Raw genomic sequence first — 144,179 nt, forward strand, 5'->3', positions numbered from 1 at the left:
CCAAAGGTGACGATCACAGCACTGTCGTCCACAAGGAAATTGGGCTCCTCAAGAGGAGAGCTCAGCAGGGCTGCGAGGAACCTCTTCCCCAGTCTTGGCACCTGCCTTTGCTAGGGAAAAAGGCTTGAAGTTGGTGGAAAGACTAACCACTCCTGTGATTTCTACACGGAATTGTTTTTCCCTCAAATTACTTCATGTTGTTGAACGTAGTAATGCATTGGAAAACCTGTTTGCATGCTTAGTGATTTAAGGACCTCAGAATAATTTACAAACTCCCTCTGGGAGATGATCCAGTGTGTAATTTCCTCTGTGAAATTGGAACTTTGAGTTACATTAACGAGTCTTATTGCACATTTCTCAGCTTGAAATTTGGATACCACTATATTGTTGGGAAGAACAACTGTTGTATAATAATATATACCATTAGTTTTAAAAATGTGTGTCTTTGTAGGTAACCAAGATGTGTACAGAAATGGCAGAGTGAAGGTGAAGGTATTTATAGAGCATGTGTTTAACAATACAGCCCAAATGATCAGCCCTAGAGTATCCTGTTACAGTAAGGTATAGACTTCCATGTTTTAAATGATCTGAAGTCACCCTTTACAATAATTCTCAAACTCTTTACTTAGTACTTATGAATTAATTTTGTATTATGCTTTTCCTGCTTATAATATTGCTTTACTTGGATTTACAGAACTCATCCTTGCATAAAGAAAGAAGCTGTCTGCACTGTATCTTCTAGGAATAAAAGTCTTTAATCTGCTGTACTTGGATTAATAAATATTTTAGTATTCACAATTTCAAATATTGTCCTGGTGAATCTCAGCAGCTGTACTTCCTGAAAGTAATGCCTGATTCAAGGATAAAAATCGTCCTCCAAGTTATGAGAAAGAAACACATCCCTGCACCGCCCTTCCTCAAGAAACGCCCAAACAATTGCCGAAGCGCTGATGGGTTTTTCCTCTCACGGCGGTGTACTTTTACCCATTGCCACACATTGTACTGAGGGAACTTTATTTCTAAGAAATAAGTAACATGTAACAAATAACTCCTCTCTGAGCTTGCAGGAGCCTCAGCATCTTCCATGGCAGCAGAGCCAAATGGTGATGTCCTGTGCTGCTCCCACCAAGAATGATACGGAGCTCCTCGATCAGGAGGTAACTCGGTGGCACTGCGATGGAGGGACGATAACCAGATCCTCTTGGGCCCATCGCTCTGGGCTTCCCAGGGTCAGCTGTAAGGGGTGAGAGAGGGTGCAAGAGGAGAAGGGTGTGGGGTAGATGAGGAGCTTCTTCCTAGCACCATCCAGGGCCATCTCAACCCAGAGATGCTGAAGAAAATAGTTCACCCAACACTTAAGTGGCTGGGTTAAAAATTCTGGTGTGATATGAAAAATAGAAAAAAAGGGGGGGGGGGGGGGGGGGGCACTGGGTTATAGCTCAAACCTAATGTACCACTGGAGTTTATCAATCAAGACACTGCTTGCCTTCTTGCCTTTCTGATATCGAGTTGTTCCTTACTCTGCAGTTCACTGATTTCACCAGGGCTACTCACACTCTTAAGTACCAGCCACTGTAAGTAAGGGTGAGAGAATGGTACCCTAATCCCTAAACCATGTTTCGGACTTCTTTGTCCAGCCCTTAAAATTTTATGCCAACTACTCAGAGTGAAAAAGTGAATTGTGTCAAAGATCTTGGGCTTAGCTAAAAGACTTGTGTTATTTTTTTAAAAAATATAAATTGTAAAACTACCTCTTAAAATGCTTCACTTTTTGGATATGCAATTTTCATTCTATTAAATTTTTTGACATATGGTTATGTAAAGCATCTAATAGCAAACTCTATCCATTTACACTTTCCAGAAGGCAGTAACTTCAGGAGTTAATGCAGAATTATTTTTAGTATGTATTCAAGTTTATTCATGCTGAAAGGTGGTACTTATCTTTTGTAATTTTAGAGTAGTTATTTGAATAAAAACATGAGTATAGTTCCATTTTAACTGCCATGTGACATTTGGTAGCTGGTTAAAACCTCTCTCAAGGTGCAAAAATCTCAGCATTTTTTTCTTTGCAACATCTCAGCGCTACACACAATACCTGTGTATGTGTTTGTATCTGTGTCTGTAAATGCGTAAAATACGAGTAATCTCCTATATGCTAAGAGAATATTATACCATAAACAATGAAAGTATTCATTGGCCAGAAGAAAGAGCAATTTTCAGTGTTCTTTGTAGGAAAAGCTTGTTGAAGTTCAATTACCCTTTTGAGTCCAAATTCCATATTAAACTGTCACCAGAGAAGCTTTTAGATAAAAATCTGTGGCTGAGTATTTTCCCTAGAGCTGGGTAAATATTTCTGTTAGCCAAGTAACTGAGCCCTTTTTCAGTTCACAGACTATCTGTGCAGAGGTTGCAAGTTTCTCATGTTTTGGGGTCACTGTTTAGATTAGCTTTATGCTGTTGTTTCTACTCTCAAATGGAACAGTGAAAAACAAGGGGTCTGAAACATCAGTGTGTAATTTTGGTGGAAGGAGTTTAACTGTTTGTCCAAGAGGACACGCAGGGATTTGGCTGGGACGGACTAACACGAAGGCAACAAGCAAAAGGTCAGCAAAATGTATTCTGCAAAATTTTCTTTGTTCTGAGTTTGATTTACAAGAAGGGGAATATAAACCTCTTATTTAGAGATAACTGTGGGTCTGACACTGGAAAAAGCTATGCAGTAAAAATAATAAGTGAGTCATGATGATAATGAGGCTATAGTTATGCAATACCAAGTTATCCTTATTTCCTTTGCAGGCAATGCATGATTGTACATTTTGATATTCCAGATAATCTGGGTTGCACCTACTTTGGGGCCTGTATTGATCCCTCTGTGCAGTACCATCTTGCAGAAGATACACCAATATTCGCAGAATAATGACTTTCACAGTCTCTTTCACAAGCAAACATACCATAAAAACATTTATACTACTGGGTTCATTGACAGCAGTGTTCAAAGAGGTGTTTTATGATGATTCCTTCTCCTGATCCATATTTCTATTCAAAGCATTTTGAAAGCATTTTCCAGCTCACGAGTCCCAATGAACCAGCCCTATATATGCTTGTTTCATAGAATCAATCACAGAATACCAGGTTGGAAGAGACCTCAGGGATCATGTTCTCTTGACAATAAACTCTCCTAACTCCGAAGCAGTGTTTGGCAGTTGAAATTTTGTAGCTGCTGTAGATCAGTGGAAAGAGATTTACACCAATTCCTTGTGATGTGACCAATTCACAGGAACAGTAAAGTGTGTTGAGTGACCAATATTTGTATTCGAGTTTCCCCTTGCAGCAGCTGAGCGGTTTAACAGGCCACTACTGGAGGCACACTTTATTTTCTTAGATCCTTGGCTGCGCGTGGTGTCAGGGCAGCCCCGGCAGAACTGGCCGCTCCGATGGGGGAGGTTGGACCCAGGTCTGCCCAGCTCCTTCCCGAGGGCTGTACCTGCCTCCCGGGCAGTATCCCAGCTCCTAGGTGCGCCTTCAGCTCTCCCCTGCAGCTGGTCTGGCTCCCAGCAGACGACAGGCAGAGTGGATGTCTCCGTCAGCACTCATGAAACATGGCCTAGCCCTTAGTCCAGCTGGGCCAGCCCGGCTGAGCCCGCTGCTGGCTGCAGCCTCTGGTCTCAGGGCAGAGGGAGGGGAGCTCATAAATTCATTCGGATGTGCTGCTAATTTTCATGCCAGGAGTGTGTATCTTCTCCTAATCCTTCGCCTGAATGGAATATTTCCATGATTTGTTAATGGAGCTGATTCCAGAAGACTGTAAAGAGGTCCCAGACTGAATGAGCTGTCATAATTCACTGGGATGAGACTCAGTAACATATATGGGGGCAAAGAAAACCAAAGTAAATCCTCTTACTCTGTTACAGGTATTTTCTCTTGAGTCTGGAATTTTCTTTGTGAGAAGAAGCTGCAAGAGATGCTCCCTCCCTTTTAGCATTGCTGCTGAATAAGAAATAAACTTTGGTAAAATTGTTAGTTAAATGAAGGAACCATTTTATGCATGCAGTCCCCAGAGGTCTTGTGGGAACTGTTGTGCTTTTCTTGCCTTAATTTCAGTGTTGTTATTTGGGTAGTGGTTAATGTACTTATCTCCAAGCAGTTTAGTGTCTTCTAGTTACCATATATTATTGCTAAATGCCTTATCTTCCTTTCTTAGAGAAACTGAGGGTTTTTCTTACTGCAAAGCTCTTACCAAAGTTCAGGTAACACAGTCTCAATTTTTTTGTCTTGGTTTGGTGTTTTTTCCCAAATATTTTCCCAAATATTTTCCCCCACATGTCTGCTGGCACAAGAGTCCATGTGAGCTCTCCCTCACCAGTGTCAAACATGGACCCTCCAGGATCTCCCATCGCTCCTGTCCCCTCCCAGCTCCTGCTTCAGGTAAATTATGTACAGTGTTGAACACAGCCTCCATCTAACCCTTTTTAGAAACATTTAGCATAAGGCTCATGAGATGCTAGCCTGGCTCCTGCCAGCTTTGTTACTGTCTCCAACGCCCCCCCGACGTACGGTTCATTGGGAGAGTGGCCGCTTGGGCAGGTTGTACCTGGAGGCGTCGGTATGCAGCACGCCACGGACGGCAGCGAGGTGATTTATCAAGGATGCTTGGACAAAAAGAAAAAAATACCTCTGTGCGCAGCTGTTTCGTCCCTGTTGCAAAGTCAGGACAAGTAATCTCCCAGCTACAGAGAGAAATTAGGCCATATTTCTTCAGCTCCTTTGGAAATAGCCACAGATATGGTAGGATCCTTAAGCATGATAATTCTCTGCCTCTCTTGATACGGTAAGGAAGTTGCTTTGTATTGTGCTTTTCTTCCTCGGGAAGGTGTCAGTCATGTCCCTCCTGCCCCTTTACTGTTCAAAGGTGCATTTTTAGGTTCAGGTAGAAAGCTTGTTAAACATAAAGGTCCATATACTGCAGTCTCTATCTCTGGTCCACTCTCACCACAGTGATTTGTATACACCAAGAGCCAGAGAAACATCCCAGTTATCTGAATAGCTGCACTCTTGATCTCTCCTTGAGGGCATCTCTTCTCCTCTTCAGCCACCTCATCCCACATACCCACCTGTGCCCCTTGCTGAAAGCCCTGCAGCGCCTGCAGCTTGGCTCCGGTAGCAGGAACAGCAGAGCTAAGCAGCGACCAAAGCATTATTTATTTACCCCTGGGCCCTCCTCATTTTGCTAATCTGTCCATTGAATTAGTAACAGATAAATTGAGGCCATCTCCTTTCTTCCCTTTTTGCCTGCATCCTTCCTTTCCCTCGAGGGCTGCGTCACCGTCCCTGCATTACCAGTCACAGAGATCGCTCTGCTCCTACTGCTGGTCTCTGCATTCAGCTTTCCTGCATTTCTGAAGCAGAGTTTTGAGAGGAATTACCTGAACCTGGAGAAATACCACCATGAATCAGACCCATTAGCTCCCTGATGTTTTTTATTCTTTTGTTCGACTTCTCTTTAAATATATTTGGTGGGAAGTGACATGGTGAGACAGATCCGAAAAGCCAATATCGAAACTTCCCCAGCTAACGCCCTAGTGCCGCACATGAATTACAGACACACTAGGGAACAGGCTCCCACCTGCCCCTCCTCTCCTTGCTACCGACAATTTTAAGTCTGCCAGGAGTGAAAGCAAGGCAGGAACTTGCCTCCGCCCCTGTCACAAAAGTCTCAATACAAAAATCCATGGTTTTGTGCTAGGTGGGCTCCGAGCACATGGCAATCAGCAGGAACTGCTGGCACCGGGGGGATGGTGGCTTTGGGGAGCTACGTTGCATGTTGCTTTGCCTTTGAGCTTCAAGAAAGCAAGAGAACAGCCCGACTTCTGCTTTTGCAGTGAAAATGATAGGAAGCTCTTGGCAGTGGTGCCTGGCTGTTTCTAAATTGGCTCTTCCTCCCTCTGCCTTCTAAGTCTCGTGAGAAATGAATCGGTATAATTTGTTTGTGAATTAACATAAGGTGGCTATAGAGATATGAAAGGCCTTTGCCAGGCTTAGTTGATTTACAACTTGTGAGCAAATAATTTAATTAGTGGGAAACATTTATACTAAGCGCATGTGAAGACTGTTAGCTGGGACCTTATTCCAGGCTCTGTGGCAGCCTTGTAGAGCCCAGCTAGGGCTGATATGGGACGAAGGGCTATGGTGAGTGATGGGTCAGATCCCTCCTCGGACACACTGGCTCCTGCTCCCTAATCTGGTGTCTGGTATGTCTGACATAGCTCTGGATTTCAAAGGTCAAGGTGAAAAGTGATTTTTATCAGTCTTTATGGCAGCATCTGCACTGCTCTACAGGAATGGCCTGCAAGGCTGGGCCAGCAGCCAAATTGCATGTTTTGGCTTGTCCAAGGATGATCGGAGTCGGTCGAGGGGTGGCCCTGCTGCACTGAGGGGGGCTTTGCAGTTTGGGCTGGCCTCATTGGCTCCATACAGCCTGTCTGGATGGCCCCTGTGTCTGGATTCACGGGGCCACTTGCACACAACTCATCCAGAGCCGTGGGAGCTCAGGTCATGCTTGGGCTGCCGGGGGGCGGCAGGCACCTGATGCCTGGGATCCCCCCTCTCCCAGCCTCACTCAATCCCCTCCTGCCTCTTGGCCGTGTCCCAGGCGGGATGCAGAGGGGATGAGGTAGGAAGGACCTGAAAACAGCAAATCATCTCTTCTGTAATCCCTTTCAGGTGGTGTTTTTTTTTCCCTCTCTAAAGGACCCAAACACCTCGGAAGTTTTAGGGAAAATAGAGTTGATCACAATATTCACATGCTTCTTTGGGAAACTAAGAAAAATGGGAAAAAAAACCTCAGATTTTTTTTAAACATCTCTGTATCTGGCTTTATTTATACAATCTATCAAAAGGTATCTGACCAACAACATTATTTAAGCTGAAATAGGAGACTCACTATTAGTCTTGAAAATTCATAAGATAAACAGATTTTGACATTTAATGCGTTGTAGCCAGTGGAAGAATAAATTACCGAGCAAACATTGTGCGGAAAATATTTAAGCGAAGGAGAAATCAGAGTACTTTGTATGGGACCCTATACCAGGACCATATATTTTGCATGTTCTGTTTATTTTTGTATTGGGTAAGATGAAGTGTGCAGTTTGTATTCTTTGCTAAGGGAATAATTTAAACATAGCTAAGGATGGAGCATCTGTCAAACAACTCTTCGGTCAGTAAACAGTGTAAGATATAATTTTATTAAACGTACCCCAACTCTCTCCCTTTTCACCCCCGCTGCTGAGAACCACAGGCGCGTGAGTTATCTCCAGCAGAAGGCACCGGGCTTAGCTGTGCAGGAAGAAATGGCTGCTTTGTTTCAGAGCTATGCACGCATCTAAATGATTTGCACTGCGAAGAAAAGAAATGAGGGGTAGAGCTAAAGCAGCTGGGCTCCAGAAAAAATAATGGATGTCAAATAACTGAATGCCTGAGATACCATCCCACAAACGAAAGCAGAAGTGGGATTGGGCTGCTGGATAATAGGTTTCCATTAGAGTCCCCAGGCCCACTGTTTCACTGAGCTGGTGGTGCCAGACCAACGACGTTGGTACAAAAAAGTCTAACGGGTCTCCTTGAGAGATGTGCCGCGCACCGCTGCCTGGTGAAATCCAGGGATGGTGGATGCAAACAGATGCCACACAGGACAAAGTGTTCCCCAAGGGGGCACGTGTGGAATAAACTCAGGAAACACAACGGGTTCTGGTATAAAGGGGCAGTTTTGGGCTGTTGGGACTTTACCCGCTGCGTCTGACAGTGCTCAGAGCTGCCTTCACCTACCCTGGCCTCCAGCACTGGTTGTTATTGTGCCAGGAAACACCCTGGCCCCAGTCCTGTGATAAATCAAACACCGTGGTTATGATTTTTAAAACCTCTTCTTTGAAACCTACTAAATAGGTAAGCCTGGTAGAGGTGAACATACTGCTTCTGATTTTATTTTTTTTTTAATAGCTTCTGTTAGAAACCCACACTCTCACGAGCCCTATTCAAGTGAACACATGGTATAGGCCCTGGAGAAGTTTTGCCTATCTTTCCCTGTTTTGCTCTCCCTTCCCTCCATTTATTTGTCTGCAGCTCTCACCTACTTCTGACCTTAGTGACGAGATCCCAGGGCGAGCTGGGGCTTCTGCTTACGGCTACCGTGCAAACAGTAAATGAGAAGACATAGTCGAAAGACGTTTACACATAGAGCATAGCTATTTTTATTGTTTCCAATGATGCATGTGGAACTCTCAAGTTCGGGTACCAATTAATTAATTACACTCTTCATTTGGTCTAATGGGAACTGTGGTATAAACAAAGGAGATGAGGCTGGGACTGAGCAGCCCTTGCTGGGAACCAAATATGGAACAGCAGATGCTAGAGATTTTGCTGAAAGATTGGATTCGATTAACTCTTTTGCATTGTGAGTGCTATAAATTTGGGAGCTGGGTGAGCCAGGCTCAAGAAGAGAGGTAGCAGATGGGATGAAGGGAAGATGATTAATAGAAACATATCCAGCAGCCTTGTATTAGCTCCTGCTGCCTGGTTTGCAATGTGCGGACTGGAGATGGGAGTAGCAGGAGGTGGCACAGATGGGAAGAGGACAGAGAGTGATGCGAGCTAAAACCTGAGATGACAGTCTCGGGATGTGAAAGTCCTCAGTCCCTTTGGTGTCAGGTCTGGTGGGAGGCAGGTCTGTGTCAAAGGCATTAGCCGGAGGGTGCAGGTCAGAGCAAAGCCGCCTTCTCCTGTGTGTTTCGGTCTGGAAGAAGAATTGCAAATGGAGTCTGAGTAGATGCTAATAAGAGTTGAGGAAGAGTTGGCCGTGATGTGCTCTGAAAAGTGTTTGGGTTTAATTTCTTAAGTAGAGGAGGAAGCAGAAGGGGCGTTGTGAGGATCATCTTTGGTTCTGGGGCCAATCTGCCTCTCCACGGTTGTATATCATGTGTTGGCCTTCAGGAGCACTTGACTGTCCACGTTGTTGCAAAGTTGGGAAGCGAAGCAGTAAAGGAATATATATATAAAAAAAAGAGAAAAAGAAAAAAGGAATGTAGCCCCCAACGCCCCAGAGCAGGCTGGGAAAGAGGGACAGGAAGAGAGGAGCTGCAGCAGAAAAGCATTAAATAGACACCGAGAATGGCATAATGATAGAGACAAACTTTTAGATCAGTAAGAAACTGTGAGGATAAGCCCATTCAATAAAAAGCTGATGATAGGGAGCCACAGGGATAGTATGCACTAAATGACACCATTTACCACTCTGCTTGCTATCACTCATTATACTGCATAATGCTCTAGATCCTGTTATATGCTGCTTAATGCAAATCTGGCCCCTGCTGTGTCAGGCACAGCACACAAAAAGAGAAAAAAAAATCATTCCTTGCCCCAAGGAATTCATGATGGAGAGTAAGGAGTATTTCTATGAAAAATGGCATCATAAGTTCTGTGTTGGAGGCTGTGGAAGACAGTGACAGGTGGACAGCGTATTTCTCAGTTTTGTAACAAAAGAAAATTATATATATAAAGTAGAAATGACTGTTGGCTGAGCAGGTTACAAAGAGAACCTTGGGAGGCATAGTGGTTTCAATCTGTTGAGGGAGAATGATTCATTTTAGTTGTATAGAGAGGCTGAAGATTTCATTTAATCTTAGATTTTAGTAGACTACAAATCTTCACCCGTTCAAACTCAAAAGAGCCAAATCCTACATGGTTTGCTGGTATTTGTGGCTTTCATTTGAAAATTGACAAGCCTTTTCAACTGCTTTTGCTTTGACGTGGTGGCCTCTTCTGATGCAGAACACAAAAAATCAGCAGGTGATAAATGCCAGAAGAGAGAAGGATTCAGGTTAAGTCTTCTGATCCAAAATGATCTCTTTTGGAACAGCTCTGGGAAGTCTGTATTACACAAAGCAGCCGGAGATTAAGGGAGGAGCAGAAGTCAGCAAGAAGCGATGGCAGGGAGGAGGCTGCGGTCAGCCTCAGATGTTTGTTTGCAGCCCTTGGTAGGAGGAAGCTTGAAGACATGTAGTTGGCTTTAAGCAAAAATTGTTTGGTTTGGCTGGCAGGGAGCATCATTTGCTAGTTAAGAAGGGTGTATTTGATGAAAGCAGGGAAGTGAATTCTCCATGAAGAATTGATTGCTACCAGGAGCTGGCTCGTAGCTACAGAAGGATGCATCCCAAGCCTGACATGCCCTTAACTATCCCCAAAAACTCTGTAAAGCACAAAATTATCCTGAGACCCAAGAGAGAGGAAGTTGCTTCTAAATTCATCTACTGTGGTAAGTGGGGTTTGACCACCCTTAGCAAGAATGACAGGGTAAGACACGAAACTCAACAAATTTCAGGGTATAAATTAAACTGCACAAAGCCTTGTCACACTTCTCCATACATAAATGTATGTTTAATTCATACATTTAATTGAGCAAATTTGGGAATGCTTAGCAGTGCGGGACTAGGCTGCCCTGGCCCCTGCAGGGACTCCCTGCTACAGCCTCCGGGAGGAAAATCCAAGCCTTAGGCTCTGCCATTTTTATGCTAAAATATATGTTGGAGTCAAGCACTTGAATGGGTGTGAAAACAGTGCAAATGTTTCAGAGTGAAGGACTTGGATGTGAAATCCATGCCAGTGCGACAGGGCCTGGTCCAAAGAAAATACTCACTCAGGGGATAGAGGCTGACGCCAGACTAAAACGCAGCGCTTAGTTGAGTCACAAGGAAATTGCTCTGACTCAGTTTCCTCAACTTAGGATTAATTTGTTTTATTTTGAACAATGGGCCTTATTCTATAGAACTTGCCATGTTTCATTTATTTCCAAAAAGTCCCCATCAGCTGGAGAAGTTTCTTCCTTTGTTTCACTGCATTTGACAATAGAAGAGAGTTTTCCTCTCTCAACTGGCAGATTAACCATTATTGTTAGTGAAAAATACTGTCCAGCAGGGTTAAGTCATTCCACTTAGATGGCTTTGACTTTGCTGTGCCAATTATTAATTTTCATGAATTTCAAAATGTGTTTTATGCTGATAAAGCTTCTTAAAGTGTTCCCTCTAAAGCTGTGTTAAAGAAAGTGGTGCTTACATAAGTCCTTTGGAATACCTAATGTGCCATGGCTTTTGCTATAAATATTCGCCAGTTCATTATTTTCTCTGAACTTCACAAGTGGGTGGGTATTGATTATTTCACCAGTTACAAGAGAATAGTCTTGGATACTTGCATAAGGTCTGAATAAGCCCGCAAAGCAATCTGCTGCTTTCACTTTGGCCAAGTGGACAATTATTTTTCTAGATTTCCTACCTTCTGTTTCCTCTTGAGTTTTCATATTTTTCTGCTTTTATGTTGGAAATTAATTTTCTGCCTGTAAAAGGCACTTGACTGACAGGATTAACCCAGAAAACTCTCTCCCCCCAAGTCCAGAAAGGTTTTTCATACCAGGAAAGAACTTTAAAAAACCCGTGAGACTTGGAGGGTAACGTGGCTCCTGGCAGCTGGGTGAGGATCGAGCTGCCCCACAGCAAATCCCTCCTCTGTGGGATAGACCCAATTTAATGGCTCCATCCACATGATGGAGCAACTTCTCACACAATTTGCCCAAATTGTCCTTGTTTATCATTGTCTCTGACTCCTCGCTCAAAATGCCTGCAGCCTCGGGGTGACGAAATGCTGGTCAAGCCTCTGCAGTGGGTGAGTCGCTTTGGGGTGTTTGTCCACCCAGTCACATACAACTTAAATATTCTGACTGCTAATTGATTCCCTGCTACTATCTCCAACAGGCCCAATAAAGCCACCGAAGAGCTGTCAGTCTGGTGTGTTTTAGGTGCCTGGGGGCAAATGTAACATGCCCGGCTGCTGATGAAACTGCTGTCAGCTGAAGGACACGGTGCCTGCTGCACTGGTGACATGCCGTCAGCTCTGGGGCAGTTTTGTTTGCTGCTTTGCTTTTGCCTGTCATTTTTTCACACAGAAGTAATTTCCAAGGTCTCAAGTTCTGTTATAAAAGTATATAAAATCATCTTTCTCTGACAAAAAAAAAAAAAAAAAAAAAAAGAGGCCCAACACAATGCATGTTCTTCTCACCTCCTCCATGATTCAGGAGGTTCACAGACATCTTAGATGTGACATCCCGTTAATTCTAAAGTTTCAGAGTGGAATATTTCCCTTATTTCTGAATATCAGAAGCGAGTTTGCTAATTAGGGAATAAACAAGGTCTATCACCATGGGGAATATTTTAAGAAATCAGAAAAGTGTCATTCTTCTACGAAAAATGTCACTTAGCAATGATAAAATAACATTTAATAGCAGCAGAGGTTATTTGCTGCTGGTGTTGCTGAAGGCTGAAGCTTCGAAGGACTAGAAAAGGTTGATCTGCATTTTTAGCTTCATAAAGGGAAAAGAGGAAAAAGTAAAACATGTGATTCATTACTTAAAATAAGACAGTGGGTAGGAAGTGAGGGAAGATGACTCTCCTACCTTCAAATGGAAATATGTCCAAAGACCCATCTGGAATGTCTGAAAGAGCAGGCAGAGACGATACTGCTGAGTTGCAGCTTTTTGCACTAATTTCCACCACGACACCTTCACTCCTTTCCGAAATTACCTCCGTTGTCGCTAAGCTCAGTTCTCTTGGGGAACTGGGTTAGGCTGAACAGGGAGAAATTCATTTCAGTGGGGAGCAGGAGGACTTTATGCGAATGCTTGTGGCACTGACAATTCACGTCCTGGATGTTTTGCGTTGATTTCTCAGTGGAGACAAGCCCTGGGGACCTGACTTTGATTATCTGAATCAGGCAGCTCCAGATTACCTTAATGTTGTGCTGACTTCATCTGGCCCGCTCGTGCAGGCAGGGTGCATTAACCACGCAGCCGAGCGTGGCTGAAGGCAGCCGAGATCGGATCCGCTCCAGGTGCTTGGTGAAATCCTGGGAAATTGCCTAGTCTGGTATGAAGCTGCACCAGAAGAGACTGGAACAGCAGCATTTGCTCATGATGGATGACCCTTAATTTATTTCCACTGTAAGAGGTTTTGGAGACAAGGTTACCCTATAAATAATGTTTAAATTGTAATTTTGTTAAATACCCTTCTCCTGTAGAAAAAAAATAAATTGCTGCCTTCTTTCATTATCCCAGGTAATCAGTAACACATCCTCAGGTCCAATACTGTCATTTGTTTCATACAATATTTCTGTATTTTTGTATACTCTGGGTATGTATATGTGTGAATATGTGTGTGTGTGTTTATGTTTATCAGGAGAAAGATAATTTGCGGAGTGATGCCTGACCCAGCTAAGGTCTTTGTGGGTCCATCAGAGCCACGGCCAGCCACCACAGCTGTACCCACTGGAAGGTGACATGCAGCACCAGCCCTGTGGGATAGTGTGTGGCACCTTCGGGAACCTGTGACCGCGGCATTTGCTCCTAAGATGATTTCCTCTGGCTCATAAGAAAGGAAGGGATGCCCTCATCCTGATAAATGAAGGACAAAAAGTGACTGAATCAGACAGCAGCGTGGAGAGGGAAGGGGACAGCCCTGGCTGTGTGTCCCTGTTTCCAGGGCAAGGTGGCAGCTCAGCGTGGCGTTAGCAGCGCACGAGGCTGCGTGCTCAGTATTCGCCCTGGCACACAAAGTGAGTGAATTCCAGTCTGAACCTCTTCCCAGAATGCCTCAAATATGGTTTGGGTCTGGTATTGAGCAGAAGAAACGTGGACAGACAACTTCCCATCCTGACCCCCTGATTTATTCTGATTCTTTTCACTGGGGACATGGGGCATATTAAAAATAGGGGCCATTGCTGACAGATAACTGTGGCACGTGGAGCACAGGGACTGCTGTTTCCCAGAACTGCCTGTCATCTGTATTCTCTTTGTGCCGTTGCTGTATATGGCTTCATTACTAAGTGGCTGACCTGCACCGAGCGGCTTGTCAGAAGCAGAGGTTTCAGCTTGATGGTTGCTGGCTCCAAAACATTACCTGGTGACTGGCTGGGAGAAAGGCAAGCTGCAAACGCAGCCCTCGGAAATCCTCCTTCTTATTCTGGGGGCATGTAGCAGAGTGGCTACAAACTTTTCTCTCTTGATGCTTGAGAGTGACAAATGGTGGCTGTTTCTTTTGAATGTGCAATTATTGATGCGCTGGCTGGCTGTTAGGTTTCCCCAGCAAATGGATGGGACGTTATTGCGGTTTGTTTTAAAGGTTTAATTTTTAATAGAAATTTGCCACTTCGTGCCATCATATTGATTTTAAGAACAGCCCATTGTGACAGACCTGCATATATTTTAAAATAATTATTCTACTAAAGACCCTTGCTTTCCTTCTGTAGCCTCATTACACAGATGTAATTAATGAACCACAAGCAAAACAATGTCTGCTATTGCGTGGCAGTAGGAATTTAGCAAGTGAGCCTGTCTCACTCCATAGAGATGTGTCAGCCAGCAAAAGGCTGACTGATGTCTCAGATCCAAGCTGCTTCTCTTAAACAAGGAGAAATATTAACCTTGAATGAGAAGACAAGGAGTTTGTCATTTAAAAGAAACTTAGAGTGAAAAAAAGAGGTATTTGTTTAAGTCTACCTTCAACAAATTAATAGAGAGGTTAGAAACTTTTCTACCTTTGAGCAGATTTGCTGGAGCACAATGAGAGCTTGCAGCAGTTCTACCAAAAGCAGCATCACCTGCTTTATGAGTGGGCATATCGCAAACACTGCCTGGAAAAACTGTCCTGAGGGGTATCATTTGGAGGTGTTTTGCCCAGGATGACTTACCTGGGGTAACACAGTGCAGGTTTAGTGACAAATCACAAAGCAACCCAGCTCGTTTGCTGGGTTCATCCCAGAGGTGGCTGCAAGGAACAGAGAAGCCCCTGCTGCCCGGGGTGGGGTGGCCTTGTTACCAGCGCTCACCCCAGCACCTCCCCAGGTCTGGGCTATGCCAGGCTTGAAGGTAAGTCTCTGGGGGTCATCTCCCCTGGGGGATTTTGGCAGCTGCAGCACATGGTGCCCTGCAGCAAAGCAAGTCTATCTGCTTTCCCAAGCTCAGGGCTGTGTCTCCTCTTGGATCAGATGCAGCCAATGAATACTGTTTCCCCCATCCCCTCAGAGACAGAGACATTGATATCACTTGATGAACACCAGGAATTTCCTCAGCGCCTCTCCTGGAAGCCTGCCCGCTGCTAGGAGGACACAAAGGCACAGGTAAGATGACATGGTGAAGGTCAATAATGGGTGTGCTGCGTGGGGAAGGTAAAAATCCCCTCCCAAACAGTCTGAAAGCCTTCACAGGGAAACCAAGGAATTACTAGTACTAAGAGAAGATGCTTGCAAAGGTGAAACCAGTGAGTTCTGCCCGTGGGAGTCAGAGAAAGTTCAGGCTGGGTCATATTTGTTTTTTGTCCATTGAGGATGTCTGAGACAGACCCTGCCATGGAGACTGGGGAAGGGCTTCCCTAAGTCCCGGCGATGCGCCTGCACACAGGGCTGGGGGGGTCAAGCTCTCTGCTTCGCTGCAGGTTTTTGGTGGGAAAACTAACACGATGGGTGGGAAGTTACCTTAATTACTAGCTCATTTGGCTTAAAAGTGCATTCCTGCCTCTCTGGAGTGCTGTTGCAGATGAGAGATACTCGCCGAGGAGCAAGTGCAGAAGTTTTGGTTCAGGAGGTCCCACCCTTGCCAGGTTAGAAGCCTGGAAAATCATGGGTTGTAGCAGCAGCAGACTGGTTTAACCTTACCTACAGATCTACTGCCATAATTATGGGTGCTGTTTATGTGCAGAGCCAAGTCTGTTGTGTGACTTTTTTTCTCGGCTGGAATTAATGGAAGAATCCAGCAGCCCTGTTGACTGAGCAAATCAGCAGTCGGCTAAGTGCATCCTGCGATTTTAGTACTAGGCCAGTGGTCTTTCGCTAATTAAAATAAACATTTGTTATTTGTTCTTGGGATTCTTTCCAAGAAAGAAAATACAGTTCAGAAAGGGTTTCAGAGCGAATTGCCTTCCACTGCCTGGTCTGTGCTTGAGACTGACATGAGGAGGATCTGGGAGGGGGAAAGGAAGAGAAGGGTGGGGAGAAACAAAAGGTGTTGAATAGCTCAGATGAGTTTCAAAGCTGGAAGAGAAATAAATCAATGTCAGGAATTAGAGAAAGAACAAGCAGGGATAGAACAGAAAAAGAAGCTGAACAAAAATGACAAAGAGAACGTGATTGATTGGGAGGGAGGGTGGCAACAGACATCTGAGTGACTGGTGAGGGTAACAGCATAGATATGAACCTGAGGAAGTGGGTCTGGAGACATTGTCACTGGGATCTCGAAGGGCAGGCTGGAGAAGCATTTGCCAGGAGTGACATTGGTGTGGTCGTTGCCTTTTGGGGTGGGGATGGGGGAGATGACCCCTGGAGGTACCCTGCAGCTCTGGCTGTGGTCAGGTGTCCCATGGTCCCCACTTTCTGCCTTCACCCTCACCCCAGAAGGACGGCAGGTAGAATCATAGAGTCATTGCCCTTCTCTGGACACGCTCCAGCCCCTCAAGGCCCTTCTTGTCCCGAGGGGCCCAAACCTGAGCCCAGCATTCAAGGTGGGGCCTCCCCAGTGCCGAGCACAGGGGCCCCATCCCTGCCCGGCTCCTGCTGGCCACACCAGTGCTGACACAAGCCCGGGGGCTGGTGGCCTCCTTGGCCACCCGGGCACTGCTGGCTCATGCCCAGCCGGCTGTCAGCCAGCACCCCCAGGGCCTTCTCCGCCGGGCACTTCCCAGCCCCTCTGCCCCAGGCCTGGGGCGCTGCCTGGGGTTGGTGTGACCCAAGGGCAGGGCCCGGCACTGGGCCTTGTTAAACCTCACACAGCTGGCCTTGGCCCATCGATCCAGCCTGTGCAGGTCCCTCTGCAGAGCCTTCCTGCCCTCCAGCAGACCAACACTCCTGCCCAACTTGGTGTCCTCTGCAAACTTACTGAGGGGGCACTCGATCCCCTCGTCCAGATCATTGATGAAGATATTAAACAAGACCGACCCCAACACTGAGCCCTGGGGAACCCCACCCGTTACTGGCCGCCAACTGGATTTAGCTCCGTTAAGGTAGAGACTTTACAGGTAAGATCTCGTTCTGGATCTCTTGCAAGTCAACACAGGAGGTAGCCAGCGGAGGTACAGGCTTGGAGACTTCTGCCTGGCCAGCAAGCTGGCCAGCAGCACATACGTGCTGAGCACACATGCAGGGCCCAGGGCCAGCAGCAGCATGTGCTGCTTTTGTCCCACTGTAGTTGTCTGGCAGCAGATACCAGGTAAACACATCTGTCCTCTGGGAACTGGGAGAAACTCCTCAGTACCTCCACGGTGAATACAGTTAAGAGTAAAACAGCTGTCCATAAAACATCTGTGTGCAGGGAATGTCAGGGGAGCACTCTGACCCCAGAACCACAGCCCTTGGGGGCTTCCCTTGCCAAGCAGATGAGCTTTCAGGGCGGCTGTTTGTCCTGCAGGGACCTTGTGTCTTCTCCCATGGCTGCAGGAGAGATGAGCCTGCATTTAGCCATAGTTTCTGCCCTCTGTTTAGTTCCCAGCAGGATAAAGAGTGGCTGCGTTTTTACAGGAGGCGTCAGGCAGATCTGAGGGCAGAGGGAGGAAAATGTAACAGCTTTTCACACTATCTCTACAGAGAGAAAAAAAGCGCAACTCAATAAAATCACAGTTTTTCTTATTGCTTGATACTACACCTGTAGAAATCAAAGGACAATCTACCATTCAAACCATATTAAGTGCTGATATCATAATTTTGGACTTTATATTGTCCAGTGTCATCAAGACTATACCATACTCAGGCAGTGCTAGGTCTGTAGGCAGAGATAAAATCTTTTTTTCAGAAGATCTGTTATTACTGGGAAATTTGAGTAGCTTTTCAGCATCCAAGTGCTTGTGAATAGGAACATCAGCCTTCAAAAATAAATAGAACCCTCTCTTCTTCAAATGCTCCGTGTCTTGTGTGTTCTTCTCGATGTGTCTCAGACAGCTGCAACCTTTGCGCCTGCTGCTGGCTGGGAGGGCCACTCAAGGGATGGGGCATGAGCCTTGATTCCCCCCAAACCTCACCTGCCACTGGGCAGGTGGGCTAACACAGAGCGGGATATTCCAGTTCATCGGACAGGCACGGGGCTGTGCATGGTGAGACCTGGTGGGTGCAGGTGGTGGCTGCCCTGCTGAGGCAGTGTGGGCAGCTGCCTCCTCCCTGGAGGTGGGCAGAAAATGTGCTGGGAGAGCGTGGAGCTCAGCATGCTCGGGTGGTTGGGTGCCTGGAGATAACTGGGTACAGATCGGAGTTTGGGACCTACAGCCCGCCCAAAATGGCAGGATATTTCACGCCTTCCAACTTCCATCTGCTCATTCTTATTCCTGTAACCCCTGGGACCTTTGCACACAGGGAATCCCGTGTTGTGAATGCATCCATATCACAACTGAATGAGTTTCCATAATTTTCTGCTGCTGCAGAATAGCCCTCAGAGATCCTTTGGGATTCCCAGGTCAATATGGACACAGAGAGAGCCTGAGCTATGAGGCCCACATGCTGTTTGATAAATGCTTGGACAAATTCCTTAATATTGTTTAACTGCCATTGGGTTTCTACTCTTTGACGTTGACGCTAATGGCCAACGGTAACAAAGAGTCACCACGATATATTCAAATGTGAGATTAAAGGTGTGACATTACTTGTGTGCTGCAAACTAGTGACCGTTCTCATATTAGAGCGTTTGCTCAAATGTCCTGTTGTTGAGGAATGTTTTCCTCCCTCCTATAACTTTCACATTATAGGGAAATCAAAATCCGCTTTTGAAACAATCACAGACACAGCTTATTTTTAATAGAATGTTTATGGAAAGATGCTCAGCACCACCTACATAGTTCTCTGCTCCCAAAGAGCAGTCAGCACCATGCAGGATGAGGCCTTGTGTTGGCATCAGTTACCGAGGAAACTGCTTCTACAGAAATGGAGAAGCTGTTTGTATTAGCAACAGCAGCTTCTGCATGTAAATATGTGCGTTAGGGCATTTAAGCTTCTCATCACTGAATTGCATTTGTTTGTGGGCTTTTGCAAGCTTGGGGGCTGCACAGCGAGAAGGGAGTTGCCACAGGAGAGCACGTTACTATCACTGGGACAGATGGTGGGGGAGGCAGGAGAGGGGAGAGCACAATTCCTACGTTCACCCAGGTAAGAGCTGGGCACCCTCTTCGAACAAGCACACACACCGCCTATAAAACGAGGTGGTTTGAAAGCCAGACATGTGCCTGGCGATCTGCGAGGAGCAGAGGTAAGTGTGGTTAAGCACTGTGTCCTGCTGCCGCCAGGAAAGCCCAGAGCCCTTCTGTATGTTCAGAAAGCTTCTCCCTGCCAGCATGGACAGACGGACGCTTTGGATAGCAAAGGAGTGAGGTAATATGGGAATGCTCTTGCGGGGCAGTTCTCTTTCAGAAACAACAGGATGCTGCCAGTATGTTCCTGTAGCTATTCCCGGTAGGTACATGAGGACGGAAATGATTTCTTCCGTATGACTAAGGCAGCGCATGCAGAGCTGTGGTCTTTACCTTTCACTGTCAAAAGTGTCGGGTTCAGAGTCTGCGGGCGACTTGGAGTGGGACTGAAGCCAAGCAGCTCATTCACTCCAGTGGGCTGGGGGATGAAGGGCAGCATCTGCTCTGCCCTCCCGGGTATCTGCACGTCCGCTGCCTTGCATCCGTGGCAGGGAAGTACGCGCTTAGGAGAGGCTGGATGTGGGAGGGTGAAACGCTGCAAAGCAAGAGCAGTTGCAGTGAAGAGCTGCTCTGTGCTTTTGTCTACAATGCGAACAGACCAGCAAAAGGAAAAGGCACAGCTGTCACTGGAGAGCAGCCACAAAGCGGTTGTGAAAGATTTTTCCTATTTACCTGAAGGAATTTTGCTGCCTGTCTCAAGGAGACTTTTATATTTCCTTTGGAAAATAGGCTGCAATCACCCAGGAAAATGGTGTGTGAAAAGGCTAAGGTGGGAATCCCCCGTGAGGTGAACATCTGAAGTGAACCACAGATTATATAAACACATTTAATTAAAGATGTGAACATATTGTTCTGCTGTGAAAAAGCTTGTTCTATAAAGTATCAGTGTTTTCTCATTAAAGAAAACAAACCTATATAGCTCAGAGGGTGCATGAGGTAAAAATACTCTGAGGTTCATCTCAGGTTCTGACTTTTCCTTCCGTGCAAGCATTACTCCTACAAAGCAGAACTATCATTTTCTGCAGTAGAAAAGCTAAATTCTTCTGACTCCAAAAGTTGTGCTGGAATGACTAAAACTAATCAGGCAGGGTTTCTTGTAGCAAGTCTTAAAAACTAATCCAAGCTTATAGCAATTCATCTAAGGAGATTAACATGTATGAATCTTCAAAGCTGTCAATCCCTTGCAGAGAATTTTTATTAGGCACTTTTGGACACTTCTGGCAAGTCCTTCCCAGCTGATATTGCTTGCTCACCACCATTCACTGAGCATGCACACTTCTCTTTTCTTCTCGTAGTTTTGTTTTTTTGGTCTGTTGCCCTGAGAAGGGGGAAAGGAAACTCATTTGCATATTGCCATGGTTGCAAAATCTGGCATTCCAAAGGCAAATCTATGTTTTTGGGGCAGCTGTGATGAAACAAGGGGCAAAGGATGTGTCTGAGCCCTTCAGCGTCTGAGCGTTCAATGGGAGAAGCATTTGAAGGGCGTAGCGAGGAGGTCTCCTGTGATCTTGCTGAAACAGCTGCAGAAGCCATCTCCACTTGATGCTTGCTACAGCTCCGCAGCTGGCAATAACCGCTGTCATAGCCAAAGCTGTCAAAACTACATAAGGGCTACTATTTCTGCGCAAAATCAGCTGGCTTACTTCAACAACCTTCATTTGTACAATCAGTGACTGATACCCCATGAGCTGAGCTGGTGCCGAGGGTGGGGTAGGCGTGCTGGTGGCATCTGCATCTCCAGGTGACAGCAAAGAGCCCAAGGGCTGGGCTGGAAGGAGGGGATGCAAATAACTTCTTAAATTCCTCCAGGCAAGTCTCCTGTGGGGAATTCTGATGGAACATGGGTGCTTTTAAAGGTGTTTGAGCCATTGTTTAAAAATGGCACACTACTGCAATGTCTGGAGAGAGCGGTACGTGATGCTGGCTGGGAAGTAGACTGCAGCTGACTCCTGTGGGTTTCCTGGTGCTGGTGGGTGTCTCATGTTTGCTCTGCAGGCAGCCTAGGGAATAGTTTCTGGTAGGGATGCTGAAAGACCTTACTTTTGCATGATGTTACAAAGCAGTTGAGAAAAATAGGAAATACTGCTGAGACTGCTCATTGCACTTCGCGCACACTCTCTTGCTTTGCTGTTGCTGTTCAAAACTGAATTTTTGCTGTTTTGCCTCTTCCAGTGCTAACATTATGCCTTAGTGCTGCCGTGTACATGATTTTTATCAACAGCCCCTCCAATGGATGCTGTTGAGGCTCTGCCCAACACAGCAGATGGTAGCTAGGCAAATACACTCCTGTGGGGCCCTGCTCCAGAAAAAATACATCGAGGGGCTGTATGAGTTCCCCCAGGTCAGCAGTGGAGGGGCTGCTGGCTCTCTTCAGCGTTCAATGGTGTTGGAAGAAAATGGGTCAGTCTGGAAGTACAGCTGGGATCATTCCTCCCAGGTATCCATCTCTAATCACCCTCACCTTCTGCAGTGAGAAAGCATTGTTGTTGAAACCTGCCTGCCTGGAAACGAGCTTTTCCTGAGCAGCCTAATACTGTGCATTATTCTGAATTATTATAAAAGTGTTTATTATTATTTACCTAATTGCAAGTGCCTTCACAAATGATTTTGCTCGTGCTTAAGGGGACTAAAGTAACATCTGAAGCTATATTAATGAAAATATAATGCGACATGATAGCATGATGACAACACCAAAAAGACTGACCTGAGTGGGATTATCGTCTCGAGATCCCAGCCACCGGTGGGTAGTTAGGACAGACAGGAGCTTACAGTGGAGGGAACTGCTCTAGGGAGTGTGAGCAGGCACGGGGCACAGGGAGAAGGAAGATTGTAGGGACGCTGTAGAAAGAGGAGAATGCAGGGCACCAGGAGATAAGGACGCCTTTTTTAGAAGGATGATAAGGCTAGGGGTCATGGGCACTGTCGGAAAGAAACCATGAATGAGTATTTGTTTTCATTGGACCAGTTGTCTGTATCCTTTTTTTTTTTTTCTTACAGTGACAGTGATCTGAATAAGACATCCTGGTTTTCTTTGTTTTATTCTTCTACGATGACGTGAGAATTGCAGAGTAGTTATTTCTGAATAAAGACAGTTTCAATCTAGAATGTAAAGTCCATAGAGGGGAGTTATATGGCAAAGGTATAGAGGAATAGGTATTCAGCATCACTATTGCAAAGCCAAGCCCCTTGCAGATGCCCACCCGCAGCAGTCTTATTCTCTGCACGATGAATTCAGAGGGATGGTGGAAGGTGCGGAGGTGACGTTAATCAGGCAATGAGGACACTTGGCCTCTGGCTGAGAGTACTTTTGTTTATAAACACAGCATCCACTTCCCAGGAAAATATTTTTGATGTTGATTTTCGACATCCTCTCCCCAAGAACGGCCCAGCCTCCTGGCTTGCCCAAGAGACAATAGAAGGAAAACAAGCACAATAGGTGCATGTGCTAAACACTTTAATGAGCACTTCCACACCATTCTCCTGTATTTCCCCACATCCCCCTGAGTCAATAAGCACCTCATGCAGCTTTCTAGATAGTGAGTAATAAACTGATACAGCTGTGGACTAGCCCAAACATTAGCTCTCATTCACTGAATGACTGATGGAAATGTGAACTTATTTTGTTCCATGAATATTGCCTCAGTATAATAATCCTAGTAATGTCTTTGCCTCTGTAAGCTTCTTACAAAGATATTATTCTTAAAATATTTTAGATAGTTATACAAGATTGTGCAAAAGGCACCGTGACAAATTTTGCACAAGCACAAATACACAGTTGATTTATCTGCACCTGCAAACAGGAAAAGGCCCTTGCATTTGTTGCCCTGTGGCTCTGGAGGACATGTATTTCTCAGTTGTCTCCCATTCCTTTTGAATAGCAAGTTAATGACGGGACTCAAATTGCCAGTGATTATGCTTTGGTTTCCATTGTCACCCAACATAATGTCCTTCTCCAGTAGCACTTTGTGATGTTGCTCTGTGATGCGCGGAGCGTTCAATAAGAAGTGCTTTAAGTTCTGTATCAGAAATGCAGCATTTATAGTAGTTACTTGGGACAATTTTATCTCCTGGAGACAGGATTTTAAATTATGACTATACTTTGCATTGTGTCTGGGAATCTTCCATCTCCAGCTTTCTCTCAGATATTTAGTCCAGATAGACTTATATTATTCCCAAACTACTTGGTCTTTCTCTTCCAATTCATGCAAGAGAGGTTTTTATGATTTTTTAAATAAATGGCAAATTATCAGGCTTCAGAAAATTTATTTATTTTTAAATATTGTTTACATACACTGAGGAACCAGTAACAGGACCTGGAGCAGTGATGTGAGGAAAGGGGTGTGAAAAGGGATGCGAGTAGAGAAGACCTAAGTCCTGTTCTTTTAGAGGTTGATAAATAAGAAATGTGCTGGTTTAGGATGAAATTCTGCCTCCACATCCAATGATGTAAATTGGCTGAGTCCAAGTATTTTGATAAGGTTGGTCTAGCATCAGCTTAGGAACTGTTCTGATAATTCCTGCCCCTCTGCTGACTCTCTCTCCAATAGTTTATTGACAGCTTTGCGATTATCTGAGCCTGCAAAAACCTCATGTTTCAATATATAAGAATCAGATTTCACCTAGTATTTTCCATCATGCTTTAGGTTATACTAAATGCCCATAATCTTTGCAAGCATTTGAAGTCGCTCACTTCCAAAAAAATTTAGTGTGAGAATTCAGAAATAGGGATTGTTGGGTATTTTTTAACAGAATAGCTTTGCAGAAGAAAAGTGGCATTTTCTCAAGCTGGGAGTGCACCTGTAGGAGCAACATTTCTACTGGGAAAGGTGATTGCTCAGGGTGTGGGAGACCAGGACACATTTTTCACACTGCCTTTTCCTCCCTCCAGTGAACACGGTAACATTGCTTTGCTATTCTGGGCTTAGTTTCTCACTCAGCTAAACTTTTTAGAACAATTTTCGTATTGGATCCTGCAACCTCAGTCTATGCCCATGCTATTAAAATCAGCAATGCTTCCCAGCTGTGGGCACCCCACCTCAGCAATGTCTTGTCTCCTCCCCTCTGGGTATTGGTTTTCATGTAAAAGCTGTGAGGCAGGAGCTGTGACAGCATTTTTCTGGTCTCGGAGTGTGCTGTGATGTGTCTGGTGCACTTCTAAGCCATGTCCCACAGCCTCCTGGCCTGGTCCTGCTGCTCGTGATGCAGGAGCCGCCTTTTCATTTCTGTTCAGGAAAAAGGGAAAACGATTTTAGGAAGCTCTTCACCTCATTCCTCTGCCAAACCAGACCTTTCTGAGTGTTTCTGATGGCCAGAAAACTTTGACAGAATGGGATCATTCCCCATTGCCCTTTAAAGCTTTAATCATGGTTTTCCCTGTTGTTTGCATGATGAACTCCAAACTGTAGCTTCGTTGGCAGCTCAGTACATCATTAAATCACTACTGGTTTCTGCTATGCCATTAATATTTTATTTATGTTGTATTACATTTCACATCAGTCTCCATGCCAACAGTTCATGCCAGGAGCAATGTCTGATAGAATAATTTAAGTCCTCAGAGATATGAGCACTTTCTTTTTGGATAGTGTCATTAAGTCAGATTTGCTTTGTCCTTTGTTTTGCAATGTCAGAGAGCCACGGCTGGACGTGTTCCTCCTCCGCCCCGTACCTGCAGCAGCGTCCAACAAGGACACCTCTTCACACAGTGAGCATTGAGGACTGACACTCACTTAAGATGGCATCAACTGTCATCTACGACTGACACCAAATCCATAGGGAATGGCAGAGCCTTGCACTAGACCAGATGATGATTCTGGGAAGACAAGATTTTGCATAGAAAGTCCCTTCCTCAGGACACTTACAAACTCTTGCTTCTGGAGTTACACCATCCTGGCTACACCACCATTACTGCTCTCATTCCGTGTAAGTGCAATCCATGTAATAATTGTATTGTTTCCCTGTTTGTATTGTTTGTCTGAACTGTAGGTTCCTATCTGCTTCTGCCACGGTCAAGCAAATCCCTCTGATGCTGGGACTGGAGAAGAAGCAACTGGGAGGGGAGACAGAGGTGGGTGTAGCTCCCTCTTAACCACATACAGGGTGGTCACAATTCTGATTTACGCTGCAGATTTGCTGGGATCCATGTGAAGTGCCTTCTAGGAGATTTATCCAATGCCTGCTGCTGAATGTCTATTTGTTCTCGGAAGTTGTCTTTCTTCTGAGTTCTCAGCACATAAGTCCTGCAGAATATAGACAGCAAAATAATTTCTGCAAGGAGTGTTCTAACCCTGTGCTCGCTGCAGTCCTCTCGTTTCCAGAGGATGGTGTAACACCCGCTGCAGAGCATGTGGCTGGGACAGGGTGAGCTGATGGGTATCTGGCCCTTGGCTGAGCTCCACTGGGACCTGCTGACTTGGCGTTCCTCTGCCCACATCTCCTACCAGCCTCACTCCTCCAGCTGTTTTCTGAATATATTTGCAGGTTTGAGGGTGACGTCCAGTAAAGAGCAAGGAATGGTACTCGATCCTGCAGGTCCTCCAAGAGGGGACAGCTCTGCTGGGAGTGCGTGACTTCCATCCTGCCCTCTCTGGAATGCTCACACCAGTACCAGATGCAAGTCCCTCTCTGGCATGCAAACACCAGAAAGAAGTAAGTGTAGAAATAAAAAAGAAAAGTAAACTTGTCAGGTTTAAATAATAGACGAATAAGCAGGAGGGTACAGACAAAAAGGGATGGAGTGTCAAGGGAAGGAGTAGGGAAAAAGCATGAGTGTGTTTTTCCATGTTTAGTAAAAAATGAATACAAGGAACCCCTAAAGGCTTGTTATTTGAAATGCAAAGTCTGGATAAAATAATGTACCAATGAGGATAATCTAATGCCACACAGGAAAGATGTGGCACTGAAAATAATGCAGACTCCTGGGGCCTGACAAATTCAAGTGTTCTCCCACCATATTCTTAAAATCCTAAGTCTGCAAGACTCAGGGAATGGTATTAATCACAGTTGTAGCCAAAGGCAGAGATCCAGGAATCACAACTGCCTTCATACGCCTCGGCACCAGGGGGGATTAAAGAAAAACGAATTTAGTGGAGGGACTGTGGAGTTAGCACATATCGTCCCAAGAAGTAATTTGTCAGTATACAACACCTCTATGCGAGGGAAGGGGAAAGAAAAGAAAGACCTAGGCAACATACACATGGCCGCATTGATTTTGCATGCCAATGAATGCCAGCTAAGAATACAACCCTGGAGACCGCACAGTGAGCACTATAGGCAAAATTGCCTCACTTGAGATTACAGACCCATGGTACCAGCCCTGCTTCTGTTTCTTTTATTAAAAATCCACAGTGGGAAAGAAATTGGTGTGTCTTCCTGATGCTTGCAATGCAGTTGAGGGAATATCCATCTGCTTCAGCAAGCCAAATCTATCCTCTATCTTGTTATATTTTTGTTTTGATTTGTTGCTTGTGAAATACAATGGGTGGCCTTGCTTATTTTTCCCAACTAGCGATTTCTTTACAGACCAAATTGCAAGCAGCCCTATAACTTCCTGACACGGCAGGGTTATGGAAGACCTGCAGAAGTGTCATGCAGCCTCTGCTGTGAAATGTGACAATTTAAGAGGTTCCATCCTGGTCCTGACAGTGGTGATTTTTGATACCCTTTTAAAATGCACCTTTTTTTTTTTTCCTGCTCTGGCAGGTATTGGAGGACTAAAAGAAATCTGCAATCCTTTGTGCAGCTGGGAGGGCATTAGATGATTCACTGGCTTTGAGGGTGCTAACAGACATCCTTTACATGTCTTGTGTTGGTTTAATGGGTAGTTTGCAGCTGTGGGATCATTGCTATATTTTGTAGTTTTGTTCTATTATTAGGTATGGAAAGAATATGAGACCACAGATAGCATTGTATTAAACTACCAGTTCCTGTATTTATTGGCACCACCTGGGGATTAAAACAGATGCTGTCACTCTGCAAAGTTATCTTCAAAGCAGGGGAGATATAATGAATACCTGATCAAAGCACCCTCGCTCTGTCCCATTGTGCAGTAATTACAGATGGAAACGTTTTCTAAACAGGCAGCCTTGGCTTGGGGGAAACGAGCAGCACGGAGGCTTTGCCCCACAAGGCAGGAGCCAGTGCAGGAAAGCAAAGCCGGTCCCCGAAGCCTTCAGTGGTTCAGGAAAGACTCCACAGTCACGATGCCTTTCCAAGGAGAAAGGCATTGCTGAGGGTCCAGCAACACCCTCCGGGGCACGTAAATACCCTGTGGTTAGCAAGGCAGCTGCTTGTTCACAGTGAGCAGAACCATGTTTATAATTAAAACTTTCAGTGACCTTCTGTAGGCATTTCAGCTCATTCTGCCGTGGCTGCTGGGCATGTTCCTGCCTCTGCAGGGGTTCACTGGGACCTTCTCACCCAAGGGGATCTCTTCACACGAGAGGCAACATGCTTACCTTGAAAATAGCATGGTAATTTGTGTTTTGGAGGAAAATTAGAAGAAAGCATTGGATCTAGGATGATGTATGAAATCCGTGGCAGAGCCACTAGCTCATGTTCCTTGCATGTGTAGGCAAAAGGGACCCAATAAATAATGCAGCAAATGTACAGTAAATCATTTAGGTGCTGTGAGGCTTGGCTGAGATACTTAAGAACCCCTCCTAATTTTGCAGTGCCTCTCTTTTTGCATTGCGGGAAGCCTGGAGCCTCTCAAACCTATGTGGGTGGCATCCTGAGCCTGCCCCCTCTCTGATCACCTTTCCTGGCTGGGGTAGGTAGGTAGACCAGCACAACCCTTCTCAGTGCTCCACCTAACAGGCTTTGAGCTCAGCTGAATCAGGGCCAGCTTCTGCTGAAATATCTCAGTTGCATCCATCAGTAGCAACATTTTCAACGTCAAGTGATGTCTTCCAGCCACCTCAGGTCCTGAGCTGCTAGTGCAGGGTCTCAGAGACTGCCCTCGAGTGCTAATAAGCACCCTCCCCTTTCTTCTCCTGCCATTGCCAGGCACGCCTCCAGCCACAGCAAGGGTAAACCAAAAGGTGACACTTCCAGAAACGGTCTGAGCGAGCCGTTTGAATATTTTGGCATTAATGTTAAGCGTCGTTCTGTTATCTGGCTGCAGCCCAGTGCAGGTTGACATGTGCTGCTGGTAAGCCGTGACTCTCAGTTGGTGGGTTTATGGTGAGTCATCTCTGGACCCAGGTGGCCTTTATGGTGTTGCTGTTCAAAGTCTGGTGATGAAAGCATGCTGTGGTGAATGATAAATGTTATCTTCCTTCTTCAAAAAATGTGGGAAGTGCTGTGGGAAACCTGAAGCTGGAGGCTAGTGAGAGAAAGGCAAGGCACGTCCAGGAGCTGGATCCCTGCAGCCCTCATGTTCTAGTGGAGCCCTCGTAATAATTATGAATAAAGCACTTTTCTTCCAAATCACTTTCTAAAATAAACCATGCAGATGGCTGTAAGCACAGACCTAGTCATCAAGCTGAGTAATGCTTATTTTGAGTACATTAACCAAGAAATGCATTCAGTTGTGCTGAATTATGCACAATGCAACTCAAACAAATGCACACTCAGAAGCAGGAATATCACAAGTGTCAGACAGCAGTGGTTCACACTGACGTTCTGGTCCTGATCTACGGGACAGTCCTGAGAGCTATTTAAGGGTGTCTAACATGTAATGTGTAAAGAGAAAGAATGTCATTTCTCTTCTGCAGCTTTATAGGTACTGGAATCAATCAAAAAAAATATAACAGGAGATACTCAGTGCTAAGTGAAGATAAATGTTCTCTTTTCTTTTTGAGAGGAGATGGAGAGGGCAGATTGATTATCTTACAGTCTGCAAGAACGAGGTTATTTGGCTTTTCAGGCAATACTGTTTTTTTTTCCCCCTCCTCTCCCCCTGGATGTCCCATTCAAACTTGGAAAAAAATGAAATCTGAAAAGCAACACTACCGGAGGGAGGCAAACCCCAGGTGCTCTGCCAGGGCTGCCTGTGCCCACAGTGTAGTGTAGTAAAATACAAATTCACAGAGGTGTTTTCCAGCCCACTCTGCCCAAACTAACATGTTTGTTCAGTGCCTCTAGTAAAGTGCCTCATAAACACGGGAGGTGAGTTTGATTGCTTTTAACGGGCACGCTCGGTGGGATGACTTTCGGCAGCACTCACTGCCTGCATGGAGAGGCATCCTCACAAGGTCTGTCCAGCTGAGGAATGCTGGAAGGGTCTTATTGGCTACCGCCAGTGCTTCATGTTTCCTATCTCACTCCCCAAACCTCGAGCAAAAAGCTTTCCGCAGGGAACGCCCCCCGTAGTGCACAGGGTTATGGAGGCTGCTGCAACGTGTCCCCCCAGCGCCAGCACAGACAGGAGGGCTGTGCGTCCGCGCTGCCCTGCTGCGTGCCTTGCACGGGGCCCACCCGCACTTCGCAGAAGCTTCAGCTGAGAAAAATATCACCTGAAATTCAATTTGTCCACTACGTGCCAATTTATATAACTAAACTTCATGCTAAGGTACAGCCTGAGTAATAACAATTGCTTTATTTATTACTTTTCCTGAATGCAATTTTTATTAGCTGTGAAATCAAGCCCTTTCCCTAGCTGGAAGTATGTGAGCAACCTTTATGTATAGGAAGGTTATAGTGGCATAGGTGAAAAAAAAAACCATTAGAAGCTCTTGAGGAATAAATTCAAACCTTCATTAATCTCTGTGGGCTGCATCTCAAATCTGAATTTTTATAGAACGTGGGTGGTATTTTCAAAGCGAGTTGCTGAAATTGGTTGGCTTAGAGGGTTGACTTAGATGATAACAATATGTTTCTGAACCACAGTCCTCTGCCTGAACAAGATGAGGCTGTGGTTTATGCTGTGTACGTCACTGGTATGGGGTTGTGCCCGTGGCGTGGGGGTGGCTCTGGGTCCCTGTGACTCTAGCGTTGGAGAGCAGAAGGGCTGTGGGGAGCATGTGAAGCAGTGGGACTGACACACAGAGCTCTTATAGACTAGTTTTGATTTTTCTGATATTCACTAATTCAGTTAAGGCATGCTTTTCATGTGTCTTTGCTTTATTCTTTTTTTTAAAGAAACAGTTGACCTTCCTTGTCTGGGACAACTCAGCTCTTTTACTGTGAAACCCCAATTAAAACTGAAGAGTGTGGTGGTTGAGTCATCCCAATAATTCTGTACCGCTCCTGTCTTTCACCCAGCCCTCAGAGGGGTCCCTTATTACTGACAGTGCATCTTGGTACCACTGGAGACCTAAATGTCAGGAATGAGGTTACACTGGCCTTGGTACAGGAGAGGTGCACTTGACTCTTGAGCTTTTGCCTGTCTCTTAATTGCCTTTGGGAGCATCAGGTTCATTGGTTTAAGCTGTCACCATGCAAAGATTTCTGACACACCACTGCAAGAATAGCAAGAAATAAACTACTGTGCTTCTGGAAGTTTAGGTTATGACTGAAGTGCTATCTCTCATCAAGGACAGACTTTGTGCCTAGAAAGAGTAAAGGCTAAACTGCAGCTCCAAGAAGGACACACGCTGGAGGGATTCTCTATCAGAATTTGAAAAGAGCTGTCACTCACTCTGCTGTCACAAGCGTCTTGGTACCTCAGATCTAGGAATTTTCCACATTTTGTTAGTAATGCTACTAAAATTTGAAGGATGGATGAAGAAAACCCTGCTTACTATGTGAGATGATAGCAGCAACACGGTTTTGTTTTCAAGTTTAAAGCAGTTTGGTTTGGGCTTAGGTGGGTATGGATTGGAGGAGAACCTAATCTTCGTATTTTTTAAATAAGCATAAATAGCTGAATCTCCAATTTGGGGAAGCAGCAGGTGGTGATTTGGCCACAGTAGGTCCTAAACACAAAATTCAGCTGAAGGGAAAATTTTGCTTATGGAGCTTTTTATCTGCATTTTGTGCAGGTGTGAGTGAGTGTGAGATACTGAAAGATGTGGTCCCCTGGGAGCAAGGCAGATACTTACCCAAAAAAAGGTACGACAGCACTAAGGAGAAAACCCATCCGAGTACATCAGTCAGCTGGAGAAATATTGTCTTTCCTTCTAACAAGAAAGCAGCAATTCAACGTTTCTTTCGTTTAATAATACAGTTTAATAAGAGCCAGATTCTCGTGGCTTTATGCATTGTTAAAGCATGTAGGCAGGTTACTATAATGAGCTGAAGAAAAACCTGTTGGTTTTTCTTTTCTCCTGTAGGGGAAAGAGGATGTTTTTTCTTTTCTCCTGTAGCTTTGGTTTTACTTTAGAGCATCACAGAGGCAGAGCTGTGGATTACTTGTTCATGAGCACAGCCTGCCGGCTCCAACCGCAACCAGCAGCGATGGGCACGAGTCCTCCTCCCTCCTGTGTCACCCACACGAGTTTGTGTTTGAGCTTGAGAATGCTTTCGTTTGTGTTTTCCCCTTGGGAATGGACACAGCCAGTGAAATCCTGATGAGATACCCATGACCTTTACTCGTTAGCATCAAGAATATATAGGGAAACAACTTGCAGCTCTCCGAAGGGACAAGGGGTTTGAACTTTTACGGATAGAACCCAGGAAAAAACCTTCTGAAAGAATGGAAAATAGTTCCTCTCAGACTGCCAGGCTACTTGGGGGTATTAGGGGTTGTGGGGCTATTGCAGGCTGTGGCATCAATTGATATTACCAGGCACAATGAGTCCTTTTACCTTACGATGCTTTCTCTGGGCTGTACCCAGCATTTAGGTTCAGGACTGGCTTTAGCAGACTCTGTAGGTATGGCTATGCCATGTTTAACCTCAGAGTCAGCTCTGAGCTAGCTAGCATGTCTGCATGGCTCGGGGGAAAGGTGTTCACAGACTGCAGGTCATGCTGTGTGGCTGTAGGGCCAGTCAAGGAAGGGCTATTATTTTAACTTACGCCTGCTGACACCCATCTGTAACATTTTTTCCTCTCATTTCATTATACTTTTAGTTACACCTTTCCCTCCTCATCATTATTACTTTAGGAAAGCTGCAGAACATGAACTCCCCAAATCTTTTCCTAAAGGTTTAAAAAAGAAAAAAGAAGTAAAACCCAGAGTGCACGGGCTGTAATTGATGCAGAAGGGTGATCAGGCACAGCTAGGTGATGTACGCCTCAGGCTCCACGCTACAGCTCAGCTGCCGTGGGTGCAAATCTCCTGCTGTCCGTCCCCTGGCTCTCCTGCCTGCAGACGCCTGCTCCCACCTGTTCTGCTCTGAAAGTAAAACCTGCTGGAGGTTTGGGGTTCAGGTCTGTAAAATCATCTCCGCCATCCGCCCCCTTTAGGGAAGCAGTAGCTGGTTTTCTCCAGGACTCCATTCCTCTCTGCAGCTCATGTGCCTGTGATGGGTTACCTCTGCTGTCACACGCCTGCGCCGGATTTCCCATGGTGATGCTCATCGCAGCAGAAACAGTGACTGTGGAGTATCATGAAAAATGTGTCCTGGTGTAATGGCTGGACGGTAGCAGGGACTGACTTAGGTGTTTTTACGTCCACAACACATGGCTGTGAGTGTTTAATAAGTACAAAAGTCTCTCTCAAGTTGTGTCTTTTTACTCTGCAGTGAATATTGCTTCTGATGAGGTAGCTGTTATTCGCTCACTGTTACACTTTAATCTCAATAACATTGCTTTGCAGAAATCAGGTACTACCAGAAAGCCATAAGCTGGAGTACTGCTCTTGGATGTGCTTAGTGTGCTTGCATGTGCAAGCCCCCCGAGCAAAGGCTTGCCTAAGTGTTACTTATACGGGCTTCAGGTTTGATGGCCCTGAGAGCTGTGGCATGGATATGGTGTCACTGTGGACTTTGGGGGAAGAAAGACCAAAAAACTCAAAGTCACTAAGCTGTCACTTGGCTGGCTGCAATTGCAGAGCTGGGCAGATACGTGTGGTCTTCTGAGTAGCTTGCTGAAGCTGACCTGGCTGGCTGCAGGAATGATAAGATCAGTCAGTGCTGTTTCAAAATGCGTGTGCCCAATGATCGTCTTTATAGGATTAATTCACTTTTGTTATTTGTGTTTGGGAATCATGGTGCAGGTTTGGCCTGAAACATGTTATTGTACAGAAAATGTTTTTGCATAAAAACAGCTTTTTAATTTGATGGAAGCTTTCATCTTTCATCTTCAAATGAAAACCTTGGAGTGAGTTGCCACAATCCCTGTTCCACGATCTTTGCAATCAGAAGTGATGCTGGGTACCCGTATAACAAGACTCGGAGACCTGCTCCAAGGAGAGAGCACGGCTGCAGTGCATGATGCTGGCAGTTCCTGGGTACAGGGACACGTTTCCTTTGGGGTTTTGTTCGATTGTTTGCAAAAGCAACTTGCTATGGAGTCTGTGCACCACACATTTGGATGTACAGGAGAATTTTGATCCTTAAATCTTCATCCTAAGGAAGATCTCAGCTGTCAGTCTCCTGCTTCCTCAACACACAGGCATGCTGTGACACCCAAAGCTGTGCCCACCACAGGAGCAGCTGCTGGAGGAGGGCCCAGAATTATAGACTCATAGAGTCATCATAGAATACTTTGGGTTGGAAAGGACCTTTAGAGCCCATCTAGTCCAACTCCCTGCAGTGAGCAGGGATATCTTCAACCAGATCAGGTTGCTCAGAGCCCCGTCCAGCCTGACCTGGGATGTTCCCAGGGATGGGGCATCTGCCACCTCTCTAGGCAACCTGGGCCAGTGTTTTACCACCCTTATAGTAAAAAATGTCTTCCTTACATCCACTCTGAATCTACCCTCTTTTAGTTTAAACCCATTACTCCTTGTCTTTTTGCAAGAGGCCCTGCTAAAATGTTTGTCCCCATCTTTCTTACAAGCCCCCTTTAAGCACTGGAAGGCTGCAATAAGGTCTCCCCACAGCCTTCTCTTCTCCAGGCTGAACAACCCCAACTCTCCCAGCCCTCGGGGCATTTCTGTGCCCTCCTCTGCCCCTGCTCCAACAGGTCCATGTCCCTCCTGTGCTGAGGGCTCCAGTGACTGTGGCATGGAAATCCCTCTCAACACCAGATCCCCCTGCACTCCTGCTGTGTAAGCCCTAATTAAACCCTTGCAGCAGAATAATTAATCATTAGTGAGGGAATTAAATATTAGTCTGTATTATAGTAAACATTGGTTGTACATTAACAAGCTCATTACTATTCATTAACCTTTTAAGCCCTTCCAATGCCCCTTTATCAGACTGCAGGTTTGTGTTAAATATCTGTCTTAAATGACCTTAAGTGAGTGTCCTTTTCCTTGCTATTAAAGGTATTACAAATTCCAGAACGAGTTTAGTTATTTCACCCCTTTGGTAATTATCTCTCTTTCTATTTGGCTTGATTTAAATTCAGCTATAATGAAGGCTTATCTCATTATTGATATGGAGCCATTAAAACTACCCAGAGATTGAGGGAATCACTTTGCAAAATGATATATGAAAACTGAGGCAATGATTCTTTTTTCATATTGTTGGTCTTGTGCTGCTCGCGCTGGGCATTGACAGATCTTATCCCTCGCACCAGAGGCTGTGTCCTACAAAGATGCAGGACAGGGACCAAGAGAGGGCAAAGCTAATGGGTTATATATAGCCCTAAGTAAGATTCAGAGACTCACAGGTCCATTTTTGGCCCCTGACTTCCTGCTTATTAAGGCAAATCCCTGAATTTCTCTGTGCCTTCCCTCCCCCACCGGAAGCAAGGGCTATTTCTCCTGTGCCCTCTCTACCTTTTTTTACTAAAAATGTAAGTTCTTTATGGCAGTAGCTCATAGGGGCTAGTGTCCAGCATCAGGTCTCCCACCTGCTGGGTTTACAGCCCAGTCACTGGCGAGGTAAAAAGATGAGCATGAACCACGTGGGTGAAGAAGGAGCAATGGGACCTGCTGGTATGAGAGGCTCTAACTCTGTAGTGGTGAGAGTTTTGTGGCCAAAGCAAGGGCAAAGCTGCTTTTAGGGGTCAGGCTGGGTCATGCAGAGAGTATTTATAACATCTGGATAGAGGAAACACCTCTCCTCCCCATCTGAAAGCCATCTTGCAGGACAGTCCTGGTAGCCTTTGCTATGAAGTCATGGCTTCCATTTCCCTACCTGTTGGTTAGTGAGGGAGGCAAATGCAAGCCAAATTAGGAATGAAAAACCTGTTTGCCAGGGTCCTGCTTGGGACATGAGAAGAGGCAGAGGTGCTCTGCGGCACCACAGCTACCCGCGATGCAGGACTGATGCTATGCTGCCTCCTCCATCCCCACCCGCAGCCCAGGGCTGCAGCACAGATCCCCGGCCCCTGGGGCAGGCAGAGATCTGCCGGCAGCTGGTGATGTGTTTGAAACCCTGTCCGCGCTGCCTGAGTTTCCTGCATTCGCGGTGATGGACTGTGTCCCAGGTTGTCCTTGCTGAGTGATCCTTAATCTCTTACAGCTTTTAATTAGGGCAATTTCTTTTGGCCTGCTGGAAATGCTTTTCTCATGTAGATTAATTAAAAATAAAGCTTAGCTCTGACAATTTAATGCACTGTGAGCTCTGGTCAGGAAGCAGACAGTCTTCTAAGCTGTTATTCATGACACCGTTCTTGCTTCTTATTTACTTTTAAACCGTGTTTTGTGGGAACTGGGGACAGTAGTCAGTAGACAGTAAGGCTAGGGGCAGAATTAGTCCAGCTCTGAGGGCGAAGCTGTGTATGAAAGACCACCTCCACCCTGTGGGCTGCAAAGCCCATCTCACGCTGCTGAAAGCAGTGGCATGATGCCCTCAGGCAGCTCCTTTGTTTCAGGATTTGCACCTCCGGTCAACAGGGGTTCTTGGTTTAAAACCTGGCAGTTCACCCATATCAAGTAATTTCAATGCTTGCTGCTGTTTGCTCCCTTTCTGTTAGCAGCAGCTGACTGGTTTGGTCTTTGCAATGTGTGAAACAATTGTCTGAAGGCTTGGGCAGTCAATAAATCAATATTGGCTAGTTAATGGCTTTGTTCTGATTTTCCTCAGGGTGTCTCCTTAAACTCTAGTTTGATTGACCTGTGGGATTAGCAGAATTAGGACGATCTCTTGGAGAATATTCACCCTTGTGTAGATGACTTCAGGTTAGTTTCATCTTTCCCTGACCCCTTTGTAACATATTTCCCATAAAAAGTCATAATTCTGTATCTATAAAGAGTTTGGGAAAAGTTCAGTTCCTTTGGAGGGTGAATTAGTCCAAGGAATATTAAATCCTATATTTCAAAGCCAAAAGTAAGAACTGTTGCAGACTGGATCAAATCTAACCCTGGAGGTGGGCTGATGTGACGCTGGTCTGCCATGAGGTCCCACTGGTGGTGGGAGATGGGACAGGGACCTGAACGTCTCAGGTCTAACCTGACCTGGGTCCCAGCTATTTTGATTTTTCCTCTTCAAGCTCTCTAAGTTGTCTCAGTGATCTTTTAGGAAGGCTTCTTAATTTTAATTTCTTATAAACAGAGCTTGGAGAATAAACCATGAATTTAACATATTTTCTGCTGATAGCACATTAATATGTAGTGTGCAGCTTCCTTGTGTATGTTCCTGGGACCAGATGAGAAAAGCGCTCTGATGAAGTGGGATTTTGCTTGTCATTAATATTTATATAAGAAGTCTCAGTGCCTTGACAGTTCCTGGAATGTAAATGCAAAAGGGGAGGAAGCAGCTTTTTTAAACATTATTTTTTTTTTTTTTTACATCCTTTGGACTCCTTTCGAAGTCCTAGAAAATATTATGCTCTTTCATAGCAAATACCTGACTGCAGAGCAGCATGCTAATAGCTGTGGCACGACTGCACTTCTTCACTTATACAGAGGCCACAAGGGCAGCAGGCAGTAGCTGACGGGGCACGGCTATGCCTCCCCCGGGCCCACAGAATTCAACAAGCTACTCCCAGTACCGTGTTATTTATGCTGACCTGAACATGCATGGACTGCAATATTCAGCTGTAGGAGAACACTGCTGTTGGCATTGCTAGACTTTAGGACAGGCTTTTTGTTGAGTTGCATCTCAATATACAAAATGAAAGTGTCTCATAGAGTTGCCACTTAACTTTCTCATGTGACTTGACATACAATACCATAAGAAATGGAAATTGTAGTGGTTATTATAAGTTTACATAGACTAATTCTGCTTGAATTCCTAGGGGATGCTGAAACACTGAAAGGGAAGGGTAAAGCAATGCTTTGATCAAGAGTTAAACGTAGAGCTGTAATGAAATAAATTTTTAAGACGGTGCTGTGGCAATAAAGCCGGTTTTCCAAAACTGAAAAACTGTTTTACACAGTGGCTGGAAAGGGGCGTGGGAAAGAAGCGGTATTACCATATTGCTGCTCCTTATGGGGAAAACTGAACATTCAAAATCAGCAACATTTTCTGTTTTAAGTAGCGGAAGACAGCCCAAACCGATGAGTTATTCTTGCAAGTATTATTACTTCAGTGCCTGCCTTACACCAGCACTTGGCACTCGGCTGAAGGTTGACATTGAAGTGTTCCATCACAACACTACGTTGCAAGAGCTATCATGCAAAAGCAACATTTGTGAACAGCAGGGAACCGCTACCCAGTGCTGGAGCACTATGAAATACCACTTACCCAGACGGGGTAATCCGGGGCAAATGCCATTTCACTTGTCTCACCAGCTGAAGCCTGTAAACTCCAATCTTACTCATTTAACTTTTGCTTGCACGCTCAGTAGCAGCACTCTGCTTGTCTGAAGCCACCTGAGATGAATTTCTGTTCTTAGAACATGACTTTTGCAAACACGTTAATAAGGATACAGTAATTGCAAATTAAGCACGCCAAATTAGGAGTCATTTTTGCAGACTATAATTCGTCACAGAACCTTTAATTTCTTAGTTTTATTCCTTTTAAATGTATTTTAGTTTACGTTTTGCTTTTTGACTCTTTTGGGCTTCAGAATTCCTATGGCAAAATTGCTTCATATAATGATTTCATTGTTCACACACTGCAGAAAAGCAAAAAAACTCCATGTATTGGATAGTCAAAAGATCAGGCAAATATTTCACTCAATGTACAACAAAATAGTATGAGGTAATTTTATTTTTTTTCCCATTTTTAGGTAAAAATATTACAGTATACAAGATAATCTTATTAAAGGTAAAAATACAGTATTTTGCTTTTTCTCTAAACGGATCTACCTACAGTACACTTTTTTATTTAGTTTTCTTTTCTTTTTTTTTTTTTTTTTTGTACAAATATAACTATTATTCTATTAGGCTATCTGTGTTCTCATCTGGCACTTAAGAACTGATCACAGGTCACCTTCTGGTTCTGCTTGTTTTTCTTAGCTGATACTAAATGTAATGTTCATCTTATAGGTGTCTCTTGTAAACAAACGGTCGGTTCAGTGGTTCCCAAGTAGTTAGGTGTGCTTTAAGTAGTCGAAATCACGTAGCTAAACGTAAAAACCCAAGCGATCCAAGTTTGCAGTTGTGTTGCACAGATTCATCGCTTTCCAGTTGTAAAAGTGCAATCTGAGTACTTGAATTACTGCAGCCTTTAAAACAGTTTTAATTCCTTCCTTGTCCTCCAAAAGAGCCAAACACAGAAAACAATAATTTCTGCAATGATTTTTCCTTCTTTTTTTTTTTTTTTTTTTTTGTCAGAATGTTCTCAGTGGATTTGAAGCCTTTTCATAGTGATTTAAAGGTTTGAAACTACTGGGCTACATTCTTTGTGATTTATCCCAACCTATGGCTTGCTGTTTGACCTCTGGAATCCAAAAGCTGAGCTCAGTTGCATCACTGTCACTGGATTAATGTTGTTCCTTGAACTGAACACATTAGCACAATATATGTTATTTCTGGGTATGCCTGGGAAGGGAGTTTCACACCATAATGAATATTTCAGTACACTGTTGTTCAAGCTGGGATCATCTAAGGATAAGAGAGAGGCTAGGTGTGTACAAAGGGATCATATCCGTTGGTGGACTAGCTAATACAGCTGGAAAAGGCGGAGCGGAGTTTTTGGCTGGGAGTCCCTTTATCAGGTTGTAGCAGAGGGGTGAAAGGATGCTTTACCCAACAATCTTGGCCCATTTTTCCAATGCCGTCATCAGTCTAAAAAGCAGATGACCTCTACCTGCCATACTTTCTTTACCTTAGTGATTTCAGCAGGTGTTTTCTCATTTGCTTTTCATTAACCACAGTGCTGTTCAAAGTTATCTTCATGGATGCCCGTGTAAACATAAAAGGAGAGAACACACCCAACGATAGGAATTTCTAAAATTTTTCAAGGAATATGCTTGGCACATTTTTTCTTCAGACTTCACCCAGTTCTGTTCCGTACAGTCTCAGTTGGTATGAATGAGCACAGTTGCACTGTCTTCACTAGAGTCAGATGGGTGAAGATCTGGCTTTTTTGCCTTTAACTAGAGGTGCCTTCCCCATGATGCATCTATTTCTGATGTTAAGGGGCTTATTTTTTTACCAGTAAGTCACTTTTGTGTTGTATAAGTTTTAACTGGTAACTCACTAAGCACAGGAGTAATGCAAAGTGCTCCTACCAATACTTGCTAGTTAGCAAAAGCTGAGTGTGCAGTACCCATCTTTTGCGTGGTTTTTGCCCTCCTAAGATGCTGGTTGAGACTGAATAATGTTTAGAAAGCCAGTTGCTTTTTTTCTGTGTTCACCATCAAATGTCCTTATTTAAGTTCTTCCCAAATTTGTCGCTCAGCTGCTGTATTAGTCTTGCCAGCTCGCCAGTAGCTTGTGACTTTTCCTCTAAGAGTTCATAGCGGAGACTAGAAATATCTTGCTTAATCTCTTTAAGTTCTCCTAAAAGGAGGAAAATGTTGTTGTTAGCAATATTGATCCAAATAATTAATCTCTATGGTTTTAAGACCTGAGAAAGCATAAATTTCAGTGTCTTTGGTCATGAATGTATGTGCAGTTACATATGGTATCCCTGCACTTATGCGCTTAATATTTGACACATAAGAAATAACCTGTACTTGCAGTAGTGGTTCTGACAGCGATAGCAAGTATGTATGGAAAGGTCATCTTTTTTCTCAAGTCTGTTTTCTCCTCACATATTGATCTCCACCTACACAGGGCATTTGCAGGAGGGTAGCAGCTAAGAGGAGTTAGAATGAGGTTCTTTTCCATTTGCATATAAATCCTACATGACATCATGGCCATACAAATCCTTATCCAGTTCAGAAGTCGTCCTCGGGACAGACATGGGCAGTACAGTCAGAAACTGCTTTACTTAGACCCCAGGGCAAGGTTAGGTGTTGGCAATATTGCGGGTGGTGTAAAGCAGGGAGAGGTGGAACTATGGGGCAGAGCAGGATTATGTAATGACAGACCCTATGATATTGTCCTGGTTTTGGCTAAGGTAGAGTTAATTTCCTTCCTAGTAGCTGGTACAGTGCTGTGTTTTAGATTTAGGATGAGAATAATGTTGATAACACACTGATGGTTTAGTTGTTGCTAAGTAGTGCTTGTACTAAATCAAGGACTTTTCAGCTTCCCATGCTCTGCCAGGTGCACGAGAATGTGCTCCCCTTAGTGTGAGCGTGAGCAAGCCCTCTCTCTACAGAGGATGTTAACTAAGCGCAACCCTCTTACTGGCCATATCAACAGCAACAATATTGCATGCTCTAATCTCTGTCAATTATAAAAATCCACTTGCCTTCATTGACCTCATCATTTTCTCGGTCAACCTGAGCCTTCAGTACATACCGCTTAATCAGACGTTTCATTATTTTCTGAAAAGAGAACAGAAACACTTAACATGTGCTTATCCACGTTGCCTCAACTCTAGACTCATTATGAGCAATTCAAACATTTGATTTCACTATGGATAAAACCTGGCTTCAGAGGATGCAAAGAGAATTTTTTATTGATTTCCCATTTATTTTATACTTTATATTATGAACTTTGCATTACAATAGTTGATTGACAGCCATTCCATAATAAGCCCACATATGAGGCACTTTGGGGTATTCTGTGGGATGCACATGAATAAAGAAAACACAGATGATCCAATAGCAAGCTAAGAAATGGTATCCAGAGCCTTCCTTTAGCATGTTGCTGTTTAAAGTATTAATAAAAAATACTTCACAGGAAGAAATAAGTGGTTAATTAATGATGTTAGCAAATTCACTCCTGATAACGAACTAAACATCTGACCTGAGCTTAACAGAAGGACTCTGTTTGCTTTGCAATTGGGGTTTTAGGAGAGAAAATATATTTAGTGAATGACAGTGAGAAGAGAGTTTGAACAGAAGCGGAGAACTTGGCTTAAGTGAGAGAAGTTGCTTAGGGAAATGGCAGATTTTAAGGGACATGCACAGGGGAAAACATAGAGCCATGTAGACTTATAAAATGGGAGATGATTTTTAGTAAGGAACAGTATATATGGAAATAGTAGAAGACGGCTATGGTTATGAACTTGCAATGTGATATTGTTCCAAAAAATGCATGTCATGTTTATCTAGAAGGAAAGTAACTTTGGCAGTCTTGGGCTACACACTGGGTTACAGCTGAAGGCCTGCATCTTTGCCAGCTCTTCACTACAGAGAAGACGCTCATCAATAGGGAAAAAGGATCTCAACAATGATAAACATAAAAAGGATTGATCTATCAGAGACAATGATTTAGGTGCATCCTCTGCAAACAGAGAAGAGCTCAGTGAGCATCCAAGAACAGATACACAAGTGTCTTTCATTGACCAGATGGCCACTGTTAAGGGAAAAGCCTCTCCCAGCACGGGCTCACTTATTCATGGAGCAATCACATCTCTGCCTTGAACATCACTGAAAAAGGCTGCAAAGAGTGTGAAATATGAATTAAGGAATCAGTACATCTGCTCTTTTTTCTTAGTAGCCAAATATGGATTATAGCAGTGCAAAAGGCATGTGAACATCAGAGAAGGATCCAGTCATTTGTATAGGTCATGCAGTCATGGAATATGGGATGTCTAAGACTGTCCTTGCATCAAAGAGGCACCTGGCTAACCGTGTGAGTCATTAAGGCAACAGAGATGAGGCATAGCGCACGTACGGTGTGTTGAAGATGGCCAAGGTAGTAGAATCCAGAGGGAGGTAGGGTTGTCACCTGAGAAAACATAAATGAAGTAATGTTTGGGGAAAGTAGGGAAAACCTGGATCCAAAAATAAATTATTCTTTTTTTCAGAACAGACGACAGAGGAAATTTAGAGTAAAACAAGGAATCAGCACACAGTGAATGCTCTTATTACCTGGAAAAATATGATAACATAACATCTATCTTCTCCAGTTTCCATACAGCTTATATTTTTGATGGACACTACTCAAACGTTGTCTTATATTACCCACTATGTGTGATAAAAGTCACAAACCTACGGCTGCCTAGTCTATCAAATACATGTTGTAGTCAGATACGGCTGCAGAAACTAAATGTTAAAAATGTGACCACTTTTTATCAAGAGTCTACTCAGCCACTTAGTGAATATTTCTGCCAATAGCTTTAGGAAAGTAATTAAATTTTGCCTCAATATTGCACTGTGGCTTCTAAGCCTCGCTTCTCCCCTTCTCCCCAGTTCTGCTCTGTTTAGCCTCAATGAGTGAAATAGCCTTTGCAAAATAATCCTGGATACTGCAGGGAAATGCTGAACAAAACTGACAGACAGCCTCTTGATAATGAATGCTAAACTTGAAACAATTCAAAGACATCTGATTTCTATAAAGTACTGTTCCCCCATTCTCTGAAATTCTGAAGAATTGAAATTCTTCAGGTCTTACGGATCTTTTATACTATGCAACAGTTAACTACTGGGTGTTGGTCTTAAAAGGGTCTTAAAAGAATGGGAACAGGTCAGGCATAACTCTGCACTGAATTTAATCTTTTTTATGTATTTATTGGCACAACTTTCTAGCTTTGCATTTACCATCAGCTATCTGAACACTTTCTAGACCATCTAGCACAGAGGGAAGTGCGAAGAAAAGGACAGATTTGTGGTCAAGGTGATGAAATTGGACTCATGAGATTTGGGGCTCAATTTCTGGTTCAACCATAGGCTTTTTGGGTGTGGTAAGTCCCACTCACTCCTCTGTTCCTTGTCTTTAATGTGGAGGCCATGACGTCTTCTCACTTCACTAGTTATAGTGTTTTATTCTGGACTTCACTTATATGCACCATTGAAGATCACATTGTTACAGACCTTAATACTGCTATTTAATTCACAGGTTTCTTCTTGCTGTTGTGTTTGTGGTCACTGTAGATGTCATTTGGCATGAGTGTGGGAGGTCCCAGGGCAGCACTAATGGGAGGAAATGCTTTGCATCTTCATGTCCCTGGTCAAAATCAGGTGCATGTCAGCAGTGATCAGAGGGGACAACCACTCACTGGGCATCAGATCTCAAACCTGCTGATCTCAAATGCACACGTTGTCAGTTAGGCAGCAAAAGAGCTCAAGAGTGAAGCAAGCAAAGGAATTTGCTCATTTCTTATCTCTTTGCTATTTTGTCTCTCCAAACAGCAAAGAAATAGACCTCTGAGCCTTTAAAGGGACAGCGTATTCCTTCTATTTTTTTTCCTGACAAATCCTTTCCTGAGTTTTGCAGGTGATGTTGTTGATAACATGACAGACTGCAGTGCTGAAAGTGGGAAAAATGTGTGAGCTTGGCACAGCATTTTAGCAATGCTCCATCTTAAAGTCTGACCTCAAGATGGTTTGATAAAGGTATCATTTTGCCTGATCTAGTTTATTTCCAGATCATGGCAGCTGTGTGTTGACTTGTTCTTCCTACTTCTCAAATTATTGCATGTTTAGATTCTGTATATATTTGTTATCCCTCAAGAGCACTGTCTATGTAGTCCAAGTACACTGACTGCAGATACATCACTTGAAAAGTACCACTGAGGAAAACAGTTCAGCAAGAAGCTACTGCATCAAAGGTTTTCACTGTTGTAGAAGAAAACTTGCTGGCCAGATTATCAAACTGGTTGTTCTTCTTTATATTTAGATAATCAAGACTATTACAATCTCCGTATATTATTTGGGCAATTTCTTCCTGCAACTTTCTGAGATCTTTTGAAGACAAGCCTAGTAGGAGCATTATTAAAGCAAAATAGCAGGTAGTTATCCTTTTCTACCTATTTTTCACAGCTGTCTTTGGCTTTTTCAGCGTTGGAGATAAGAGTGTGCTTTACCACAAATGTTAGGTGGTCTCATGTAGACGTAATAGCTACAGGAAGAGAACAAGTCCAGCAGGGGCTGACCTGTGGGTTTGAATAGACAGGAAAATGCCAGAAATGCTGAAAGGCTATTTTGAGCGGGATACAATCATCTCTTCCCTTTGGCTTTGATGGTATCAAGCCAACTAACTCCAGATGCCAGAGTGAATGTATTCCGTGTCTAACTTAGATTTTTAGACATGCCTCCTATCCTGGCACAAAAGCCTGGAAAACTTTTAAAACCAGTAAAAATTTATTACTGGTTTATTGAGTGGTCTGCTGTAAAGCCTAGGAGCCCGTCGTGCCAGATGCTGTACCAACACAAGACAAACCAACTCTAGAATTGCCGCTGCACATTTTATCCAATTTAACTATTGTTTTCCTCAACTTTCTTTAATGTCGGTTCCTTCAGACGTATCATTGGCCGTCAGATTCCTTTTCACTTTACGTTAAAAATAAGGAGAAAATCCCCTGGGCCACATTTTGTGTACTAAGTTGCCCTACTACATGTTTGCACAAGAAATAATACATCTGCTGGCACAAACACTCCAGCTGAGTGGCAGTTGCGTTAGCTCCTGCGATGGCTGGGGTACCCCGTGCCACCGCTGCAGCCACCAGTATGTTTGAACTGTACCACATTGCAGGTTTAGCTTGGTAGGACAAGTCACTGCCAGAGAAAGCACATGCAAATGTTAATGCAAAGGCTGGAGAGATGATGCTGTGTCATGACAGGTGAAATGCTGTCAGTGCAAGACTGGAGGATTAAAGCTTGAATGATATTTCTTGTATTAAATTAAACACCCTTGAGTGGAATTAATTAGCATGACAAACACTAACACTTAAGCGTATTTCCATGGGTGATAGGCTGTGTTTGTCTCTGAAGTGCCCCAGCCCAGTCCTGTGCCCGTGCTAAGCCACAGCCTGGCACATCACAGGATGGCATCGACTAGAAAACATGACCCTTGCAGGTAAGAGCTGTTCACTGACAGATCTCTTCCCTGGCTCCTGCTTTCATGCTGTGATTACCTGGTATCTTGTGGGCTTGTTATAAGCGTTCTTCCCAGAAAAAAATTCTGTATTTCGAGTGCTAGAGTGAAAACGAACTTTCTGAAATTATAAAACATCATGATATAATTAAATCAATGATACCTTCTCATACCCAGATAGACCCAGACTAGACAGAGCTTTATAAAAACAGTAGGAAATGGTTCAATGTATGAGTAGAATAAAAGCCAGCACATTCAGGTCTAAAAAAGTAAACTTGTGAAAGACAGAAAAGGGTCATAAACCACAAATTACTGAAAAAAAGTTGGATTCTAAATTGTCTATGCAAAAATGGTATTCTCACACAAGTTTTAGACAAGAAGGTGTAAAAAGGCACAAAAGATGTTAAATAGAATGGTGATTACCAATAGAGAATACAAGTTAAGAAAAGAAGAAAAATAAATACTTGTGTTTAAAGAGAACAAATCAATGTGGTACAAAAACAAATTCTGAAACAGAATTGATTTTCATCAGTCCTTTTGAAACAATAGTACCATTTTCTACTTTTTTATCTCAACAAATATATACTTTTTTTTTCAGATAGAGCAGTATTTTTTATCAGCGGACAACACAGCTACTAATTTTGTCCTCTAGAAGCTTTGAAGGAGACTTTTTTGAAGACTACACACAATATTTGTAAGCTATTTCTTTGTCTCTGTTTTCCATCTCTGAACTTTTTAGTCCAAGTGTTAATGAAAAAGAAATTGCTTGTTCAAAGGAATTAATTCATGTCATAGACCTAGAGAAGCCAATACATATCATATACCTCTGCACCTATATGTAAGTGTATGTACAAGGAAGGCACCGGGTAATGTTTTTTTCCCCTGACTGGACCAGAGGTCTTGAGAAATAGGTAATTTTTTTTCCTTTTTTTTTTTTTTTTTTTTTAATCATGATGCTCATAATGATCAGAGTAAAAGCCTGAAGTAATCACGTAATTTTATTTTTTTTATTTCTCACTCATCAGGTGTGCCATGGTCTTACAGAGACTGTTTTGAAGATGATCTGTAAATAAAATCAACAGGCAAGCAAGAAATGACTGATAGTCTTAATTATTTATGTCAAAGCCATGGAAACTAATAATTTTGCATAAGTTCCATGAAAAAGGGCAAGCCAGACACTTTCACTCATGTGGCTTAGGGAAGGAGAGGCTTAGAGAAAATTTTGTTGCTTTGGTTTATAATTTGAAGCAGAAATGAAATTTCAAACAAAGCGAGCTTTATATGGTTAGATTCAAATAGCATTTTAAAAAATATTATCTTTTTTAATCATTAGTTGAGATAGTTAAAGGACAAGCGTTTCTTCCATTTCAAGACTTGACTGTTCTAGTGAGTCTTTCAGTAATCAATAGTAGTGTTAAATTAACTTATAGAGTAAAATGCCCCCAAGTGCTTGTCTATCTCAGCAGTGCTCACCGTGTTGGGTAGATTGTTAACATGGAGGAGACTCCATGGATATACTTCTCCCTCCAGTTTAGGCTCTGGTAGAGACTGAATGGACATCAGACATGAGCAGCTCTCTTAAACTCATGGGAGCGTGATCTCCTCCAAGGCCGTGGGCTTTGCCTGGAACCGGACAGCTCACCTTGAGTTGTTGTATTGCTCAGCTCTTTGCTCCGTCAAGGAGAGCCAAGAGAGCCAGGCAAAGCCCAAAAGCAGGCTGCATGTTACAAACACAAACTCTGCAAAGCTTCCTACAACTTTCTTTTCCTTCTCCTCAGTGTCTCTTAGTACACCTCTTCCCTTCTCCCAGTATAAAACTGGGGGTAGGCTGCCCACATCTCATCTCCCTAGAATGGCTGGCCAAACCTGCCAGGGAGCCACATCAGCCTCTCACGTGCAGTGACTATAAGAAATAACAGACAACATATTTTAGAGGGCTTTTCTTTTCCCCCAGGAACGGGATCCCAGTGTTGTTCTCTTGTTTCAGACCCAGCTTAAGATGAGAAAATTAAATAAAGGCCAGGACACTTTTAAGCAAAGCTGCCTCCTCGCACCTTTGAATCCACTGAATTTAATGAAAGCATCTGAGCAGCTGTGGCTGAGTTCCTGTGAATGTTTTGGGTGTTTTCTTCTCCAATGTAAAGCAGGTGGTCTTGCCCTGTGAGTGGGATGGTGTTTCTTATGTGCTGGGAACACTTCATCTCTGCACAGTGTTGCAGATAATAATTTCCACGAGCAACATAATTTTCTCTAATTTTGCTGGCATTTTTCCATGGGGAAGCAAAGCTAATTCTGTTGGGAAGGGTCTGGATGTTGACCATATTCTTGCATCTCTCTTGTTTTGTCATGAGGACTCTCATTAGTGCTGAGGAAAGCGTGCTGCTGTGGAGCCAGGATTTCCAAAGCAAATTTCTATTTCAAATGACCAAAGGGGCGGTGACTGAGGCAGGATCTACCCATTAGTGGCTACACATCACTAGGCAGATTAAGTAGAGAGGTTGTTAATTATAGCTTTAGGTATTTAGGAGTTGTTATTAAGCCCTGCTTGGAAACTTGTTCCCAGACCTGGAACAGCAGAAAATGTCATAATATCAGTAAAATTAATTTGGAAATCAGTTAAAGGAAGGTGGATGTTTTGAAGAGGCGTAAAGGCCTGCTGGGTAGATGAGGGGCCAGACAAACTAGGATCCTATTTGTGCCTCTGCTTCTCCCCTTGGTCTTTTCCCTTGCTTATCTGGCCTTGGGAAACTCCCTCATAAAAGAACCTGTTTTTATAAAAGTTGCTCTTTTCCCAGTGTCCTGTCAGTGTCCAGTAAAATGAGGCCACAAGTCTGGGAGGGCCCTCTAGGTGCAATGTAATACAACTAATACGCAGTGAAGAGGCTGAGTAAGAGGCTGTGCTGTCCCTGATCTGCCTGTGTACTGTGCAACCCCCTCCGGAAGGTCCCTGGCATGAATCTTTTCTGCAAACAAGGTGAAAAGTGAAGATACAACATACCCGTTGTTTGGAATTCAGCATCCCCATCTCAAGGTCATTTTCACAGTTTTTGGCCTTAGATTTGCAGAGTTTTATGAGGCACATTTTTATTCTCAGTATGAGATAATAAAATGATTTAGGGCTTGGCACTAGGTTAAAAGGAGCAGGTAAAGTCCTTCCTTCGTCAAAGTAGGATAGCCAGAGCTTGGCACGTGCAAACTTCCACTCCACATCTGCATCCTCCTTGGGAAGGGAAGAGAAAAAGAAAAGCCGAACACCCAAATGAATAATTAGCAAACGGGAAGGAGTTTAGCTATGACAGAGACAAACACACAGCTAGGGTTTAACTAGAATCAGATTTCCATTTGCAAACCAAGATCCCTGCACGCAACGTGTCTCTGTAGGTTTCTCTGTGGTCATCTCAAAATAAGGAAAATTTGAACAAAGCAATGGATAACCAAAGAGTATCTGTCCTCCCAATACTAGGCTATTTCTTATTTTCTTGTACATCAAAAGGGCTGTCTTTCAGTAACAATTTGGTGCTTGTGCTATGCCGATAAATGACTGTGTCAGAACATATACAGAGTCACGGAAAGCAGAAGGAACTTTTATGTGCACAACAAGAACAAAGACTGTCTCTGATCAACTGCAATGTTATCTAACTGCCAGCTAACTGTTATCACTGCATTTGCCAGGCAACCCCCACAGAAGAGGCTAGGTCGCAGATTTCTTCTATTATTAGCTGATTTCCTCATTGATCCTGTTTGCATTCACCATCATGTACCCCTACATCAGTACACCTTAATTCTCTTACTGTTCACCTCCTGCCACTGATGAAGGTGGAGAAAAAGTCCATCACTCAGTGCCTGTAATTTTCTTTATGAACTATCAAGGTGGGCCATGATCACTTCCAAGTACAGGGGCCAGGTTTAGCACATACTTTATGGGTCTGCTTGGCGTTTGTATAGGAGGATGGTCAGGGCAATGTATCAGGACCATTTATCAGGCAAAAGAAAGGATGTGATACAGCTGCTTTCATTGTGGTTTATGTTGAGGCCAGCAGCATCAATAGGAGAGTGGGTCTGCCAATACCCCATATTCATGCACATCTGTGTTCTGCTGAAATTAATAACCTCTGACTACCCCATAGCCCTGAAACCCAGTCAAAAACTGGCATAGCACAACTGACATTAATTCTGTCACAGTTACAGCAATGTGTCTTCGCCAGTGGAGCAGCATTCACTTCTGCTTGACCTTCTCATTGCTTGGGGTTGCCCCCCACAGAAGCCTCAAGATGAATTACAGTGGAAATCATTTGTGAACTGTTTATGGTCACAAGAAGCTAAGGGTCTACTGATAGACGTAGTTCTGGTTTCTGGTTGGCAAAAGGACTTTTTTTCTTTCCATAAACGCCAAGTTGGCAGGAAGCACTAATACTTGAAGCATTAGCAGAATAAAACCAGAAGTAGCTGAAGAGAGATGTTCAATGGAAACCATGAGAATGTGGTCTTGTCACTCCAGCTAAGAGTAAAACGTGTCCCCACTGACCATAAAGGGATTTAATTCCTAAGTAATGACCATCCTTTGTCATTAGTGACAGTGCTATCATCAGATAAACACATAGGCAAAAAGCACTTCCTCTGCAGTCAGTAGGATGACGCTGTCTTTAATCTTCCTGCTACTGAGGACTGAAAGGAACTAGGATGAGATTTACTAGTTCTTCCCAGTCCTCAAGTATGAAGATCTGGGCCAAACAGCTCACACTCGTTTTGCTTGCTGATAGTCACAAGGAGTCTTTAACAAAGTTTTGAAAATTTCCACACAATCAAGAATGATGATAAAGCATTTTTCCAGGAAAATGGTCATCACAAAGTTTAGACTAGAAAGTCAATATAGGTCAGCTATTCAGGTATTTTTAGAGATTTTTTCTTTGGAAACTTTCAAGAGCATGTCTACCTATTACAATAAACTAGAAAAAGCAGTAAGAGGCTGAGACCCCTTCAGAAGTAAATCTTGTGTCCGTAGAAGAGGATTCAGAGATGCTTGATCTTAAGTGATTAGAAGCCTTTGGGGAAATGACTCTGCCTTCTGAATGCAGGAAGGCTTCTGGGGCAAAGAACGTACATAAGGTCTCTCTGACATTTAGACTTAGTTAAAGCAGGCATAAGATAGAGTTATATTTGCATGACAGTACATGGGTGAATCAGACGCTTCAGTGAGAAAGTATTTTCAGCTCTGGCCTTTTGCAGCGTCAGGCTCTGAGGGGAGATTAGAACAAGTAATTAATACAAACCCAGCTATGGAAACTTGGCATTTAACAAAGCAGAAGAAAGTGGTGACTCAGCATTAACGTTATACAAATCATGGGTTTTTCTGCCTTTATTTACATTAGCTGGGGGTTGTTTATATCCAAAGCACTTAGCAAATCCAGTCTGCTAATGCCAATACTACTGAACAAGTTGGGGTAAACCCTGCGAACAGCTTTCTACAGAAACCTATTCATATTCCTTGAGGGTGTGTTCATATCCTTTGAAAGTTGCTTTTTGTGAATTTTCATGCAGTTACGTTTTGCAGACCTAGACATTCCTCAAAAAAATCTATATTAAGCTTGTATAGCTGGATTTTGGAAGATGTGAAATTTTTAAATATGCAGACATGAGTTTCAGACCTACATGGGCTTGGGTTTTTAAGCAGTAGAGAACAGTGCAAAAAGCCAGGTGAAATATTACTTGCTCTATCATAAGTAAACAATGCAGCTAAGATAACACACATGTAGATAAATTATCATAATGAGCATAGTAAAAAATATCACAAACTGCTTTCATTAAATACATATAAAGGAAATTGAGTTTACTCACAGATGGTCATTAAAGACAAGGAAGTTGAATTTGTTCTAGAAATGATTCATTGTTAATTTTTCATTCAATCCTAATTTAAGGAGGACAGACACAGCCTTAACTCTTACAGACCACAAGATTTGTGTTTCAGCCTCACTCTGATCTTCACAGGGAATAATTTACAGCTTCCGTGTTTTTTTTAAATTTTCACTATGAGTCATAATTAAGGACATTGAGTTTGTAATCTAATTTCTTATCTTACCTCAATTTCCTGATAGGAGTTGTTGATCATGGCTATTAGCATATTAAGCAGCACCACCACCATAGTCACATTATATACTCCATAGAGTACGTATCCAATATTCTCAATGAATTTATGATCGTACTTCAGCACCACAGATATCACTTCAGATAAGCCAAATATTGACCAGAATAAGGTTTTAAAACTTTCTTCTACCCTAAAAATAAAGCAAACAATCACTTTATAGAGTTGACCAAATGCTAATAATAAAAGTGTCAGTACACCAGTATGAATATGATGCTTTGGCACAGTCAGTGTAAGCCATTATCTATTGCCCAGGGATGTGCCAAGACATATTTCCTGATTTGATAAAGAAACATGATTTCTGATTGATACTATAAGGTTACAGCGTCCCCTTCTTTGCTCTCTCTGTTCTTCTCAGGTGTATTATTTTGTACTTGGATTTTGTGTCCCTATTAAGGATTTCTTCACAGGCAACTTGTAGTTTGAAACATTTTGTGTAGGGTTTTTTAATTCTACTTACTCACCCTTTTCTTGTCCAGAAAAGACAGGCAGAGATTATCTGGGAAAGGGAAGAAGGAACCTAGTTTGACCTCCTTGTAAGCAGTTTCCAGGGCAGAAGAGGAGCATTACTTTTTACCCAGGAGGAGTGACTGAAAAGTTCTGATTAGTGGCATTAGTGTAACAAGCACACAGTGCAAATGTAGTCAGGCCATAGTCTGATTTTCTTCCCATCCTGCTTTGGGACTGCAAACAAGCCAAATGCCCAAACATTTGTAGCAAAAATTAGAAATTAAGGAGTGGTAGAAGATGTTACAGAGAGGCGTTTTGATTTAATTATTACCCTTCCTTGAAAGTAGAAAGGAACCAGAGGAAAATTAAAAGGTTGAAAGATAGGAAAAAAGAGGGGAATAAGCCAACAACAAAGAGAAGTGGGGCTGGAAAAGATGCAGCTGGATTGACAGGTCAAAAGAGGAGCATGATTCAGAGGAGTCAAAGCCATAACAGGCATAAGGGGAGCAGCCACAGCTGAGAAAAAGAAAGAAAGGAAGGAAAGGAAGGAAGGAAAGGAAGGGAAAGGAAAGGAGAGGAGAGGAGAGGAGAGGAGAGGAGAGGAGAGGAGAGGAGAGGAGAGGAGAGGAGAGGAGAGGAGAGGAGAGGAGAGGAGAGGAGAGGAGAGGGAAAGGAAGGGAAAGGAAAGGAAAGGAAAGGAAAGGAAAGGAAAGGAAAGGAAAGGAAAGGAAAGGAAAGGAAAGGAAAGGAAAGGAAAGGAAAGGAAAGGAAAGGAAAGGAAAGGAAAGGAAAGGAAAGGAAAGGAAAGGAAAGGAAAGGAAAGGAAAGGAAAGGAAAGGAAAGGAAAGGAAAGGAAAGGAAAGGAAAGGAAAGGAAAGGAAAGGAAAGGAAAGGAAAGGAAAGGAAAGGAAAGGAAAGGAAAGGAAAGGAAAGGAAAGGAAAGGAAAAAGAAGGGAGGGAGGGAGGGAGGGAGGGAGGGAGGGAGGGAGGGAGGGAGGGAGGAAGGAAGGAAGGAAGGAAGGAAGGAAGGAAGGAAGGAAGGAAGGAAGGAAGGAAGGAAGGAAGGAAGGAAGGAAGGAAGGAAGGAAGGAAGGAAGGAAGGAAGGAAGGAAGGAAGGAAGGAAGGAAGGAAGGAAGGAAGGAAGGAAGGAAGGAAGGAAGGAAGGAAGGAAGGAAGGAAGGAAGGAAGGAAGGAAGGAAGGAAGGAAGGAAGGAAGGAAGGAAGGAGGGAGGGAGGGAGGGAGGGAGGGAGGGAGGGAGGGATGCTGATACATTTTGGAAGCAGTTAGCTTAATTTTCAATTTAGAAGCAGTTTTGCCTTCACAGAATAGTCCTTAGCACATTAACAGTTAAGTACCTCCTCTTTCTCTCCCCTCCATCCGCACCAGCAGGTAAATACCTTCTAAGAAAACAATGCCATTGACAAATTATTTTTATGAAATGTTCTTTACTAGGGTGGCAGCCTAATCCTGCTAAATCTGTTTATAAAAACAGATTATAGACACAAGATACAACATGTCCTAAGGGAACAATAAGCTTTACACCAACTCTAGTATCAATTACATCATGCATAAAAGCAAGAGGAATTAATTTCAAGCCTTTGAAAAGCTAGTGCAGAGCATTGGACAGTTCCTTTCTGCCAAAGCAAACTGGTATTTATCTCCCATCATATGGTATTCCATATTCCATTTACAAGTAGCAGTAAGACTGCAGTAAATATTTAATATCATTCTCAGCTAGTAAAACTGCATTAACCTGGGGGGAGTAATCTTGAGTGGTATTTCAAATACATGTTGCACAACTTCATTTAAAATGTGTCTTTGTTTTCACTCTCCATGATACTCAGAGTCGCTGGTACCGTGTTCACTCCTCCTTGCTGCTTTGCATGAGGCTGGGACACCATGCAACAATACACTTGCGGGATGAGCTATGACTGTGCTGCAAACAAGTGCCACCACTTTTCCACTTGCTGGACATTTCCTCTCCTGTAACACTCTGGTCTTGTCTCCTGCCCTCATTGGCAGCAAGGTAACCGGCATTGATGTGTCAGATACCCTTCGCGGTTATGGTAGCCCCTGGCTGGTGCTTATTCTGTAAATGTTGTACCTTCCAGTTGAAGGACATATATAACACCAAAAATCTCTGGCTTCAAAATCCACCACCTAAGCCACTTATCAAACTAATAAAACCCATAACCCCCAGCCTTGATCCCAGCTGCACCCTGCTATTAACCTTCCTTTTTTAATTTGCAAAGGTTCTCTTAGTTTTGCACCCTGCCAGCAGATTTTAATATGACGTGTCATCTCTGCTCCTTTTCTGCAGCTGAAGCACTAACCTTTGCTCTGGAGTGGTGCCAGATTCTCCTTGAAAAGTTAATTAAGGACTGGGAGTGGCCTTAACCACCCTGAGTGCTGCAGATGAGGGAGGCAGGGTCCAGGGCGCTGGGGTCCAGTGCAAATGTCCATAGTCCTTATTCCTAGTGTCACGTAAGGGACCAGTGCCCATAGTGGTGAGACTGGGAAGGTGGTGTGGGAGGTGGACCTGACCTTTAACACCCCAAAACTGCTTAGCAATGCCCCAGGCAGGTGCAGCTCTCCCTCATGTAGAGGAAACCTTTCAAAAGAGACCTTGTATTAGTCCATCCCTACCCTCCAAAAAGGCTGGATGGCTCTTTCCTTCTCCCTTTTAGATTACTGCCAAATTGCATGAGATTTGGCACAGGTCACGGGGAACATCAGTTGGGTTTGGTTGTGGGTTTTTGGGTTTTTTTTTGGAGAACATCTTGTTAAAACATGAGATGAGGATGTTTGGAGCCAAGTTCTTAAAGATTCCAAGATGCTGATGTGTCTCATCCTTGCCAGCTAAGCAATTTACCCCCTTCCTGCAAGGTCAGCGGGTGTTTTATCCTTCTCAAAGGCAGACAAATGAAGGAATGGAGGAAGTCAGGAGTCCTGCCCAGACTGACAGCTCCTGGCAGCAGGACGATCTGGCAGTGGCAGATTGACTGATGCTCCTTGTGGAGGTGGGTACACTGCCATCTCTCTCTCTACTGTGGTAGAGCCAACTGTTGCAGTGAGGAGAGAGCAGAGAGATTTCTTTTGTTTCAATACACATACTCCTGTAAAAGTTAAACAAAGATTGTGCATCAAGGAAGAAAACAGACCAATAGACAATCATCTAACTCCAGATTTTCTTTGCTTTTGTAAACAGCAGTGTACTGTTAATCAAAAAAGATCATGGCAAGGCTACGATTTCATGTCAATCTTGTGTCCTCCTCTTTAAGAAAGCTTAAGGGATCCTTTCAGACTTATTTCCTTAAATTGATTGATTGAGACGTAACACTGCCAGAAAAGCAATGCAGTCAATATAATCTGCAAAAATATCACATTTTGACAAAGCAAAAATGAGAAGAAAAAAGCCTTCAAATCTTGAAGTAACACTGGCACTGAACGGTGAGTCACATTTCCCTTTGGGGAGGGTGAGCAGAAAACCTTGCATTGTAGCCTGCAGCTGATTTGTGATGCAGAAAGCAAGATGAATGCAATCAGTCTTGCCTCCATTTCGATCTTGTTTGCATAGCATGTTCTTAATTACAGGCTGTTTCAAGAGCTGTGTTCTGTACACAGCACACAATAAACAGATAAACATAACTGGGGTTGGTTGCAACTGTGGTGGAAATGGTCTACTTTTCAGCATTGAAGAACTCAAATTAAATTTTAAAAGTATACCATGGTTAGTTAAATAATCTGTGTGAAGTAAAGTCCACTGCATCTTTATTTCCTTTGCATCCAGAACATTAAAATGGAAGAAATGACAGAAACTTTGCATGATAATTCAGTTCAGAGGCCACTGGGGTGCTACGTGCTTGCTCTGGAGATGGCAACACAAGCAAAACAGAGCACACAATTTCAAAAGTGCAATAGCAAGAGAGGATGAAAGCTGAGTTAAACCAAACATTCACTGATTATTATCATTAGAACTAAGCAAGCAATTCCCTCTGAGTGTTATCTGGACAAACGTACGCTCTCTTCTGCCTACGTACTGTGCTGGGAAGCTGTGGTTTTCTTAAATGTGTAATTCGGGGTTATTTCAGTGAGTAGCTGTTCGTCTAAGGTTTCTCACTGAGGCTATCCAACGAGCTGTCAATTCAATGCCCTTTGAAATTGGCTACAATCAATTAGTGCACAAATCCAACGGGTCTTCTGTCATGACTAGCCAAGTGATCTCTGAGAATCAGGTCCCACAGTTGAATAGTCACATTTCTGAGTATAAAACTTGCTTTCTGTAAAATTTCACTCATCCTCATTAGAATTTGCAAACATGCTGCCAGTAAATGCATTCAGTGATGTCTCTGAAGTCACAGAAGGGTTATGAGGACACCAAAGTACGCGTTATTCTTCTTTGCACCAGTGAATTCTCAATGAATGAACAGCTGAGTTCCTTACTCAGTTCTAATGCTGAAATCTCCCTTCTTTTCATTAATAAGTTAATGGCAGCAGAAGCCCACCACCTTCAGCAAGGCCCACAGGCAGCTCATGAAAAATAGAGAAGGAAACGTTGCTAGAGCTGGTAGCTGCCCCTCTGCCAGTATAAACTTGCCATTAGTTTATTAAAATTGTTTGAGACTGTATACCTCAGGGTTTCTAGCTTGTTGAGTGAGATATCTGAGAAGGATTTTCAGGATAGAATGTTAATCTATTCTCTTTGTTTCATATGATGAAAGGGCTTATTTTCACTGATCTTCATTTGACACTCCCGTGTGTTTGAATGATCAGAAGAAAGTAAGTCTATTTTAAATCTCTTCCAAATTCTTCGAAGGAAAAGTTATGCTCATAGAAAATTTGCTTCATAACAACATGAAGTCCCTCCAGGATAAGTAGTCACCAGGCTGAAGTTAAGGAGGAAGAACACTGCTGTTTGATAAGACTCTTCCCAATCCAAACGTCCCTCAGGCATTTAAGCAACCTTTACTCCAGTGAGCAGTCAGCATATTAGTCAATGTTTGCTTATTATTTCCATCAAAAGATAGTAACTGCTGGAAGATCCACTTAGGTAATGAGTGTTAATGAAAGAGTTACTGCATGGCGTTGCATCAGAGACTGGAGTTTGTAAGTGACATGCTCTAGAGATGTGCCTGGGGGATACCGTAACTGAGGGTTGCTGTGCCACCAGGCAATCAAGGATGGTATCGACTCAGCTTCTCATTAAGTCTTGTGCTTCAAGGGCATCTCCTCCTCTTCAAATAAGAAGCAAGTCACATCCCAGATGTTCAATTTTCTTCTACCTTAACACCTAGCACAGATAAATGTAATTGCACCTGGCCTCATAAATCCTTCCATTAAAATGTATCCTGGGGAGAGGTCTATAAGGCATATTTGGCTCAATTAGATAAAGTAAACATCATGTTACACAAGAGGGTGGTGTGGTAAAACCGGCTCCTGTGCATTTGGAAGGAAACAGCCACTCGCAGGACAGAAATGATGCTGAAAAGGTCACTTCTCCTAGAGGAGCTACAAGCTAAGCCCCCAGCTCACCGTGTGACCTGTTAGAGAAATGACACATCAAATGCCAGCTGCTCTCTGCTCTGCATCTGGTACATGCCGTGGGCTCACGCATTACAAGCATGGCCTGGAAGTCAGATCATAGCAAGGGGAAAACATTATGCCAAGCTTTCCTCTTCCCTCACAGACGGGTGTGTGGGAAGGAAAGCTCCCACCGCGTTCCTAAGACAAGTCATAGTGGTTTTGTGAGACACAAAGCTGACTGCCACAGTGCTATGCTGGTGCCGCATCGCAGTGCAAGGGAGGAGGCTTTCCTGCGGATGCATGGGACATGTCCCTCTGACACAGCAGGGCGCCAGGATGTCCCCTCCTCTGAAAGCTCCTTCAAGACCTCGTCTTCCCTCCCCAGGGTTGGGGCTTGGGTTCCTGGCGTCCCAGAGAATCAAGGTTGCATTTTGTGCTATCTACGAAGGGTTGTAGGCTTTCCCTACAGCTGCAGGCTGAACCTCATTCTAGAAGCATTTGCCAGCTTCTTTCCCTTCCTGACATCCCTGACAAGGTGGAGACAGGGTCTCTGGCAGACCCACCTCGCAGGGCTGTGCGGCCACGCAACGAGCACTGGCAGGGGATCGTGACCCAGGCAGACCCACTGCCCTGTGTGCCAGTAACCTGGCATGATGCTCTGTGCAGCTTTCACATCACCTCTGCTGAAAAGTACCCAGCCAGGATTTAAGAAACACAGCCTAGGCATCCTGGTTTGTTTTTCTACTTTGAGCATCATGACTAGCAGCTGGCTCAGCAGATGTGCACATAATAATCAGGTGGTTTCCTAAAACAGACCACACATAAGCAAAATCGTTCCTTATTTTACATAAATTTTGGCTTGCAGTTTTAAGAACAATAATCTTAGGTTTAACCTCTTCTCCACTGCTTCTCTGGACTCATTAAACTGAACATCTCACAAAATATTTTCCTGATCTGTTATTCTGATTTCCAGAAATCACCATTTCTGAACTACACATCTCCCTACATTTAGGCCTTGAGCTGGCTACTAGGGCTAGAGGCTGTGGTACAAGTTTCCCAGGCAAAGTCTGGATGTGACTTCCCCACATGGCTGGAGCAGAAACTATCTGAGCAGATCCTGCAGCAGCAATGGACCAAATGGATTGAGCCCTGCAAGAGCAGCCACTTTTCCATAGGTACTCACGTTGTAAACGCAGGGTTGTATTTTGCACCAAGGTAGTAAGAGTAAAGGTTGAACATTCCAATCATGAAGGCCAGGAACACCATGATGAAGATGACCATGAACTTGAAGATATCCTTCACAGTCCTCCCCAAAGAGATCTGCAGGGGACCGAAGCTTTCGTTGGCTGGAAGAATGTAAGCAATGCGGGAGAAGCTGAGTACCACAGCTATTGCATACAGTCCTTCTGAAATGATCTGAGGATCCGAGGGAAGCCACTTGTTCCTGGCTAAAACAATACATGTACACTAGGTATTAGTAACAAAAAGTGTTAGATGAAAGTTATGATGATAAATCACCCCTTTTCAAGACTGAATCTTGGTTTTGGCCAGGAGTTAAAGAAATAAAAGGTTTGGAATGACTGGTTACTGAAGTCCTCAGCGTACTGTACAAATATGGGTGAGAAGAATTAATTGTATTTTTCACATGGTAAAGATGAGAAATGAGCAAGTCACTGGGATTTACCAAAGACACGTAGCAAATATATAGCATGGCTTTAAACGAATGAGTTATTTTGTTTCCTGGTCAAACATCAACTGCGCTGTGCCTTTTCCATCTGAAGCCCTTGAGCTGGAGACCCAAAACCACAACGCAGTGGAGTTTGGCTATTGATTTGGATACATGGCGCTGTGTCAATATTTGGAAAGGAAGCATGAGGGAGACTAAGATCTCTCCCCCTACCATTAGATAAGAAAGTTAGCATTTGTTTGGATAAAGCTGATATAACCATCAAGTGTATCATCTTCATGTTACCTTTAAATTAAAACCAATTCTTGCAGTCTAGTCACTCTAATATTTTTCCTTTAGAAAGCTTCTTGTTGATACCAGATATGCATCATTCATTTAATCTACTGAATTTTTGAACATTTATATTAATATAGCTTATAAGTGTCCTTGCATCAACTGAGCTTCTTGATGAAAAGATTGTGACTCAGGGCTAAAACCTGTGACATCTTTAAAGACACAGCAGTAAACTTAGGCATTATTTTCAGTAATCTGAACCAAAGGAAAAGCAGCAGATGGAGGAATTCACAGGATCTGGTTGTGATATTCTGTTCTGGACCCTTTGAACCTTTGTATCATGAATTCACTTTAAATGGGTCAGCAGCAAACCAGAGAGGTAAACCAAATCATCTCAGTGGCCTCTTGCTTGCCTGGGCAGGGAGAGGGAAGCTTACCTTCAGAGAGGACACACCAAGCAAGAGGCTGAGCCAGTGTGACCAGCTCACGGGCCCATCAGTGAGCCTGTGGCCATGGACACTGGTGTGGGGTCAGGGCATGCATTTCTGGTACCACATGGTGCATGTCTACAGTGGATGAAGTCTGCTGCCCCAGATCTTCCTCTCCAGCCCAAGCACACTGCTAGAATAACTACCTTACAACCCTCGGGAGCAATCGGCGTGCCTTTGTGCCCACCTCTCTAGCTCCTGCAGGACCTCTGTGAGCAAAAATCCCCATGGATTTTGCTCAGGGTTACATCTAAAGCTTGCAGAGTTGTGCAGTGAATCCAGTCCCCACACTGGGGTGCAAAGGTCTATTCATTTGTGACTGTCAAAGAAAAACCATTTCAGCCATCAAAAAATAACATAGTCAAGACTATGCCACTGCTTGCATTTCCAAATGTTAACACTTATACATAATATAGGCTCTCCAAAATAAAGGTTTTCCTCTTGGAGGAGCATCAGAAGCTTATGGGTCTCATTTGTATGTGTATTTCCATTATACAGGCATTGGATGTAACAGAAGCGCAGAGCACACCACCGGTTAGAAATGCAGCTCCAGATCCTACGAGTGTTCACACTTGTCCCGCCTCTCACATTTGGAAAACCAAGCAGGTTCATTCATCTGTAGTTTAAATTACATTCTGCTCACTCCCAGTTCCTGATTATTTGTTGCTCAAGCTATTTTGTCAGGATATGATTGACCTGAATGTAGCCTTAGCACAAGATCAGAGACCGAATGAGATTCAGGTCTCAATTCCTTTCTGCCTGTTTAGGAAGATGGCTGGAATGGGTAAATCTGAGAAGAATAATTTAGTTTAATTAGAAAAATCCTACATAAATGTAACAAAAAGAAAGCTGCTTTCAGCACTGCCACACATTAGCCTAAAAGAACAGGAAGCATTAGATAGCAAAAAGCATCTTACCATAAGTAAAGTAAGCAACTTCAGGGGGAAGGGTGACATTATTGAGGTCATCATCTTGAACGTACTGATCTACGTACTGTTGTGCTTCCGTCGCTTTGAGAAAAGCCATGAACCTGGCGGTGAATGATGCCACAAAGATGGACAGCATCCCGAAGTCCAGCAGGTTCCAGAGGTGCACCACGTATTCACGTGGACCCTCTTCCCAGATCTCCTTGCACTCTGACCATATCATGCCTGCGGAAAGGCCAGAGCACACTTAACCAGCAAACAAAGAAGTGCTTTCTGCATTCAGACAGACCCGTTTCCTGGCTAGCAGTAGCTTCTAAGATCAAAACAAATAACTCTTCAATTAAATCGAATTTCTTGAGAATGGTTCAGGTCATCTTTTCTTATAAAATACTAAAAAATTTAAGCTTATATATCCTTTTGTGCATATGAGGTAGAAATTTCAAAATTTCACTATATGAGTCAATGGTAAAGTAGATTTCTGATGACGTCAGAGAAAGCATGGTTAAGAAATACTGAAGGCATTAGAAAATCCTATTGCTGATCTATTTGGAAAAAATGTAGATTTCCTCTCTTGTCCCCAAAATCTCCTTGCTAGACTGTGCCACTGAAAATGATATCATTTGCTCTGCTGATGTTTCCTCCTTCCCTAAAACGGTAGGTGGGTCCATTTTGAGAATAGAGACAGACCTTTGGGAGAGAAAATCTGATCCAGGGGTAAATACAGTATGATCAGAAAAAAGGTAAGACAGAAGTTCTGCCTTTTAATATTTTTTTTAATCATACATAAGATTTCCATACATTAAAGCCTGATCTACCACTTTGAAAACCCTGAGTTTAGTCTGAATTTAGGACCTTTCTGGCAATAGACTTACAGAATAATCTGACCACCAAGCCCAGAAAATTCAGAAGTTTTGACATCCCTGTTCTACTGGGGAGTGCTAGGGAGGACAGGTAAATTCAGTGGGCACATTGGACCCAAGGTCTCAGGTCACATTCACCAACTTGCCCAACTTTCAATCAAAACAGGGCCCCGGGGCCAAAATCTTGCTTCTGAATAGCTAAAATATTGGAACATTTAACCTGCTGATAAGTATTTCCCACACTCTACCCAATCCTGTTTCCATAGCAGCAGCAAAATTCACGTTTAATCAAGCAGGAACAGTGCCTGCCAATTTCCATGTGGCCTCCTGCAACCCTGTCCTTTTTGTGAACTCTTCTTCATCCTCTTTGCTGGAAGCTCTCGTGGTGTGGCATGTCAATGCATTTGCTCAGCTACTTCAGAGACTCCTGGAAGCACATGACGTCCCAAGAGGCGCAGTTGAAAGCTGGGTTATAGGGGAGGAAAGAAGTCAGTGTGAATCTAGCCGGAGGCTGGAGGAATGAAGAACTGCCGCTGTCAGTCTTTATGCACAGGGAAGGATTTGAGAGAAAAAGAAAGCTAAGCTACCGATACCGCTGGCGGCCAAGGCACAGCTAGCCGGTGACCTCCATAGACCTGGAATCTCCAGGCAGGTCCTTGGAGCTGTTCCCTTATACAGGTTATGCCCCATATAGATCTGTCTTGGGAGAGAGTCTGAGGTCTGCTGAGTGCTGAGCAGAGCCAGAGGAGGGCAGGAGAGGAGCCTCCCAGCTCTTCTCCTCAAGTCCGCGGGTGCTTGGCAGAGTAAAAGCAGGAACTTCATCCCAAGCAGTCATTCACCATGAGTAAGTTTTAATAACAAATAGTCTAAGGGAGAAGGTGGAAGAATTGATTTCTCAGGAACTGTCCCGGAGCGAGGATGAAATATTAAAGAAACATTTCTAGCTTAAAAAAAAAGGTATCCCAGAAGTGATAGATAGGAGACATTAGCCCTACGCCTTACACGTGCTTGTCATATAAAGCTACCAAAGCACTTCAGGAAATATCACATGCATGGTAACATCGCCGACTGGAGTACTTGTTCACTGACACCCAGAAATGTCTTTTCTGGTTTAAATATTAACTCTCCCATCCAAATTTATTTCTAATCTTGGTCACTTAATATACCTAAATCGCAGATTAATGAAGTAAGGAATGTCTAAAACTGAGTAGGCTGACTAAAATTAGAATCACTCTGTGAAAGTATCACACTATTGGCCTATAATTTACATCATTCTTTTTGCCAACGGTGTGGCAATCATTTTTTATCCATACATATGGTAAAATGTCTATTCAGGACATGTAGAAAAGTTACAGTAATTATTTTGTCAGTACTGCTGGGTAATTGTATATACATTGTGAGGGAGTAACTCAAAGCTTCTCCTTCAATAAAAATACTGAGAAGAGGAAAAAACAGCTATAATTCAGGGAATGGGACGTAAGATGGGATGTAAGAACAGAAATAAGGGAAGGCAACTAGACAAAAATTTGCCAGGATGTGACTGCATTTCAAGATGGTGTTTCTGAGGCCCCCAATGGCTCTGGGAGAGGTTGTTTCCCTGAGTTTGATGCACAGAGAGGTGGGATATGAGCAGCCTCTGCAGGTCTTTTGTGCCTGTCCTCCCACAGCAGGGATAATCTGAAATGTCACCTTGACAGGCATTTCTGGTTTCAGCAGGGGAAGGAAAGTCAAGCTACAGGCACAGCCCATCTGGAAGAAAAATGGAAGTGTGCAGAAGCGCTGCTCGCCACCCGTGCACGAAAAGGAACAGTTTATCAGATTTTTATGTCAACTGGCCTGGTATGTAAATCACGAGCAGCTGATGTTGGAGAGCCACCTTTGAGCCTTCCTGGATCCTCCAAAGGGTGTTGGATTAAGAGAGAGAGTTGTGTTCAGACTGTGTCTACCTAGAGCTTAACTGCTACCTTGGCTGCTTTTGCAGTGGGGATTTTGAGTCCCTAAATGAAACCTCCCTGCTTCCAGCACACGCTTTTGTCTACATTGCTCACGAGGAAAATCCCAGCCTTCCTCACTTGAAGGCGCGAGATGGGAAGACCCAGCCGCAGGGGGAGAGGTAGCCAAGGCATACAATGAGCCACAGATGCAAGAGCTGAAATTGCCATGCCCCGTGTACAAAGGGGCAAGTTCTCCTTTCAGAGCATTGTGGTATTTCTCCATCCTCACAGGTTTATCATCTGCAGCCCTTGGATGCTCATTCATAACAAAGAGGAGTGGGTCCAAAAAGGCGTTTTCTCACCTAAAATGCTATTGTTTATCTGGCTGTTCATGGGGATGTTAAATGCGCTACCAACGCTACCAGGCTGATCCAGGCATCCTCTACAGCCTTTTCAGAGCTGGAGGCTAATGGAAAGTAAAGCCTCTGATATAGATTTTTGGAGCAGGATGAAGTGCTTGCCTGGCTGAAATTCATTGCCTCTGCTTGGTTTACGCCATTACTCGCCTGCATTACAAGTAGATGGGAGCAGGAGATGGCACTGGTATTTTTTTGCATAACTCCAGTCTGAAATTCTCCTGCTGGTAATTTTCTCTTAAAATATATACACGTGGGTCACTTTTCATATCTCTAGCAAGATTAATTGCAGGGAGTGCTATTACAGGTTGTGATCACTCACGGCCACACTATGCTATGCTAATGTAGCACATTATCCTCAAATAATGTTATTCTGAACATGCGTCATAATTTTATGGTTGACAGCCAGATAACTCAGACAGCCAATTTTCTCCCCAAAAAAAGAACCAGGATCAGGGACCTGTAAACTAATTTCTCAAAAATGGTCTGCTATGGTTGGAACAAGTAATGTGTCATCAGCATTCATCATTGCTGCCACAATACAAAGGAGGAAAGAGAAAGAACGGAAACAGAAGAAAAGGATTTGCAAGCTGTGAATAAATAAAATTCCACTTTTTGATTGTACCACGAATCGTAATGTAGGTAGTACACCTACATTGTTGAGTCTGAAGACAGAAACTGCAGGTGTTGCCGAGCAGGATTAAATATAGTTATGTATATTTAATACACAAGAGTTAGACTTATTATACTTCAGCATATACCTACTCTACTTACAGTTGCCTCTTTGGAAAAGCATGTCTTGGCAACTTTACCTGTGATAATTATCTATAGCATTTCCTTTTATTTAATTATATTTCTTCTTACATATACACATTTATAATACCGGTAAGATTTTTTGAGTCAAAAATCTGGGCAGTCCGCCACCCATTGTGCTTTTACAGTCCTTAAAGTTCAGGGTCACATATGGGGCTCAGCAAGTGCCCAAACCTCCATGCCAGCTCTCTGCACACCCCGGGTACCAAACTTTCACCTTAGTACTGCCGAAACATTATTTGAAGCTTTATGTAGGCAGGCAGGTAAAATGGCCAGAGAAAACTGTCGGTGCTGATGTAGGCAGTCATTAGAAAATCTCATTATATTCAGAAGTCTGTACAATGAATCACCTTTTTTCTCCCAGAAAAGTGAAAACCTTCACTTTAAATGAAATGTTTTCTTCTTCTTCTCTGAGGAGCTCACCCAGGCAGACAGATACCTACTGCCTATAAGAAAAGAATACCTAGTCTAAAATCTAATCATCTTGTCCAACTGCTTTAATACCATTTTAAAAATATATCTTACAGACTTAATCTATCCAGTCTGGCATCTATTCAGTATTTTCTAGCCTAATATCCTGTATGGGGTTCTGATTATTGTGGGGACAGGGAACAAAGAAATGGTGGCCAGGAAGTCATCAGATGGAGCAGCCCTATCCTATTTTTCAGTGGGGGTTTGATGTTGTCAGTACTTATGGAACAGTGGAATTATTTGCTGCAAGAAAAGAATCAAAATCATGGTGGTGAGTAAAAATAGATACAGAGGAGGCAGGCAAAGATTCTGCAGAGTTGATAAGCTCAATTTCCCAATAAATCATTCCAAGCTTTTTTAGATTAGTGGCTGAAGGTAGGTGACCTGCCAGGAATAAACTGTGCTTATAGGAAAAATAATACATGTGAATTTGCCTAAAACTCCCTGAAAGTTTAACTTGTGCACGTGACATACTTTTGCACTTGAAGTGTTCATCCACATGAATCCCTACTTTATAATCATTGGATAACAATTTCTTTTAAAAGATTTGAGTGCTGTCCTGTCCTCTCACCAGTAAAAAATTCATACTACAAATATCATAAAAATACAACACTTATTTACCTAACAGTTTTCATCACTAGATCTCAGACATTACAAAAAAAGTAAATAATGATATACCCATTTTGTTGTTTTGTTTTTTTTTTTCCTTTGTCTTCACTATCATGTTATTCCTAGTCGTGTTCAATTTCCCCGGAGAACTCGTAAACATTTTGGTTTTGCTTACCCAATACCCACTTCATGATCAGCAATTCTGTCCATGAGAACTGAGTTGTTTTAACTCTAAATATTTGTTTTGGATGATCCGTGATGGTCTCGTTGGGGAGATTTTTTACTCCTTCAAACCGATCTGAAGCATTCACTACTAACAGTCCAAGGAAGATTGTGAAAGAAACTGCATGTGCCACAAACTTCATGAAAGGACTTCGGAGGGTCCGTCCCAGCTGCAATGAAACATACACAAGACACAAGATTTTCTTTCCCTTATCCTCCTCCTGGAAGATATTTTTTTATAGGAGTTTGAACGATTTGCCCAAGGTGAAAAGGATTCTGAAATTAATTCTAGGTCATGAACTAAAGAGGGTTTAGATTTGTTCAAGTTGTTCTTTGCTATTACTAGATATTATGCATTGCAGTTCAAATTATGCCCTTTGGATAATTTTCTATGCTTGGCAGTATCTTATATTACTCCTTTATACCCACATATAATATCTAATTGTCCTGGCCATATGGTAAGTGGAAAATTACGAGACAGGACATTTATATGAGAGACATGTTTGTATGTATATGTTATATGAATGTACTCATGTGTGTCAATATAAATTGTAATGATGGGCCCGCTTCTCATCCTTACGTCATTATTATATATTAGAATCTTTTATTAATGGTGAATTCTTGGTTCATTAAAGATGAGTAGGAAATAGCCTTCTGTTTAAAGATTCTTTAGTAATGTTTTTAATATGCTTTGGTATGATAGTCTTCTCTCATAATTACTACAAAAGCTGGAAATTCACTCCCCAGAACACAAGGATTTATTCCAATACATTAAGCCAAGAATCAGAGGAGCAGATCTCTTCACTACAGCCAATATTTGTTCCATTCTTCTTGAAAAGTTTTTTTTTTTTGTTATTTACTTTGAATAATACTTTTTTCATCTTAACATTCTATGATCTAAGAAAACATTACTCCAGAAAAATGTTAGAGTAGAAGCATTTTTAGCAGCGCAAGGACCGATCCTGTGGTGTGGGACACAATAGACAGCAATGCAAGTGCCATCCCATACATGCCCTTTCCAAACCCACATAAAAGCAAATGGGATTTTTTAAAAAGTATATTACTCACTGTTTAACTTCCCTGGATGACAAGGTATCCTCAAAATTTTCATCATATTTACTGTCTTGATCATAAAACTTCATAAAAATTATGAAAAAGGACTGAAAAGGGAAATTATCTGTTTTCTTACTTATCTCTAATAGCAGGTTTGTGCAAAAGAGCCCAGGTATCTTGTTATTGCAGGACAGGAAATATCTTAAAAGCAGGGCTCTTTAGGTCTAGTGGAAATTTAAAGGAAACCTTATGATTCTGGTTCTTATTTCTTTTTCTTCTCTGAATTGTTAAAATGTCAAATAAATCTTTTATGAAGTTGCCAGAATAGTAAATCTTACTGCAAAATTTACATATTCCTAAATACCAGAAAGACTTTCCAATAAAGAAAATCTTAAAAAAATCTGCTCTGTCCCCAAGCCCATAATGACATGCTTGTTTCTTTCTGAGGTCAATAAGGATGTGTTTAAGCAGGTCGATATTGCACTGAATCAAACCCCAAGTTTCTTTAATCTTATCTAGGAATATTATGGCAGATGCAGGACTAAACAAAGTGTGTTAAAACCAGTCCTAACACTTGTGATCCTGCTTCACTCCTCTGCTGTAAACCTTGGTGTAGTGTTAGTTCTCAACACTTTTTGATGGCTGGTGTTGGGTAGATTTCCATTTTGTAGCAGAATTTGTATTTCCAGTACAGAGCTGACAGGTTGATAGAATACGTTTGTACAATGCCCCTAACAGCAATAATCTGTGCTGGTTTCCTCATATGACCTGTCTGAGAGATCTCAAAGAGCAAGAGCAAAGTATAACAACAACTATGGGCATATGGGGCCTTATCAACAAAGTTTTACGAAAGTGTATTTGCAGTCTGTATAAGACTCATTTCTACCCTGAATTCACGAAAAGAGAAAGAGCATATTGGGACCTGTACTGTTTAATACCTTAATCAGTGACATAGACAGTGGTATCGAGCGCACCCTCAGCAAGTTTGCAGATGACACCGAGCTGAGCGGCGCAGTTGACACGCCTGAGGGAGAAGGACCTGAGAAGTGGGTCCACGTACACCTCATGAGGTTTAACAAGGCCAAGTGCAAGGTCCTGCACCTGGGCTGGGGCAACCCCCGGTATCAACACAGGCCGGGGGGGCTGGAGGGATTGAGAGCAGCCCTGCAGAGAAGGACCTGGGGGTACCGGTGGATGAAATTAAAGTAACACAGCCTTGGTTATCAGAGAAATAATCCTGTGTATTACAGAACCAAATGAATTCTGTGGGTAATTTCACTTAGCTCTCTTCTGATTTAACAAAAGTCTGCATTTAGTCAGTGTTACATCAGCATTTTATCCCATTTATTACTGTGGAAAATTTACAGGTTTTTTCTTGAGCTGATGTTTTTCATATCTTCTCAGAAATCTGATTTTTAGCTAAGAGATAAAGGAGGTGAAATTGTTGACTAGAATATTCCATAAAAAAAATTAATGAAACATCAATTCCTCCAGTCAGCCTAATGCTTTATGACAATAAGATATATTTTTCAAGCAACATGATACAGTTAAGCTCAAGGTGTTTAACTACTTGATATATCAATTTCTCAATTACTTTTTAAAATAAAAATATCATCTTTCATCAAATCAGGATTGCAGGGAAGTGCCTGGCTGTCACTGTAAAGACAGAGACACTGACGGTGTGTGAACACAAAGGTTCATTTTTAAGAAGAGCTCATTTCATGTCTTAGTATCCAAACCATATTACGAGAAAATAATGAAGCATGCAGACAAGTCAAAAAGAAAAAATATAAAATGTGATAGTGAAACAAAGTTTTCCAAATGCAAATTAATCTCTACTCCAAGAGACAGGAAAGAAAAAAGACATTACTATTTTTACTACTATGCTTTTAGCAGGAGCATGAAGAATATTGTTGTAGAAATTGTATGTAGCTTATCTGGGGAGGAAAATACCCAGTGTAAAATGGTACAGGTACAGCTTTAGGTGGAGTGATCCATTAAAGTTCCAGTGCTTAATGGTGCTGAGTCTGTCCCAGTGGGATCTATGGTCCATAAATCCCCAGCATGGCTAAATGAAAGCCAGAGAACCACCCAGGCAATGAGAGACGTGTATAAATGACCTGTTAGTGTTGTAATATTTGAATGTGCACTTCAACTGACCAGACAGGAGAGAAAATAGTTCTTGAAATTCTTCTGCAGACAGTCCGAACAGTCCTGCTTACTCCTGTTATTACGTTTTTGAGCAGCAGACTGTGCAATTTTTCCGTTCTCTCACTTATCTTCTCCTTTGATCAGCAGTGAAACAGGTTTTGGACACCAACATATAAAGCAACAGCTAATTTCAGAGTCACAGCCTCCATGAGATGGTTGAGTCAACACAGATATATCCAGATAGGATAGGCTTACACACCATGGGTTGTGTCAACAGTTTGTGCATCTATAAGTGAACGAATGACTGACACTAAAACTGGTTTTTATAAAGACAGCTCTGCACAACTGAATGCAAAAGAAGACTTAAGAGTTTAGCTGCAAACTCAAGTTAATACTATTTACTAAATTTTCAAGGGTGGTATTCTAACCCCATGGGGCTTTATTAAAGCAAATTTTCTTTTAGGGGTAAAGGGTAAAGGTAAAACATATTCCTTGCTAAGATACATCAGTGAAGGCATGATTCTGAGATATGAATTACTCTATTACCTTGTGTGAAACTGCAGAATCTGACCAATACATCTTAAGAATGTGATACACAGTAGTATTGGTCAGGGCAGCTCCTATAAGCAGCATTCTACATAACAGAAATTGCCTTCCTTTTTCTCACTGTCTTATCCCAGAAATTAGTCCCTGACTCATGCCTGGGTATCCATGTGTCTTTTAAGGCATGCCTGATTTGATTTAAGTTAAATATCTTGGCTGATTGTTACTATGGAAAAATTACGTCATTACCCAATTGTGTAACATCAAGATTGTTTCCATGACTTAAAACCAAACAAAACGCTTTCTAAAATTGACCAGGACAAAATTGGGCTGCTCAGAGCATCACATGCAAATCTTCTGTTAACATCACCATCCTTAGAGTGAATATGCTGCCTCTGGAAAATTGTCTGCAGTAACACTGTGATACAAGGCTCATGCATCAACCCTCAACCCTTGAACCTTATAATGACTATTTTGGGTGAGGTACCAATTCATGGAGGAAAAATGCATTCATCATTCAGTTATTTCTATCACAGGCCCCAGTCAAAAATCAAGACTACATTGTTCTGATCAATTCAAAGCCATGCATTAAAAGACAATTCCTGCCTGAAAGACCTTTCAATTATGACAGAAGATTCTGTATGGTTTTTCACAGTCTGAAGTGGGGTGAAAAGAAAGGGACATTGAAAAATAGGAATGCACAAAATGTTTAATGTAATGAAATCACAGCTGATAGAAAGTTAAGTTCCCCTCCCTCCATTTTCTTTAATTTTAACACACCTACCTCAATGAGTTAAAACCAAATATCTTCCTCAATAATTTCTTATTTCTGCTGTAAACCTGATTTCTTTTAATTTTTTTTGCCTCAGTTTTTTTCTCCTAGTTTTTATGCTTTTAATTTAAATTCTCCACTTACTTCTAGCCTAATTGTTCTCCCCACCTATTGCTATATTCAAATGCAATCTCTGTAATTCTGAGAATATACCACAAATGTTGCTGTTGGCCGGTGTGCCAACTCCCAGCACATTCAACAGAGGTGAAGGAAATTAAACAGCTTCATAAATCCCTGCTAGACTGAGGTCTGACATAACGGAATCAACGAGATAATTCCACACATGAATTCCCTCTACGACCTAACCAAAACCACCTGCAACACAGCCCAGCTTTCACATGCACTCCTCTGTGTGAAGCTCTGGAGACCTGTCCAGTATTCATAAAAGCTGTGGGGTTTTGTGTTGATACAAACCTTGAGAAAATGAAGTTACATTCTCAATTACTCCAAGAGAAAGTACTTTCCTTGGAAATATTTTGGAGGACACCAAGCCTTAAACACATTTTATTATCTCGGATGTTCTGGAACAGTGTTTTCAAAATGTTTGTCTGAGTTCACCAACATAAATCTTTTCAAATTATACTCTTTCCTTAATACCCACCCATGGATTTATAATTTCTTGGGCCTGACAAATTTAGAAAGCATTCCTCACTGGCTTTTAAAGAAAATGGGAGAAGATGCTTTCAAGACCAAATAAATTACCAGTGCCAGGGGTCATTTTATCAAATTCAAGTACCTCTGATAAGCCTCTTGCTGGAGACCTCTACCCTATAATGGATGATGTTGCTGGCTATTGCTGAATGTGAAATGATCTTCTTCCCTGCCACCCTTTTCTTCTGTGGCAAGAGCAGTGAAAAAGCTATATATCACTCAGCCACACACCTATTTATCTCCACTTGCTTGAGCAGACACTTTGAGGATGGAAACCTCACTACAGATTTCATACTACAGACAGCTCAAGCTTTTACTTAAGGTAATGGTTGGCTCCGGTCCTTTGACCTCTAGGTTTCAGCAAAAATCTCCTGCTACATCTGATGCTGTGAGACATAGCACAGTTGCATTTAGGTACACTGCAGTTTTCCAAGTTTCAGCAGCTTTCCCCTCAAAACCATAAAGACTGTATGATTGAATCTAGTCTTCTCTGCAGCACTGAGCAGTCCCCTGGGGCTTGCCAGGGTTTCAGGCACATGTGCTGTAATGATGCTCTGCTAACTAAAAATTCAAGATCAGAAAGAAGGAAAGAGAAAAGGGGGGCCCTGAAGAAGGGAGGAACCTGAAACATAAAGTACATAAAAGGAATGGGAGTTTAAACATGAGAGTTATCTAAAAGAGCAACAAAGATCTGCCCCTTTAGTTATTCCCCATTTTGGTCGTTCTTCTATTCCTTTTCACCCCCCTCCCATGTTGTTACCTTCTGTCGCTTTGTTGTTCCTTTTCCTTTGTTGTTTCCTTTTGTTCTTTTCTTGTAACCCACTGTCTTAATGTTTCCTTCCCCCATCATCCCACCTTTATTACCTGTGAAGATGAACCTCAACCCATACCTAATTGCTCCATTTGTGTATATCAAACAACACCTCAGGCTCCCTCACCCCTTGGGCAATCTTAAAGAATAGCATTAATCACTTCCCAATGGTGTTACAGAAAAATATGTGACTTCATTCCAGGCCCTGGATGGAAATGATCATAAAAACCATGCACCTTAATGAGTTTGTACCTTGCTGCAAGGAGCGATCCAGTAGGCTATGGCAAGGAAGGGCAGGCCAATGGAGACCCCAAAGACAGCCAAGAACTTCACAGCTATAGATTGCTGCCGTAAGCCTGAGAGGTTTTCATACCACATGGTTAGCAATTGTTGCTGGCAGTTGGGGTGAGCAACAAACTGTAAAAGAAACAGAAACAGAAGTGTCAGTAGCATTGTATAAAAAGGATAAGATTTCAGTGAATAACCTGTTGAACTTGCCAGTGGAACAAGATGGAGCGCTTCTTTGTTGTCCAACATAGCTCATGGTGTCACAAACAGAAAACTGCAAACCAGGCACCCCAAACGCCCAGGTACTGGCGGGATGTGCTTCACTTCTGCTTCTTGTCTTCTCTAGATAACAGTTTTGTTAGACAGGAGACCGCCAAGGCCAAAACCCAACACCCGCCAATGTCAGCACTGACAAGGTGCCTCTGTGGGGTCAGCATTTACATCCGAGGCAGCCTTCATCGAGATTCGGAAAAGACACAGTGAGGCACTTCGATGGCAAGCTGGAGTAAACCTCTGCTAACTTGCTAGAGACATAGGCCATTGAAATAGTACTTCAACACAGCACTGATATTACATTGTTCTATTCACTGCATACAGACCCAAAGCGAACCATTCTGCACAGTTCTCCTGTACACTGCAAGAGTTTGGTATTTTGCTACTTTAAATGCTTTATCTCAGATTACCTTTCAAAAAATGACAGCTCATTCTTTACTGATCGGACAAAAAGATAAATTTAAAAGCAGAAGGAAAAGCTGTGCTGCTCTGGTACAGAAAGTACATGTTTTGTATCCTGTAGGTGAGATTCTTCTTCAGTTTATTATTGGGAGGAAAAAGAAAAGGCAAGCAGCAGACAACTGAAAAGGGCAATTTCTTAATGGTAAAATTACACCACCACCGAATCCCATGGAAGAGTTTTATAATAAAGATTAAACTTCTTTATTTCATATTGTTCTTCAGGATGATTGAATTTAGAATGTGACTATCTTTAATCACAAAGAAAGGTAATTAAAAGGCAAAATAACTGAAAGAAAAGATGAAAAATAATTATGTTGCTAATGTAGCTTATTGCATTAGCAGAACTGAGTGCTTCATTTATGAGTTTTGTGGGTGAATAAATGTTCTTAGGAGGGAAATGTAAAACCTTCTACTATTTCAAAATATAGAACTTTCTGGGGGTAAGGGGGGGGACGAAGGGGGTAGAGAGAGAAAGAGAGGAAGAACGCTGAGGCTGCGAGGGGGCTTCATGGCCACTGTTGCCCCTGCCTGGCCGGGTGGACATGGACCCTTGCCTCGTTTCAGCCCTTTCAGCTGCAACCAGCTGGGGGCATTTCAGCTGGAGTCTGTAATTTTATTAGGTCTGAAAAGTAGAGAAAATTCTCACTATGCTTTCATCTTCACTATCTATGAAATAATGATCAAATTGGGAATTCAATGGACTCATTTCTAGATGTTTGCATAATAACAAAACCGTTACTGTGAGTTTAAATGATCAGTTTATTGCTAGTGCGGAATGAAATACCGTTGCACAGTAATTAGGATTGCTGCGGAATAGTGCATTTCCTTCTTTAACAGCACATTACCAGCTATTTAAAATGTGTTTCTTCAGATGAATTAGGCTTGGGGGCCTGCATTTCCTAAAAAGAAAAAAATGGGAAATAAGACTTTACTCCTTCCACTGAATAAATCAATCAGAGTGAAGACATTTTAGAGGCACTTTTAACCTCTTTTGTCTTTAGAATTTTTTTCCTGGAAACATTAACATTTTAATATTCTTTCTTTTAAGCTTGGAAATAACACTTTTTGTATGTTTTCTTTTAAGTTGTTTTCAAAAAAAAAGAAAGCTTTCAAAAAAGATAATCTATAAATCATCCCTTCTAGTCATTCTGAGCATTTAAAGTTTAAGGTTAAGGTGATGATAACAGTATTGCAAGGAGGCATTTCCTAATGCTCGGTGTTTATGTTTGGGCTAATGCTGCTAGGGCTTTTGATCGTTCTGGCAAATGGACAGAAAGATGAAGTGGAAGGAAGCTAGACAGAGAATTGATTCCCTCTGTAAAATTTATTTTCAGATATGATGAATTCAATAGCAGTTGTAGCAACTCGTGGAAAGAAAATTACACTCCTAGATGTGCAGACTTCTGAGGGGAAGGGCCAAAGCAACAGCCAAGCTTCCTCCTGCTCTTGTAATTGTTCACCGCATTATGAGAATTGATTCAGACAAAGAAATGCAGTTGTCCTTGGCAATGAGACAGTCAAAGACTCTTGCTGGTTGACATTTCAGAGAATTCATCAGACTTTTTAATCTGCTCATCGTTTCACTCTGTCTGAGAACAGCCACAATAAAAATACAAATACAGGAAAATTGAGAAGGAATTGCCATAAAATCCAGTTCATTGGAACAATTTATTTTGTACAAGGCAATAAAGACTGGCAGCATGCCATAGAGCCTTGATGGCGTTCATCTTACTCTGATTATTACAAAAATGAGGGAAAAATAAGATCAGGATAAGAAAGATAAGAGCATGAATGAGTTTTGATATGCTATTTGCTTACAGCAAGCAGAACGGTTTCTCACTGTTTACTCCATCAGCTATTAATGAAATATACAGAGACCCTTGGACAATGCCAACCTTCCCTCTATCAAAATTTCAAAAATTGATCTTAGATCTCATCAAAGATGATACAGAGCCATTTAACTTTCTCTCTTCTCTGGGAACGGGCTCTGACACTAAGTTAAAGATTATACCGATGCTTTGCTTAGCATCGTAGGCACAGAAAAGAACACTCTTTGAGACAAAAGCCTCAAGGCAGAATGCTTCAAAGTGTAATGAAAAATGGTGATGTGATATATTGAATGTCAGCGTCCTAAACACTGCAGTGTTTTTTAAAAGTTCCCATTAAATGCTATTTCCCTTTCTTTAGTACTGCAAAATGAGACGAGGAGGCTTTTAAGGGCAAACTGTGGCTGCTCCTGTGCTGCGTGCCAGAAGAAGAGAAAGGTGGAAAGCGTTGCAACAAGACTGGTGTGGCCGGGGCTGTGCAGAAGAGCAAGATATTGCTGATTGAAATGGAAGCATTGGCAGTGGACAGGATTGCGTGGGTCCAGAAAAAGCCATTTAAAAGCATTAAGTGCTTTATCTCATGGGCAGAGTGAGCCCCCTCCAAGCTGATAAAGGTAACGCGTCAAGATCTGGGAGCTCAAGAAGAATGTTTTCCAGTGCTTCTGCATTCGGAAACTGCAGCGGCAGCTTTTCTGCTCCCATGGCACAGGGAACCCAGCAGATGGCGGTGGTTTTTCCTTATACCATGCCTGCCTCTGATTTGGGAAGAGAATTGCGCTTCTCTCCAGCCTATCAGTTACACTTTTTTTAAGGTAAAGAAAGCCTAAAAAAAAATAAAAAATCACACACCAATCTAAAGAGCCAGCTCCAATAATGAAGCTGCCAAAGTGGCATTTTTGAAAGCCACTGAAAAACACAGGAAAGTATTGGCACCTCCAAAAGCCACTGCTCTGTGCTGCAGGGGATTAAATAAGTGAGATGAATATTTGTCTATAATATGGAAAAAATCTCTCAAAGCCTTTGGTGGGAATTGAAAGGGCCCAAAGGAACTGTTTTACACATGGAAATACAGAGAATGTTTTCGAGACCACTGTGGATATCGCATTGAACGATAACTTTTCCACATTGCTATCTAATTTGATGTATGACAGCTCTTGCTCGTAGCTTATCATGTATATGCATTGTGGGAAAGCACTTCCCAGCTCTCATGACAGAGTGAGATTTCTTCCTCAGCATACTTGTTCAAAAATGCATGAGTTTCACTACACAGACAATAAAGTACTTTATATCTCTGTAACTGAATAGGAAGCTACTTCTGACAGAAAAAACCGTAATAGAGACACCTTCATTTTTTATTTGCTATTATATTGGACAGAGAAAGTGTCTGTCATGAGGACCCCGGTCACTGCTGCCGCTCAGTATTAGCACTGTGGTTGCCTCAGCTGTCAGTGGTTAGGCACTGGTTAAACCCCCTAACCAAAACACACCGTGGTCCCTACCTGAAGGGCATCTCTTTTATCCTGTGGCACATAACAGATAAGCTAGAGCCAGGTGACAGAAACCTGGGAAATTCTTGAGAGTGGACAAGAATGTCTTGACAATGGACACACATCAAACAGAAAAAAAAAAAAAAAAGAAAAATATATCTATCTTGGTCAGAAAAATGCTGTCAGCAGAAATAAGGAAACCTACGGTGTGACAGGTAAAAGGCAGAGGTCAGCCTCAGATGACTGGAATTAACTGTGCAGAAAAAAAACCCATACCTTTTTTATTGCTGAAATAATTCTAACCCCCTTATGAGTGCAGAAATCTACCACCGATGTGAAAGAATTAACCACTCAGTCAGGATCATCTTGCTTCGCTAATGCACCCTAAGCTAAATAGCCAGGGGCTGAGGTGGAAAGGAAAAACTCATCAGCGAAGCAGTGAAACCCTTTAAAAGCTACATGTCAGAACCAGCAACACAAACCTGTGACTTTAACGTCCTGCTTTCACAGAGATACTCCTGTCACGTCGTCTCCAGCTCACCCCTCCGCTGTAAGCCTTATAACAAACGCTGGCAAATCTCAGCAAACAAAAGCTGCAAGTCAGGTGAGCGGCGGTGTGTTTGATCAGTGGGTGAGAGCTAGAAAAGGAGCTGCATAAATAGATTTTCAGGAGAACATCGGTAATGTCAAGAGACACTGGCAGGGGCAGGGATGAGCCATTTTTCATTCCATCATGTAGCTGCATTCACGCCCTTGGAACAACCTTTCTGGGTTCATTATTAAACATTTGTCCTTTGATGTAGCTCATCGATTCTGCAAGTCTATGTTGATTAACGTGTTTTAGGCTGCGGCACCTGCTCACAGGAACCCCTGGTTGGGTTCGTAATGCTTCAAATGCCAGAGATCCTAGCAAAAGTGCTGAAACCGTTTTGATGACTCATTTGAGTCAATTGTCACCCCGAGCCTCTGAATTACGAGGCAAAATGAGGGGAGCGTCAAGTGGACTGTTGGACTAGATGATCTCTGAGGTCCCTTCCAACCTGTGATTCTGTGATTCTGTGTATACACAGCTTTTCCCATTTTGCTGGGGATGTCACGAGGGAGCACGGGAGCAGCGCCCCAGCAGGGATCCACATGTTGGAAAAACCAGGTGGGATCTGAACCACACACATTGTGTGCTCTGAAAAGATCAAAGTACATCAGTATTATTAAGAAGACTTCATGACACACCTCACAGAGAAACAGCCTGAGCTGGGCTTGCCACGCTGGTGTTCCCAGCAGGACCAAAGCCAGTCCTGGTCGGGAAGGTGAGTCAGCGTTAGCTCGGCAATGGTGCTGTGCTTGAGCAAAACCAGAGGCAGGGAGGGATGGCAAGCTGGGCTGGGCCATCTCTGCTTCTGTGTAGGCAACGTCGTGGTTCTCCCAGCAAAACCTTCATCGAAGGAGATACGAAATCATCCTTTTTCAGGGGTTGGCTGAAGGTGCTGTGGGAGTATCAGCAAACATTGGCAGGGGTGGAATAAACTCAGGGAAAGGTCAAAGCAGGGTATTACTGCCCTTCCCCTGAAGGGTAGAAAATATACTGCCATTTCACCAAAGAGGATCAGCTGGATTAACAGGTAAACATATTCCCACATGCACATGACAGAAAAAAAGGGCAATGAAACTATTAAAAAATCCCCATAATTTCTTTCCTTTGAAACCACTTTTCACTTTTGAAGATTCCTTTGATATTTTAAGCGTTTTTAAGACTCAAAGTCTAAATAAAGAGTCTGGATTTATACTGAAAAAATACTTTTCTTAAACTGAAACATACTTTTTTAAAAAAAAAAAAAGTAAAAAAATAGAAAATGTGTCAGGACAGCTTTTTGCTTTGGTAAAAGACCCACCTACTTGCAGAGTCGTTTCACCCGCTGCAGAGCAGGAGACGACAGAGCTCAGTAGAAATTACTGAAGCTTGCTAGGAAATGCACAGTACAGGAAAAGGCCAACATATGCATATGCCTTTTCTTACCCTCACCTTGTACTCCGTTCTGTGAACCTCCAAGTGAACAAAGAGCCCTTTGTTTTGAAAAAACTATTCTGAGACACCTTAGCAGAAGCAGATGGGATAGAATACAGTTATTTCATGATCCAGAGTGAGGAGAAAAAAAAATATCTGCCTTTAGCAAGTGCTTGTGCTATTGAACTATGACAAATGAGGTTGTCAGGGTAAATATAGCTGGCACTTGGCTCGGTGTTTGCTGTTGTGCCTGACAAGAGTTGCAAGTAAAAAGTTTAAGAAAGAAATAGAAAACTACTTGCCCTATTATTTAGGCATTAAATATAACAAGTAAAGTTCCAATCCAAATACCCATGCTGTGAGACTGACCTTTTCACAAAAGAGACCTGCTCTAATTATAGTTAAATTCTACCCATGGCCACAGGCCCAGTTTTTAAAACATTTTGCACCAGAATAACCTTACAAGGGAGGGTAAATCAGCAGGTCCAAATTCCTTCATCCAGATGTAAAAAACAATTTCACGGAACCCTGTGTAATTTGGATGCAAAAAAATTCAACTGATCAGGACTCATATCAACGGGATCTGACCACTGCATAAAAATAAACACTACGTGAGAAAAGGTCCTCTGAGATATCACAGTTGCTGCAGACACACACAGAGAACATGAAGCAAAGAAATGCCCCTGCCCTGAGGATTTCTGCAGCTTTCCCTCTGTCCCTGGGGTTCATTTGACTATCTAATGGCATCACACAAATATTCATTAGGTTCTTGCTCATCCTGTAGATGAGCTTTATGACAGTCTTAGTGAATATTCAGACCTGATATCTGGAGTCTAACATCAGCATTTATAAACCTGGTATCAAAGGGAAACAGTTTATATTTGTAGGCAGAGCCCAGAGGAGGTGGAATTATCAGGGAAAAAAAAAAAACAACAACAAATTGGGCAACCTCAGTCTATGAGTTACTTTTAAGGCAGAAACCCAGAAGTGTTTGTTATGGCTTTAGTAATAAATTACACCTTTCATAAAACCTTTCACATGCACCTTTCTGAACCAAAATATCTTTCTTACTAGAGCCATTTGGCAGTGGGGAAATGCTTGCATCAAATCCCAAGATACTCACATATTTCCCAGATTTATGGAAATCCAATAGCTGGATCCGCTTGCTAGTTGACCTGAATTATCTAATCCAAAATTCTGATTTTGAACACTTAAAACCTTAGCATAGCTACAGTTTACAACCACATCTCTTTCCTGTGACTCAGACTGCTCTATAAAAGCAAGCATGTTGTTTGGGATAGATCTGCTCTGTGATAGATCAGTGACTACATTAACAGGATTGGGATCTCACTCTGCAGAGGTGACAAGAAGACAGAGCCGAGGCAGTGAAGGTCATCCCAGCACCCCAATGGTTGTGTAACTGCCCCCGAGCACCCGTGTGGCGCAGCTGTGTGAAGGAGGTGGCGTGGTCCCATTAGAATGAGCAATGTGGATGGAAACAGGATTTGACCAGGCACCAGAATGGTGAACAGGCACAGAATAAAACCCAATAAAAACAAATCAGTCTAATAGAAAACAAAAATAATAGGGTAAATAAAACTGCGAGGACCATTTCAAATGCAATTCGCCCACTGGCAGAAATGGTCTCCAGTGCTGAGTGAAAACACAAATTTAATAATCCTCTTAGTGTTGGAAGGAATGGAGGGGGATTTTTGTCTTTCTGTTACATTTTGAGTCATGTGACATAAAATTAAGTCTGATATATTTGAGGTGTATGATTAGAAAATGTGGAATTTACGCACATTCTTTAATTGGTCCAGTTTAAACTTTGTTTTGCCTAAAGTTTCTTTCTGATTTCACTTCTCTGAGACAAGGATAAAGGCTCTTTTTTGAGTTAAGCATTATTCTATATGTTGTGAATAATGTGGTTGGCTCTTGCGAAAACTTCAGTTTCATATTCCAGCGGGCTGCATGTTTTCTGAACAGATTTATTCCTAATGTCTGTTTTCTTTTCTTTTTACATATATGAATAAATCTTATCACTGAATTATTTATCTGAAAATAAGCAAATGCATTGGAAGTCCCAGCCTCTAACATTCCAGGGTTTTCCTATCTATGCAGAATCAAAAATCACTTGGAAATCTTTGTTATTTAATTATTCACCTGCAAACCTGCCACAATAAAAAGTTACCAAACAACAAGTTCCCTTTGGTATCTAAAAAGAATAACCCTAGTGGGCACAGAATGGGAAATTTAAAATGCTATAGCTTCTTCCTCCCCCAGGAGAGTTAGTAAACTATTTTTCCTTGGCTAAGTGGTGAGGAAAGGCTGGGCTGGTGCTCAAACTTGCATGTCTCCAGTGTAGATGGCTTCACTCCCAGCAGAGCTGATGGAAAGACTCACTCATAGGATGAGACTCCTTTCGCTGTCAGGTATAGCATCCCAAAAACGTACTCAAATGTAGATATCTACAGGCGTGTGACAAGACTCTCACAGAGGACAGCCACACCCTGGGTCAGTACCCATGCAGACAGCCAGACTTAACCACCACTTAGGAAAATTCAGTAACTCAGTAAAATGAAATACTGAATCTTGGGTTTTTTGAGGGGTTGTACTTATCCCCACCCGACTTAGCAAGTCTACATTAGCAAGTCTACTGCCTATGGGGAGTCAGATGAAGCCAAAATTGGGGGCAACTAAGGTCACGTTCATAGCAGCCCATATTAATTGCTCTTTTCTAAGAGAATTTTATTATTAATAAAGGTAATTTAAAGTCTTTTCATCTGTGATGGACATCCATGTGATGGGTTTGATGTGTTCCTGTGCTCTCTTATCAATGTCTTGATGGACATCTAAGACCCTGTGGCACTTTGCAAATGAAAATAATTAAGTCTGCATATTACAGTAAATTGGGAGTATTGCAAACATCACTCAGGATAGAGAAATGATTCATTCAAGCCTTGAGAGGATGGATGTATGGGCAGGAAATAACAAAATGAGAATCATCTTGGAAAAGAAAAGAAATTAAAACATCTGGGCAAAAGGAAATCATCAGAACCACAGACTTTAGTGGGAGGAAGGAACCTTGCTAATGAAATGCTCAGAGAAATAGAAACACTTTCTGTGAGGAAGGAAAGTAACTCCTTCCCTTTCCAATGTCTGACAAAACGTCTGTAATACGCAATTAAAAATGTAAAAAGAAAAATTACATGGATAAGCTGAAGAGCTGAGAATGACCACAGTGTTTCTACTGTTCACACGGATATTAAATTATATTCGTACAGGATTGACTGGTTCTCCGGTGATGGACACAAGAGACGCTTCCCACCACCACAGTCCAAGCCATCAGTGACTCCACAAGACCTCAGTTAAATATTCCTGAAACTAAAGAGTGGAAGAAAATGAACCAGGGATTAGAGAAACTAAAGCAAAACGCCAACATCCTGAAAGCCTTTTTTCTTGAGTTCTCCTCCTTGAGGCTTCACATTTAGATGGTAAAACATATCCCTGTCCTGCTTCAAGACCTATCTGTGCATGTTACAACCATTGGGGTACAGAAAGATCAATGTTTGTCCTATGGGAAATTCCTCAAGTTAATTTTGTTCCAAAGAAGGACAAACAGCCACAAGAGAGATTTTCTGTGACCGACACACCTCTGAAAGCTGTGGAGCTGAAACATTTCATTCAGGTTACGAAAATGTAGTTTTCCATTTGCATTAAGGCCAATGCACAGGCTGTGTGTGAGGCAGTGGGCGGTGAGCCCCGCTGTGCCCTCTCTGCCTTTCCCCTGCTGCAGTCCCACCCCAGAGCATGGCATTGCAGGTATTTGCAAGATAACTGTGAATTGAGAGCACACAATGCTCACAGAGCCATAGCTACCCACCATGGCACGTGGCACAGATATACTCCTTGTTCTCCAAAGGGAGGTCTGGGCTTCTCCTGCCCTCCGCTCTCCAGCTTATTTTCTTATGCTTCCCTTGTAAACACCAAGCTTTTCCAGTTAACCTTCCTAAGGATGCATTATCTAAGCTCTGCCTCAGCCTGTGTTTGGGGCAGTGTCTGATACTGCACGCTGTGAGGGGCAGAGGTGCCTCCTCAGCAACAGGGCTGGATTTTTGCCCGTTCAGGGACCAACCTTCTTTAGCTCCCGTGTGGAGTTGATATGCTGCAGGTGGGGCCCCATTCCATGGTGAGAAGGACCCTGGAAGGCATTTCATGCCCAAGACATTGTGCAGGGTAAAACGGCATCATCTGAGAAAATTAATCAGGAGCATGGGTTGTTGCAGCAGTTGATGGCACCTGGGGCTTCTCGTGCCCTTGAGTATCTGAGTCGCGTGACCAATGCAGTGAAATATTATAATCTAATGCAGCCATGAGTATTCTGCTCGGAGCATCCTCCATATGTTAATTATTAATAATACAGTTATGAGAAAAGTTCCTGTTCCAGCTCTCTATTAAATAGGATTTACACAGCCATCTGGTGTTCTGTTTAATTCTTATTAATTTTTTTTTTCAAACCCAGTTTGTGTGTCTTACTGTTAATTAAATTAAAACTCGTGAAAGAGAAAGGTGCTCTGGCTTTGTGATGGCTCTGAATTGAGCTGCTGAGAAAACAGAGGTGGGCATTCAACATTTGCAATTAAAAGAATACAGCAATGATAATTCTGACATTGGGAAAGAAGAATGAATGTCACCTCCTACAGAGAAACAACAGCTTTAGACCCAAAGGTAAATGCTGACATCTAAGCCCCCTGCCAACATTAAATGATGACAAGAAAGGAGCATAGCAGTACAGACAAAAATGAGAACAGAAAATATGAAGGGCTCTGTAAAGCAGACAGACACCAGTAAAATGGTTTTGTCATGGTACATCAAATACTGCATTTTCTCACTTTTGGCTGTCCAAGGAAAGAATCCAGGACAGAGTTGTCCCAGCCTCTGTACCTATGCCTCTCACAGGTAGAAATCACACCCCGGCTTCATTAGAAATGAGTTCACACACAGGGCAGACCTGTGCTACCTTTATATTTCCAGTACCTGACTGAAAATGAAATCGTTTAATCATTTCAAGAACAGAAAAAACATTCTGGAATTTTCAGTCAAGAACATAAAGCTCTCGCTTAGATGTTGTAAGCCTGCATGAAGAACAGCTGAGAGTATCCTTGGCTCAAGAAGCTCAAGATCAGTTTTATTTTCTTTTCTTAGGACCAGAACTCCAATATAGCAACTCAAGCCACTTTTAGCTATAATCCACCAGAAACATCCAACCTAAATAATTCCTGTTTCACCTTAACACTGCTTTTAATTTTGCCATTTCCATGAGTAGCTGCTGGACTCCCCCACAGTGTTTGCTCTCACACTGTGACGGTTCCCCAGCCCTCGCCTACAATATCCAAAGAAACCACCCGAACGGCCTTGCTACAGCATCAGCAGGGTGCCCTGTTGCTCTTCCTGCACCCAACCTTCCACCGCCCTTCGCCCAAGGCCCTGCACAGCTGGAAGAGAACGAAATCAGTTCTTGACTGGAGCGTGCAAGCGCGAAGCACAGCCAGATAGTATCAGGGAACACAATAGTATATTTGCAACAATCCTATAACGTGGGCACAAAGTCCATTTCTTGGAAAGGATCCAGGACTCAGAAAATGCTCAAACATTTGCAAATTATTTGTTCTGCTCTTGACAAACCATTCCCATTGTAATAATTTTCGAGGAATCATGAATCATAAAGGCAGCTAATTTGAAGGCAGAAATGACTCTGGAAAACTTAAATGGAGGACATTTGAGTGTGGTTTTCCAAGAATCCTGGGGTACAGGAGTGACTATTTAGTTCTTTCAGGAAGAGTAGGGAATTAGAGTAACACAGCATTTTTAAAGACCACTTTGTAAACTCCTCTAATTTTAGCTTTCTCCTTGCTGCAATATATGTATTAATTCTTCAAAGACCTTCTATATAAAGTCCTTCAATTGTAGTAGAGCCTTAAACTTGCTTTCCTGTCAGCATCTCATATGTGCTAGTAGCATACTTTGCAGGAAAAAAAGGGAAAAAGAGACAGACAAGTGCAGCGTGGAACTTTTCATGCCTTCTTCAATGACTTTCCAAGATTCATCTCAAATCTTGTAAACTAGGAAAAAAAAAGAGAATGATCAATAAAACTGTCCTTTCTGTTGAATGGAGAACTGCCTTTTCGGAGTAGCAAAGGGACAAGGTAACAGGGGACTCTAAAGGGAGGCACAAAGGAAAAAATGCAACGGAAGATCTTTTAAGGCCTGGACAAAAACCTGTTGTAGATGCCAGCTGCAGGTTTACTGAGTAGAGGAGGTAAGAAGGCTTCAGTCCCCTTTTTAGCTCTGATGTGCATACAAGGTTTTCCTGCACTGATAGAGCGTGATCAGTGAACAGGTCTGTGAACTTTCAGCTCAAGGGCAGGTTGCCCCCAGGCTTGGGGATTTTCAAGCAGGGATTTGCCCTTCAAAAACAGAGGCAGAAGCAGCACAGAGTTTTGGACTAAAAGCTACCACAAGGTTATGGCTGAGCTCCCTGCGGCGCAGGCATGACGTACACACAAGGGAGGTGCAGCCTCTAACTCCAATCAAGTATGACTTATTTTGGAACATATTTGCTTGATTCAAGACCAAGAAGTTCTTTTTGGTTCTTTTGGAACCAAAATTAGGACTTAAAATTTAAACTGTATATGTAGGAGATGCATAAGTAGACGAGTACGTTGGAAGAAAAAGATAGAAGATGGCAGAGTCAACTTAAATCCATAAAACACAATGGGATGGCTCTCAGTTTCAAAATTCTGTTATCTTTGCTTCCTCCTGGCCTCTGTGGCCATTGGCCTTTGAGGGGGAGCACAACTCCATAAGGACTGTGAGCTGGGCATGGGGCGGGAGAAGCTGGTGGACCAGCTGCTACTGTTAAAGAAAAACGCCATTCTTAAGACACTGTGGCTGTGGTAACTGCACTGGATGATGATGATGAAGTAACAGAAAAATTTAGAAGAACAGGGAAGATGATGAAGCTCTATAGATGCAATAATTGCTTTCCTGCCTGAAGATCGAAGCCCTTGACATCTTTCCCAGACTCTGGAAATAAAGGTGTGATAAAATGCAGACTGCATCAGCAGCTGTAAAAGTAAAATAATGGATTTTAAATAATAATTTTCAATAAAAATTGTCCTCTGCAAATTTTCATCAAAGAAAGCCTACTGTAGGCACTTAGAGTACTAATATAGAAATGTGAATTAAGAAGCTAAAGGTAGAAATAGGGTCTTTTTAAACATCAAATATTCCTTAAAATTTCAGGTGTGAATACAAATATTCAGTCTGCATACTAACTTAGTGAAAAAAAAAAAAACATAACAACATAACAACTAACACCTCTTTTATTCTATTTTCTCAGACCATTTTGAAGTTCCTCAAATTGTCTTGTCTAAGATTCTTCTTGCTGTTCATGGAAAAGAATAAATATAAAATACTTCAGGAGCTCTATAGTCATTTAAGTAAGAACATCTTTATTTCTCTGGCTCATCTAAAGCTTGCTGAGCTGGAGAATGCAAAACTGACCATCTGAATGTTGATGCTAATGGTAGAGGCGGGGAGCAGGGGTAGTAGACACAGCCATAGTCCCTTCATCAGTCCTACCCAGCCAACTAAACCTCCAGGGCAAAAAAAAAAAAAAGGCAAACAGAACTATTTCTGTGTCATTTCATTCCGGGAGTGCAGTTTAAAAAATGAAAAGGTCTCCACGTCCCTGGGACCATTTCTAGGTCAGTTACAGCCACCCACGTCTCAGCACCCGGACTTGGCCTGGGCAGGCAGCACTGTCAGACCAAGTGATGGGGCCTGGGGGGTTGGGAGCTGTGGGTGGGAAGCCACTTCCCGCGCCTGCCTCGGACTGCCTTTCGCACTTGGAAGGCCACATGCCATCTTGCTTACACCTATGAGTCATTGCATTAGCTTTGAAAAACGTACTTGAAATTTACAGAATCTGTCCAAGAATTGATTTATTAAATATGTATAATAAATGTATAATAATTCACCCTCCATCTCACCCCTCTCTATTACAGGATTTTCTTAAAATGAAAATAGATTTCAAAGCACAGACTTTGTATACATAAGCCTAAATATCTCTCAGCTGGATAAAAAGCTTGTACCTGAAACGTATTGCCTCTTAAGGAAATCATTACTGCGTTACCATAACACAATCTCTTTGTTCAGCAAGTATGATAAATATCAGTCTATTATCATAAGTCACTGCCAATAACCAAAGCCATTTATCTGAATGTGTCTCTGCCTTCCACAAATGGAACTATCTTACTTTTGAGTTAGCAGTTAAATGCTCATCTTACACACAGACAAATCCTGCCTGCTGAAAAGAATATTCTGAAGATTGCTAACCTGAGAGCCAGCGTGAGGTTGACAAATTCTCGTGATTATGTTCTGTAATTAGTTTAACAGTTTTTGTCAGTGAGGAACAAGTTGCTGTGGTCCAGAAAGGATGCTCAGCTTTCCTGAGCATAGGTAGATATTTATATATAAAATGACCAACTGTATATGACCTACACCACAGATACTTTAGGTCACTGTTCATGCATGATGAAAAGGTGCATATATATATACAATGTAAGAAATGGAGGAAAACTTCTCCTGAAACCACGTAAGCTAGGATGAATGTGCTCAAAACAGCACAATAACTAACAGCAGTTTAGCTCTGGCTAACGGTCTTGGTATCTAAAGGATGACACAAACATCTAGAAGAATAAACAAGTAAAATACTGCAGAAGCCTTCATACATTGAAAGGGCTTGAGGTTCTAACCAACTTCATGATAATTTTAAGACTATAGGTCACTCGGGACCATCCTTGGTCTTTTAGATGAGTTCATCTTCTGAAAGAGCAGCAGAGCAAGTTTGGCCCCCTGTTACTAAAGAAACTTGACCAAGCTTGTTGAAAGTCATCTAAGAGTGAACTGAGAAGTTATGCTCAGTTTTGGTGGTGGAATGATGCAGAGACACAAGATCCTAGGAGGAAATATTTGGTGCCATACCATGTGCTCCTGCATGAAAGCAATTCATTTCAAATAAGAGTTTTAAGATTCTCTTTAATTAACGGCTTTCATAACAGGAAAAGACCTTCTCTGGCCAGCAAGGCAGCACAGTCAAGAGGCAAACTGAAGCAGGTGGTGGGTTTGGGAGTGGAAAGAGAGAGCAGATGTTAGCTTTAACATTTAGAATGCTCTCCAAGTCCCCTAACAGGAGCCCAGTTTCCATCAATGCATATTGTAAGAGCAATTAATTGGGACCACTCAGGCCTAGGATTTGCCAGAATCAAATTTTCCATTCACAGAACATACTTCCGTAAAGCTGAATGTTTGTTTAAAATCTTCTAAAAGTCACTCAGTCTTCATGTTTTTCTTTAAAAAATACATTTGCTTTCTGTTTTGTAGATTTTGGGGAAAGCTGGACTCTTAGAATATGGATCTGAAGCTTTGGAAGAGTGGAAGCTGGGACTCTATCCCTTTTTATCAATGTTTATCTACTTTCACAAGCTTTCCAAAAAATCAAATTTCCAAGTTAATTGAAAATTGATTTTTGAGCTTTTGATCTGATTCTGAATAGAAGTTACAAAACTTCTTTTTTAAAAATCTAAATTCCACTTTCCATCACTGTAGTAAAGGGTCTTGACTATGGCAAAATTGTTACTTTTGTACATGTTCTTTCTGTAACATTACAGAAAAGGTAACATTTTTGGTGGTTACAAGTGGCTTTGGAAAATAAAATGAGGTGAAAATCAGAGCTGAGTGGTCAGGGAGAATTTGAGAGGAGACAGGTGAGACTGGAGACTTGGTTTGTTGGCTTCAGTCAGGCTGCAGAGTCCAGATATTTCCTCAGTTTAAGCAGAAGATCTAGTTTGAAGGGAAGACAGATGGTTGGGGAATGGTGAGGAGCTCCATTAAATTCTCTGCTTTTATAATTTGTGAGCAAAAATGCCACAGCATCTGCTCGGTTTATCCCTCACCTTCATGTAAATCACAGCAAAGGAAATGAGACCCTCAGTCTGGTACGGTAACAACTTTTGATCCCTGCCAAAGTCTTCACTGATTCATAGTCATGACCTGCATAAGAAACACTGTGCACCGTGGGCAGTCCCTTGTGCCTTGTATGCGTTCATGTCTATCACCTGAAAATAGATGTCATACCTGCTGTAATATGTCCCTTGCAAATATCCTTCCCCACATTAAAGTATGTGACAAAATGCAAATTGTGCCATAAAATGCTACAATTCCTGGTCCCGCTGAAATCTATCTTTCATTTATTACTTTCCAGGTGACATCAAGGAAGCTTAATTTAGATGTGAAGATGTATCCACCAGGGACCCAAAGAAGCAGCTTACCTTTTTGACCTCATATTTAATAGCAAGTTTAATCCTGCTCAGACTTGGCCGGTGGTGCTCAGGGCACAGATGTATGTTCACATCTCCGTTGAGAATCGCCTCTACTTCTTCAGTGTCTCTGCACAGGTCCAGCACGCCCACGACAAAGTCCTTGCATTGCATAGATAGCTTCCTATAGTCGTTCTAAGGGAAAACAGAGAAACAAGAGTTATTTAATTGTGCATTTGAAAGCACATCTCAAACAAACAAAAACAAGGCAAGAAAACAAGGCAAAAAACCCCCAAGGTTACTACTGCCAAACTCTTGCTGGAGTAGTAAGAAAGCACTTGATTTCACCCAGGGTATAGCTAGCTTTTCACAAATATACATTCACTACTCCTAGAATTTATTAGCAATGTTTAATCAGCAACATAGCTTACATTACAACAGAACATGCTTTACGAGTAAATAATTTATAGGGGAATTCTGATTTTAAGCAATTGCTTGACCTCTCCTCTCTGTGTGGCATTATCTTCTAGGAATATGAAAAGATGGCCCAAGAAAGGTCCTGCTAGTGGGTTAGAATATACAGCAAATTTTACAGTTTAGATTCTTCACTTCTTGAGGAACTTTCAAGGAGTTTCTGTCTGGTATGACAAGCTGTAGCACCACACACAGCTGTGTTCAATAGAATTCTATAGTTGTAATACCAACTTCAGTTTCAAATTTATTACCTAACAATTTGGTTAGACAGACCCAAAAGAGCATCCAGAGGATAATTTTTGTCATAACGCTTCTCCAGGAAATGGGACTTAAGAAACTCAACATGATTTCCTATGAAATAATTTCACCTTGCAAACCCAAATTACACTTATGGGAAAAGAGATAGCATGTAGCTGACTTGACAGAGGGTGAGAAGAGCAATTTCACTGCCTTAAATTAAATTATGATTGCTTTTCACGTGCTGACACTTAAAAAAATGAGGAAACTGCCACCGTGCGAGTAAATGCAGTAAATTATAACACAATTAAGGGTACCATTAATATCTTAACAAAATGGTGATATTAAAGACTAAATGCAACAAATAGAAATAATAGGCATAAGACAAGCTCTTGCTGACTTGAAAGATCTCTTCAAATTAGATTTGATGAGTTAATTATATTCAGCAACTTATCTAATAAAGCAAGCAGAAAAAAAAAAAAGGAGATAGTTAAACCTGGCTTTGGTGAAATGGTAAGAGTAACCTGGCTTTGGACTCCTGTATTTTCTAAATTATTAATTCTAACAGTAACACATAACAAAATATTAGCCTTCCTTGTTAGGCAAAGATCTCAAAGCCCTGTGCAAATGTCCATTAATTAGGTAGAACAGCACTGTCTAAAATACAGTGTTATTAGAGGTGGTTAAATTTCTTTGGGCAGTTTTTCCCCTTCAGTACTGAGATGCTTTTGATAATGAAAAATTTTTAAATAAGTTGGTTTATTGACTTTGTCATAGGTTTGAGGTTGCTTCTGATGTGTGTGTGTATGTCCGTCCCAACTTTGTTTTCTATGCCTGTAAGCTGAGGGCAATGATGAGCTCTTTCACTCAGCCCAGAAAAATTCAATAGTCACAGGGAACCAGAAAGCCCTTCAGGGCTCAGATTAGCGCGTTTCTGCAGAAATGGGGGGATGCCATTTCTGATAGGTGTTTAGGAGAAGGGGCTGAGAAGGAGAGCTGGGGAATAGCCTGTATTTTAGTGGTGGACCTTCTGCAAGGTGGAGCTTGTATGTTTACATCCTCTTATCTATCAAAATGGTTGAAATCTGTGTTTCTCTTTTCCTCCTTGAGTGCTGTAATCACATGTTCTAATTGGGGTGTTCATAAATGGAGATCACCAAGAACTTCAAATCTTCATTAAAAGGAGATATAATATAACAACAAGGAAGTGTTTATCTCTGGCAGAGCCGGCGCAAGCCCCATTGCAGAAACCGGGGCACCGAGACTTCTACATACTCGCCAATTTAGTGCACTAAGATTTAAGATGTCCTCAAGGTTCAGGCAGAAAATGATTGTACATTTGCATCTAAATCTAGTACCTAAGTATTTTGTGGAGATAGGGTTTGTAGAGTGAATGTTATCAAATATGGGGTGAGGAAGGTCTGAAATATAAATGAAAGACATATTGTACTCTAAGGATTCAAAATGCTCCTCTCTAATCAATTCCATGCTTTAATCTCTACCACTCCAAGATGGATTTCAATAAACAGAAAGCTTGTCTGTTGATTGAGAGAATGCCCAAACAAAAATATCAGCCTGGAAATAACTGCAGGAATTGTGAAGGACTGCAAGTATAGATAGATCTGAAAATTGATGTTGGCTGGCAGTGAAATACCTAGCTGCCACAGGTAATGGAGACACGTAATTAGCCCAGCAGGTTTAAAAAAAAAGCAAGGGTGAGGCCTCTGCTAAGCTTTAATACCATTCTTTATGCACTGTTTGCAGAGTTCACAAGCTTATCTCTTAGCCAGCACATTTTAGGTAATTGTCATCACCATCGCCACATCATCTGAACAACTAGTATGTATTAGCTCAGATTATTTTTCCTCTTCTGCTTTCTTTAAGGAAAGCAGTTTAGTTAGCAACTAGGAAAGTGCTTGTAAAGCAACTGTGAATGGCAGGCTCCCAGCTGGCAAACTCCATCAAGACCCAGCTTTATTCACATCTCCAAGCCTAATGCTTTTACTGGTTCTGTACATTTGCAGAGACTATGACTGGTTTTCCTGTTCAGAATTATATACTCCAATTTTTAAGTAGACATAAGCAGCAACACAATCTACCCAAGATAGAGGCTGTATAAAGAATGAAATAAAATGAAACAAAATAAAATGAAACAAAATGAAATGAAACAAAATGAAATTAAAATAAAATAAAATAAAATAAAATAAAATAAAATAAAATAAAATAAAATAAAATAAAATAAAATAAAATAAAATAAAATAAAATAAAATAAAATAAAATAAAATAAAAAAAAAATAAAATAGTACCTTCCAGCCAATTTGCAGCAAGGCAAGAGAGCAGCTTACTGCCCTCAGGAGACATTGCTCATGTGTTAAGACAAACCTCAATGATCACTGAACCTGCTGTGTCTTCTGACAATCCCTTTTACTAAAGCATTTATCATCTTTGTTCTGGCTTCCCTAATGCTCACAGTCAGCATAGGAAAGCCGGTTCAGTCTGATGGTGAGAACACAGCCACTCAGTGTCTTTCCCTTTGCAAGCACACAGGTTATCGAAGGCATCTTTACTAAAAACTGAGGTTAGCAGGAGACTGACAGCCAAGCTTTTCCTGACCCGGGCTCGCACGGTGTAGCTTTGATGACGCATGCAGAAATGTCCTACCTGCATATAAAATACTGAATTGCAAATCATGATGCACGGTAAAAACTCAAGGAAGCCAACAAGATTTACAAGCGGCCTGCAAGCCATATGGTGTATGTGCCAGTGCTGTATAAACTGCCTGTATTTCACACAGCTGGAAGCATCTGAGGTCCTGCATACCCCACACAAAGGAGTGCTGTGACAGTGGTGGGACTCGCTTTTGTGTAGGACAGAAGGCAGCAGTCTCAGGGCAAGGGTTAGTGAGAGGTGGAAGAGTCAGAAGGAAGAGATGAAGGAGAAACAGAAAACATTTCCAGTTATTTTTTGTTACACCAAGGCTTTTGAAGATCAGAGCCCTGAGGACTCCTGGTGACTCTGCTGGCAGACAGAGGCACAGACGGCCACTGTGTCGTGGGGTGCAAAGGGCTAGTCCCCACTTCATCACTGCCTCTGCCAGCAGGGTCTGACCCCCAAACCAGGCACTTCATCGCCCTCCTGGTCTAAATATGTTTCTGGGGGGAACCACCCTGGTTGCAAACCTGGCGAGGCGGAGACACAAAATCCAGCTCAGTCCTTTTGGCAGCGTTGCAAAACCAGACGCAGGCAGTGACAACAACCCAAACCTTCCCGAGTACTCTGGTTAGCTACCACATTATAGAAGTCTGAGGGGTATGAGTTTCATGAAGCAGATAGACCGTTACAGTAATGAAAACCACAAATCACGTGAGGGATGCCGGGGCCTCATCCTGACAAGCTGAGCACTGTCAGGCCTCAGGGAGGAAGATGAAGGATACAGCTAAGTACACAAGAGAGCCAGGCTGCTTCAGAAAACACATGGAACAGTATTTTATTTCCTACAGAGACAGCGAGCAGAGGAGGCTCAGGATAATACTTGAGAATATGACAATATAATTTTTAAAAAACTAGAACATAATAAAAGTATTCAAAATTAGTCATTTCCTGCTTCTTTTAACACTGTTGTGCAAGTGGAGATAAAAATGTCTAATTTTGCTGTTTTGAAAAGGCTGATGGTACTTGTCATTCACTGCAATTTCCCTGAGTACCCTATTATTATCTGTTGATTATGTTCTAAATGAATTCTGTCATGTCTCCACATCTGTTCAAAACCACCCAGATTTCTTCAGAAAAGAGCTGTTTCAGGTCAGAGGGATATAGTCTGAGTAAAAAGTTAAACGAAATGAGAAAAAGGAAGACCAGCAACCTGTCTTGGCTAGTTAATAAAAAAAACCCCAAACTATTTCAAAAGCAGTCACATTCAAGGATTGAAAAGGAACTTCTTCATCCGTGGGAGCCTACCTCTGAAATGCCAGCCCTGCAGGTGCGTTTTGGATGGCACACGGAGAGGTCTGGCCTCGATGCTGCAACGCTCAGTGAGCAGGTCTGAGACTGGCTGAACCCCTCAGCCCAGGTGAGCTTTCACCAGAAACTGAAGTGGGGCCAATGGTTCTGAAACTAAGAGGATCAAAGCGCTTTATATGCATTTACAAACATCCCCCAGCTCCCACAGAATTGCTTCTGAGCCTTCTGCCTTCCCAGGGTCAGGAACACCCTTTGGTTCATGTTTAAGTCCCATTGATGCCAATGAAATACTTGCGAGGATGTGTTTCAGTGCACTGAAGCGATCTTTCAGGCTTCAGGAATTTCAGAGTGGGTTGGGTTGTCAATCAGCTTGCAGTTATTTTGGTTGCAATTGTTGTAGGTTATTCAGTGCACAGTTGTTACTGGAAATGGGGCCACAGACCCACAGGATGGTGCATAACACACAAATACAGAACAACCTGTACAAGTGCACTATTTATGAAAATCACTCCATATGCCACCATTTAGGACATTTAATTAAATTCACTCTAATAATTGCTTCCAAATAACATCTGTAAAGAGCAGGACAGGAACCACAACGCATCAGTAGATATTCTAAGCAGACATAATTCCAAGTTTCACAGTTTTTGCTGCTATCCTCTATACAACTAATTGTTCTGTTAGCCTGCACGAAAGCTTCAGGGCCAGACTTGAGATCAGAAAAGCTAGTATCACAGAAGAGTTTCCCTTTGAATATATAACCACATATCTGTCTCAGAATGACTTAATTTACAGTCTTTTTTCTAGAAAAAAAATTGAGCCTAATGTTGCTTATCAATACACGTATTTCTTTGCCAATTAAAAGACGGAAAAGGGGAGCAGACAGAGGATGATGGTTATATATTAAAGCCACCATTTCTCAAGGGCTCTGCCTACGGTATATTTTCTCTTCGATATCTGCTCCACTGGAATTTGAGGGTTTCCACACAAATCCAACACTTCTGGACCCAACGGACGTGAACGTCCAGTGTCTGTGACTGGGGCTATTGTAGCGCCAGAAAGCCTCTGCATGCTCTCAGTGGATTCACGGATTATCTGCATGGCACAAATCTGCTGAATCCCACCTCCGGCTGTGAGCAATTCAGGAGCAGCGTACTCGGCAGTAAACCTGGCATTTCTGGGTAGCATTAGATTGCTGTGCGAACGAAAGCTGTAGGCACGCTGCACAGAGCCTCTCTTTATGTTTCCTTGAAGCTCCTGGCTCTTTGCATTTAATCTACATCACATATACACCTATATCATGAAGAGAAATACTGCATTGCTTAGATTATATTTTAGAGGAGAAGTAACAGAAAAGTAACAGACAAATAATTCTGTAAAAGTGAACAGAAAACTCACCCAAATAAAAATGCTTGTAGAAAGAAAACAAAGGTGAGATAAACCGGGGTGGGGGTGGGCACAAAAAGGCCAGTAATATTACATGCTAGATTTAAAATTAGATTTTTAAAGAAACCATCATGTCAAATATTGAAAGTGCTTATAAATATTTACCAATTAGATTTCACATGAAATATGGGCAAGCCAGTTTAGAAGCTGTTGGGTAAATTTCATTCTAGGTATTTACACTGCTTGTGACTGACCATATGTTTAGGAATGAAAAGAAGCACAAGGCCTGTGGGAGGGAAAGCAATGAGAAGAGATGCTAAGAAAGGACCTCACACTGATCCTGCTCATGTAACCACGTTGTCATCTGAAGTGCACTGAACACCCCTTCTAAGGGCTCTGTTGACTGTGCACATACTGCTGACACGTTTGAATACAGCTGAGTGCACTTCTAGTGTTTCCGGATAAAATGTCTACATGCAGAGACTATTCCAAGGCTGTACAGTTAATTTTCCAGAAATCACAACATCCAGTTGGTTTATGTTCTCTTGCTTCTTAACACCAGTGCAACACACCAGTGATTTTTTGGAGCTTTGGGTGTACCGTGTCATATGCAGCGGGCATGCCTCTGAAAATAAAGCCAAGCACTCATTTAAGGCATTTCGCCGCTCAGGTGCATGTTGCTGTATGTCTGGAGGAAGCAACAGATGCCGCTGGTTCATTATTTCAATGATCCAGACCTTGACTTCTTCACCCCCAGCGAGCATAATATAATAAGCAATCTGTTCAAATACAGGAGTTTGACATTTCAAAAATGTGTCTCTGTTGCTTTCCAAGCAATTTGGACCTTTCTAAACAGTTGCCAGGATAAACACGGCAACCGTGTGGTCTCTGAAGAGTGCCAGGCTGCAGCGTGGTGGAGCAGAGGGGCAGTGCCGCCAGGCAAAGGGCGCTTTTAAATCCTGGGAGGGAGTGTCAGGAGACACGAAGAGATGTGTCCAGTGAAACAGCCCAAGGACAAAGCAGTCGGTGCTATCTGTGTTGACATTATTTTTGGCCAAAGAAGTCCAGAAAACCACAGTATGCTTTGACTGAGGACCAAAAATTGTGTGGCTTCCAATGAGCCATGAAAATACCATCCCTTGCATCAATACAAGAATTTCAATGGCAGTTGCACTGACTGATTAATCACAAGAAAAAGTTTTTGGTGCGTCTTTTTGCTCCTCAATCGATTAGGCTTCCTAGCTGCAATTCATCTCTTCATATGCACCATGGAAGTTGATCTTTGAGACAGCGTATCCCTTCAAGAAGGGGATAGAGCAGTAAGAAATCAATCAAACCACTGACTTTGGAGTTCACCTTTTACCTATTGACTGATAGATAAATAAAATCCTTAAAGAAGCTAGCCAAGACCATGTTAGTGATTTCTGTGGTGCGGTTAGAAAATCCCTTAACATTCATCATTGTGCTTTTACCCCATCCTTCACAGGTCCAGGTGTATGTGTAACCTTCAACAATAACATTCCAACAGCTTTGAAGCGGGAACTGTCAAAAGCAGCAGAAAGGATAGCGTTGCACCTCCCTGTTTTGTTTCTACTCCTTTGCACTCTAGCTGTTGTGTATTGACTAACTCTACCCATAATTGCTTCTGGGAAATTGTTCATTTCTGTGATAAACACAGCTTCTGTGGGACCAAAACCAATGAATAAATTTTTTACGTTCTGTCCATCAATAAAAACATTGGAAAATGCAAAATACTTCACTTGGATATTCCCTTGAATCATTTTTTTTAAGAACAAAATTATTCAAAATGGGTTTTTTTTCTTTTTTAATCTAAAATTAATGGATGAATTATTTTGGAGAATAAAGCCAGGAATCCGTTCACGTAATCCTAGGAGAAAGCTAAGGCGAAAGCTAGTGAGATTAAACACGTTTCCTAACTCTTTAGCATAATTTTAGATTCCCTAGTATAAGCAATTTCAGAATCAGTCCACTCTCAACTTTTTAAATTACTTATCTTGAATTTTTTTCTATTTTAAATTTAAAATAAGTTTCCTGTACATGTGAGCTCTCTCTACACTGAAATTAGTGGATTACTTGACTTAAAGTTCTCACCCTGAACAGAGTACAGTCTTTCTTTCCTAATATGCACCTAAGAAATTGCCATAAGAGCACCTCCATCTCCTCCACTCCTTTCCCACAATGTCACCTTCTTCCTGACAGGTGCCATTACTGAGCATCTCAGTAGCATGCATGTGTGCAGACACATCAGTGCTATTCAGCGTAGAACTAACACCCTATTCCAAGTCTGTGAAGATATTTAAATACATTTAGAACAGAAATTATGTTGGTTGACAAATTTTTGAAACTAGAGTATTTAATATCTGAAGGTTGGCATAGCAGCTGTTCAGCATAAGATGGCATTTGATTTTGATGTATTTGTCTTTCATATCATCTCAGCTGGTTTTCAAACGCACGTCACAAGTAAGCCACAAGCTTTTGATTCCTCAACTTAATAAAAGGTGCTTTTCTACCTTCTTGCAGATTTTCCCAAGCTTATTTGAATGTTTATGCTGAAACACCTGTTTTCAGGAGATAAACCATGGAGTCCCTGGATGTCACATAAACAGGACAGGCAAGACGGAGGCTTTGGCATGCAAAATGCAGGGAATGCACACATTCAGTGGAGAGGATCTGCCTCCCTGTGTCCTGCCAACAGCTTCTTTTTATTAAACACAAACTACACATCTCAAAATAATACTCTGCTAATTCCCTTGGTGAAGAAGAGTTTAGAATCTGTTAACATCAGTGGCAAAAATCAAGCTCAAGATGACGCAGTGCAAGACTCCCAACCCCTCTCCAATATTTTCAAATATCTGCTTGTGCCTTGTTCATGACACTGAAAAATGGATTTTCTTATTTTTAAAACCACAAATGCCCCTTGCATTAGAGGAACCTTTATCTCAACTTTACTCTTATTGTCATGCAGAAAGGATTCCTCTTTTACCCCCAGATGCATTTCACAAGGGCAGGAGTCTGGTGCGGTGTTGGGGGTAACTTGCTTTGTTTGTCACCTATTCTGCTTTCAGCAGAGCACTTACACACAAAGACCGCAGACAGCAAACCTGCAGCTCTGATGCGATACATTATCAAAGCACAAAAGTTACCTCTGGGCCAAGCTCCTCATTTCACAGGCCATCCATACTTTTTCTCTCTGGCACTTTCCCATGTTTAATATATTACTGATCTGTCTGTTACAAGCTCCACTGGGGAATATCCACATTTCCTATACGATTTGAGACTGAATGGATAGCTTCCTTGTGCTAAATGAGTTAGATATTCTCCTTCAACTGTTTGGCTCGTTTCAACTCAGCTGCTTGAAACCCCCATGTTTCCTGAAAACCAGATGGGAAAAACAGGCAGAAAATAATAGATTTAAATTTAAAGCAATTGTTTCCTTAACACAGCCATGATTATCCCCTAAGCTAAGCTAAATATGGCACTTCCAGCTTGCTTAAGGAACACATTTATATGTTTAGCAGCTCTATGAGTTCCATCTCTCATGGGAATTTGGCTACAAACCGCACCTGCATATCAGGAGAAAGACTCCTCCTCAATCCAGCCTGCAAGTGAATGCTGACTTAACTGAGAGCCACGATGCAACTTATATCAATAACTAAAATAACCATATGCCTTCCAGGTCTCAAACAGCCAGCCACCCCAGTTTCCAATGTCCAGCAACAACAGCTCCTTGGAAAACTAGTCACAAGCATCAGAGTGGATGAAATTCTGGCCCCCAGAGCACCTACGCAGCAACCAAGCACTTTGAAGGAATTTGGCACAGAGCACTCTTGACCATAGGGACATCATCCTCCCTCTAAGATGAGCGGGCTTAGAAGTGATGCTGCAGCACTTTCTTAAGCAGAAATATGAATATAAAAAGTGTATAATTACATTTCTCTCTTCTGAAATGAGTCCAAATCCTGGGGCTTGGCTAGTGACAATGAAATGACACACTTGGCAATGAGAAATTTCCACGCAGCACTGCTGTAAAGTCCCCTGCAACAAATTATATTCCAGGAAACTGCCATTTTTGATCATGTAAATGCAAAAACCCCACACAGACACTAAAGTACCTAGCACCGTTTTGTGGCAATGTAAAATTGTTTGTATACCATTCCTGTTTATCCACAATCCAGTGGATAGTCTGCCTAGACACAGAGAGGATGAGTTCATTATAATTATCTACAATAACAACAATTAACAACACAATGAGGGATAAACTAAATCACTTTCCATCTGCATCCTCTTTAATGTTGGACTTGACATCCTCAGAATGCATTACTTCATTTACATTCTTTAATACAATATTAATTCCCTACAGTGCCTTGGATAAACTTACCTGACTCCATTCTCCCATCTGCTGAGCTAGTATTATTATTCTATTCAGAGCAATAGTCTTAATTATGCTCATTTGTAGTTCCAGTAGATACCCTTGCCCAACGTGAATAATGAGCAGCAGCCTTTGGAAACCAGTCATCTTGCTCATAATAAACCGCCCGGTTCCTAACTATTCCCTAAAACCCAATGCTGGTATCAGCTGAATGCTTGGACATTTGGTGTTACTAATTAAACACAAAGCTTACCAGTATCATACTGGACTGATGCTGCAATAGTGATAGCATCATTTTCTGTCTGTTTTCCTCACCAGCAGTTGGAATTAATCTTTCTGAAAAATGTCGTCATCTTTGGCTCTCTAGGCTCCACCCCCTTTTGGTACCATGTATTGCCGAGGGGAGGAGGCAGGGTAATTTTATTACTGTGTAATTTCATATCAGCAAGTGCTCTGAGGAAACTCTCTAAGATGAATGGTGAGTGTGCCAGCAAGGGCAAGTTCAGAGTCATACAAGCTCTGTACTCGTTGCAGAGGATCCAGTGACTAGGATGGAAAAGGCCAACATGGCTTTCCTTTCAAAACAGCCAGCTGCAGGTGGCAGGAGCCCTCGCTGCATTGCCATCGAGAAGGTGCACCAGCCGGAATACCAGGACTCATTTTGTCTTGCACGCTCAGTGGGTAAGAAAGGAAAGCACTCTGTCACTGTTAACTAAACACAGGCAACTGGCCAAATCGTTCCCCCTATTTATCACAGTGCTACTAGCAGCTGGCAGCAAACCTGGCAGAGAAACACGAGCTGCTCCTCTCCGGAGCGGCAGCGAGGGCCGTGGCTGAGCGCGGTCCCAGGCGACTCGGATCTGCCACAGCAGCCTCCATCTGCCTGAACAAACAGACAGTCCCCTGGCACCTGGGCTGGGATGCCAGCGGAACAGCGAGAGGCGGCACGGAGGAGCTCGTCTCCCCTTGATTGCTCAGAGACTGGAGAGACAAAGCTAAATTTCAGTGGGATAGCCCAGATCGTTGGGAAAAGCTGTGGTGGAGCATAACCCTGACACAACTGCTGTGATGCATCTCTTAATCCAAGATGGCATCTGTTATTTCTCATCTCTACAAGGAGAGGAACCATGAGCAGTGGTCAGCCTCGGATCAGACCTGCCGGTTAGTCCACCAGCTTCACTTAACAAATTCCTTTCAAAGGGTGAGGACGAAATCATGGTTTCAACAAATCCCAAGAGGATATGATGGTCAAATGAGCTGCGATTTTGCCAGCTACTGGGGCTTTTGTCCCATGTTAAAGCTGTTATAAAAACCAAAATAATAAAAATAAAATAACAACATTGTGGTAAGCTGAATTTTTTATGTTTAAATAAATTTTGAAAGTATTTCTAAACTATTTGTTGCCTGTCTGCAGGATTTGTGACAGCCATTATAACTGTTAGATTCATCCTTCTAAGCATCTGTTCTCAAAAAGCTGTTGCAGAGGAGTAGCGCTTGTACACAAAAGGCTAACACAATGCAGGCAAATCATCTTCATTCCTAAAACCATTCATCCCTAAAACCAAACAATTTTCTTAACCTCTTGTCTCTGAGAAGCAGAAACAGCATGAGGAACAGGTATCACAGCATCACTTTTGCTAAAAGAGCTCCCAAAACCCAATTAAATACCACTTAAACCTTCACACCAGCTAACTACTGACCTTTACTCAGCTACACGTGGTGTATATGACTCCACAACACACATGGGCACTATATTAATTTAGTTTAACCTTATTTCACTTGCTTTTCTATCACAGTAACTTTAATTTAATATAACCCTGTATTTAACCTTGCCTTCATGAAAAACCCTTCCACATACAACAAATTAACTCAAAATGTCAGTTGGTTTTTTCCCTTCTACTTAGTCAAAACACTTTACATTCCTGATTAACATGTTACAGGCTTTATTATGCTTCACCCTGACCACAAAACATTCAGAGATTTTCTGTATTAAAAGTAAATTACTCTCCTCTTGTAGTCACTATAAAAAAGTTCAGGTTCAAGAAGGGTGAAAAGGAGATCTCTCAACTTCGTCTCAAACAAAACCCTTTCTTTAAATATATTCAATATGTTCCAAGTTACTCTATGTAAGATGTCACACACCCCAATATATTTCCTGAAAATCATGGCCCAGTAAGATTATTTGCCTCTAGGCCTTGGCAGTTCAGAATGATTTATGAAAGACACTTTACATAACAAAAATTAATTTCTAAATTCCTTGTCATTCCCAGGGTTTAAGAATTCTATGAGAAAACTGGAATTAACATAATCCCTACAGCAGGCTACAAGAGAAAGAAGAATAGAAGTCACCAGCCATTTATAGAGAGAAAAAGCACACTGACAGCCCCAGTGCAACCCATTTACTGAAGTGTTGAAGCTTCAGATTCAGAAATTTCATATCAGACGTTTCTATCATGGGAGGAGCAAACACATTAACGTTGCTGGGTTTTCCCCTCTTTTGCTACAGATTCCACTCAGGATTATTTATGCGTAAGGGAGGTAACTCTGCTCACCACCCTTACCAACTCCTGCCCTTCAGGTCCCTTAAAAAATTGTCTCTTAATAGGGATTTTGCAACTTGACAGAAATGCACTCGTGATGAAGGACTGGCTGCTTATTTGTAAACACTGAAGTCCCAGGAGCAAAATGACCTTAAAGCAACCGAAATATGCTCAATTCCAACTGGTTCCAGATTTTGCACTTATCTCTCTACCTGGCTAAAATGTCACATTGCTTGGCTTAAAACTCATCTGTGTGAAAATGCTTCTGAAATGCTTGAGAGCGGTGAGGCAGCTGCTGTGCTGCTTCATCATGTGAACCATTTCCATTGCTCTCCTCGTCCCACCCAGTTCGTGAATCCACCTGTTGTCTCCCATTAATGATTATAAGGGGATTCCGTGTTTTTTTATATTTTTATGATCATGGCTGTTGCTCACCAACACTGGAATCATTCTCTAGTATTAGGGCTGCTGCGTCCAGTCAAAGTGGAAACAGTAAGCTGTAAGTGCCGCAGTTGCAATGCTGTTTGTCCTTAACTGAGTGGGACTAGAGATTACTTCCCAAGGAGCTGTAAAGGGTAACAAACATCGCACTGACGGTGTGCAGACTGGCATTGTCAAAAGCCTCACTTGCAGTAGCATCAAGGGAAACAAAAGTATATCAGCTGTACTCTCTGGGAGATTCAAATATTTCCAGGGTCGCTTCTGTCTTGCCATCTCCAAATGCCAAGATTTCCTCCAAACAATCTTTTGAGGGCAGCAAAACCTCTAAGGCAATAATTAAACTATTAAGATTTCTTACGCTGATGCATTGTCTCTGATTTGATGCGTTGAAAGAATCCTTTTTCCCCTCCACTCTTTCAAGAGAGAGACATGGGCTTGTTCTCTGGGAAAGCGAAGACAGCATTTTCCTGCAGAACGTATTTTGTCAACTTTTAAAGAGGATTTATTTTTCTTTTTTGACCAACGTTAGCTGGGAGATTTTAACAACGATGTCACTCAATCATCCATAAAGTAGGTTAAATGACCTTGTAGGTGGTGGCCAGGGGCCAATTTTATGTGACTAGGCTAGTGCTGTCACTAGAGTTACAACATTCATGAATGGTGGTCTTATTTTATCCAGGTGCAGACCTGAGTTGTAGATAGCTGAGATATACTTTTCACTATGAATCACAGCATCTACTGCGCTGCATTGCTGTGAATAGACATAGACAGATGTTAACATACCTCCGCATTCGCAGATACACACTTTTTTTCAAGACAGCTCCAGGCACCACAGCTTTGGCATCAGTTCTAAACCACTCTGAAAAGCTTTGGAGGTTTTCTTCTTATGCAGCGTTTTAAAACCATTTTGTTTGGGCAATGTGCCAGGCAGAAAATGATTTAATGACAGAACACACATAGAAAGAGCACTTGCAATAACAGCTCTCAAAACATAGAGGATATTTCTTAATTTATAAATATTTAAAGAGAATAATACAAGAATCTCAAAGTGGGGTGTTTTTTTTGAAGGTCAGGAGGGTCCTCTACAACCATTTTCCACAGTCTCTGCTACACACTCATGCAAACATATCTGCAATTAATTAATTAAGCTCTCAAGACAAATCCAATGTTGCTTTTATTATTAGTGGATTTGCCTCTGAAAAAGAATAGCATGGTGAATGAGTTCCTTATGTGCAGAGTGAGTCCCACTCAGTGAGCCCAACACAAATTTCGCTACAAGGCTTAAATATATTCTTCTTCTCCCAAGCTATTTCCATGATCATTTTTAATTTCCTCTCTTATTTTAATACCTAATTTGTTCCAACAATAAGTTACAATGTTAATAATAGGAATTTTTTTTCCTGCTTTCATTGGACTTGATTCTTTTCTGTATTATGAGTTGGATAATTGGTTGTACCTACTTATGCATTATTTTGTACAAATGCAAATTGAGAAAAAGAATTGTAGCTTCTAAAAACACATGTTTTCAAGGCAGTAGAGAAAATTGTCTTTTAGGTGAGAGTTAAAAAGAAAAGAACAAACATGTCTTTTTTAAGCCTAAAAAAACCACCAAACCACACCACTGACCCCATTTCTAAGAAAAAAAAAAAGTTCTCATTAAAGACTGACCTGGAAAAGTTCATATCCAAAAAACTTTAACAAATATTATAGATTACTAGCCTATTTTTATGATAGCAGTTTTCATCATTTCTACAGAGGTGTACAACTCTTTTGACTTTGCACTAGCAGAGGAAATGCATTTAGCGATGTATACATTTTTGTCCTTTCTCAGAGATCATACATATTTAGATTAAAACCACAAAACGTGAGTCATCCTTTTGGCTTTAAGTACCAAGATGGCTTCAAAGGGAGCAGGGATTTCCCCTGGAGAAGCCAAAGGTACACAGAGCAACCAGGAGACACAGAGAAGCTAGTTAGAACATAAATTGCAACACAAAAAGGGTCTGAAAGGAATGTTCTGGCCCAGCCACATCAAAGCCTAGTGTCATCAGGCATTAATCTGGGATAAAGCTGAATAGCCCAGTGACCTCCTCTCTCAATTAGAAATTTAGCAACGAGAGTCCCAAGAGGCAGCAGAGGAAAGGGATGCAATGGCAAGAGGTGGTTTTCACTCCCAAACTGCTGCTTTTTGGAGTGGTTGTCAGAAAACTCACAGGAGGAGAAATAGCACAGCTGTGTCGAGGACCTGGTGTGAGAGAAAATCACTTGGGAATAGTGACCTTTCATATACTCAAAAGTATTTATAATGGTGAGGCTTAATTTTCAAAACAGGAACTAGGTAAGATTGATGATACTTGTGCAGGAGAAAATAAAACCAGTAGTAAAAGGGAGTGAATATATTCTGCCTACCAGGCCAGATTTCTGAAATTCCCTTCTGTCTTCTCTTCCTAAAACCTAGCAAAGTGAAACACCAGAGAAAAAGGAAGTTGCACAAGTAAAAAGATGTCTTCTTAAAAAGTGCAAGCCCTGCCTGGAAGAAAAAAATAGAAAAAAACAGAAATTCTGGAAAATTAACTTAAAGCCTGAAGTAAGGCCAGACAAAAAGCCTCAAGCCTCAAAAAGCATCTTGCTAAAATACAAATATGACTCGTAAAAGGTGTTCCCAGACATATCAGAAACAAGGTGTCTCCCAGAGAGTGTGTTGAGGCAAGAGATTATGAAGGGGTAAAAGGATCACTCAATGAAGTATGGGTCACAGCAGAAAAATTAAGTGATTGATTTACCAGAGTGTTCATGAGGCTAATTAAGGAGGTTGCCACAACAATCTCTTTTTTTTGTTTTTTAGTGGGAGATGAGTTTCAGAGGCTACCTCCAAACAGTCAGTCCTGACAGCAAACAAGGCTAAGAATTTGTTCAGGCTGGGTAGGAAGCAGAGTCCTTCAGTGCAGCCTTACTGGTTTACAGCCTGAGGGCTTTCAAGAATTTTTCTCTTTCCAACTTTCCACTGCTCTCCTCCATTCTCACAAAATATTTCCCCTTCCTACTACTTTGCTTCCCAATGTTTTCTGCCCCTTCCTATTATTTTATCACTCATTTCAAAGAGCAATAGTCTAATGATATTTTTAATGCCATGCAGCATGTAGTTTTCATGCCAAAATATTTCCCAGCTGGGACAACAGGGTTCAACTTTTGCAGTCAGCTCTTCTTCCCAAGGTTTCTTAGGCCTTCGCATGCTTTTTATATCTTGTTTTCTTACAGATTTTAAAATAAATCCCCGTATTTATTTTATATTTGAAGAGTTAGACTTATTTCATTAAATCAAATGTCACCAAGTTTAGCAATCTATATGGGGAAAGGAAGAAGTTTACGATCTCTGACATATTTATCCTCAGCAACGCCCATGATTTGCAGGTGGCCTGAGAAACAAAGAGGTTGGGAGGTCTCCTTCAACGCTCCAGAGCCACAAACCCTAAAAAGCTGCAGCTTCTCATCAAGATATACCCAGATGTACCAGTGCTTATCGCTTTGGAACAGCAGTACAGTGTCATCCTCAGAGTGCAGGATCTGCTCCCAGTTCTGCATTTGCAGAGCTAAAGCCAGAAATACTGAGAAAATTTTCCAAGGCCATTTCTCTAACGAGGTTTAGGCCAAGCACATCCTGTGAAGTTAACAACTTATATTTAGGTACAAAAAGGAGGGGCTGACTTACTGGAGCAAGAGTTGTGCTGCAGGAATGCCAGATTATCCCTAACAGATAGAAATCATTGAGTCTCCAGGGCTGTTTTGCCACTCTTTCAGCGTCATGGGAGTTTAAGGATTTGAGCCTCAGCTGTTTTACATTACTGCAGCCCCAACAAAACAACAAGCAGTTCCTAGCAGGCATATCTCTCTAGGCATTGACACATTTGACTTGCTGCCACACAAGCCGTCTCTTCCCACAAATAGCATAGCAGCCAGTTGCCGTCCATCAGCCAGCTGAGCCTGGACACAAAGCTCACCTGCATGCAAGAGCAGGCTCACGGCTAGGGTCTGCTTTTAGATCCCAATGGGTATTTTTTAGAGAAAGCACAACAGTTAAAAGAAATGTGACAGCAAGAGGCATACAATTTAGAAACAAAACATGTTACGCTGTAGTAAATGAACAGACAATGTTGGTAGACAGATAAACAAAGACCACGCACCATATGTCTTCCAGGTGGTGGCTTTGATCATGCCTTCAGTAACATTTTAATCAACAGGAGCTGAGATCTTATTTACCACTTATGGTTAGTGAGATATTTTCATAGCCTCCTCTGCGATTCTATAATTTAATATGCCTGGATTGCTAAACGGAATGAATTGGCTGATTGTCTTCATCACAAAGACAATTCCTGACATACACAAGCACGTAGTCTATTGTGAGAGTATGCAAAGCTGTAAAACAGACCCGGGTGCAGAGTGGGATCTCACCAGAAACAGGAATGCACAGTTGCAGCTTTAAAAAGGAATAAACAGAGCTATTACTCTGCATTTTACTCATTGTTTCCAGGATGTGTACTGTAATACGAGGCCTAGTGCTGCTCTTAAAGACAGTTGCAAGGGCATTTCGCTAGAAATGTAACCTCCTAAGGGGTTCGATGGACATATAAAAATGATTATGTTGACTCTGCTTTTAATATTCCAGTCTTACAAATGAGTCACCAGGCTGAGGACAGCTGGTAACAGTGAAGACATCTGCACACTGTTTCGCACCAACGTGACATGAGGAAGATCGATTTCTCTGGACCAAAGAGAGGAGCAACTCTCATCAGCCTGGCTCATGGGTGATGACCTGTTCACGTGGACAAATCCTGGCTGTCATTCACACTAGAAGTGATGTCAAGCTCACTTGCCTGAGCAAAACAAGCAGAATATACTGGTTGATAAGAGAAAGATTATGTGCTTCATGACTCAGGGCGAGTGTCCACCAACTTTGAAAGAAATGGGAGGGCACACAGAATTTTTTTCAATTTGAGTAAAAGCACAGCATGGCCCAGTAGCTTCAGATGCTTAAAATCTCCTTTTATAGTCAGCTGTGTTTAACACTCAGCTCTACTTAGAAGCTGTAAAATATCTTAACACAGTATGACATATATACAGACTGATTGGGAGGCATTAAGCTATAATTTGCCTAAATTCCAAGATGGCATTTCATTAGTGACCTTGCTTCTGCAGACTGTAGGCACAACCGGGTGGGAAACTAAGGGGTTTATTTCAATTAAAAATAAAAACTAAAATTAAAACAGAAATATAGGACAAAATTAATGTGCTTTTTTGTTTTCTGTGAGGGGTAGAAAATGGCCATTAGGCCAGTGATTAAAATATTAAGCTGTTTTGAGGGAGAAAACAAATAACTTCAGCCTAACAGAGCTAGGATCCCTCTAGTCCCTTAAGGGAGGAAGACTCCCTGCTCTTTCTCTCTCTTTCCAAGGGCAATACAGACCAAGGGCCTAATGCAGTGGACTAAACCAGGCCCCTGATACAGACTGCTCTTGCTCCAGTGATTGTTGGTTTGGTTTTTTAAACACAGTGAAAACTGAAAAGAATGAGAAAGTCATGAACTGGTTCTTAATTTTAAGCTTTCAAAATTGGTTATACAAAAAATGGCAAAGCACTGAGTTAAGGATGTTTTTTCAAATCGGGCTTCCTCCACTATGGAAGGTTGTCACTGCATAAAGACCCACAACCACGCACAGTGACTCTGACAAGTAATTATCTTCTGAGATTTCGAGAGTCCACCTCTGAGGGGTTTCCCAGCCATCCCATTTCTAGGCTCGTTGCCAGCACATTTAATGCAATCACTTCACTAGTATTTTCAGTAGAACCAACCAGTTAAATATTTTTCATCTTATTTTGGGGAAGGGGGATTTTGGGGGTTAGATCATTTATTTTTATACTACTGGGCTACATCTTTCAAAGCCATTTGTTTTCTTCCATTGATAAGAAAACTTTTTTCCAAGACTGATGCTAGAGAATTTAAGGGAAAGAAATGAAATTATCTCTATATGATTGTAACATTATTCTACTGCCTCCCCACTGCCCCCCAGTAAGCACCGCAAAAGCTGACATTTGCTTGAAATAATGGCACGGCAACATTGATCCAAACTATATATTTGTTCTAAATACTGAGACAAATCCTCATCTTCTGTGGCCTCATTTAAACTTCAGTGAAAAAGCACTGATTTACCCCAATAGACTGTCTACTCCAATAAAACCATCGGCATTGATCGGCTCTGACAGGTCCCCTCTTTCTTCCAGCTCCAAGCCTCCACTGTTATTATTCTCTTCAGCATGGGGGAAGCCACATAGTAGCTGGTTGTCTTGACCTTATTTTTGAGCCACAACCAATGCATCAAGAAAGGAGTTCAATAGGGCAATTTATCCACTCCAACCTGATAGCCAGAACACTTATTCTTGCTGTTAAAGACCTATTGACTGGTCAACAAAAAGGCTGCTGAAGGCCAGCAGTGTGATCTAGCATATGTCCAGACTCCCATTTTCACCTTAATAATACTCCCATACTGCTTTGTGATGTGCGGTGCTTATGCAAAGACATTTCTGAAGAACTGCAGTGTATGACTGAATCTTAGCAATTTAGGGTAAGAACAATCTAATCAGCTTCTGCTGCTGTAAAAAAAGAATGGGAAAAGTTATTTTCACCTAATAGTCTTCATTGGCCAACCACAGCTAATGCAACTTCTCTCCTTTAAAGTTGTTCACGTCATTGTTGTGTTTCACCTTTCATATCTGTACAAAGAAGCAGCTCACCTAAAAAACTTCATGTTCTCTAACAAGGTAGTGCATGTTCTCGCTCCTCAGTCTGATGTGCTGAACAGCATTATTGCATAAGAGATTTAGGGCAGCAAGCAGCAGGTGAGAGGCACTGCATTTGTATTTTAATTAGCTCTTGCTAGGAGTTTCTGCAGAGGTAGGTTATCTAACCCTTAATTACTATTTGTCCACCTACATTATTAAAATCTTACTCGTGTCCTTCCATTTCAAGGACTTTTTGTACCTCCTGAAAACTGTATTGCCTAGATTTCATATGAATTACTATTCTGAAATAATCCGAGGTGATAATTTTATAACTCGGTTAAGCACCAATGGTAATTACAGAACTTTAGCAATAAGGTAAAAAGTTAGGGAAAGTATTAGTTTAAGGCACAAAAAAAAGTCCTCTGGAGCTTGTCTAATTTCATAAATTTTCACTATTTGTGGACTCCTTAACTACATTTTTAGCAATTGCATTCTTTTTTAGAACTGAATTCTCAAAATGTCATGTTCTGTGAAAAAAACCTCTAGTTTCATTAATAACCTATTCCACAACACTGACTGTGTTAATAAAAATAAATATTTCTGCAGAAATACATACATCTGATTTTTTCCTAAGTGAGAAAACATTATAATCTTGAGATGTTTCTTATTTCTGGAAGTATTAATATATCAAGGGACCATGACAACTTTGAAGTAAACTAGTGGTATGTGTACTTCTGAGGTACTTTGCCAACATGCATAGATGTGTCTGGCATAGAACCTTCCAATACATCAATGAACTTGGAAAGCCTTCCTGGAAATACAATAATTTACCAAAGGATTTCTAATGATTTTTCCGGTATTGATTTACTCGCATCCATTTGCCGATGCTGGGGAGACATAACCGCCATGAGACTATTTAACATTTAACTGCTTGTTTGCTCCTGGAGGATTCATGTACCTGCCAGTGCCAGCCTAGACCATGCTGGCAGCTCCATGAACAAAAGGAAGGATTCTGGTAGAAATAGATTTTATCAGAACTGACAGGCATGCAACACTGAGGCTGCTTATGCTCCACACAACATATCTTTTTCTACCGAAAAGAATCTGGAACATTAATGAGATATAAATGTTGTTAACTGTGGGTGTGAGCCCCAGCGCTTTCCCACTGAAGTAGCCCTCACTCAAGCAGCCAGATTCACCGAACACAATAAGGTTGCTTCACCAGGACTGAATGCCGTGCAATTAAAAACTCCCTTTTAAGTTATGGTGTCCTGTCCTTGCAATTCTGATGCACACGGGTAAAAAGAGTTTGCAAGATTTTCCCCTCATTTTATTGCCAAAAGAGCTCAGTGGTTTGGGTATATTTTTCCTGTTAGAGACACTACAGCGTTTCAAAGGCAATAGCCTGAGAACGTGCTTTCTTCTCACTTTTTATTTGGAGAACATGTAGCTACTAATCCTGAAATGGATGCTTTAACACTTGAATAGTTTTCTAAATTAAAAATAATGGATTTCTGGCAGGCATCCTACCCCAGTTTACTCACAGCATAGATTTTATTAGCCCAGTGTCACTGATAGCGATCATAGCTGCACAATAGTCATAAGTCAGAACACAGTCTTATGTTGATGACTGAGCCACTGAAAATGAGCAGTTTTCATGACTGATTTATTTTAGAAAGGGAGACAACGCTGTTTAAGTCATGTAAATGATTTAGAGAAATAATGCAAATGACATTGGATATTTACATACTCATTACGATAATGGAAATCTTGAATAACTTGTAAGAGAGTTCTGCAAGTCCCACTGTTATGTTTGGCGTGATAATAAACTTCATAACAATCTCTTGAGCATTTCTTGCCTCCTTTTTCATTAAATTCATCATATACAGATGCACTACCAAACCATTAAGATGCAATGCAATTTAAATTATTTTACAGAGAACCAAAATTGCTTAATTTATACCTCTTATCATTGTAACAGAACTTAGATGTACTAGATTCTTTAGCCATTAAATTAAACTCTAGAGTTCTGCCTCTAAAATACATGGCTCAATTAAAAAGACTTACCTTTCTTAAAAAAAAATTAGTATCCATTTTTGTAATAATCTAGTTTTTATTCTTGCAGCAAACTAGAGGTACTAAGCAATCACAGCGTGCAACATAAAAACTCTGAGTAAGGATGGCTCTGCTCTAATATGCAATATTCAGTTCCAAATATTTATTAACTGGAGAATACACAGTGATCTGCATCTGTGTGTAGTTAACACACCTGGCAGTTTCTGTAGCTTCTGTTTCCTCCCCACCCCCTCAAATGGCAAACCAAGACTTGATCAAACATGTAAAACATACAACACCCTGAACAAGTTCAGCCCAAGGAAAAAGGCACAGTGGCAAATTACCTTAAATTCAGTTTCAATGTTGGCTAGTCTGGCCAATTCATTGCTTAGCTCTAAAGCAGTAAGGACAGGGTCTTCACTGGAAAGAGACAAATAAGCAGCACTGGCTAATCCTTTGTAGGCATTCATTCTCGATCGAGAGTGACTAAAGGAATCTTTCCTCTGCTTCTCAATACATTCATTGCACTTGCAAAAATAGTCATGTGGCCTTTCAATCCGTGCGCCTTTTAGAAGTAAGATGTGAACAATTTCATACTCCTGGCAGTGGGCAGCAAGTATGATAGGGGTAATGTCATGGGAGAACCGAGTACCATCTTCATCGTAGGCATAAAAATCATCATCTCTCAGTTCCTGCTCAAGGGGGCTCAGTGTGAGACGCTGTCCTTGTGCAAAGGCTGGATGGTTCAATATTGCTTCTACAATGCGCACATATCCTTTACTGATGGCCAACAAAAGTGCATCTCCAACTCGCGCGAGATTCTCCTTTTTGAGGAGGAGCTCCGTCACTTCCAGATGTTCATTCCCTACAGCTAACTGTAGGGCGTTTTGTCCCATATAATCGACGCAATTAAAGTTCAAGGTTTTGGATTCCTCCAGCATTTTTCGCACAACGGGAATGTTGCCATATTCTGCAGAATCCAGAAAGCGTTCCTCTTCTGCAGTCAGGCTGGTGCCTTTCTCATTGAACATGTAGGCTGGGCCCCGGATGGCCTGCCTCCGGCCCTTCTCCCGAAGGGTTGTGTGCCTTCGATGCATGTTTTTATAATTGCTGTTTCCCAACCTGCAGGAAACCAGAAAGGAAGGTTGGTTATATTCTCAGAGAGTTGTAACCCCAAATAACCTGAAATAAGGCTAGAAATGTCTCATTATAATCAGGTCTTGCTAATTTTTTTTATGATTTGGGCCAGTTGTTTAAAATCATTTAGGATACATGTGGAATAAAGATTAGTTTTCTGAACAACAGATAAGTTCTCTTCTGACTTGTACACCCTTCTGGATTTCAACAAGGATAGGCAGAACATTCTTAACCTGAGAAATAATAAAAAAAAGTGTGACGATGTTTTTCCAATTTTTATTGTTTATAACTTCATTACACAGTATTTAAGAATGACACCCACACCATAATGGTTGTCCTATTTACTTTTCCTGAGTTTTAGCCTTGAGGGCACAAGGCAAGCTAAAGAAAGTTAACAGGACTCCCCATGCCAATAGACCTTGGATCAGGCCAATAAACTATGTTCCATAAAGTTAAGAAGCATGCTTCTAATTTTAAACACACAATAACAAGGATAAATATATTGCGTGTTCTGCTAAGATTCAGCAGGTACAAGCAAACCACCTATTTGTTCACTACTTTTTTCATGCCACATAATACCATTTTTCTGTTTCCTGATCTAGAGCAGTTTAATGAATGACTGTCTAATTTTCTCACTGAAATACAGTTGGCAGTCACTCTAAATACAAGTACCCAAAGCCAGGGCCTAGTCTTGTGAAACAGAAGGATAACTCCTGATTTAGTGTATCACTCCCCAGGAAGCGTCTTTCACACAGCTAGTGCAGAAAACAAGAACACAGGTGTCTGACCACAAACAGAAGGCAGATCAGAAAGGGTAATTATTTTCCCCACTGATTAAGTAGCTGAAACGCCTTCATTTGGCATTGGCGGGATGAAGAAAACCTCTTCTTATTCTACCTTCTCTGGAACTCCCAAAGAAAACTATGTGATGTGCAACTGGGCTCAAGGGGGAATAAACACCCTGTTGTATGAAATTAACTGAAATCTTAAGTCTATCTGTCTTTGTGAAACATTCACGCTTTACATTCAGTGCCATCTCGATGTTGTTGCTCTTCTTTCATCTTATTGCAGTAGCATCTCAACAAAATCATAGTCCCTCTTTTAGCGTCTGACCACGTGGGGTTAATTGCCATCCCAAGCCCATGGAATATGCAGCCTGAGTAAGAAAGTAAACCCAACACCTCTTTCACAAAAGGCATTTGCACTCAGTCCAATAGCAAGTCCTAAATCACTTGGGTAGAATTTTCAGGAGCCTCTAAGCTGCAGTGGACAGATGTAACAAATAAGCAGGTGTTAATGGTCAGTGGGTGGCAAAGGTTCACCTTTTCAAGCTCCATCTGTTCTCCAAGTCAGTTTTGACCTTCAGTCAATGAAAAGTTCATGTGTTGCTCTGAAAAAATACTACTGGAGTTTGGAAATGCTGTTGTGAACGTTGAGAGGGAAAGGTGCCAGGAGACAAAGTGGGGTAGATCCATTGCCTTCAACAGCATGCTCTTGGGAGAAGAAAAGGGTAAGCAACCAAGCAAGAACACAGGAAAACAGAGGGTATCAGAAACACCCCAAATACCTAAAGTGCCAGGACACAGAAATTCTCAAGGTAGCTGTTGTCATGGAGCTAACATATACTTATGCATCTATAATTTGAATTCATCACTTTTTTTACTGATGTAGAACAGAAACCTAGCACTGAAGAATTTCAAACAAATTTTACAACAATTTTAGTGGCTACTTCAAAATTTAAACAGATCCTACGAAAGCGATTTTGTGACCATACAAAGTTGAAAGCGAGTTTCATAATTAAGAGCCTCTCCCCCTAAGCTTTAATGAACCAGTACAACAACTTAATAAGAGCTGGAAGAAACTGAACATATTATCCCATGCTCCACTGACAGACAAAGCACTGTATGAATCTTAAAACTAATCCCTTCCACAATGTGGTTGAAAGTTGAAGAACACAGAGATAAGGGACATAATAATGAAGGAGGTATGGTTAAATAAATTAATTCCTAAGATTGCATCGTTTTCTACAAGCGAAAATGATAACAGCTAATAAAAAAAATACCATTAGCATATCTAACACTGACGGGAGACAGAGGCCTCTAAGGCAGCAAAATGCCTGGGGTAAAATTGGAGCCCCTTTGAAGTTGACAGTACAAGTTCCATTGAATTCAGGGGAGTCCCAATTTTGCAAACACATATGCATGCATGCACACACAATGTCCCCAGCAATTGTCTTTCATCTCAGAATCATCCCCAGTGAGGCCAAAAGGACTAACCTGTGCTTCAGCTGAAATATTTAACAATATGCAAAAGTGCTTATCTAAACCAGAGCCCATGGCCATAGCTATTCAGGACAGCATTTAAGTTTTAAGCTTGCACTGAAGTCTTACTGAGTTCAAGTAAGGACTAAACATACAAATAAACACTTCTGAACTGTGACTTTGGTAAGTGGGGACTTTGAGTACCAGAAAGCACTTCACACATTTGCAGTCTTGGGATTTCCTGGATGTTAAATTAAACCTCTTAAAATTCTAAGCAACTCGAAAGGATGTGCTAGTGGTGGCTTAAGCAGCTGTTGCTGAGATCAGGTGGAAAATGATCCGCCTTCGGTAGCAGCTCAGTGATGACCCATGAGTGTGGCAGGATTGCACATGCCTAAATATTATAGGGCAGTTAATTGCAATAGCTGCCTCAAGCTGGAGGAACACCACTGGGCTTTTCTGATGTTCAAAAACCCATGCATTTTTATGTTCTAAGACTGTTGTAGGGTAAGGTACTTGGCAAACTTATGTTTGTAATGTTTAATGGTCAATACTGGAAGCAGCTCAGAAATATGGAGCATTTCCAGCAGCGAGGAATCTATTAGGTATTCTGCCTGATGTCCAAGTACAATTCATGTTACTTTGTCCTTTTTTCTTAGAAAGATTTTCTCTCCTGATATGTTGTTACCTCTAAATGAGAACCCAGATAGGTAGGACAGATTACCTTACAATTGTACCCCAAATAAACATAAAACTACGTAAACTCTTATCATTGGCCCAGTTCTAAGATTTTTGCCTGAGAAAGGAGGTTAGAGTTTGGCCTAGAGCTAATTCACACTAGTTTGTTGTATATGTAATAACATGCCAAAAAAAAAAGGACCTTCATTTCACTTTCTTTAATTCAGAGAGAACACTGGTTTCATACACCATTTTCTAGCAACAGCAATCGCATCAGAAAAAGAGAAAACAGGAAAGCATACCTGGCCTCCAAAAAGATAATTACTATACAACATCTATCTTAGAATAAATGTTCTGCAGGGCTGTCCCTGCAGCACTGAATTGATCTCCACCGCCTGCAGGTAAGGGCAAGAGCACCGTAATTCAGAGGGCTTCACCTCAGATGAATTATGGCCCCCAGTCTTGCTCCTGAGCAGGGAAGATCAATATCTCAGCTACTGCACTTCATCATCCTTATAGAGAACAGGAGATGAATTTAAAAAAATACACTTTTAACTTTGAATAATTTAATGAGAAACGCTCAGCTATCAACCCCTGTTCTGAAAAGAAAGTTACAATTATATTTGACCCGAGCACTGAATCGTGATAGAGAAATGGTCGTGCAAAGAGTAATATATGCAGTAGCTGAAGATCTTGGAAAATGAACTCTACTGTAATGTCATGACTGTACTTGGCACCTTTTTCTGTTCTGCTTTTCAGTGATGTGCAAGCAGGTTTAGAGGTAATCACGTTGCCTGAGTTTGTGCAATGTGCCCTTTTAAAAAAAAAGTAATTGTAAATTGATTGCGTTTATTTTACCATTTTTTAAAAAAAATGTGCTTTGCATTGAAATGACTCTGTATTTGCATATTTTATTGAGACAGCTAGTGATCAAACTCATCAGGCACTGCAATTAAATATTGTGTTTTTCTAGGCAAGAATGCCAGGGTATGCAGTGTTGTTAGAGAGAAAATGTTCTGGGAAAAGAAAACAAAAAGTTTCAGGGCCTAAGTGCTGCTTGCAGCAAAGTGCATCCAGCCTTACACAGCTGAGGGAAACATAAGATGTCTGCACTCCTATGGTGAGTGAAGGTGATTTAGCTCTTAACAAATCATCCTCTGGGAGCATCTCAACTTTGAATTAAAGTGACTTAGAGTAGGTCCTTGCAACTTGCACTGATGGTACTAGGCGCTGAGACACTCAACATCTGAAAAGGGAACATAGCATAACATGAGATTTGTTCTTAACATGGTGTCACTGAAAACACTACTGAAGCTGAAAAACTCCTTTTTTTTGCAGCCACACTCTCTAAACTGGGCTGAGTGCCAGGCATGGAGGACAAGGGAGATGTAGGAAGGAAACTGGACTGCTTCATATTGAGCCTACGCCAGCAGATGTCCTTTCTCCTGGATCCTCCTTTCCACAGTGCTCCAGACTATGCCACGCAGGACCTTCTGCTGCCTTTAGTCCCACACAAGAGCCTATGGAGGGCAGAGCTAAGGCTTGGAGGAAATGTTCAAAGGCCTAAATGCCTTAAGAGGCTAAACTGAAGTTTTTACATACAGCTTTGAACCAGAACTTTAAAAGCATGTAGGACAGACTGAATAGCATTAAGTTTCTAAAACATCTGCAGTCTGAATAGGTATTGAAATCAATGGGTGCTGGGTACTGCAGCAGGTTTGGAATTCTCAGGTAGTATAAACCGTTACTTGTCTTAAAGCCCAAAAGTTGAGGAGGGCATTGACAAAGCAGCTTTAGGAACTTATGATCTCTGACTACATTTTGGGTTTGCTTTCACTCAGTGGAAAGAAGTTGGCAGGAGTCTCCCTCTGCCCTTTCAATGACCCTCTTTGTCCAGAAACTATTGAAGAAACTTCAGATAAGTAACCATTACCATGCCCCACGTTGGGTAAAGCAACCATCAGAGTAGGCTTTGATGAGACATTGACTCTGTCTTGTTGAAAAGGAAATTTAAGTTTCTGAAAGCCATTTTGAAAGCATTACCTTTGGTTCCTGCAGAGCCTCAGAAACTGTCAGTGTAACACTTTACTTATTTTTCTTTCTACTTACACTGATATTTCTAAAAAGAATCAGGACACAAAGAGGTTGCAGACTCCCTGAAGCCTCTTTGGAATTGCCACAGCTCTTATACCGTTTTCCTCTATTAAACCTTCCTTCCACAAAGAAAACATGATCATCCAAGACATGCTATAAACATGAATAAAAATTAAGGAAATTAAGTTCTACGAATAGACACAAATTTATATAGAAATTAGTCCATTTAAAAGAGTAAGTCAAATTGTTCAGAGCAAAAATAGTAGGATGATGCATCTTTTAGTTAAAAAATTTGCAACATATTTTGTAGCTGACTCCAGACTTCAGGTCAGGAGCACAGGCTGGACACAAACAACACATCTATTATCTTATATGCAATAGGCTACTCTGGCGTTCCAAATCCTGCATAGGCGTATATTACCAGAGCTCTCTGATATCCTCTTTTTCTCCAATGTCTTAACTAGCCACCTAAATCTTACCTTAAGCCAAGCTGTTATGCTTTAAGACAAAAGTTTTAAGTATCCTTTTCACATACTGCTGAATATCCATTTTCACATATGTGTACAGTCTCAACATCATTTGGGGTGGTAGCTTTTGATTAACGGCAGCTTCTTCCAAAGATTTCTATGCTTTGAAATGCTTAAGTACCATTTTATTTAATCCAAAACACTAATTCAGTACTGTTAGCAACACAGTCCTTCTCCTACATGAAAAGTTGCATACGTATCCAAGGACAATGATTAGATTTTTTTTTTAGCTCTATTCAGGCAGATATTCTACCACTTGCAAAGTGGTTCTACAAAACAGTTGCAGGAAGTAATATCCCCTCCCCACCATTCCCACTGCTCATATAGGTAAAAGAAAATGATATTTCAAGGTCAAAGTTTGAAAAGGGGCCCCTCCCCTTGTGGAAATACAGGTGCAGTCAGCAAAACCACACCTTTTCAAATCCCTTTAAGAAACAGCGGTGTGAGATACACTCAGGAAGACAAGCCAGGCTTCTCGTGTCATTAAAGGATGTTGATGAATGATACACATTAACATTCCCATCCTCTTCTTGTCCTGAAGCACAAGGTCTGACGCAAATAACCTAGAAACACTGAAAACAGACCACCAAATCTTTTCCAGGATCTAAATTTTCACGTCCTCCCTGATCTCTGTTAGAAAGGAGGCAGCTCTGCCTTGTGGTTTGAAAAAAGGAAATGGAATTTGGGTTTCTAACAGCTATCTTTGACAAAAACCCATCCACTGTTTCTCAGTTGTCTCACCCTCCCCCTTCTCATAAACTAAGCATCAGCATTTTCTTTCCCATTCCGAAGCAATGTCATGCAGCAATACAAGACTTTTACAGGAGAGACTGCAAAATAATCACCTTGGTTCTTGTATTCAATTTCTTCTTGTTTTAGAATATATATGTACTAGGGTTTTTTTTTTCCTTCCTTCCTTGCTTCCCCTTAATATATAGTTATGAAGATAACTAATTATTAGAATGGTATCATAGAACACGTGAGACAGATATACCAAAATCAAGACTATTTTTACATTCTCTCTCATTGTCCATTCATTAACCTGTCTGGCCACCAGATGAACTGCCATGACAAGAATGAGTCCTACTTTTTTTTATTTTACTTCTTTTTTTAAAAAAAATCTGGCTTTGACAAGCAGGAATAATTCACCCTCACTGTTGAAGCACTTCAAAACTCAGGCTCAAATTGTACCGAGAACACAACAGAGGAATACCTGTTCATTCATAAATTTTTACTACTGACGAGAGCAACAAAAAATATTTCTAATTGTGCAAGCAGGGGGCAGTGTAACGCTGATTTTCAACAAACAGTTCTATTCAAAAGAGAAAGAAAAAGCTCTGAAAAGAGCTGGTAATCACGGTTCTGGCTGTATTTAATTTTTCCCTATTGCCGCACCCTTTCATTGCTCGCTTCATAGTTATTTCAAGACGAGAAAAAAATAACCACCACACAAAACAACGCGGAAAGAACTCCTGACAAACATTAGCCCCAGCAAGCTGCAACAGGCATGGTAGAGTTTCCTGTATTGACGCCTCTCATTTTATCTCATTGCACCTTAGCCGTGCTGTTCCCAGGAAAAACAAAGCCTTAAAAAACTCACACAGCTACAAAAGAAGGCAACAGCGTGGCTCCAGACCATGTGGCCGGCAACAAACAACAAGCCCTTAGAGGTACACTGAGACCAGGGATGGTTGTACAAATTCAAAGGGTAGAAAGCCAAACCGATGTCACACGCAGCCACCCACCTCACCAACGCCAGCCCACACGCAGGCTTGTAGGAGACCGAGTCACACCGAGACACCTCTAACCCCAGCAAAACTTCCTAGTGCACAACTGGGGAGTGGCTTTAGAGCCCGGGCACTTCTCAGAGGAGCTCAAAGGAGGGCCGGCTCTAGAAGAAGCAGAGCCCCGCCGCTCCCCGCAGGGGCAGCAGCCGCTTACATGTGCGCGTCGGGGCCGGGTCCGCTTCACTCCAGAGGCGCGGGGCGCGGCGCGGCGCGGGCGCGGCCCCCCATGGCGATGGCGCCGCCGCTGGCCGCGGTGCTGAACTTGCCGCTGTCCGCGGTGCCGAACCCGCCGCTGTCCGCGGTGCTGAACCGGCGCCGTCCGCTCAGCGCGGCCGGACGGGGCGGGCGCTGTCCGCGGTGCTGCAGCCGCCGCCGGCGCGGTCGAGGCGGCGCCTCATCCTTATCCCCTCGGTGCCGCTGGGGTAGAGCTCCCCGGGAACGCCGGGGATTCGCTTCCTGGAGGAAGAGCCCGCTGCGAGGTTGGCATGTGAGTTGCGTTGTCCTCCTGTAAGTGTGGCTTTGACGTGGTTTTTTTTCGGCGCGCCCCCTTCTCGGCCGGAGCTGGGCGAGTGCCCTTGCGCCCTCCCAAGGGCTGTCCCAGAGCAGGCGTGGCGAGGGAGCCTTCCTGGAGAGGGCAGGGCTGTCTGCAGGCTGCCCAGCGGGGCGGGGGGCTCCGTCGGGGGCTCTCCCCCTCACACGCTTCACGTCTGCCTCATCCAGCTGTGCCACCCCTCCTCTGGGAGTGGTTAGTGCCGCTTCTCCCCGTCTGCCGTGCCCAGGTTGAGATCGTTTTCTGCCTTCCCTAGGAGATCTTATCTCTTAGGGGGTGGCCGAGGAAAGGGGTGGGTGTGGTTGTGTGTGTGTCGCGGGAGTGGAGGGGGGGAAATGAAACCAACAAGCAAAATAATCAGCCAATGCACTCAATCCCCTCTTTTGCTTGGCACAGGAGGGCCACCAGAACACCAACTTCAAACTGCACCCCAGAGTACCGGTGCACCCTCTGCATTCTATCCCCAGTGGTAAGAGCAGGTGTTCTTCCTGGGACACACCTCCCCCCCCCCCCCCCCCCGCTCCAGATCCAGCCACAAAGGGCTCTCCAATCCAAGCCCATGACCTTCCCTGTCCTTCCCCATGCATGAAACTCCCCTGCCAATCCACTCCTCCTTACATGGACACAGGGATCCCCAGCACATCACGTACCCCATTGCAATTACCAAATAACACTGACCTGGCTCACCTGGCGTGTCTCTGGGAACTTAAGCCTGGAGGAAACCCTCTGCTTGGAGAGATGATGGTGGGAGGCAGTGCAGGGCTCTCTGAGAAGCACACGTGAGAGGATGGCAGGATGTTGATTTGCCCCAGTTTCTCCCACTCCCACCCCCTCACAGTGCTGGGTGAGGTGAGGGCACTGATTAAGAGGAGATTTTTCACCAACTTTCAGTCTCAAATCTGTGTAATCAACTTGGCTGAAGATGTTATTTGATGGGAACACCTGAGGGAAATGATGGGTGCAGCCACTGGCCATTTTAGCAGGGAGAACTGAAAGCTTGGTGTGGCTTCTGTGGTGGCATTCTAAGAGCATCCTAGACCGTGCCTCTCAGAAACCCTTAAAGACAGCTGGTGCAGGGCTTTCATTGCACATGCCCAGGCAGCTAAGTTATTTTCACCAGCCTGAGCTGTACACACAATTGTGAGGAGGGTGAGCCTTTTCCTACTATGAGGAAACTTGACTTAGGGGAGAGGGTATTAATCTCTAGCTATTGCGGGAGACACCCATACCTGTAAAATTCACTGCACTGTTTTAGCACTGCCTTCCTATGCTGATACCTCCTGCCCTCTAAAATGCACTGACTGCTTTGTTCTTGCCCCCATTTATGGCTTCTTGGAAGTCACTGAGAAAGTCAGGAGGACCCACATGGTTAATGTATGAGAAGGATGTGGATGTTCCCAGGCTCAGGGGAGAACAACATTCTCTGGGGCAAGTCATCCTGTGGAAAAAAAAAGAAAGGGAAAAGAAAAATAATTTTAAAAATACCAAACCAAACCAAACAATGACCAAAATAAAAAACACACACACAAAAAAAGATACTCCACAGCTATATACTCATATTGTTGAAATAAACTTGAAATTATACATTGCTGCACAGACACAGATCTCTGCTTTAGGTACCTAACACAGCTTGGGAGTAAGAGCGACTCCCTCTCTTTTACTTTTAGACAACTTTTTCTCTAAGCAAAAAAATAGCCCTCCAAGTACCTTGGTATTTGTCTTGCCCTTCCCCCTTCACGGCTTTATTTTCTGCCATTCAATAATTGTCTGTCACCATAACAAACTAATTAAGAATCAGATATGTTTGCAGGCTCTTGCATTAGAAGTATTAATTTACATTTCCTTTCTAAGGCTTGGGAATACTTGCAAAAGGTCAATTTATTAACTTTTTTTTTTAATTGGGTAGATGGGAAGTGAAGATTAGACAAAACCCATCATGTTTTATTTTATTTTATTCATAGACAGTATTGCCAGGTTATATGAAAAATATTCATTTTAGGGTTGAACATGATTGATTTGACTAAACATAAATAATCTTTCTCCCATATATATCCTGAAAAAAAAATCAGATATGGAATCAGGGTTCTGAGTTACTGCTTCATGTGTCTGTACAGCTGAAATTATGTCTCCTGATCCTTCTTAATTCTAACTTCACTGGAAAATATTCACCACATATTTTCATGCACACATTAAAAAAAAAAAAAAAAAAAAACAAAAAACAAAAAACCCAAAACCCTAAGCCCCAGCAGTGTCTAGCACTCAGAGGTATCAGGAAGACCTTCTTAATAATCTCAATAAACAACAGCTTACCCACCTCATAAATCTGCAGCTGATAAAATACTGACAGTACTCCCAGTTGCAATTAATTATGTCAAATTAACACATGTGAAGCAAAAAAAATGGGAGGGAAAAAGGGTATTAAGGAATCAATGCACATTAAAAATATCCAAACTTCTGTTATACGTTTCTGGTAAAGCACATCTCAGAATTAGTGGAAACCCACAGCTACAGAACCAAGAAATCTTACACCTGGTTCTCCTCAAAGGCATTTATCACAAGGTTCTGAACTTCTACAAGTTGCCTTTCATCTTGATTAGCTTCACATTTTGCTATTGAAACAGTTTCATATGAAAAGAATGTGCTCAGAAATCTATTTCTAATATTACACAAAGCCCTGACTAAAGTCTTGTTGACTAAAGAGTTACAGAAAACGTGGGTTTTTCCCACACATCATCAAGTATTTGCTTCGCCAAAGATGTCCTTACCTCACTGGGGGCAAGAACAACCCCTGCATGAAAGAATCAAGTTGTTATTTGTTTTATATCACCTGTGTCTTTAAAACTGAAGAAAACACTTAGTAAATGCTGCAGCCTACCAAACCCCAGCAAGCATACATTTGTCCATAGGAACAAAAATGTGGAAACAACTAAGCAATTTTAGAAGTCGTGGAATTGTATAGTTGTGTCATGACATTGAATGAAAGAAATACGGAGACTTCAAATTCCTCTCTGTAGTCTGTAGTTCTGAAAGATTTTGAGTTCTTATTGAACTCAGTATTCTTTATCCTCAAATATTGTTGTATTCCCAGACATACAGCAGAAAGGGAATTGTATGAGAAGGCCTTAAAAATCAATGTAAAGTTCTACTTTTGTTTGCTCGGGTCTGATGTTTCAGACAGTTATCTGTACACCACCAAAAAAGACCAAAGACAGATTTTTGGGGAGGAAAAGCTTAAACAAAATGGAACAAAAATACTCAGAAATCATGGTATTAAACTTCTGATTCATTTTCAGAGTAGTTAATTCTCCAGTTTTTCAGCAGAGTACCCTCTGGTCTCTCTTAATCATTTCCACTGTTCAACCCCTTTACTGCTGTCACATCCAGAACAAACCAGAACACAAGTGGAAGTTCAGCAATGATTTGTCAGAAGAACTTTTGCTTCCTTTGAAAACATTTTTTCATTACAAAACCCTTTTTGTCTAGAGGCTACTGTTTCATTTAGTCAGTGATAACCTTGACTTGATCCTTCCTTGAAACACACACGTGTTAAGCACCAACTTTTCAAACTAACCATCTCAGCTAAAATAAAAACAATAAAGCAAAAGCATTAACAGTACAAGCAAGCTCGGCAGGGTTCAGTCTTCCTTCCCTTTTTGCACTGCTCCCTGCTCCTGTTCCCCAGACCTGAAATGGTAACCAAAGGCTCAGGAAAGAAGACGCATAATTCTGCTGTGCTTTTGGAGAAGCCAATGCAAGAGTGGTGGGGAAGGAGGAAGGGCTGAAACCGACCAGCACTTACAACTTGCAAGAGACATGGGCAACCAAAAGCATATATCATTTCCTACCAAGCCCACATAGAACTAGCTGTACCAATGTCCTATTACTCATAACTAGATATTAGCACATAAGTCTACCTCCCATAATCTTTAAAAATTCAAGAAGACAGTCACAACACATAAACATGCATTTCTAATTATTTCTGGGCAGGTACCCACCTGAGCCAGCTTTGACCCAGGTACAAAAGGCAAAATATTGCTTTACATCTTTATGTTACTCTTATCATCTGATGAATTTTCCATTCTTCAGAGCTATTGGTGGTGATGACTGGCAGCTTACAAGGGTATCTATGAATAGTAACCCCGTTGGCTGTACAATCTAATCTAATATTCTTCCATATGAAAAAAAAAATGAAATAAATGCCAAAGTGCCCTCATATTAGAAAACATAAGTGGAACACATTTTGGTTACTCACTCCCTGTGTAGCTGTGAACCATTATATTTAAGATGGGTTTATTAACTTCAGTGACATTTTTTGCCTTTTTAACTACTTCTCTTCCTGACCTAACTACTTCAGGATAACTTTACTAGCCGCAATCTACCTGCAACAAAGATAAATTTGATCATAAGTAAGTGATATCCCTCAGGTAAAGAGAAGCAGCAGGGAAACAAAAGTGATGGCTTGATTTAAGATACTACCAGTAATAGGATTGGTCTGACAAGTGCCTATTTCTTTTAACCCATTTTATTTCAAGAACATTTTATATGATAATCAGATCTGCTGCAATTTTTTCCCATTAAAATTAAATGATCCTTACACATCAGAAAGACATCTTCAGTTAATAAATTGGACAGTTAACATTTGAATCAGAAGAAACTCTGGAATACAAATAAATGTGTTTAATTTCTTATAGAACCTCATTCCCATTATAGATCAAAGTTATAAATATGGAAAAATTATTTACAAGTTCAAAAGCTAGGGTGATTTAAGATGGAAAGATAGAAATTCTATTCCTTTCTTTTAATAAACATAACCTATGCCCTTCCTTATATTGCAGACTCATTTATTTCTAAATTTTATGACAAGGTTTTGTCAAAGTCATATCACAGACAGTGATATTTCTATACATATCTTGGTAGATCTGGCTGCAGAGAGCATTGTCCCTATATTTTTTGATGCTTATTTTAACAGCAGTGACTGTTCTTTATTCTCTGTGTGAAATATTACCTCCTGCATATCCTTTGCTGCTTATAGAAGTGTATGTGCACATATTTGAGGTTTTGTTGTTTGCCACCAAACAGTATGACGCTGAACCTCTGCAAACCTCAGACATCACTTTAACAAAAAAAAAAGTTTAAATTTCTCCATGCTTGCTTAGACTCTCATTCAACAATGGAATAGATGCTTAATTTTAAGTGCTTGCTCAAACCCATCCTCATCCACTACACCGCTTTGAGCTCACGTTCAAAGCCACACAGATGCACACATCTACCACAAGCATGAAGAACAGAGCCTTCCTTTGTACTGATACCAGTTCTTTACACCCTGCATTCCTGGTGATTCTGCAGGATCACATCGGGGTCTGGAAACAACACTGTACAACACCCTTTCCTTGATTTTCTTGTCATACGTCAGCAGCTGGAGAGATTGCCCTGCAGCTTTGTTAAAGATTTCTGGGCAGAAGTCTGTGAAAGGCTTCATGCTTACAAACACCTTATGAACCCTACCTTGCCTTTCTGTTCTCCAGTTTCATTGCTTCCTCCCAAACTGTACCAAAGCTTTCTAGGACCTTTCTAATTTTTTTAATCCTATTTCAATTTGTTAAGTGTTTGATTATTTTTAATCATCTTTTCTGCATCTAAACCATAGCTTCCATTCTCCTGAGGGTACAGGTTAGGGATGAGCTGCCAGATGGCCACTCTTACACTTGGGCACATATTAATTTAGCCTTGAATTCTTCCCATTTCCCTTCTGAATCCTTTCCCTCTGCTGTCTTTTTTAATCAGATTTAATGCAACACTTCCCACATGCTTCCCAAATATGTTTGGTTACAAACTCCATGGCCATTTTTTCCCCATGATACCTTTTCTTTCTGGATCCCACTCTAATTGCATGTAAAAGTCAAAACATACATTTTACTCTTGCCATGATGTCCCATCTTAACATTTCTACTGATGTGTCCTGAATTACTTATAATGCAATTAAATATTACTCCCTCCAGAGGTATCGTACAACAGGAGAAAGCTGGAAGGATTTAGTCAAGCGAAGTTTTTCTTGAGCAAGGAAGATATAAATACTGAGGAGCAATACAAGAATATCTGTCTCCAATACAAAAAGAGAGTATTTATTTTGTGCCCAGGTACAGTTAATTATCTGTGACAGTAGTTTTTTCCATCTCAAACCTTCCCAGTTTTTTATAGCATTCTGTTCATCTTTTTGATCCTTTGTTCACAGTATTGTAATCTGTAAATACATGTCATGGTTTAACCCCAGTCAGCAACCAAGCACCTACAGTGGATGCAGGAGAGAATCGGAAGGGCAAAAGAAAGAAAATTGATGGGTTCACATAAGAAAAATTTAATGATTGAAATTATTATTATTAATAATAATAATAATAATAATGAAAAGGAAAACAACAAAAAGAGAGTGAGAAATAAAATCCAGGAGAAACAAGTGATTAAACCGTTCACCACCCACCAACCAGTGCCCCGCCAGCCCCCTGACCCAGTTTATATATCAAGCATGACATTGTATGGTGTGGAATATCCCATCGGCCAGTTTGGGTCAGCTGTCCTGGCTGTGTCCCCTCCCAGCTTCTTGTGTACCTCCTCACTGGCAGAGCATGGGATGCTGAAAAGATCTTGATTTAGCATAAGCACTACTTAGCAACAACTAAACCATCAGTGTGTTATCACATAATTCTCACGCTAAATCCAAAACACAGCACTAAACCAGCTACTAGCAGGAAAATTAACTCTATCCCAACTGAAACCAGGACAATATGACATCATTCTAAAGTGGAAAAATGCCCAATATCAATGTTATAATAACTTCTAAAAACAAATGTTTAAACACGTTTTAGGGAAATGACCAGTCCATGGAAAATGTTATGCCAACACTAAGTTCTCATCTCTGGTTCAAATTTTGAGCACAAAAATGTTCTCTGACTTTTCAACCCCCCAGAAATACGCGCTGTTCCTAGCCCTTTCAAAAGACTGAATTTCTGGTACCTCTTAGGGGATGAACACGAACTCTACCAACAACAGTCCAAACCCTCAGCTGTGCCATGCTTACCCAGTAGGTATCAGAAACAATCAGAGGTTAAACAAGCATGATATCAGAGCTGGTTTTCTCTTTCCCCACTTTTCATCATGGGTAATTTGGAGTAGTTTAGTGCTGTAGAGTAATTAAGAGTAGCTCTGAACTCCCACAGGGTCTATCACCAAGGCCAAAATGCAAGGTGACACAAGTTCTTCTATGGCCAGTTGGTCTTGATGAGCTGCTTGTGCAGAGACAAGGTCCCAAGAATCCAGAGAAAAATACACTTCACAATTTCTCTCTTCCACAAGAGAAATTACATAACATTTTGGGATAGCTTTTCAATTTCTTCAAGCATTTGAAGAAGCCAAGAAACAGAACCAAGATTAACTGTGTTTGTCTAAAAGAAGATTTTTCCACCTAGATGTTTGAGCACTGGAAACCATACACAATGTAGGACAGATGATTATCTCTCTCATTCCAATCTTACTCTAGTTCAGAAAGGCCTTAGCTAATATCCCAAGCTACAAAATGAAAAATCTTAGCCCTTAAAATTACCATTAAATTTTCACTCCAGTACTTGCAAACACAGAGGGTTCAGACTGTATTGGTGACAGCTGAGGTATTTTAGCACCAATGCTGTGAACTTTTATACTTAGCACCCTGTGTGTCCTAAAGCATCTTACTATGTGTCCTGGGCCTGAAAGACATCATCTGAAAATACTGTTCTGAATCTTACTTGGTTTTGGCCTTTTTTCCTCTCTGGAGCATTATTGTAAACAGTGTTATCACCAGACCAAGCTTGTCTAAAGCATATCTGCTTATGGATGCTGATGTGATGCCAGTGCTCTCAGAGTTATCAGCAAAAGCAAGCTAGCTGAAGGTGAACTTTCCAGCAGTTCTTAAAAAACTTCTAGCTAAAAAAACCCAACCAAACAACAACAACAACAACAACAACAACAAAAACAAACCAGAAAAAACATTTAAGATATTTCAGAAACAAGAAAGTTGAAACTTTTCCAGGACTGTCACTACAACCAGTCAAAAGCAGTTACTCCTGGAAATAACACAGTGTGATCAGCAAGATTGTGCAATGACCTTTTTTGGCTTTAAGACAGTGGCAATAATGAAGGATCAGCTCATACACACATCAGTCTCCCTACATCAATAAAACAAGTCTCAAAACAACTAATAATTTCATACAGGAGACTAAAACCCCCCTCAGCAACCTCTAGAGTCATTAGGTAAAAAGATTCAGATCCTGGGTAGGTAAATCCATCACTAAAAGCCTATGACAGAAAGATTTATTAAGTGCACCAAATTTAGCCTGAGAAACCCAGTGCACTTTCCAAAGTGTTTGACATATCTACTCATTGATTGAACAAAAGAGAAAATTAGCAAAGATGCCAGCTCAGTTCACAAAACCACTGGTAAATTCCTTGTCCACGGTATGTTGAAGTCAACAGGCTCTAGGCACTGTATTTATTTAATTCGTTCCTTCTGTCTTTGATCTTCCATCCCAAACACTTTCATCTCTAATATTTTTTCTTTCCTTAAAATAAAATCAACAAAAGCAGGGCTATTCCGTATACAATTGTGTCATGTTCAGCATGCAGCTTAGATTTGTGGATCCCTTGTCTTATTCTGCATTTTCAGCATGGAAGAAAAGATGAAGAAAGTAAATATGAAATAAGACAGTCCTTCTGATGAGACTCTGCCAATGTCCATCCACGTTGGCTTTGTCAAATTCACATGTGAATGTTGTGGGAACAGTAGACAAGACAAGCATCACCAGCCTGCAGTAGCTTCATTAGCTTCCCCTGATATTATAACAGAGTTTCTCACTGGCATCTTTCTCAGCTTTTGTAGCTCAAAAACAAACCAACCTTTTTTGTGCGTGTAGCTTAACACAGGTTTTGCTAAGAGGAGCTAATGTTGTCATCCTTGTGCTATGAAACATGAGCAGTGTATTAGAATCTCAAAAACCCCCAGCTCTCAACAGTATTTTAAAGTGTCCCCCAATGTGATAGTTGCATAAAATGAACATTTTAGTAGTAAACTTATATGCTGAAGTGGAACCTGCCTGTAGACAAATCCCAGCAAAGTTGGGAGATTTCCTGCTCTTGGTAAATACAAAAGGGAAATTTGGGGGACGGCTCCAAGTCTCCCAAGTATCCTCACTACAAAGAGGGCAGTTCATAGAATCCCAGAATGTCCTGAGCTGGAAGGGACCCACAAGGATGATCAAGCCCAACTCCTGTCCCTGCACAGGACACCCCAAATTCACACCAGGTCTCTGAGGGCCGTGTCCAAGTGCTTCTGGAATATCACCAGGCTGGTGCTGTGATGCCTCCCTGGGGAGCCTGTTCCAGGGCTCCACCACCCTCTGGGGGAAGAACTTTTTCCTAATACCCAACCTAACCCTCCCCAGAACATCTTCCTTCTATTCTAAGTTCACTGTGTCACCCACACTACCAGCTTGTCTGTGCATGAGTGCTAAAAAGAAATTAATAGTCCATATGTGGCATTGAGGACAGAACCTGAAGCAAATCCTGGGATAAACTGAGTGAATAAAATATTTTCCAAAACTTGAGAAAATTTAGATTAATCTGTGTTATTATGCAGCGAACAAAGAGAATTTTCTTCTGAAAACCTTCATTCATGAGTGTATCAAGGTGGTGGTGAGAGGGGGAGCTGAGGATCTCACTCTTTTGTTGAAAAACAATTTCAAAACATCTGAAATGCTTAACTAAAATGCAGCAATATGAGGAAAATCAGATGTGTTGCAATGTCTTTGGGATGACTCAAAGGCTGAGGATTTATTTCATGCAACAGTTATCCTCTAAAGGATAAGTGTTCAGGCATCTTCTTTTTTCAATGGTCAGAAATTGTTTTCAGAAAATAGACATCTACTAGGCCTTCTGAAATACTTTAATAAAGAATATCCACGTCATGACAGCTAGACTGAGCTTCAGCTGTGCCTAACAAAGTCCTTACTTTCAGTGTTAAAAATAATAGCCTGAGACACACTTTACATCAATAGGTATCTTCCTGGGTGTATTTCCTAATTCAGCAAAGTCTGTTTTTCTTCCAAGGACGAGTTTATTTGTCCAACAAGATAACCTCATATCTGCCTGAAAAACACCCACACAATGAAGGTGCCACAAAGACATTAATCTGGAGACTAATTGAAATAGTTTTCAGTACTAGATACATGACACCTCACTTCCAACATTAAATTTTATTTTATGCTGTAAGTGAAATACTGCAGAAAATAAATTCACATCAGATATCTTTGTGAATGCTAGCAGTCAATTATTTGCCTTTCTTCAGCACCTATTTCTAGTTTGGCTACTGCCTTTGCTTCCTCAATCTTGGATAAGAGAAACTCAAGAAAGGAACAGCTCCTCTTCTTCCTTTACCTCATCTTTTGTACTGTACACCAACACTTAAATTATATAAGATCTCTCTTATCACTTCTAATGCAGTCCCTGCTAAATGAAGTGAGCTCAGAGATAGGAGTTTTAAACTCGCAATGAGTTTTGATATTTGGATTAAGAAGATGCAACCTTAATCAGAGCATCTTTCCCCTATCTGTTGCAAACCGGGACTGCACCCAGCAATGCCATGCCCTGCAGTACTGGTATTACCATCTCGATTTCTCTCTCATCATTCATGGTTTCATCATGGATCCAGTACAGGCAACGAGCAGAATGAACTTGAAGCACATATCCTGATGTGCCACAGCATGCTGTCAGAGATGGGAAGCTTCAGATTCAGCACAGTGGGTTATTTAACTCTACCATAACATAACAGCTCAGAAACGATGTTGCACACCTGTAGTCAGGAATACTAGGTATGAAATTTTATGCTTCTAAAAAGTCACGATCATTAGTAATCAGCCACACACTGGTATTGCTGGGGTTCTTGCTTTGTACCCAAGCAAATCAAAGACAAAAACAGCCTCTCAGCATCTATTTAGCAACCTGGGGATGAAGAGGTTAAATACTGTGCAAATTCGGGGACCGATGTAATCCAAGTAATATTGCTAGGCCAGGGCATGCATTGCAGTAAGTCAGCGTGTATGCCAACTGGCTTCAAGTAAGTGTCTATTCTGTTGCATTTACTGCCCTGATGTACTTTGTTTTCTTCAGGTACCTACAGCATATATTTCTTGCTGTTTACTATTCTGGAAAATGGGCTTTGTGAATAACCCCACCCAGAGCATTTGGAATGCACTTTATTTTAAAGGCAGCAGCATTTAAGCATCCTTGCAACTGCATACTTTGTTTCATGATAAAAACAAAATGTCAATACTGTCACTTTTGAGAGTCAGGGTAAATAGCTCTTTCACTCCACCATGTCAAGAACAGATGTAATTCACTTAAAGTTATACCTGGCAGGCTCCTATTTGGAAGGAATGATGCAAGAAAATCAGATTTATGAACAACAGACAGGGCATTCATGCCACTTTATCACAAGAAAATGGTTTTGCTGATGTGAATAAGCCACTTACCTGTTAGAGTTTATACTGTTTGCCTCTCTCCTCTATTTACTGTTCAAGACAAGCAAGCGAGGCAAGCTACGAATGATGAGGTTTAATTAAGCTGCAACTCCATTAACTGAGATCCTCCAGAAATTACGCAACCATCATTCATCTGCAGCAGGTCATCCTTCCTTCTCTCTTTTCCACCCACTGAAAGGAACTTCCATTGATCCCTCACAAGTCTGAGAAGCTCGCTGCTAGAGCAAGTATCTACCTTCTTTCTATGTCTTTTAGAGGTGGGATTCATCTTGCCTAGCTTGAGGATTTTACAGAGCAAAGGATGCAACAACAATCTTAGATGGACATACAGTCTGTCTTTGCAGCCAAATGAAAGTAAAAAGCACTCCTGGGGAGGGATATGCTCTGTTTAGATGACTTAAATCTCTTCTCAGCATACCTATTCTCCTCCTGACAAGAAATGAATGTAGACAACGATTTCAGGTATAGTTATGGACATATGAGTCTGACAGGACAAATCCCGCTTTTAGAGACTCAAACTACTATCTACAAATTATCTAAACCCCTAATAGATGATGCTCAACCTGAACGTTTGCCAAAAGGTGAGAGTCCTGCATGCATCCATCCAGCAAAATGTTCCTGAATTTGGAGAGTTAATAATAGCTTAATATTAATCAGAAACAAATTTACTCACCAAAAGTGGACATGCCCCTCATCTTCAATAGCTCCAGAAACCAATATTTAGAGGGTTTAGATAATTTCTAAATGTCTTTCAAAAAAACCCACAAGATAATTCAGTCTACCCATCTTGTCTTGACCCAAATCAAGCCTCACAGCTCCTTTTTGCCTTGGCTTTTGTTCCAGAACTTCAGATCAGTTTAGAAGCCTTTCCCTGAATTATAGTAATCAGAATCTCACCCTAAATCTTCCTCTATCCTGATACTAACCTTTAAACCTCAGAAGGACCCATCACTCTTAAGTTCCTATTTCAAGCTGAGCTAGAAAAACTGTCATCTCAGTTCTAGAAAAGCGAGACCCAACTAACTGTACGCACAGAAAACCTTGTTATTCTAACTCTCCTTTTATGCCAACCAGTGACAACTCAGCATTTTGCCAAGCAACTGCAGGCTAGATCTCTGCTGTGCAAAAGTATTTCCTGAAGAAGTTACGCAAATGTAATTACGGTGGATTCTGCACTTGTGGTTAGCAATAGACCCTGGGTTTGCATTGCTCAATAAATAACGCAATTGCTGCTGCTTTATCTATTGTTATGGTTTCATGGTGGTGCCCAGAATAAATCCTCTTTCCAATGATCGTTTAAACAAACAGGCAGGTCAGATTTTCCTGATCTTTACAAGGATTGTTTGTGCTTTTGCTAGAATCAGTAGAAGTTTTGTGACAAAGTCCCCAAGAATCAGTAAAGTTTCAAAAAAGGTCAGGTTGGTTTTTTTGGTATCTTCTCACGAACACAAACTAACAGAGCATTATGGGGGACCCATCACTTGGAAAACAATATCAGCCATGTCAGCAACATCGCTGTAAAAACGCCGGTTTCCTCAGTGGTGTGATTTGGATGAGGCAGCTGGGATGCATCGCGGTCTTTAGGAGGGGCTTCATGGTATTAAGACAACATCTGTGGCTGAGACACATAAACTATGGCATTAAGTAAAACATCTTTCTATGATTAGTTTTATTTGTTTGTATATGGGCATCTTAAAGCAGTAGAAAAAGAATATTCTGTAAATTTTGGTACATGCAGTCAGTCCACAAGCAATCTGGAAAGTCATATAAAAAGACCTTATCTTCCCAAAACACAAATAGACAGTCCTGCCAACAAGAGATGATTCATGACAGCCATTTGTCTTTTACTGTTCTTCTGAGAAACTTGGAAGGGCAAGAAGGTGCATCTTAAAGAGATTTCTCAAGGTGATAATGGGCGAGGAGAGAAATCTCTCCTTTTCAAAGTTTTAATAGATATCTAACGTTATTTCCTCCACCAGTTCAGAAATTTAAGAGAATACTCAAGGGATAAGGTGTGGGTTTGTGCTACTGTGGTACATACAGCACACAGGAAGCCTAGGGGACTGTCTAGCGATATCTCTGGCTCAGTGGCACCAGGATATGACCAAAGGTCTAAAATAAATGAAAACCCGGCAGGTAGAAAGACCACTGAGTTTACAGGGCTTCGCTTGAGGCTGATTATTCACAACACCTGAAGACAGTGTGAATGATGCTCCTCCTGAAGCTTTCCTGTACATCTTTCATAAGTAAAGATGCTTAGAGTTGATAACCGGAGACAGATTTATGTACTTTGATTCACATTTCTGACCACTGTGAATTTTCTTTAATGTTTTTTTCATGCTTATTTTGAAAGAGGCTAACCAAAGTAAAAAATCTAACGCCTCCTCTGCTGACAGGCTTCCATGGAAAGCTTTAGAAGGTAGCACTGAGAGTCCTGCTCAGACTCACATCAAGGAAATACTCCACCTTTTCAAAATAATTTTCTTTCAGGAAGAGGGAGTGTTTTTACCTGAACCAAACCTGAATAATTTGTGCAGACAGAGGTCACTGTGGCAGCTTTATACTTTCACATTTCTTTCAGTATGCAGAAAGTGAGCGTGCTATCTGCCTCTCTAGTCTGCTGCTTTAACTATGAGAAGGGTGAGAATCAGTTGCCCCTACTCACTTTGAATACTGAATTAAACAAGGAAGATTTCACGGTTTTGTTCAAAGTAAATCCTTCAAATCATTCTGTTTAGGCTGCAGAAAGAAACAACAAAGGAGTAATTTTTCCTTATAAAAATCCAGGGATTACAAGATTGTTTCAGGATGTCAAAAGCAAAGATAAATGGCATTCAAAGGGAAATGTTTCTGCAGCATTGACAAAATCCTTGTTGCATCAAATTTGAGTCTGTTAGTGGAAAGGTAGCTGCAAAGCCAGTTCCTGTCTCTAAGCAGAAATCCTAAGTAAACATGCAACCTCCCTGGCAGCTTGTCTGCGTAATTCATCTTTTTGCGCAGCAAGGGGAATCCAAAACATCACTACCACAACCTCGCTGCTTCCTGAGGCCAAAATCAGTGTACTTTGGTACCCGCTGTGTTAGGTATAGAACCAGCTCCTCAACTGTAGTCAGTAAAACTGAGAGCTATGCCAGTAGACCAACCATCCCTGTGAAGATGCTTAGGAAGACAAGGAGGTGGCTTATAGATATATCCAAAGTTCAGGTCTGCTCTTCCCTGGGGCTGTCCCTTTACAGGTAGATAAAGAGAGACATGCAGTTTGGCACATATAGCAACTTGCTGGTTTTTCTGCTTTAAATAGGTTTACTAAAATGACCAGAAAGAAAATCCAACACTGGAATATTTTTGGGAGGTTGAAGGGAAAGATACAGCTGCAGCCCCTTGTAAGCTTAATGGGAAAATAAATTCCATATGAAATGAGGAGTGGATAATTATGTGTTGCCTAAGAAAAAGAAAACTGTTCCTTTCTAGAGCTTATTTTGTTTTGAACTTAAGTGCTGCGGGGGAATTTTTGTCTATGCAAAATGATTGGAACGGAGGAAAGGAGACAGAAGCTACACAAGAAGTCTGCATAGAGGAGCAAGCAAATGCTCCAAATTAATTTGGCTTTTTCATATTGAAACATGGGTGTTTTGGAGAAGGTGAAGTAGTTATCTAGTAAAAGAGAAAGCAGCATGCCTATTAAAAGAGGCATGCTCTTTTAGTGTGTTACATGCCAGTCAATGGATTTCTGTTCCTTAAGGGAAAAAAAATTAAATGCCTTAAAGGAAAATTACATAGCCTGCAGTTTCCCAATCATGTTTCAAAAGATAAATACATTGATCAAAGAAGGACACAATGGGTCCTATAAACAAACAGCACTATCTACACAGGGAGATGAGGCAAAACTGCAGGAGGCTTCTTAATGGTGCTTAAAACTAAAAGAAAGAAAAAGGGCAAAACAAAATATCCCTTTTAAAATATCCCTTTGAAAACATGCAGAGATTGGAAGGAATATGAAATTCAGATTCCTCTTAAACTGTGATTACAGTGACAAGAGGATTTTTTGCTAGGACGTGTTATCCCACAGTCTGCTCTGGAGGCAGCCAAGAGTGTACCAGTCAGGCAGTTACAGTGAGGACAGAAAAACGCTGGCTCCAGGTATGAAAACCCTGAGCAACCTCAGGGTTTTCAAAAACTCACATAAATAGTTCAGGACCAACCTGGATAAAAAGCAAAGGAATTTCATGGCTGAACAAAAAAAATGAGGCAAGACACATAAAGACAAGAGAGACTAGTCACAATAACCATGCGGTTAGTGAAAGGAATTTTTACAAGGATTGCTATGTCCATTTTAGGTCACACTTTTTGAATTCACAGAATCGAAGACTGACTGAAGTTGGAACGCACCTCTGGAGGTCATATGGTCCAACCTCCTACCCAAACATACCATCTAGAGCCAGTTGTCCAGGATCACATCCAGATGGCTTTTCAATATCTCCAAGGACGGAAACTCCACAACCTATCTGGGCAACCTGTGCCAGTGCTCAGTCACACTCACAGAAAAAAGAGCATTTCCTCATGCATTACCAGCCACTTGTAGATGAAGGTTTGGCATTGGACATGTCTTTAATTCAAAAGGTGTGAAATATTTCCTTCAGTCAAGTTGACAGCATTATTCATCCAGAATTTAGTCTTTAAACCTGCAAGTCTCAGCAATGAGTACTACGCACATCTTTAGAATTGGGCAGTGGGTGGGACCTGCTGTTTTTAATTCTTTTTTAACCTTTGCTGAGCTGCTGTTCTTTAAAATGCTGATGCAGCCACTTAATTACCCACCCCACCCCCACCCCCCGCATTAGCAGTTGGTAGGTTTTTCTTTTGTTTCTTTTGTTTTGGCTTTTTTTTTTTTTTAGGAGTTATTGTTTGGGGGTTTATTGTTATTTAATTGTTTCTTCTCTTTTGAATTGTGGAATATAACAGCCACATCACAGTGATGCAGCACTAATGGTGGAAACCGGTCCTGGTGATGCCATGGCTGTGTCACAGCAGGCAGAACGTTGGCAGTGGCTGTGTCACTGGGGGGCTGGTGACACTGGTGCTCCAGGACAGATATAAAAAGGGCTGTGAGGACAGCTAATGTCCCAAAGGCAGCTGGACCAGTCTCTGCTCCAGCAAAATGAGCTTTCTTACAAGACAGACAGTGCTTTTACAGACAAGGAACATACTCCATGGCAGCCAGTTGACCTACACTTACAGCTGAAGGGGTACAGCTGACCCACAGGGAGATGCATCTAACCTACCAACACAGGAGTGCTACTCAAATGGACTGTGCCTTTTAGAACAATAAACTGAGCAGGAGCAGCTGCCTGGGGACAGGTTTTTTTTCCTGCTGCCATATGGAAGAAGCAAACGAGATCAATACTTAATTATCAAGGATTACCTATAATTGACAATACCCATTATGTAAGATGAAGCTAGACAAGTCCATTACAGCTTCCAGTGTGATACCTGCTCCTTAGTGACTGACAAAGTTTTTCCCTTTCCTAATCTCATTTAAGCAGTGCCTGCCCCACTGCTCTCCGGGTTCCCAGCAAATGGATCAGCTGCTCCAAGATACAATTACTGTTCAGAACTAAAAGAGTTTTGCTCTATTTACAGTTCTAAGGCAAGTTTATTTTCCTAAATACTACACTTGCCTGTTTAGACGTTTGACATTTTATTGACAGCCATACAAGTTAGGTTATGCAGATGGAACAGATGCTGCCATTTTTAGGTATAATTAGCATTTCATTTCCTTTCAAACAATTTCCCCATCATGTTGAGCACCACCAGGGCAATGGGAACGTTCAAGAGAATGCTCCAATGCAGTTTTATTCTATATCAAAAAAAAGAAAGTCAGTAGCAATTTCTGAACTAAGGTTTTTGTTGTTGTTCTAGGTGGGGTTGGGTTTGGGTTTTTTTTTGTGTGTGTGTTTTTTGTTTGTTTGTTTGTTTGGGTTGCGTTTGTGTAGGTTTTCTTAGTTTTGGGGGCGGGGGGGAAGTGATGTTTTACTGAGTTAATACCAGGTAGTATGCCTAAAGCTTTAGGAAAGGTTAAATTCTATATCTTTTCTACTGTTATTCGATTTCTGTCACAGACTTATAAAGTTACCTTATTAAAACTTTTCTTGCAGAAGGGAAGTTTTTAGTGAACAACATGATAGAAAGGAGACCAGGAATCTTGCTGGCTTTTGCAGAAACAACTGGGGATGATTTCCTATCGTCCGTATCTCCGGGCTGCATACGCACAGCAGCCCCAGACACAGTGCCAGTGAGCTTCTGAGGAGCACGAAAAGGGGGATGAACATCCTGTTAGACCTGTGCCAGGCTGCAGTATTTGGGTGGGCTGCTGAGGAAAGGGAAGAGGACCAGCAGTCCATCAGGTCACAGATCCAACCCCAAGTGTCTGATTCACTCACACCTTAGGTGGATTATTGCAGGCAATTTTTAGCCACATCTCCTTGCTTTGGGAAACTTTCCAAGGGAAGTTGTGTCAAAGCTGATGCATCTCCATAGGAAGGCTGGGGGTTAGCAAGAGGCTTTCTCACTGCTTGCCCATTGACCCCTCCTCTGGGGGCTGATATCCTCCAGGCTCTGGCTGGATAGCAGAGAGAAGACACCACCTTCGCATCACAAGTTTACATGATCATTGTGGTGCTTTCTGGATTGCTAGGGTGCTCTCTGAAAACATTAAAAATCAAACAGCCCAATTCCTGCTGAATCCTAGCCCAAAGCCCATGATCCACAGGACTTCTCAGCATGGCAAGAGAGACCAACATCTGAAAGAGCAATTTACAAAGCTTCCCCCAACAGGGTGTAACTACAGTTTGCCACCAACATCAGCCTCTGCTTTAATAGACCTGACATATCATTTATGCTATTCTTGCCTCCCACCTGCTTTCTGCAAAACATGAGGAATATTCATTCCTCTGTTCACTTCAGTGACGGCAGGACAATGCCCCAAACAGAGTGTCTGACATGTGTCAGTCTAGTCATGGAGATAAATATATGAAGAAAAGCAGCCTGTAGATTTAGAGTCTCTAACAGTGGCATTTAATGCTTCCCAGAGGTACTTTGCCGTACAGTGGAACTACAGGACCCTCATGCTGTCACAGTAACCAAAGCCAGTTACAATGCAAAAACCAGTGGTATTTCCTGTGCTAAAACAAAGTTTCTAGAAATTTGTTGTGTAACCTTGGCTGTCCTTTACCGAGAAACTTATAGAGCAACTACAGGAAAAAAAAAGAGCAAATGTTATGGCCTCTAAGAATATTCTTTTTTCCTCTTAAATGTATTAACCGCTTTGCAATTTAGATTTTTCTAGTCATGCTTTCATTAGAATAGAGCTGGGTGGCAGCCGTCCCCTTGCAAATCAAATCTCCACATTGGATCCAACAGGACAGACTTTAACACCCTGTATGTAATGGGTGAGATTCTCTAAGACATGCTCTATAATTACTGTCACTTAGCAGGAAGTTTAAAAGGTTTGTTTGCAGAGCGGCAAGTTACTTTCTACTTTAATATTATTATTTACTCATGTTTTGCTATTATTTGTGTGTGTCTTAACCTGGCCATCAGTGGAAAGAAGTTTTGAAGAGACAATTTAATAATACTTAAGGAACAAGAGTCCACATACCCCAAGTGTGTTATCCTAAGTTGAAAAATGAACTGTGAAAGGTTCTAGCAGCAGGGTTTTTATTTTCATGATAATTGGATGTACACAATAGGATTTTATTTGTGTAAGAAATTATCTGTAGGATTGTGGTTTCTGTGCCAGATACATGCCTGATACTCATGTAGTCATCCTTAAGCAAAAGAACAAAACCAAAAAAAAACAAACAGAAAAAAAATCCCCCAAAATCAAAGGGCCGTCATGCTTACTTTTCACCTTGAGATAAATAGCAAAATTCAACTCATTTCAAAGGGAGCTTGACCGAGCCTGAAAAAGGCAGCAATAAAACAAGAAGTATTGGGCAACCATTCATATTCATTGAAAGCGTAAAAAAGATTAATTTTCTGTATAATCAAATCCACACATAAGCATCCATTTCTACTATTGTAGTCCAATAAAAGTAAATTAAACGGTGTCAGAATTGATGACTTTTCCTTGTGAGACCGATAACAGCCACATATGAGGCTATAGAAATGAATCAAACTATGAGTGCAGTTCACATTTTTTTACAGAGAGCAGGGAAAACCAGCAGCCATGTGGGAACAGACGATGCAACAGGAATTGAAAAAAAAACCCAAAACCAAACCAAAAACAATAACAACAAAAAACCCACAAAAACCAAAACAGTAAACTTTGCTTCATTCCTCTTACACTAAAAAAAGCTTTAATTTTCTTCTTTAGTTTTTTTCTGAGTCTTAAAAGATTAGGAATGAAAATGTAAACCAGTGGCAGCCAAAGAAAAGAGGAAAAACAAATATCTCTCGGGATGGGAGTTTCAAACATTGACAAATCTGTCAGCTCCATATCCAAAAGCATTTTTAATCCAGGCTGTTTCTTTGTGCTGCACTGCCAGATGAATCACTGATAGATGAAGGAGTTTGTAGTACAGCAGACATGAAAATTGTTCCTTATTATAAACCAATATAGGAAGTTGCATACAGAAAACTATATTTAAAGACAGACACACAAAAGGGTTTAATGAAGCTGTTCCTGCAATCCCACTTCAGCCTCCCCAGGCACGGAGGTTCCCTCACTCCTCCCAGCATCACAGAGACACGCTGACACAGCCAGTGACAGAAACACCCTTTGGGGGTTCCACGCCCAATCACTAAGCCCTGAGAGAAGACTTTTTGTTTTCTTGAACTTTCTGCCTTAAATACAATTCAACCTGTATATGAAAGGAGACAAGGACCTTGTTCAAATGTCCCTGTCCAATACCAAGCTGGGTTACAGGGCTTGCAAATAAAATGGCACTGCCTTAAGGCATTTACTAAACATATTCCTTGACTCGGCAACCCAGTGCTCTCAAATTGGAAGTTAACCATTCTTTCACCGGTTTTGCCAAAGAGAAAGAGATTTAAACTTGTGTGGCCCAGTCAGCTATTCACTGACTCCATCAAAAAAATTCATTCCAAGTTCAAGTCAAGTCAGCAACAGGCTCCTCTTGACTTTATTAAGGCAGGCTTCACTCTGGGCTTCAGTTCAAGGTCCATCACTGCAAGAAAGTTGAAGAAGCAGGTGGCAGCAAGGATTTGTGTCTCCCATAAGCACTATCTGCTGCCCAGGGGAGCAGCAGCTTGCAGGCAGCCAGCAGCTCCTACAGCTCTTGGCCAGAAAGCAGAGGAGTCTGGAGCGCCGTTCCTCTTTGGGACAAGGGCAGCAATGGTGCCCTGCAGGGCTGGCACCACACACCTGCCCAAGTCCTTGTACCATGGGAAGAACAGGCACCTGTTTGGGAACAGAAGCCTGAGGACTTTGGCCAAAGCAATGTACTTGTTTAAGCCTGTGGAAAATTAGGGACCTGCAACTCCAGACCTCAGTAATCCAGGGCATCATGTTCCAAGTATCTGTCCTTAATATTTGGCTCTGTAAAATGTCCTGCAAAGTGCTCAAGAGGAGCAGTTGTCAGTGGAAGAGCCAAGGCCTGATGGAAACCCGGGTAGAGGGATAAAGGACGAGAGCTGCTGCTGGCTACCTCTGCCAGCCTGCTGCTGGGACTCCGGGCAGGAAGAGAGAAACAAAATCAGTTAGACATCCAGATATTTTAAGATCTTAGAATACAATAAACAATATCAGTATATTGCTGTTATTTTCAGAAGGACTTGACCCCTGTGCAAAGTTAGTTGACCTAATGTAAGGCATAGGACTATGTCTTGTTTTCTGTTCTCCAGCTATAGTGCTGGGAATCAGAGGTAGAAAAGGTACAAGGGATCTCAAATTCTTTCTAGTCTTCTCAGATGACCTCAGAGATCTGCTACAAGGGTACTGCTTGTATTTTGACAAGATAAAGCTAGTCTGATTACCCTTCTTAGGGAACCTTTAAGTTTTAGAAATACACCAGTGTTTGATTACTCCTTCCAAGACGTCTAATACAGAAGAAATTCTGACAAGGCTGTTCTAGTTGTCATACAAAAGCAACAGCAAGAGCTGAAGCTGGAATTAAGAGCCAAGTAAAAACATAAATATATTTATGCAATGCCAAAATACATATTTCTCCTTAAATTGTTAAGTCTCTCCCTTGCCATACTGGAAGCTAACTCTGAATCCAGTAAAGCAAAATATCTCACAGTAAATTGCTTGCAAGTGAAAGAATCACATCCAAAGGGGTTTTTTTCTTCCCAACACAAGTTAATAAATGAAACAGCTAGATGAAGTAATAGAGAAAATATTTCTAATTTATGCAAAGTTACAAAAGCTGTATCTATCAAGTTACGCCGGGGAAATGGACTGTAGTCATAGGTTCCCTTTAAATATAGCCAAGAAGGGAATTTAAACTGGCTTAAAATAGATATTGAAACCTTCAGTATAACGATGAAAAATAGGTTGCTGAATGACAGTGTCCAGATCCAAAAAGAAATGTCAAAGTCCCTGTGAAATAAATGTAAGGCTGACTCACCCAAACTATTTCATAAATGTATGTGTTAGAAGAATAGCTCTGTAGGCCAAACAGAACACCACAGCATTATGTAGCCCCCACCCTTAAATGCGTTTCTGAATGTCAAAGATGTCACACATGGCTACCTCTCTTTAAGAAATAATTATTGTATTAGTACAACACATTACTTGAAGTATTTTTTTACGCTTGACTAACAGGACAGAGAGACACTCTCCAAATCACAACCCAACTCTGTCAAAGGTAGAAGCAAAAGTCAAACTTTATACATAACCTTCACATTAGCAGAGGTTTTCCATAGCTAATTGAGCTGGTCCTTCTCAAGGGCACCAAAGCTTTCAGCTACCAAACATTTTGAAATGCATGGCATGAGTTCCCAGCAAGAAGCGCTTCACTGTACAGATCTGCCCTTGTAGACCTCACTGTGTGCTAAGGTAGACACAGAAATTCTTCCTAAGACAGAGGCAAAGAGTTCATTGTGGAAAAATAAATAAAAAAAAAAAGCTGTGAAGAAGTTACTACCCATTTCTTATCACTGCAAAGCTTGGTGGGGATTTTTTGGGATGGGACACACACACACAGTTTTATATTAAAACAGATATATCATTGGAATGGCTTGTAGGCTATAGTGTTATATGTCCTAGATATTTTGAACAGTTTTGCAAAATCTCCTGCATAACAGGGAGAGACAGGACCATGAAATTAAAGGAGAACAGGAGAATGGGAGAATGAAAGAACAAGAAAACAGAAATTAATCCTATGTTTGCTTTTTATGTACACAAACTAAAGAGAGCTTCTGTAACTTAAAAATAGCAGAAATTTAAAGTAACTCTTAGGTTATATTCCTAAAACAGTGACCAAAAATTTATTTTCCTGATCATCAAACAAGGTAGAACACTGTGAATTTGAATTAGCACACTAGTTGGCAGAAAGTTGATTGAGTACCCAAGAATGGGAAAATTAACCCAGTTATTTGCCATTTTTCTTTCCTAACATAGCATAGGAAACACTGCAGAAGTACCCCAGTCAGGCTGTAGTTACTAGCAATCTGCAAATCCGTGCCTTTCAGAGGGAATTACTTGCATCTGACTCTACCTTCTGGGAAACCTTCTGTGGCTTCTTCCAGGAAAGCAAACATGGCTCTACCCTGGTCCCTTTTCTGTACTCCGACACCAACATATCCAGACATCATCTCATACGTCTATCTCTTCACTCCAAGAATGGCATTTTTCACATGCACCTAAAACCTCATCGTGCCCTTTATGGATTCTTCGCCTGATGTTTTTTTATCCACTGTTTCAAGCCCAGTATAGCTAAAGCCAGAACCTTCCCAAATCTTCAATTTTTCTATCACTGTGGAAGGCAGTCACCCAGTTTTACTTCCCAAGTAATATCTTCAATTGTCCTTCTAGGTCACAGAGATTTTGATGCATTTCATCTCCAAAAACTAGCTTTCCTGAGGCTAAATGTTCTTTTTCAAGTTTTCATCTCTGTATTGCAAAAATTCTTTTTCCTTGTCCATTCTGAATTCTGCTGCACAGATCTTTTTCCTTGCATGGCCTGGTGGCTGTGACATCTATATTTTCACATATTATACTGCCTTTCTCACTTCAAGCTCTGCTAGCATGAGCTGATTGTCCACCCTTTCATGGTCCTTCACCGGCCAACTCATTCATCCAACACTGGGCAGTTAACAGAGCTCTGAGCAGTCCATGAGCCCTCCCTCCATCATCTGTGTGTCAAATTTTAAATGACACATCACAATTTTGCTTGCCATCCT

The 144,179-nt window shown here is 41.8% G+C and overlaps 1 protein-coding gene and 1 long non-coding RNA gene across 4 annotated transcripts; one reads left to right on the forward strand and one right to left on the reverse strand.

Moving 5' to 3' along the window:
• The first annotated feature begins 2,209 nt into the window (after positions 1–2,209).
• LOC135314653 (uncharacterized) lies at positions 2,210–14,334 on the forward strand. Its single transcript, XR_010374154.1, has 3 exons — positions 2,210–2,603; positions 3,912–4,425; positions 13,269–14,334. It is a non-coding gene; the product is annotated as an uncharacterized LOC135314653 (long non-coding RNA).
• A 25,452-nt stretch (positions 14,335–39,786) lies between these two features.
• TRPC7 (transient receptor potential cation channel subfamily C member 7) lies at positions 39,787–112,333 on the reverse strand. Of its 3 annotated transcripts, XM_064458107.1 has the most exons (12): positions 111,563–112,327; positions 88,974–89,156; positions 72,494–72,658; positions 66,154–66,370; positions 60,867–61,100; positions 58,685–58,949; positions 51,464–51,659; positions 48,386–48,607; positions 45,428–45,508; positions 42,247–42,300; positions 40,874–40,949; positions 39,787–40,014 (listed from the first exon to the last, which is right to left on the reverse strand). In XM_064458107.1, the coding sequence occupies exons 1-12, from the start codon at positions 112,313–112,315 to the stop codon at positions 39,872–39,874; spliced, it is 2,589 nt and encodes an 862-aa protein (XP_064314177.1). In that variant the 5' UTR covers positions 112,316–112,327; the 3' UTR covers positions 39,787–39,871. The 3 variants fall into 3 exon arrangements, with proteins under 3 accessions (XP_064314177.1, XP_064314178.1, XP_064314179.1); XM_064458108.1 differs by lacking the exon at positions 42,247–42,300 and having other exon boundaries at positions 111,563–112,333; XM_064458109.1 differs by lacking the exons at positions 42,247–42,300; positions 45,428–45,508 and having other exon boundaries at positions 111,563–112,264.
• Positions 112,334–144,179: the final 31,846 nt, after the last annotated feature.

Source organism: Phalacrocorax carbo, chromosome 8 (genome assembly GCF_963921805.1).
Source record: "Phalacrocorax carbo chromosome 8, bPhaCar2.1, whole genome shotgun sequence".
In the NCBI taxonomy this organism is placed as follows: domain Eukaryota; kingdom Metazoa; phylum Chordata; class Aves; order Suliformes; family Phalacrocoracidae; genus Phalacrocorax; species Phalacrocorax carbo.

Excerpts from the sequence above, each read along its gene's own strand:
- TRPC7 (XM_064458107.1), bottom strand. The coding sequence starts at position 112,315 with ATGCATCGAAGGCACACAACCCTTCGGGAGAAGGGCCGGAGGCAGGCC. Across the intron at positions 89,157-111,562 it reads ACATTGAAACTGAATTTAAG|AACGACTATAGGAAGCTATC; the intron begins GTAATTTGCCAC and ends GTTTTCCCTTAG. Across the intron at positions 42,301-45,427 it reads ACAAGCCCACAAGATACCAG|GTGACAACCCTACCTCCCTC; the intron begins GTAATCACAGCA and ends ATGTTTTCTCAG.